At 42.0% G+C, this 142,001-nt stretch overlaps 10 protein-coding genes across 19 annotated transcripts; 3 read left to right on the top strand and 7 right to left on the bottom strand.

Moving 5' to 3' along the window:
• Window positions 1-38,453: 38,453 nt before the first annotated feature.
• Window positions 38,454-51,330, bottom strand: prox2 (prospero homeobox 2). The gene is made up of 5 exons (XM_061256361.1): window positions 51,264-51,330; window positions 46,724-48,352; window positions 44,195-44,302; window positions 42,801-42,995; window positions 38,454-40,336 (listed from the first exon to the last, which is right to left on the bottom strand). Exons 2-5 carry the CDS (start codon window positions 48,254-48,256, stop codon window positions 40,169-40,171), a joined length of 2,004 nt encoding a protein of 667 aa, XP_061112345.1. The 5' UTR covers window positions 48,257-48,352; window positions 51,264-51,330; the 3' UTR covers window positions 38,454-40,168.
• A 662-nt stretch (window positions 51,331-51,992) lies between these two features.
• On the top strand, window positions 51,993-63,995 carry dlst (dihydrolipoamide S-succinyltransferase). The gene is made up of 15 exons (XM_061218202.1): window positions 51,993-52,148; window positions 56,377-56,410; window positions 56,722-56,764; window positions 57,966-58,027; window positions 58,146-58,220; window positions 58,308-58,363; window positions 58,510-58,618; window positions 59,602-59,787; window positions 59,942-60,027; window positions 60,708-60,805; window positions 61,853-61,983; window positions 62,473-62,546; window positions 62,734-62,817; window positions 63,048-63,215; window positions 63,302-63,995. Exons 1-15 carry the CDS (start codon window positions 52,086-52,088, stop codon window positions 63,434-63,436), a joined length of 1,404 nt encoding a protein of 467 aa, XP_061074186.1. The 5' UTR covers window positions 51,993-52,085; the 3' UTR covers window positions 63,437-63,995.
• A 3,232-nt stretch (window positions 63,996-67,227) lies between these two features.
• Window positions 67,228-79,159, bottom strand: rps6kl1 (ribosomal protein S6 kinase-like 1). 5 transcript variants are annotated; one of them, XM_061219821.1, is made up of 12 exons: window positions 79,025-79,159; window positions 77,548-77,671; window positions 76,919-77,246; window positions 75,839-75,963; window positions 74,979-75,071; window positions 74,312-74,359; window positions 73,108-73,240; window positions 71,023-72,510; window positions 70,759-70,848; window positions 70,153-70,235; window positions 69,532-69,713; window positions 67,228-68,587 (listed from the first exon to the last, which is right to left on the bottom strand). In XM_061219821.1, exons 3-12 carry the CDS (start codon window positions 77,052-77,054, stop codon window positions 68,536-68,538), a joined length of 2,430 nt encoding a protein of 809 aa, XP_061075805.1. In that variant the 5' UTR covers window positions 77,055-77,246; window positions 77,548-77,671; window positions 79,025-79,159; the 3' UTR covers window positions 67,228-68,535. The 5 variants fall into 5 exon arrangements, with proteins under 5 accessions (XP_061075805.1, XP_061075831.1, XP_061075822.1 ...); XM_061219847.1 differs by having other exon boundaries at window positions 69,618-69,713; XM_061219838.1 differs by having other exon boundaries at window positions 75,839-75,960.
• Window positions 79,160-80,205: 1,046 nt separating this feature from the next.
• Window positions 80,206-82,576, bottom strand: olfm4.2 (olfactomedin 4, tandem duplicate 2). Its single transcript, XM_061231569.1, has 5 exons — window positions 82,523-82,576; window positions 82,249-82,416; window positions 81,831-82,043; window positions 81,129-81,273; window positions 80,206-80,993 (listed from the first exon to the last, which is right to left on the bottom strand). The coding sequence occupies exons 1-5, from the start codon at window positions 82,574-82,576 to the stop codon at window positions 80,206-80,208; spliced, it is 1,368 nt and encodes a 455-aa protein (XP_061087553.1).
• Window positions 82,577-85,418: 2,842 nt separating this feature from the next.
• Window positions 85,419-87,428, bottom strand: olfm4.1 (olfactomedin 4, tandem duplicate 1). Its single transcript, XM_061231443.1, has 4 exons — window positions 87,237-87,428; window positions 86,896-87,108; window positions 86,329-86,473; window positions 85,419-86,230 (listed from the first exon to the last, which is right to left on the bottom strand). The coding sequence occupies exons 1-4, from the start codon at window positions 87,426-87,428 to the stop codon at window positions 85,419-85,421; spliced, it is 1,362 nt and encodes a 453-aa protein (XP_061087427.1).
• A 2,143-nt stretch (window positions 87,429-89,571) lies between these two features.
• LOC133121799 (leucine-rich repeat-containing protein 74A) lies at window positions 89,572-94,218 on the bottom strand. The gene is made up of 12 exons (XM_061231321.1): window positions 94,066-94,218; window positions 93,866-93,973; window positions 93,160-93,253; window positions 93,028-93,077; window positions 92,705-92,786; window positions 92,456-92,541; window positions 91,956-92,150; window positions 91,620-91,715; window positions 91,234-91,377; window positions 91,019-91,123; window positions 90,722-90,807; window positions 89,572-90,148 (listed from the first exon to the last, which is right to left on the bottom strand). Exons 1-12 carry the CDS (start codon window positions 94,216-94,218, stop codon window positions 89,572-89,574), a joined length of 1,776 nt encoding a protein of 591 aa, XP_061087305.1.
• Window positions 94,219-95,456: 1,238 nt separating this feature from the next.
• Window positions 95,457-102,026, top strand: angel1 (angel homolog 1 (Drosophila)). 4 transcript variants are annotated; one of them, XM_061252337.1, is made up of 11 exons: window positions 95,457-95,493; window positions 95,810-95,900; window positions 96,640-97,404; window positions 97,550-97,785; window positions 97,984-98,053; window positions 98,517-98,959; window positions 99,514-99,646; window positions 100,252-100,362; window positions 100,452-100,500; window positions 100,608-100,753; window positions 101,001-102,026. In XM_061252337.1, the coding sequence occupies exons 2-11, from the start codon at window positions 95,837-95,839 to the stop codon at window positions 101,159-101,161; spliced, it is 2,178 nt and encodes a 725-aa protein (XP_061108321.1). In that variant the 5' UTR covers window positions 95,457-95,493; window positions 95,810-95,836; the 3' UTR covers window positions 101,162-102,026. The 4 variants fall into 4 exon arrangements, with proteins under 4 accessions (XP_061108321.1, XP_061108327.1, XP_061108336.1 ...); XM_061252343.1 differs by lacking the exon at window positions 95,457-95,493 and adding an exon at window positions 95,502-95,517; XM_061252352.1 differs by lacking the exon at window positions 95,457-95,493 and having other exon boundaries at window positions 95,737-95,900; window positions 100,470-100,500.
• Window positions 102,027-104,011: 1,985 nt separating this feature from the next.
• Window positions 104,012-113,714, bottom strand: vash1 (vasohibin 1). The gene is made up of 7 exons (XM_061231200.1): window positions 113,510-113,714; window positions 112,165-112,253; window positions 111,317-111,373; window positions 109,836-109,910; window positions 108,677-109,058; window positions 107,321-107,430; window positions 104,012-106,946 (listed from the first exon to the last, which is right to left on the bottom strand). Exons 1-7 carry the CDS (start codon window positions 113,660-113,662, stop codon window positions 106,874-106,876), a joined length of 939 nt encoding a protein of 312 aa, XP_061087184.1. The 5' UTR covers window positions 113,663-113,714; the 3' UTR covers window positions 104,012-106,873.
• A 1,524-nt stretch (window positions 113,715-115,238) lies between these two features.
• Window positions 115,239-120,534, bottom strand: fcf1 (FCF1 rRNA-processing protein). The gene is made up of 8 exons (XM_061231188.1): window positions 120,390-120,534; window positions 120,090-120,157; window positions 118,758-118,829; window positions 118,164-118,312; window positions 117,991-118,063; window positions 117,457-117,544; window positions 116,833-116,927; window positions 115,239-115,580 (listed from the first exon to the last, which is right to left on the bottom strand). Exons 1-8 carry the CDS (start codon window positions 120,390-120,392, stop codon window positions 115,532-115,534), a joined length of 597 nt encoding a protein of 198 aa, XP_061087172.1. The 5' UTR covers window positions 120,393-120,534; the 3' UTR covers window positions 115,239-115,531.
• arel1 (apoptosis resistant E3 ubiquitin protein ligase 1) lies at window positions 120,496-140,009 on the top strand. 3 transcript variants are annotated; one of them, XM_061231165.1, is made up of 22 exons: window positions 120,496-120,550; window positions 122,219-122,531; window positions 124,522-124,690; window positions 125,873-126,093; window positions 126,840-126,908; window positions 127,226-127,452; window positions 127,883-128,120; window positions 128,952-129,121; window positions 130,152-130,332; window positions 130,788-131,032; window positions 132,053-132,130; window positions 132,401-132,542; window positions 132,819-132,940; window positions 133,142-133,217; window positions 133,438-133,547; window positions 134,698-134,877; window positions 135,181-135,306; window positions 135,492-135,621; window positions 135,899-135,957; window positions 136,361-136,450; window positions 136,548-136,723; window positions 137,099-140,009. In XM_061231165.1, the coding sequence occupies exons 2-22, from the start codon at window positions 122,384-122,386 to the stop codon at window positions 137,199-137,201; spliced, it is 3,060 nt and encodes a 1,019-aa protein (XP_061087149.1). In that variant the 5' UTR covers window positions 120,496-120,550; window positions 122,219-122,383; the 3' UTR covers window positions 137,202-140,009. The 3 variants fall into 3 exon arrangements, with proteins under 3 accessions (XP_061087149.1, XP_061087159.1, XP_061087140.1); XM_061231175.1 differs by having other exon boundaries at window positions 126,837-126,908; window positions 130,164-130,332; XM_061231156.1 differs by having other exon boundaries at window positions 126,837-126,908.
• Window positions 140,010-142,001: the final 1,992 nt, after the last annotated feature.

Below are 142,001 nucleotides of genomic sequence, written 5' to 3'. Positions count from 1 at the left end.
GACAGGAGAGGTGGGTGGATTTTCTGTTCTGGCTCCAGTGTGTTGCATGAACTCAGAAGTAGGTGTCTGGCAGTCGGAAACAATTGGGAGCAATGTGGGGTCGGGTGTTGTGTTGGGTGTCAGAGACACTATGATACAACCAGGGTGGGGGATTGGACCGACAACCTTCCGACTGTCTATGGTCAGAACCGACCTGTGAGCCACACCAAAGAAATCAGCTTGGTCTTTGAAGATGTGCTTTCTCTAAAGTACGCCATGTGCCAAATCTTCTAATAAAGCTGTACATGGAATGTAAAGACAGGTCAGCCATAGCAACAAAGGTCTAAGCTATGACTTGTACCCCATATTTATAGCAAACTTTATTTACGTGTTTTATGGAATTTATATAATGGAATTTATATGGAATTTAAATTGTGCCATGAAATGTGGGCGGGTGGGACTATGTCAAAAAAATACTGTTATTATTATGGTGAAACCAAAATACCCTTTCATAAAAGCTGAAAATCTGCAGTTTCACCACATGTGAATTATCAAAAATTGTAGAGTACAGAGCTGAATCAAGGGGAAAATGTATTTTTCCCAAAACTCATGAAACTCACTGTATTAGATTAAAGGTCCTATAGTGCATTACTGTACATGCATTTGTCTCTCTTTGTCCAAACCTCTATTCACTTGGCTCCCTGAAAAAGCGGTAGAGATCGCTTTCTGTTTAGAAGCTGATGGGACTGAATGCTCAAAATTTACCCCAGATAACAAGTAAGAAGGAATTCCTGAAGAAATTGCAACTTACAGCATAATGTGTTGCCTGGAAACATTTTGAATGATGAAACCAGGACATGAGGTGAAATATTTTGTAAAAATCAGGTTACAAGTAATTGCATAGCTCACAAGAATACATATTGATGCTTTTCAAATTGTTGTTTACATTAATTTGCACCTTTAATAGAAGTATTCATCCAGTGACAATTCAAGATAGAGGTGCAATAGCTTATCAGCACTCTTGACATTAGTCTCTGGAAATTAGTCTGCCATAGAAGCATTTTATTAATCTGTGTTTGCAATACATAGACGGCTAAATTTAGACCACCCAGTTCTAATAACTAGTACAGTAATGACCCCAAGTCTCCTGTGGCCAGAAATTTGATCTGTCTCTACTCCGGTGAAATTTCTGTGCAAGAACCCGCTTCCCAGGCAAGCAGTAACAGTAAGATAGAGATGGAGAGAGATAGAGAGAGAGAGAGGGAGAGAGAGACGGCTGAACACTGCTCAGTAAAGAATGCATAAATGGACAAAACCGGTGGGCTTGATGGTTTTCCGCTGCTGTGTGGAGGTGTGAAGTGTGTGTTTGGGATGCAAAGAAAGAAGGGGGGAGGGTGGCTTTCTTAAAATTAAAAAGTTGTAGCCTATTAGTCTGTGTTTGGTAGCTGAACACGCACCCATGCCTAGCACAGCCGCTAATAGGAAAAGATGTGTGGAAGTGTATGATTTATGGTCGCACGCAAGCAGGGGTGGAATAATTTGGTGCGGAACGGGTACTTACTGAACGGCAACAACTCGGCTACTTATCCGTACTTTCTGGTGATAAATTAGCTCTTGTTTAAAGTAGCCGGAGCCCCATTTTTCATTTTGATTACTACACTTGATATCTCTTTCTTTCTTACTCTTTCTTTGTCACCAGTGGCCCTTAGCATTTTTTTGTGAATTGAGGCAATGTGTTTAAGTAGCTCTCAGCACTGGCCAGCCATTAACCCTTCCTTGCCCGCTGCTGGTCCACATAGCCCTCCCCGAACAGAAGGTGTGGTATTAAGGGTGTTACTTGGCTGCCTTTATTCTGCCTGTTGTCATGGAACCATCACTGAGTCACTTCCTGGGTGTGTCTGACCGCGTCTGTTCAGCTCATAAACATAAACAAATAAAAAATTACATAATACTGGTCCGCTGCGCAAATAGTTGTTTGTGTTAAATTCCCTGGCTCAGGGAAGGGCGGCTCGATGAGTGTTTTAATGATAATAGCCTGTTATTTTGGGGCTGGGCTCGGGGAGTCCGATTCTCTCCGCTCATTTTGTTTTGATCATTCATACAGAAACCCCCCTTTATGTCTTATTACGGTATTCACCAGCAGCGACTCTCTGCCACACAAACCCGCGATATCAAAGGCGACGCGGCTTCCTCATTGACCGTCGCTTGTCCTGCTGCCAACTGGAACCAGGCCCCCTGTCAGTCAGCCGGCGACCCCTGCCAGAACCTTCTCCTGCCGGGGGAGGGTTCCCATTGATCCCCCATTGCCGGAGTGACAGGAAGCAGACTCCATGGGGGAAATAAGCAGGTGTACTATTAAGTTATAGGGCAGATCCTGATCAATAAACAGGGGTGCAACGGGGAAAGAGGGGGGAGGCAGCCAGTTACGCACAGCGGCCCGGGGTAATATGATTGAGGGGCGGCCCCGAGGTCCACTGGCGGTCCCCCCGTCTCTGATCTTTTGGACTCCCTCAATGGCCAGCGACTGTGAGGCTTTGGCATCAGCTGTTATCCTCCTTTTCCTGGCACAGCCTCTGGCAGGGCCAGGCCATCGCTGCTAGCGCTGGACCCGCTACAGACGGCATAAATAAAACATATGAGCACTGTAATGAGGAGAGACCTGCAGGGCCAACAGAGCCACCTCCCCCCGCAGTCCGGAGAGCTGTTGCCTCCTGAAACGCGTTCCGACTCAAACCCTGCCCCAGGCTCGCAGCCCTAACCACAATGACCCTGCCTCCTTGATCCTCACCCCCAAGTTTGCCCCTCTTCAAGTTCAACTCCGGGTTGCTTCTGTCCCAAAGAATGTCCCCCTGCTGAATAAAGCAGCTCAAAACGACTTCGAAACAGTTGTTTGGTTGGTTGACCAGTTCAGACCAGCTCCATACTCAACATGGTTTGACCAGCTCGAGCCTTGTTTTGAAACAGCTGGTAGAAGGCAATTTCAAGTTGCTCATAGCTGGATTTTATGCCAGGGTTCCCCAAATTGTACTAGCCCATGTCCTGCCACCCATCCATTGACTGAAATCCTATTGCCTCTTCCTTCGCTGCTCCCCTCTCTGTGTGGGACCGTGTGTGGGATCCCCTGGAGGTCATGTGATTCTTCAGGTCCACTCAGCTCAATTATCGCCCCCCCCCTCCACGCAATCACCTTCAATATTTAAACTGGTTCGCCTGTGCCCACCCCCTCCTCGGCCTCCGTAAACATTTGACATTGGCGGGGTCGGGAGAAATCCCTCGTCAGCAGTGCGGGGTGGGGAAAGGTGGATTGCTCATTTCCATCCACTTAATTAGGTATTTCTTTCACAGCGTGCCGGGTGGTGGTCACGTGACCGGGGTGAAGCCCCCCGCATCACGCTCCCGTTCGCGTTCCCGGTCCCTCTCCGCCCCGGCCGGGGGCTTCCCGATTCGCCCGCGCCGTTCGCCCTTCAGGCGTGTGCCGCGGCGGTGATGTCATCCGTCATCTACGCCGGCCGTCGGGCGGGACAGCCGAAACCGCCTCGCGCTCCCCCCCCGTCAGGCCCCCTCGGCCGGTCCCTGCTCTCCCCCTCAGGGTGAGGAAGGAGGGCCGGCGGGGGCCGCCAGCTGTCAGGAGCGGGCGTCCGGGGACCTCGGGCCCCCTGGGGTTGGCCCCCCGCCCGACTCTCCGGCCCTTGGCCGCTGACTGACAGCTATCTGCCAGCGATGGGACGTACACCCCCACACTCCGCTGCTGATAAAATGTTAATGTAATTAACAGATAATGGCTGTTGTTTTTAGCTGTCAATACTCAGGCTGGGAAGGGATAAAGGATTGAAGCTCGCAAAGTCACATTCAGATATCTGCTAGGCATTGTAGAATTCAATTATTTAGCCTGCACCCCAACCCCACACCCCCCCCCCCCCCCCACCTCCCCTCCCCAGCACCTGTCTTTACCTCCCCCCACCTGTCTTTGTCCTCATTCTCATTCTTACACACACAATCACCAGCACACACGCGCGCGATGTTAACAGCATCGCCCGCGGAACCCGTGTTCAAGCCGAGTTCGACTTTTGGAGTGTTCGCTGTCCGACGCTTATTAACTATTTCCAATTCGCCGACACCTTAGCGTGAAGGCGGCGGCGCTCATAAATCATGTGATCTAGCCAGGCAGCCGCGGAACCCCGCTCACCTCGGACGCGGGCGCGTTGAGCCACAAGACAAATGTATTTATTTCTCGCGGAAAAACAGAATGCCTATCAGAGCGCTGGAAGTGTTGCCTTTGGCGTGGCTTCCTCAGTATGCCGGTATTTTAATAAGCATCAAACCCGAACAAGATTAGGTGCTTCCAGTTTACGAAATGTCAAGGAAGGCAGCACTATCACTCATAATAAATGGGCTTATGCAAACGGTGGGGTTTTTGCGATGCATAAGAGCTTGTTTGGTTCGCGCTGTGGTGATGCCGAGTGCTGATATGCAATTATTCTAAAGAGTATCAAAGTTCGGCGCCAGCCAGACGTCTTGTTATAGGGACTGGCTTTGTCTTCCCTAGTTCTGCACGGAGCTTTCAAACTGAACCCAAGTGAAGTGGCTATTCTTGGGAGAATTGGATTTGCACCGGCATTATAACTTCTTAATTAATTTAGCAGTAATCCTGTAGATCGTTCATAAAATCATTTGTATTTCGCTGCCATCAAGCATGTTGTTCAGTTCTGTTTCAATGATATTAATGAAGAAATTCATGTAAAGTGTCTCATTTATTTATTAACTATATACCCTAAGTTGTGAAGCAGGAACAAGATAAATGTGAATTATTTAGATTTCCATATTGAATTCCATTAAAATATGTATGGCTATTACCACTGTAATAGAATTCATGTCATTTAGGTGGTTTGCCTGGTTGTCAATGTGAACTTGAACTTTCACTCCACTTCTACTGGTCTCTCTAAATTGTTTGGGTTCCTGCTTCTTAATTAACCCTGTTTATGTATGCTAATGATGTCTAATTATCATTCGTGTTACAAGATTGCTGTTGACACTATAATGAGAAAAACTCCTTCAAACGTTTGGCCGCGAACGGTAGGTTTTTCCTGTTATTAACCGAATGTTTATGCAATTAATGTTAATTGAAGTGTTAATTAAATCGGGAATGCCGTGTTGCAAAACAAAGGGGGGGGGGGGGGGGGCGAAGGGGGGGGGGGGCAGAAAACCGGCATGATCTGTTCATCAGCCATGGTAACCTTTTCTTATACCTCTGCAACCCTTGGAACGCCCCGAGTGAACTTCCTCCTTCCCCTTTCACATTCACTCCAGGGGGAAATTTAGCAATCACAGCTGATTGGAACTTTGACCTGTTATAAAATCAGTCTTCTCCCACCCACTGTTTAATTGCCATGCAGGAGCAGTGTGGGGGCAGCGGCCCCTGACCCTGTCTGACACGTCGATAGCCCTGCATCGCTAAATGAAGAGGACGTCTTGGGGCAGCCTGTAGCCTAGTGGCTAAGGTACATGACTGAGACCTGGAAGGTTGGTGGTTCAAGCCGCAGCGTAGCCACGACAAAATCCGTGCAGCTGTCGAGCCCATGAGCAAGGCCCTTAACCCCGCATTGCTCCACGGAGGATTGTCCCCTGCTTAGTCTAATCAACTGTAACTAGTTTTTAGTTTTTGATAAAGGTGTCAGCTAAATAACTGTAATGTAACATCAGGCTGTGTGCCAAGTATGTCCGGTGAAATACGCGCAAAATGCCCGTCGCTGCATTGTCGTCCATTTGTCGTCGCACAGAATTCCATGAATCATCATTTTTCGCTTCAGTATCACTGCCTGGTGGACTGCCGACCATCAACAGGATTTGCATTTATCTTCGCGAAGAGCCACCTTGCGAGCTAATGATGGCAGATTCGGTTGCCACGGTTTCTCAATCAGTGATAAATGGAGGCACCGCGGAAGATTCATTGTGCGTCCGTCATTCTCCGCCCTGGCCTCTCTCTCAGCCCACGCCTTGGCAAATGAGAGCCATCATCAGCCTGTTAAAGGATCTCCTAGTCACTGTCATCGCCGTAGCATCAGGTCCTTCCTGTTAGTTGGAGCCCGGTCCTGACAGGGGGAGGGACAGCACAAAGCGCTGTCACTGATTGACACTAATGTCAGCCCAGCATATGACATACAGCTGCTTACTGAAGTAAATTAAGTATTCTTACAGTAGGCTTTTATCAGATTATTTTCTTTTTTATTTGATGAATAAATCATGTGACGACGGGATTTTTTTTGCCGAACGTTGGTCAAATAAAACATAGCAAGGAGGAACTTGAGTCTGCGTCTTCCTGTTTTTTTGTTTTTACACTCCACTAGTCTGCAGCTCTCTGTAACTTTTCGGTGTGCACAATTTTGTGGGTGTCTATATTCAATGAATAAAAAAAGTATTTTATTCATTCAAGTAGTATTTAATGGGCCTGGGGAGATTGCTTTGAAATGAAACTACATAAGGGCAAGCGCACACTACAGGCACTGGGTCAGAAAGTCAGCGTGTGCGAAGTTGGTTCTCTGCAAAGGACGTCTTGGAAAAAAAAAAATCAGCGGCGTGATAGGTCATTAGATAATACATCAGTAACCCCCTCTTCCCCTTAAAAAAAGGTTTCTTTAAAACATTTCTGAATTGATTTCTTCTGCCCTATAAAGCAGATCTCTTCCTCTCTGACTGTAGTAATGTGCACACTTGACCTTTCCCCACTGCCTCTGAATTGACTCTTAAGTGTCTGGCCCTGGCCTTTTCCACACCGCGGGGCTTTCACTGCCTGCAGTGTGGCACGGCTATCAGCAGGCTGTCAGCGTGGCCCTCAGCTGCACTGCCGCGCCCCGTTTCCAATGGTAACGGAGGTAATCCATGGTAGCCCACCACACATCATGTACAACCCAGTCACTATTGCCCCTGGGAGGGTTTCTGTTAATCAAGCCAACTTGCTGTCAGGAGTCAGCTTTTACACCTGGTCAAAAAATCATGTTCCAATATAAGAACAATTCCGAAGTTGCATGGATAAGCACATTGCTTTTTTTCTTAGCTCACTTTTATTGCACATCCGGCCAACATAATTCTGATTAGGTAGATATATAAGTTTGTTTGGCAAATTATTTGATACAGACATTTATGGAATTAAATATCCCACCTGGTTATGAAGTTACGACTGTTATTTTGTAATCCGTTCAGCCATTTTTGAGAAAACTATATACAGTCAGGTCCATAAATATTGGGACATCGACACAATTCTCATCTTTTTGGCTCTATACACCACCACAATGGATTTGAAATTAAACAAACAAGATGTGCTTTAACTGCAGACTTTCAGGGTATTTACATCCAAATCAGGTGAACGGTGTAGGAATTACAACAGTTTGTATATGTGCCTCCCACTTTTTGAGGGACCAAAAGTAATGGGACAAACTAACAATCATAAATCAAACTTTCACTTTTTAATACTTGGTTGCAAATCCTTTGCAGTCAATTACAACTTGAAGTCTGGAACGCATAGACATCACCAGACGCTGGGTTTCATCACTGGTGATGCTCTGCCAGGCCTCTACTGCAATTGTCTTCAGTTCCTGCTTGTTCTTGGGGCATTTTCCCTTCAGTTTTGTCTTCAGCAATGCATGAAATGCATGTTCAATCGGATTCAGGTCAGGTGATTGACTTGGCCATTGCATAACATTCCACTTCTTTGCCTTAAAAAACTCTTTGGTTGCTTTCGCAGTATGCTTCAGGTCATTGTCCATCTGCATCCATCTAGTCCAATGAGTTCTGAAGCATTTGGCTGAATATGAGCAGATAATATTGCCCAAAACACTTCAGAATTCATCCTGCTGCTTTTGTCAGCAGTCACATCATCAATAAATACAAGGGAACCAGTTCCATTGGCAGCCATACATGCCCACGCCATGACACTACCACCACCATGCTTCACTGATGAGGTGGTATATTTTGGATCATGAGCAGTTCCTTTCCTTCTCCATACTCTTCTCTTCCCATCATTCTGGTACAAGCTTTTTTAGATGTTGTTTGGCAAACTCTAATCTGGTCTTCCTGTTTTTGAGGCTCACCAATGGTTTACATCTTGTGGTGAACCCTCGGTATTCACTCTGGTGAAGTCTTCTCTTGATTGTTGACTTTGTCACACATACACCAAGCTCCTGGAGAATGTTCTTGATCTGGCCAACTGTTGTGAAAAGGGTTTTCTTCACCAGGGAAAGAATTCTTCTGTCATCCACCACAGTTGTTTTCCATGGTCTTCCGGGTCTTTTGGTGTTGCTGAGCTCACCGGTGCGTTCTTTCTTTTTAAGAATGTTCCAAACAGTTGATTTGGCCACACCTAATGTTTTTGCTATCTCTCTGATGGGTTTTTTTTTTTGGATTTTTCAGCCTAATGATGGCTTGCTTCACTGATAGTGACAGCTCTTTGGATCTCATATTGAGAGTTGACAGCAACAGCACACTAATAGCACACTTGAAATGAACTCTAGACCTTTTATCTGCTCCTTGTAAATGAGATAATGAGGGAATAACACACACCTGGCCATGGAACAGCTAAGCAGGCAATTGTCCCATTACTTTTGGTCCCTTAAAAAGTGGGAGGCACATATAGAAACTGTTGTAATTCCTACACCGTTCACCTGATTTGGATGTAAATACCCATCCATTGTGGTGGTGTATAGAGCCAAAAAGAGGAGAATTGTGTCGATGTCCCAATATTTATGGACCTGACTGTATTTGCTGGGATTATACCTTGTCTTGAACTACTTCTTACGTTTGCGTAAATGCATTGCTAGGCAATTTTAGTACCAAACTAATGGAAAACTTCTTGTATGGGGTTTCCTAGCTTTTCCAACAAGGTATAATGTGCCATATTCAGGTGACAGACAATATAGGAATATCGCTGCGTTCACATATCAGAATAAATATACAGACGTGTGTAACCGTCCTATAAGCGTTTGCGATGGGGGCAACTATTTGTCCAACATAAATACAAACAGGACTCCAGTTAACCTAAATACAGTTCCATTTTATTTTAAGGTTTGTTAGAAGGCATTAGGTGAGTAATCCTTTTTGGAGAGTTTTTGGGACAGTTTGGGCATGGTTTATAAAAATATACTCTCATATATGTGAAAAAAACACATGTTAATTTTCTTTTTGTTAATACAAAAAGAAGCTTTTCTGATCATTCATATGTCTGAACAAATGATATGCAGATCTTTTGTATTTGGAGAGATTTGGGGACACTTGAGGACATCTGGGTGCAGTTTTGGAATTTTAATGCCTGTCGATATCTTTACCAAATTTTGTATACAAGTTGACATCAAATTTGTGCACTAATATATAAATATAGTATTTCCAGGTTGGTCTTTGACTTAGAAATTGAGATATTGAGAACTATAAAAACATAAGGCGTTTTGTTGTTTTGTTCTGAATGGTACAAGCCTCATCTTTAATGTAAGTCTTCAATCATGTGTGTGCAGTTAATAGTTTTTGAGATATTTACACTTTTATAGGACTAGTAGAAAATAAGTAGAAAGGGTTAAATAATCACCTGAAGAAGGCACTTGATTTTGACCAGGGTTGGGGAGCTCTGATCTGGAGGTAATCTATATGAAATGTATGGGCCTAGGGCTGAATATGTTCTTTTTTGGGATGTCCAATTATCCACAGCCACATTGCACTGCACTGCTGATTTGGGATGAAACATACAGAAACATACAGTACTGTCACAACTTGTTTCTTTTCACACTGCAAACTACAGCTAAAATTGCAGAGTGGAGTCAGAAGAAGACCTTTCATATGCAACTTTAGCATGCAGTCCACTGGTGCCCAATCGACCTGTGGAGGTCACTGAATTGGGAAAGTCACTGTCCCAATTTGCAATTGCGCTTCGCCCCATAGAGCTACCTGCTACAGTTGGCACTGGGACAGTGGATTCAAATCTAGTGGTTTCATATACTGAGCAATCAATGTAAGCCCAATAACCACCATTCAATTCAAAGCCATTCCCTGTTGAATGTGCTCAGATTTTATCATATATGCACAATTATCCATGTTGCCAAAGCGGCAGAATACATCCTATTGTCATCAGACTTTTCTTGCTAAAATAATTTCAACTTTGGTACTTTTGAGAACACTGGCACTAGACACTGGCCTTCAAAAATGGTAAAAAGCAAAACTCCCCAGGTACATCGTGTCTCATAGGTGCAAAAACATACCTTTGAAGTAAATATGATGTAATTTTATTTAATCCAGTCAAATCTTGACATTTGACAAAGTTTCCTTCCAGTATGATCTTTTTTATTCTCTTTTTTAACAGTGTTTTTGATATCTCAAAGGCTGTAAAAGCACACTAAAATATGCTGATATGTTGGAGGGGTCACCCCAATATGCCAACAGTTTTGTCCCAAGTGTATTATGACAACCAGGTACAATGAGTCACATTTATGGAAAAATACACAATTTGAATATAGACTACGTAAAAATAGGATAGAAAAGCTGACAGATTCCTTTTCTGTTCACAACACTGTAAAATTATTCATCCAAAACCTCTTTGCCAAACTGTCCAGTCCTGTCTGGAAACTAGAAGTTGTGCATGAATAATGAATAAAAGAAGCTTAAGTGGGTATGAACTAAACTTAGAAACCACACATCAGAAAGCATAAAATGGAACTCTGGTATGACATGGTGCTCTCAGTCAGATGTTTTTTCTTCTATGATGTATGACATACATTAAACATCGTTCATACATTTAACACGTTTACATTTACAGTACACCATAGGTTACATAGGTTTTGGTTCCAAAATGGTTCCAAAAGGAACCCAGTGATTCCATAGAAGAACTCTATCTAGTTAAAGGGTTCTTTGTCAGGTGAAAAGGTTTTTTGTCTGGGAGCTTCACCTATAATAGAGGGTTTCATAAATAACTGATGGAGCCACGATAAGATCCATGCAGCTGTTGGGACCTTGAGCAAGGCCTTTAACCCCACACTGCTCCACTGGGAATTTCCCCCTGCTTAGTCTATTCAACTGCAAGATGCTTTGGATAAAAGCGTCAGTTAAATAACTGTAATCAAAAAAAGAAAATGAAAAATGAATAAGCATCAGTCTGGGAGAGTACAGACAATCACTCTAATCATCTAATTCCAGCCCCAGTTTAATCACACCTAAGTTTATTGGCTGAACTGTACAATCATTGAAATGTAGAAGTGCAATTCATCCATAGACGAAGACTTCAGGTACTCAGCTGAAGTGACTGCATAATTATAAAAGCACAGTACTCCGGATTGAATCCCTCCCTCCCTGGGATTTGTTATGGTTAATTTTGCCCCTGTACTGACCTTGTTTTGGTCAAAACTTCTGAAAGAAATTGTATTAATATCTCTAACATTTTACCATCAATCGTATAACAAACTATTGAGGATACCAAGCCTATATACTGTGTGAACTCTTCCTTGGAGAATTCAAAGGATGATTTCATCTGCGAATCATAGTGCCCATCAACACCAGTTGTAGTCATTTTTCACAAAGCAGGCACACAAGACTGATATGTAATGTTTTATCACAGATCCTAAAATCATTGGACCAATGCAATTGTCTAACAGATATTGAAAGTGAATACCTAATAAGCTAATCAAGGCTGCGTGACACATTTAGATTGATATCTCCCAATAGGTCATGTCTACTGATTCAAAAATTGAGCAAAGATATAAATCTGAATATGATGACCTAATATGATCCCCTCCAGATGCCATATTCCATCTTCCAGGAGGCTGAACTTGATGGGTACTAAACACATGGTTTAATAAATATTTTAAGCGAGGCCAATCCTTCACTAATTTTATATCTGAATAATCCAGTTGCAGATACATTTATCTTAGCAGGTTTTAACATCGCCGATTTTTAGCACCACCTGTGGGCATTTGTGAGGACTTGCAACCGAGGAGGTTGCACAGAACCTGCGTGAATGTGTCTAACCGAAGTGGGACTTGTGAGATCAGGTTGATCAAAGATGTAACTGAGATCAAACTGAGTTCCTCTCTCTGTTCCCTGCCTTCTGTGGCACCTGCCAATCATAAGGAGAGGTCAAAGCCCTGCCCATTTTCCTGGAAAAAGTAATGCTGTGTCCCAATGCTTAGAAGGCAGCATTTTCACTATTTTTCACACTAGTCTTCCGTAGGCTTGTCCAAGTAATAAAAAAGGGTTCTTCTAACGTGCCTTATTTCAGTTAAATTTGAAGGCAGCATCTGATGTATCCTTCACCTGGGTAGGATATCCCATAGGTCTTTGTAATTTACAAATGTAATCATACAGTGAACTCAACAATTTGTTATAGTTATTTTGAAAAAGAATTGAAATTATTTAATAAAGAGGAATATTGTACTTAATGTTTGTTGTTTTATGAGTATAAGCCTTGGAGAGCTTTCCTTGAGCTAGCCAGATAATGTACTAGTGATCTCGTCACTTTCCAATAGAACAAGCTAACGCACCATCACTGTCGAGTGAACAAAGGTTAACATTAAGCTAACGATAACTACATAAAGCTAACATTTTGATGGACATACTTCACATGAAATTCTGGTTAAAGTTGGGAAATGTAGCTGAAGTAGTTATGTAGTTAGTTGAGCATGACACTAATTTTATTTTCTCTTCAGGGACAAAGGTAGACAACAGCAGTAACAACTCCTGCAAGTAACTTGCTCCTCCACTGAGGGTAAGAATATAGAGCTTGTGGAGTATTTCAGTAGGTTGTAGAAATCGAGCAGCATATTTGCTGGAGAGCTGAAGAAGCCTGGTGGGATGTGCAGGGAGCGATGTAGGAAGGACATGGTGAAGACAAGGACCAAATTGGATAGGGGATGTCAACTAGGTGGATGGGTTGGTGTGTCAGGTGCAGTGTACAGTGTCTATTAAGATGACACCGTATTTTCAGCGAGTAACAATGTGTTGTCCAAGGTTACACTAAATACTTTTCCAAATAACTGCTGTGTTATCAATGGTCATTTTAGTGGGGAAGACTTGGTTGTGACGTAGAGCCGCTGAGTACAGGAAAAAATATTGTCACATGTAATTGTGCTGCAATATTGGAAAACTATTCAATTTTTGTGTAACACTGGACATATTTAATTGGAGTGAACATCCGCAGTGTAGCAAAATGAGTGAAATAGCTCTGCTGTTTTTCTAGTTATTTAAATGTTGCTTTCTGGGTCAATTGAATTTTATGCATGCACATTATCATCAAGAGTAGAGTGTCAAGAGTAGAGTCACTTCAGAGTGAAAACTAGACAGTAATGGCCAGTCCGCTGGTCTGATTCCTGTATTTTGATGAACCAGAAAAAAAGGGAAAGTACATTATTGAACTGGCATTTGAAAAAGGAATGCGAATGAGAAGGAGATTATTCCTTGAATCTTACATTCAACATGGGCTCCACGTGAGATGGCTGTTCAAATGGTAATATTGTGCTGATTGGAGAAGTACTGTATATTAATTCTTGGTTGTATCTCTCAAGCATGACATTAACCTCCCATAGAAACAATGACAAGGGACAATGCTGGTGGTCAGGATCCCTTTTTCTGCAGTGACCCAGAGGGCAAACAAACAATGTCCGACTGGCTAGCATCCAGCTCAGCCTGTCCAACGTCAGCTTATTCCCTATAGACCAGCTCATTTCAAAACAGCAACAGCTCCACCCAGGCCACCTTGCTCTTCTCTTTTTCACCTCATTTCCGGCTTTCAGCAACTTTTCTTTTTTAGCAGAGACGAGGGAAGCTTCCATCAGAAAAACCATTAAGATGAGAGACACAGAGAGATTGAAAGACTGATACAAAAAAGTCCGCAGCCGAAAAATTGAAAAACGGGGAAAAAATAGCGGCCTTAAGACCAGCTAATTATTAGCTTAGCGACCGATTCTGGACCTGTAGTGATGTCCTGGCATTCATATTAATGCTCTCGCCGCTGATAGTGTATTCTAAGACGTGGCGTACGCTAAAAATCGATCAGAATTGTGGCGGCTGTCCCCGTATTGTTATTCACAGTGCCGGCCCCCGCGCGCGTCTCTATCGATTGGCCAGCCAGTCGACACGGAGTCTGTTTGATTTCCTCCGTGCCAGCCCTGGGCGCTCGTCTGCGGCGCGGCGGGGGAGAGGGAGCCGGCCAGTGACAGGCGGTCACGGCGCATCTGCGGCGGACGGACGCGGTGCCGCGTACGCACTGTCATCGCAGCGGGCCCCGCGCGGCCCCTCACAGCCGACTGTCTGTCACGCCCAGCGTCCCGCGGAGTTAATTGAGAGTTGTGATCCGTGTACCTTTTTCCATTAGCGGCCCCTAATGACAGGCGGTGAGACAGCTACACGTGTCGGTGCGTCCCGCTGGAGGGCTGCGCAGATAGCGCCGGCCTGTCATCGCTGCCTGGTGTCAGCGGTGCTTAGCGCGCGCCGCTCTCCCCAGATGGCCCTCCGCTGATCACTCTCCACAGCTCTGTGCACAGCTCTCACAGCCCTGCTGTAACGGGCGCCATGTTACCAGTGTACACACGCCTGGAGCAGTTCTGCCGTCTTCATCAATAACATGCAGCACATATCAAAGTACATTGTCCTCTACTACTACTACAACTACTACTACTGTAATACTACTGCTACTACTGCTACTACTGCTGTAATACTATTGCTACTACTACTACTATTGTAATACTAGGGCTACTACTATTACTGCTACTGTAATACTACTGCTACTACTGTTACTACTACTGCTACTACAGTAATACTACTGCTGCTACTACTACTACTGTAATACTACTGCTACAACTGCTACTACTACTGTAATACTACTGTAATACTACTGCTACAACAACTACTATTGTAATACTACTGCTACTACTATTACTGCTACTGTAATACTACTGCTACTACAACTACTACTGTAATACAACTGCTACTACTGTTACTACTACTGCTACTACTGTAAAACTACTGCTACAACAACTACTACTATAATACTACTGATACTACTACTACTACTGTAATACTACTGCTACAACTGCTACTACTACTGTCATACTACTGTAATACTACTGCTACAACAACTACTATTGTAATACTACTGCTACTACTACTACTACTGTAATACTACAGCTACTACTGTTACTACTACTGCTACTACTGTAATACTACTGCTACTACTACTATTGTAATACTACTGCTACTACTACTGCTACTACTGTAATACTACTGCTACTACTATTACTGCTACTGTAATACTACTGCTGCTACTACTACTACTACTGTAATACTACTGGTACTACTATTACTACTACTACTGTACTAGTACTGCTACTACTGCTACTATTACTGCTACTAGAACTACTGTAATACGACTGCTACTACTACTGTTTCTATTATTACTACTGCTGTAATACTACTGCTGCTACTACTACTGTAATATTACTGCTACTGCTGTAATACTACTGCTGCTACTACTACTGCTACTACTGTTACTGTAATACTACTGCTACAGCTGTAATACTACTGCTACTACTGTTACTGTAATACTATTGCTACTGCTATAATACTACTGCTGCTACTACTACTGTAATACTACTGCTGCTACTACTGCTACTACAACTACTACTACTGTAATACTACGACTACTACTACTGCTACAGTACTACTATTTCCACTATTACTGTTCCCCATACCAACAGACTGGAATCATCCCCCAATAATGGATGCACCAGCCATTTTTATATCATATTGTATATTTCTATACTGTGCATGCATACATCATATTTTTTTTTCCATTTTTCTGTTCTGCACAAGCCACAATAACATCAATATCATTTTTTTTTTGTATATTATGTATTTAGTATGTATTTTTGTAACTAATTTTACAACTGCTTTCTGTACTTTTGTTCTCCCATCTCTTTATTTATTTTGTATATCCAGCTCTGTTAACTGTTTTTTAGAATAGTAGAAACAACAACAGCCGTAGTAATCATAGTATAGTAGTACTGTATGTATATGCCCTTCATATTGTAGACAATAGACAGTAATGGCCAGTCCGCTGGTCTGATTCCTCTATTTTGATAAACCAGAAAAAAGAGAGTACATTATTGAACTGGCATTTGAAACAGGGATGGGAATGAGAAGGAGATTGTATGTATATGTCCTTCATATTGTACCATGGTCCTGAAGTTAACAATAAAGTTAACTTGAATGCGTTATCGATGCAAAAAAAATGCTAGAAGTCTAATTAAATAAAAAATCTTGGAAGCACCTTGTCCATCTTTTGCAGTTCTGTAAGGGCCATGAATGAGCCTGTAGCACAATATATATAACAGGCCCTCTCCATTCCATTTTCACAGTTTTTGTTTCTGTATGTATGACATCACTCCTTTTCAGAGATAGCAAAGTTTGATCTGATGCTTTGACTCAATGCAGATTCTAAGTTTAATAATGGTGTTGGTAATAACAAACAAGAACCATCTAAAACATAAGCTGCAGAGAAGCACAGAAGCTGAGAGGCAGATATAATGTGACAGTGCAGGTACAATTTTTGTTCTTCACGGATCAAATTTCCAGAATCTACCCTTGAGTACAATGAGTAGGTTTTCCAAGCAAAAAAGGTACAAATTAAAAATATATTGCTGGCTATGGGTACAACTGTACAGTAGAGTACCGTCTCAGCTACAAGCACCTTTTGTACCTTTTTATGCACTTTTTGTAGCTTTGTTTCTGCAAGTTAAAAGAAAATAAATCTAATAATTCTTTAATTCAATGATGTATAGATCCCCGGTCGATTCCTTATGCACGAGATCACAAACACGCGGTTAACACACAGTCGTCACGGAAACGGGCCGATAAACCTCCCCGATCGAGAAGCCCCTCTCCGTTCCCCTCCAGTCGCGCTATCTCACCACCGCCCCACCGCCGCCCCAAGAAGGAGAAAAACAGAAACAGAGGGAGAAAAAAACAAAAACAAAGGAGCGATATCAGTGGTTTGGGGGGTTGGGCCTGCGGATTGGACACACTGCTGCTACTGCGGTTGCCTTCCTCCGGGGGAAGAAGACATATAACATTAATGGTATCCTTTAACATCTCCTTAACCCCTACCCCCCTGCCCTGCGGACCCCCTTCCTGATCCCCCGGGGCCTGTTTGTTTCCCTGCCAGAGGCACAGGCGGTGCAACACTGATGAGGTGCTCAGGGCACCGTGAAATGCACCGCAGCCAGCCCGCACGGGGGCCTCATGATTGCGGTATTTACTTTTTAATCTGGGCACCTTAATACATGTGATAAAAACTTTGTCACGTTAGATGGTGACAGATGGGCTCGGAGATGTTATTACTGGTGGCGGTGGTGGTGCGCGTGTGTGCGCGCGTGTGTGTGTCGGGGGGGTGGGGGTTGGTGGGAGGGGGGAGATGATGCCCCCAATCACGATAATTTTTCATCACCCCAATTACATTGTTGAGTGCGCCGCCTTGCCTGCACGTGCGGCCAGCCCTGTCGCCGGGGAGCGAGGGGGAGACATAAATAAAGATAAAATGAGGTGCCCCACGTCTCCCATCCCCGCAACTGTTTCTCAGGGTTCCCTCCCCATTGGCGGAGTCAGAGTTCAAATGAAGGCTAAATCTTATTTAGATAAAAGAACTATGCGGCAACCTCGGGACAAAAGGCTTGTTTTTGGACAGGGCTGGGGGGTAGGGAGGGTGAATAATGTACATATGTTTGCGTGTGTAAATATCATGCAAATGCGGGTGTGGATATTCAAATGGTATGCAAACGCAGCTTGATTGCGCATTGTATGCTGTTTGTGCGGTATTATTTATCACTGCGTCGGTAAATTAATTCAGACTCGACTCTTCTTAAGGTACATAAGCTAAATGAAATCACTTCATCAAGTGGGAAACCGTTTTAGGAAATTACATTTTTTTTTTTTTTTTTTACACTTGCGTGCAAATGACGGCATGGTCTTAGGAGCAGAGGTTAAGCACATCGTGAGAATCTTGAATTCTTAATTGCGCAACTAAGAACAGGATTCTTTTGTCCTCGAGAATCAAAAAGAATTCGCTTAATTTAGACCCCGCCGGCTTTCAAGTTCCTCGACCCCCGGATTTTGGTAGCTTGCCCTCTGACATCACACTCTTGAGCCAGCTATTTGATAGCCATGCCGTTGGCATGAGGATACCGAAATCTGCTCTTTGTCTGATAAGCCCTTATAATTGGCAGCGTAGGTGGCCGAGCATGTGTGTGTGCGCGCGCGCGCTTGTGTGTTGTTTGTGTAAGCCCGCGCGTGCGTGTGCGTGCCTTCCCCGCTCAACCGACATAAGTTTACCGGCTTTGTTTTCCTCTTTAATTGTCGCCGAAATTAAATAAGAAGCGGTAATGTTTGCGACATAAATATCGATGATAATCAGAAAAGCCGTTAACAGCTGCTGAGGCTGCGGGGCTGCGCGTCATTAGGATCTGAAAAATCTCCCAGGCTCCACGCCGCCCTCGCCCGCTAATGAAAAGAATGTAGTCACAGATCTCATTTTTCAGGCAATTCTTGTGTAAACTGGAAATTTTCCAGCGTATGCGCTGCGGAACGGGAGGTCCCATAAATCACCCAGGGCCTGCCGACTCCGCCGCCGGGGGGTTCCAGAGCTGGGAAACCGCGCCGCCATATGTCGGGAGAAACCGGAAACCCGCACGCGGAAAAACCGAACGGAGACGACGTGTAATACCTACGGACCCCCCCCTCCCACCCCCTCCAATTTCCTACCACCCACACGAACACCCCTCCCAAACACCTCTCCCCGCTCTGGACCAACCAGCCGGCGAAGCCTACTTGCAAGGCACCGAAATGGGTCATTTTTTAATTAAATACAATATTAATTACTGCGAGCACCATTAACGATATGTGAGATTTGACTAATTAGTGTAATAGTTTTGGAGTCACGCTCATTAAATATGAAAATTACAGCAGTAGAAAGGATTGGTTCCGTGATCAATCTTGTATGGACAGAAAGGAAATGATTTAGAGAATAGCTTTTATTGTACAATTAACTCCATTACAACCCGTCTGACAAGAATAAAGAGAGCAGGGAATTTCATCTGCATTGGAGTTTCAAAGAAGTGGAGCTTTTGGCTGCTGGGTTTTTCCCTATCAAGTGCAATCCTGTCTGTTTAACCAGATGAGACAACTACCAAAGTGCACACTACTCTCAATAGGCTCCCTAGTATTCCAGCTCATGATAATGTCCACTGGGAGAGCTGCTAAATTGCAGACTTATTAATAATTTCAAATTATATTTTTGATTTTAGCATATTAGCACAGTGCTGTGGAGCTCCAGTGAGACTGATTATCTCCTGAACATACAGATTTGTGGTTCATATGTGCTATCCTCATGAACCGTATTAGGGTTGTCATATTTTTAGTAGACAGAAATCAATTTGTGCTAGACATTATGTAAGTCACCATATACTCACCAAATATAAAAATAATCTAAGCAGAATCATAATAAAAACTTGAAAATGTGTAACCCATGATGGTTTTCTTGGCAGTCTCATGTCCCTGCAATAGGCCTGAGGCTGCCAAGGAAAATCTATCCATTAGTGCATTCATCAAACCAAGCATTATATAATAATATTTAATAATATTATTAATTAATAATATTAGTAATTAGGGTCATGGCCAACACTGTTTTTAACAATTCAATACAAGCAATTATGGCATTATGTAATATCTATTTTAAGTTAATTGGTTCGCTCAGTGGATTTCTGAAGGCATCTTCTCATGAATCTGATTGTTGTTAATCCAGCGACACATTTATTAATTTTCAATTGAAATTGAAACCTTGTCAACAGCCATTCATTGTGCAAACCAGACCTGGTGTTCTGGGCGGCACAATTTTCACCCTGTCGAAAGAAAAAAGGTGTGTTGAGTCACAAATGCGTTTGTGCTCATGGGACATAACAGAGTGTTAAGGTGTAAATAGAGCATGCCGAGGAGGGTATCGAAAGGTTGAAGCCGTCGAGCGCATCCGTAATATCGGAGACTCCTCAGCTCCTGTTTACTGCCAGCGGAGCTGAAAGCTAGGAGTTTTCCTTTCAGCACTCATTTCCCCACGGATCTTACCTGGGAGTCCAGGTGGACGCCAGCTCCATTTTTGAGGAGACCCGCTCGCTCGAATGGACTCCTCCGCCCCCGTATTACCTACAGGTTTGTGCGGCCTGGAATGTTGCATCAGTGGAAACAACATAGGCGCAATCTGTTCCTGCCTAAACCCAGCCAGGTTTGCAATCGGAACCAGACGATGATTAAAAGAGATCGCTGTGCGTACAGTCCGTGCGGATGCAGGCTAGCCGCCAGGGCGTGTCACTGTGCTGTGTGCTCACGCACTATCGGGTTTTTCCCAAACGCTTTGGTAAACAGGTTGGGGGGAACCTCGGCCAGTTTGCTCTGTTGAGGTACGCGTATATTTAGATTGCCTATTAATGAATTGGTGGGAGAGCTGTGGAATTTGGCTCTGCTTTGGAGTGCATTTGAATGCATCGAAAGCTGTGAAAATAAATGTGTTTACTGAGCATCTACCCTGTCCAGGTGCTCCATCACATTTGGAAAGATCGTCCTGTTTCGAAAAGGAGACAAATGAGCTTTAAACGTAAGCTTGGATCCGGTTGTGACTATTTCAGTTCGAATGGAACAACCACTATGGTTTGAACCATTGGTGAATCATGGTATTAATTATTTCCACGTAAAAATGTAATTATTGCAATAATAGGCATCCTCATTTAAACTTTATCATACAGCAAAAATCTGTATTTAGGATAAGGATGAGGTAGATATTTTCTGAATTTTACCATGTTTGTTTTTCCTTAGTGAAAGCACAAACAGCCAGTGGATGAAATGTTGAGCTATAAAAATGTTTCATATCAGTTTTCTCATAATGTTTACAGGAGCTTAACTTTCATGCATTATTCACGACATGTCTGAAACACTCTGGTATGTCCCCAAATTCTTGTAAATATAAACATTCTTCCCTCTGTTATATATGCAATAATACTATCTCTCTTCTCTCTTGAATACTAGCCTTCCATATTATTTTAATGCTAACCTCCAGACTCCATGCCAAATAGCCAATACTTTATCACGGTTTATTTTATTTTTTTATTTTACAGGCCTCTGTCTCTTTTAAATGATTGCACCTGTTTTGATCTGATTAATTTTGTGGTAGCACAAACAATTACTTTTCATCTTTATCAGTTGGAGCAATCATCCCTTCTTATGGGTATCATTTATTACAAGCGGACAGCTACCTGTTTATTAGAATTTAAAGCAGCATATCGCCACGGCGATCTCTCTCGGTCTGTATTTACATTTCAACTTCAGCTAAACAGGCATGACAAACACACACAGCAAAGGCCGGTCTCAGCAGGGCTTCATTTTCATATGCTTTACTCGATTCAGCCGAGCACAAGTTTTACGGCAAAGTTGATCTGCTCAGGGGGTGGGGGGTGGAGGGATTGGAGAAGGGGGAGGGGGGGGCAGGGGAGGCTCAGAGACTGTTGGCAAAGGTGCATTTCACAGCCTAGGGAACGTCTATCATTCGGAAAGAGAGGATTTGAGCACGGCCCCCGGAAATCTTCGCGTAGCGCAGGGGCTCCTCTTTGAAGACAAACATATTTGTGTGTGTCACAGCCGGGGCCTCTTTTGACAACTCAACAGCTGTTAATTACCGACCGGCCAACAGAGAGGGGAGGCAGTCTGGCGAACGCGCAGAGAGAGGAGGGGAGCGCGCGGGCCTGCGGATCGCCGGTGTCAGGCCCTCTCGGCGCCCACGGTGCGAGGACCTGCTCCAGACGCCAATCAATCACCGGCCCCTACCGACACCGAGGGGCGTCGAGCCATCGTCGGGTTAGGGGGAGCCTTTTGTGATCGCTGCTCGAGAAACGATTGTACAGCTATCCCCCTTTCAGGTAGAGACGAACCAGCTTGCGGTCCGTCTAATTCAAAACGCCTGCCGATGCGTTCTTCGGTGCGCTACAATCCCAGAAAGCAGTGGGGGGGAGATACGAAAATGGAACACGAAGCCTGGCCGACCTGCACCACGGACAGTGGTGGTCACTAACGGATGAGCAGGAACAATGGGCAGAATTTGCCAGCCTTTTGCTGATTGGTGTGGGCATTCGGCCAATCTCAATTACAGTGACTGCTTTGAGATACCGCCATCAATCGTCGTGCTCTTCCCAAGCCCTTCTTGTCACCACTTAAAAGCCCATATTTTTCCTTACAATATGCTGGAGGAAATTCCCAGCACCTCTACTGGCCTACGGTTGCAGAAGGTCTGCGCCTTTAATTTGTTGAATATCTTGAAGAATTTTAATTAATTTTCCACTCTTAGCTGCTGAATTTGCGGTAATTTTCCCCCCAAGGACTTTTATAAATTTCATCATTAATAAAATCAGACATTCAATTAGTCCCAAAATCCAGATTGCCAACTGTTTCATAACAGTCTTACTATGATTTCTTTTTTCGTTATAAGGTGGGGTGGGGGGTGGGGGGGGGGAGAGGGGAAAAAAAGTTCTAACTAATTTCATTAATCTAATTGTCATCACTTCAAGCCATCTCTTAATTAGTACAAATTAATATGATTAATCAAAATAATGACAAAAACTCATTCAATTACAGGTTTTCAATGGCAAGTGGATGTGTTAGGGGTGATAGGAATATAAAAAATGGGGGCGGGAGGTAGAGCCGGCTTCCTGGGTGGGGATTGGTCCAGATTATTTTAATAAGTGACAGGTTATCAATCATGCCACACTTTTAATAAAGGGAGCTGAAACTTCAAAGGGAACCCGAGCCCTTTTATAAGACCTGTTTTGTTTTCTTTCATTTTCGCAATAACCCGAAACCTGCTCAGGCCTTCAATCAGACACGGTCCTCCCTTTTTACAATGAAGAACAAAGAGCAAAATACAGGCTGCTGCTTAGCATTTTATTAAAATAAAATCATTGCTTTTTCTTCTCGCTGTCAAAGCATTTAGAAAGCTTTGCATGCATAGTAATGTAATATACTGTTAATATAAAGATATACCGCTGTCCTGTGGGACCTGCATCCATTAATTACACCAGCAAACCTACCCTCACTTCATCTGCTGTGCATTTTGCTCCAATTCCAAATAACCTGCCTCTTCATCCCAGCCCAGCGCTGAATTAATCATATATCAGGAAGAGGGGGTATTTTGTCTCTTTATCCCGAGCCTAAATTAATCATATTTGATGAAAATGCAGCAACAAGAGACAGTTCTATTCTCCTGCAGTGGAATTGGAAGTATCTAATGAGCTGGAGAGAAGGGCTATCAGGCAACCTACTTATCCGTTCGCCATTCCCAGATGCGCTGTTTCCCAGAACACTGGAAGGGCAGACCGGGTAGCACCATACCGCCTCGCTCCTCTCTCCTGTTCCCAGTAACGCGTCCAATTGGGAAGGGCCCGACTGGCTCACGCATAACATTTTCGCAACGTTCCCATAACGTTGTGGGGAGGCTTCCGGGGGTTAGCGACGATGCGCTGGAAAGGAAAGTGAGATGACTATATTATGGAGAATGAGGAAACAGGAAAAGAGTGGCCTCTACATGCTCACAAGAGCCTGTCACTGTGTAACTAACCCATCCTGATAAGTGTCAGGAGGTAGATAGTCTTGCCATGAGTTAGGCTAATATTGACAATGTGATTTGCTATGACAGTTCACTTTACCTCTCTCTCTCTTTCTCTCTCTCTCCCTCTCTCTTTCTCGCTCTCTCTGTTTCTCTCTGCTGGGGGATAGATCTGAAAAATGGGAATTAGCGGGTAAGATGGATGTGCACTGAAATAGATTGATTAGAAATAATGGGTACATTTAAATGTTTAAAAGTACAGGATAGACAATTATATAGCGTATGGGTTTAGGTAAAGGATAAATTGTAGTGGTTGGGATCTTGGGTAAATTACAGCAGCTTGGTTGGGGTACTGGGTAATTTGGAGCGAGTCCGTTTTTTGTGGTAGTGGGTAAATTGGAGTGGGTGAGTTGGTAGTGGTCATGGGTAAATTGTAATGGGTTGGTTTGGATACGGGGTTAAAGGGTAAATTGGAGCGAGTAGGTTGTTTGGGGTAGTGGGCAAATTGGAGTGGGTGGGTTGGTAGTGGTCATGGGTAAATTGTAATGGGTTGGTTTGGATACGGGGTAAAAGGGTAAATTGGAGTGAGTGGGTTGTGGTCATGGTTAAATTAGAACAGGTTGTTTGGAATACTAGGTAAAATGGAGTAAGTAAGTTCTTTGGGATACTGGGTAAAATGGAGTGAGTAGGTTAGTTGGGGTACTGGGTAAATTGTAATGGGTTGGTTTGGATACGGGGTAAAAGGGTAGATTCGACCCCATTGGGTAGGTTGGAGTGCGTGATAGATGAACTTGTGGGTTTACTGAAAACTGAATTGCTCCACTCATGTTACAAATAAGTGGTGGTTTATGAAAGGTGAGCTTCCCATGTCAGCGGTAAATGTAACGCTGAGTGGTTCTCCATTCACAATACTGCTGAAATGTTGTAGCAACACATTTAACATGAAACAGGAGCCCCTGCCGCCATGCCTCTCCACGGCTTACCAGGCCGGCACGAAGCGAAAGGCCCCTTCTGCTCCGGTGTCCGAACGGCGCTCCGGATGTGACCGAGCGGGAAAGCCGAAGCGCGTCGTCGTTTGTCACGGCCGCGCCGTCACACGGGGCCGAGCGGCGGGTACGCCCCGGGGCGTGCTAACCGGGAGGGCCCCAGCTGCCGCCACAGGGGCGACAGTCACCCTTCCTGGCTGGAGGAAACGGGATGGCCCGCGCGCTTCTTCCACCGCCGCCACTCCTTTTGTCCGACGGAAAAGAGAGCGTCTCCGTACCGTATTTTATTTATTTATTCAATGTTTATTTGAGTAGGGACAATGCCAAGAGACATAGCATCATTACTGCCGGTTTACACCAGGTTCATGTAGCTGATGTTCCGTATACTTCCGTAGAGAGATTATAGCTATTGCTAATTTCCCATTGCTGTTGGGGAAGGCCTGACTACAGAAGCAGACTTGGGAGACGCGCGGTGCCTCCTGATGGGCAGGGGTGCCGTGACTCTCCTAGAGGGATGCTGAACTTAAGCAGCCTCCACACCCCCCCCCCCCCTCCCTGAAAACAGCAGGTTTACCCCCCAAACTCACTTAGGTGCCGCGCAGCGATCACTGTAGCCAAACCGCTGCACACTCAGCATTTGCCTGTTCACTGGGCTCGCTCATTGAGCGCGGTATATTGTTTCGACTACTGGGGACGATTGACGGCGCGCGATAGCAGATGTACATCGCGGATGCGATTGGCGAAAATTCATATCTTTCAAGGGAGCGCCGACGCGGTAAGAAGCCAGGTCCCGTTCTGAAAATACGTCCGGGAAGACCTCCCGTTCCTTTACGAGCGCGGAAACACCCCGCGTTCGACCCCCCGGCTGCGATGGCAGGGGGTGAAAATAACCGCGGAGAACGGTCTCGTTCGACAAGGAACCGCGCGGTCGTAGGCGCGCAAACCGCAGACCGTCCCTGACTTTATTTTTTGTGCCTCTTCCCCGCTTAGACGAGCGGAGCTTTTTTCTGCATGAGAGGAGCGCTGGAACATCTGTGCCAGGCCTGCGTTGTGCCTTTGGGTCCTCGGCACAGACCATCAATACCGCCCTGGACACTGCCCCTCCACGCACGGGCCCAGATGAAAGATTCTCATAATGCCGCACAATGGCACTAAAACAACTTGATTACCCTCATACGTTTTAATTAGCGGAGACAAAGAGCGAGAAGACAGGGACCCCTAGCGTACCCCTAAGAAGCACGGGGGATAAGGGGGAAGGGTGGCACTTTTCAGGAATGACCCCCCTCCCACACACACACACACACACACACACCCTCCCCAAGAAAGTGCAGGCTCTGTGATGCGTAAAGCAGAAATCAACTCAGCAGTCCATATTTTCATTGCCAAAGTGAACCCAATTTACACGCTCCCCAGTTTAAGATCCCTGCTCCCCTACAACCTGCCGGTAATCTCCTGCAGATTTCCTATTGTGTCTGCCATTATTGCTGAAATAAATAACCTTTCACCACAATCAGTTTGAGGATCTTCCCTTAAATTATCGCCCGGCAGATAGCTCACTCACGATCTGCTTCTATATCCATTAACTATCTGGGAAAGTGATTTATTGGTGGAAGGGATGAAAAAAACTTTAAAAAGGGAACGGGTACAGAAGGGTAATTGTGCCCTCTAGTGGTTACTGCGGGTAACATTGATTTTGAGAGTTCTGGGTAAAATGGAAATCCGATTGTGAATTGTGCCTGTTTCCATGAGATTAAATAAGGTAAAAAAAAAAACACAAAATGCATGTCTATATTTTCTTCCTAAAAGAAGACACCAAAGACCCACTTTAGACCCACCCTCGCCACAGCTAATTAACAACTGCTATGCCAACTTCCATTATTCCTCAGCCACCATCTAACATGAGTTCAAGGGATCAAGGAGGCTAGCAAAAAGGCCTTCATCCTGATACCGCCGGCTTCAGGAACTCAGTTGCTAACACAGCGCCGCAACAACGTTTGCGGAATGTCGTACTGTATATTTTCTGGCGTTTTCGTTTTCTACACCTCTCAAACTGCCCCGGTGCTCACAATGAGCTTGGCCCTGCGCCCCTTTCTCACCCCCCCGCCCACGAGTCGACACACCGCTCTCGACACCCCCACCTCCCCTCCCCCCACCCTCTCACCACCACCACCCCCCCGCCCCCCCACCCCCCGCATGATGTGTCGTTACACGCTCCGCCGGCTCCTCTTCCATGACAGACTGTTACTTCCTGGAGCGGAAAGGGATTTGATTGTTAACATCTGGGCCATTACAATTGCAAACTAGGGCTCTGTACATCAATCAGGAAGTGATTTCAAAACAAAGAGAGCGTCCTCCAATCAATCTATTGGGAAGAAGGGGCATTACATGCTCCTGTAATCCCGGCTAATTAGCGGGATAATGGGAATGAGATTTATGAATCTGCGGAGGAGAGTGGAGGTGCGGCAAGCACGCACAAATTAGCAGGGAACCCAGCCAGAGCTTCAATAGACCGAATGAGCTTTTTTGTAGTGTTGTTTTTTAATCAACTCTATTTTACCAGTTTCTCTCTGTTAAATGCGAATACCTCGGGTTAGAGAGACCCGATGAGTCACAATGCATTGCGGTTACCGGGCTCCTTGGAGGTGTGAATGATTATTGCACATAGAGAGAGAGAGAGCTCGTCTAGATTGCCAAGTAGCTGAAAGGAGGCTTTTAAGCGTCCGGCCGCCTCAATAACTGACAGAATGAAAACAGTTTCAGTCAGATCTATCAGCAGCGCCCTTCCTCCAGCCAGCACCGAGAGCTTTGGAAATCCATCTCGCCAACGTTGATGTGTTCCAGTCCTCTGTTTCATTTCCAAGTCGACTTTCACAGATTATAGTGTTTTTTGGTGATGCTGTGTCGTGGTACATTGCTAGCTTGTTGTTGTTGTTGTTGTTGTTGTTGTTGTTATTGTTGCTTTGATTACTCAAGCACTGCCAGGGTGTGCTTTGCGTGAGTATGCCTGTCGCTCTGAGTACTCACTCACTCTCTCTCGATGTCCCTCTCTCCCTCACTCTTTCCCTTCAATAATAATGTCAATTGGAATAATTATAAAGGCATTAAGCAGTGGCGGTTGCTCTGGGCTGTGGGGGGAGATGATTCGGGGTGCGTGAGGCAGACATATGGAGACTCCTCAGATGAACAAACATAGGGCCAGTGATTCCTCCTCCTCTAACCATCCTGGGGGCAGCCGGGTTTACCCTCTAGATGTCCCCTCAATTACCCAGCATGCCCTGGGCCCACGACTTGTGGGAGAAGCCAATAACTGGGACAGGGTAGCAGACGGTAACCCCTCTCCACACACACATACACACACATGCACTGTATACACGCAGACCAGTGCCACCTCTGGCTCTTTGCAGAGGAGGGGAACGGCTATTAGAAAAGCAATATTTCCTCAGTGGTAACTAAAGAGAAGTGTGGTGCACCTGCCAGCAGTGGTTCAGACGCAAACGTTGGTTGACTCAGGGATGGTGTCAGTGTTTCTTTTTAAGTAAGCCCTCCTCTGCTCCAGTGAACCTCGCCCTTCTGGTCTCCTGACGGGGCTCATCACAGTAACGCTCAGCGTCTCTGGTCTGCGGGCGGAGCAGAAGGCTGCCGGCGGAGTTTTTGGCAGTGACGAGATGCAAATGGGCTCTTCTCGCCAGTTACCCCCCACGGAGCCTCATCTCCTAAGTGGCTTCGGAAACGGACAGGCCACTCTCGGGTCAAAGAGGTCCTCTAATGCAGCCGTCCCATGCAGTGCCTGTGATCCAACAACTCCACGCTAACCAGCATCATTTTCAACTGCGTACAGTATATACAGCACAGTGCTACTGTGTAATATTCTGTGCATGCATGAATATATTAGGGTATTATAATGTAACATTATAATGATTAAAATATCAAGTATAACAATAATGTAATTATTATTAACATTTTTCTTCTTCACTGTGAAAGGGTTTTAGCATATATTGTAATAATAATTAAGTTCTCCAAATGTGTATCATCAGATTTTGTACCAGTATTCCTCCGTTTCATGAGAGTGTGTACTCATACATTTCCGATTCAGTTCTGACATGGCTTGTTGACAATCCTGTTTTAAACTGACATTGAACAATTGCACTTTTGCAGTGATTATTTCTATTCTTTCCAGACATTCTTTCAGACATTAAACTTTTGCACAGTTGCAGTGCATTTCCTTTTGTTTTTGTGGTCTGACACCATTCAGACTGACGCTACACTTTGATACAGTCGCAGTGTGATTTCTATCGTTGTGTTGCAATCTATTCTATGTCGTTACACTTTTGTAGTCTGACGTTACCCTTTGATTTACTTGATTTACTTTACTGAGTTACAGTGCATGTTCTTTTGTTGTAATCTATACTATAATGCTACACTTTTGTACAGTTACAATGTGTTTACTTGTTTTTCTGATTTATTCCATGATTCAGAATTACATTGCACTTTGATACAGTAACAGTGGGTTTTCTTTTGTTTTCTTCTACTTTATGATTCAGATGGTATCCTCCATTATTTACACTCTGATACAGTTACAGTGTGATTTCTATTGTGGTTTTCTTTTATTGGGATATATTCACTTTGATACAGTTTCCTTTTATTGTAATCTATACCATTCCACTCTTGTACAGTTAGTGCGATTTCTTTTGTGCAGCGTTATCTATTCTATGATTCAGACTGACATTACACTTTTGAACAGTTACATTTTATTTTGTTGTTTTGATCTATTCTATGGTTCAGACTCTTTTCCTCTTTTGTCTCCCAGCACTGTAGTTCTGAGGGCAGACTGAAAGAGCGGCATTAACTATGTATCTCCGTTTGGTTGGAGATCTGGCCGGGTGGTTGAAAGACGTTTTGGGGCTTGGGGCTGCGTGTGGGCGCAGGGCTCTGGTGATCAGCACCCTCTTCATCCCCCCTTTCCTTGGCAAGCCATACCTGTCCCCAGCGGCCAGGCCTCTCTGACCTTGCCCCCCGCCGGAAGGACGTCTCACGTTGAAGAACTGCATTCTGATAAGGCCATTTCTTTTCTTTTAGCATCTCTTTAATGTCATCCCTGAAATATGAAGTCATTAGGCGATATTAAAACAGTGCTGACAAACTAATTAACAGAAGACATTATACGGGATGGGCTCGATTAATCCGCTTTAATGGCTCTTTTAAATGGGGGCTCCAATTAAAATTAATAAAGATTTACCGGTGATCACACAAAACTACGCCAAGGAGCGCCTGTCTGAAGGGCAGCCTAAAGTCAGCCTCCTGGAGCCTTAAGTTTCACTTCCTTTGCTCCCTTCACCCCTTTTCGTCCATGAGCGCCGAACGTTTCAGAAGAGCGGTGATCTTCAAAGCCGAAACAAAATGGCTGCCAACATCACTCCCCCCCACTTCACTCCACCCTTCCATGGACTCTGCTCGTACTGTAACTTCAGCTCATACTGTATCTCACCAATTACACATAATGCTACCACGGTATTTCTGTAATTCTATACTATTATGACGAGCAACGTGCTAACGTTATGTTTGCTAATCCAGTATGTGCTAGAGAAAATCAAGCTCTGACCGTTTCAAATCTCATCCAGATGAAAAAATGCCTTGAAGGCACAGTCGGAACTACGGCAATAAACGTTAGGTGCGCAAACAGAATTACATTAATCATCCCTAGCATCCCAGGAAAAAGTATGAAATTAATTAGTGGAGATTATTAATTTATGGCATTTTCTTTGATGGATATCTAGAAAATTAATATGTATCCTTTGTGTGGAAGATAATTAATTTCCACATTCAAAGAAAAAGGGAACAATTCACCCCCTGGGGTGTAATGTATGTGCCAGCCCAGGTCCCCCCGGACAGGGCTTCCAGACCACCCACACTTCATACATGATGAAACGCTACATGCTCTGGGCTTGGGGTCAACTTGGTCCCCATATCCCCCTTGCCCTCTTTGTCCCCCTACTGGTTTTGTGCATCAATGTTGTGCAAAGACTCCAGTTATCAACGAGATCAGTAATGTCACTGCATGTGATTCTCCAGCTTGAACTATTGGACTACTGTTCAAATATATATAAGGCAGGTGGACCCCATTTTTTCAGTAACTAGATAATGCAAGGCTTTTATTTCGTAGTTTGCTTATTTGAGATGTGGGGAGCTGTGTACAGTACTGCTTTTGTGTACACATTCTACATATGATAGCAGTGTATATAATTCATGTAAGATATTGAAGACTTTAAATCGGTGTAATATAGTGGTTCAATCGGAAACATCTCAGCACATTGAATCGTGATTTGCATTTTTTGACAATGAAAAAAGGAATCTAGGACATGCCACAACAACAGCATTGTAGAGAATACCCAGAGAGGGATTCACCTGTAGATATAATAAATCAGAGTTTATTATAAAGTTTTTAGTGTATAGAAAAATTCGCCCAAAAATGATTTTCGGGGGTATGGAACAACAGCTCTATACCAATAAATAGGGACATTTTCATAAGTCTTTCAGTTGAGTACATTCTTTACATGTGCAACTGGCTCCCTCTTGTGGGCAAGATGAAGATCAGTGTTTCTGTGGCAGAACTTCTAATGATCAGTTTTCTGTTGCCCAGAACTGTACTATCAGTCAGAACTATCAATACAAATGTAAATTATATGTTTTACTAAAAATATTATTTTTGGATTATATGAAATAATTATAACAATTTGAATGATAGAGCAATTGTTATGATCATAATTATGAAGATTTGCATCCATTTAATTTGCAGGTGTATTGGCCCGAGGTTACTTGGAACCTTTTGAAAATACAAATGCAGTTTGTTAACGGCTAACAACTTGTTCTCTGATCATAATACTTGTGTCATTTTATGTAATTAAAACCTCATTTGTGAAAATTATGTTATGAAGTGAATTTAAATCTGAACAGGTCATTTACAGGGTTCAGATTTACATGCTGAAATTCACGGTTTTACAGAATGGATCTGCACATTTTGTTTGGGTTTGGGTATTATATGCAGTTATACAATATGTTCAATCATTCTGTATTTTACCAAATCAGTTGGTACACAAACAACACATGGAAATATCTTAATTTCATTCTTGAAGTCTACAGTATATTGCTGTACATAAATAACAGTCATTATGGAATTAACAGTAAAAAATATTTCACTAAAAGCATTCTACAAAATACCCCTGTTTGTAAAATGAATCTCTCACTTGCTGCTTCCGATTTTTTTTTTTTTTATGTACTTTGCTGTGATAATTTATCTCTACTAGGTGGCACTGTTTCATCACATCATATTCAGACTACATGCTGTTGGAAGTGTAATCAAAGTGTCTTCAAAGGCAAACAGCATTCTGCTTCTGGTATTATCTGTGTCCTTATCCTTATATATGGACAGGTCTGTTACATCTGAAATATGTTTAACTTGTGTCATTTAATGTCATGTTGACTGTTTAATGTTAGTCGATGGAGGGCCTTACCTTTACCTTAGCTAAAACCATTGTATACATAACACTTCCAAGTACATTTTCTCTTCTCTACACAGCTCAATAAAGCGTTGAACAACATTGAAAGCAGGTAGGCTTTGGCTGCCGTTTTTAACAGCTTTCACACTGACTGATAGTTTAGATTTGAGAGGCTAGGCCTCACTTTCTGCTGGGCAGACCCTGGCTGGCTTGGGCTGGCTTGGCTACTGGGCAGTCCCTTTCTCACCTGTTCCTCACAAGACAGATGGAAGATACTGCAAAGATCTCTGTTGAATCACACTCGACATGAATGATTAAAACGGAAACAATGGGCTTAATGGGTTCAGTGATGAAACGCTTCTCTGGGTGGGCATGCAGGAGGGAACAGCAATTAACTTTACTTGCCACTCCATTTCTTTTTCCTCCAGAGCAGAAGCTTTATAAAGACCTAATTATTTGGCCCATACCATTCTCTTAAAGAAATAGCATGCAGATAATTGCAACTTTCTTATTACCACAAGGGACAAATTTATCTATGTAATTGAAATTGTTCATTTCTCAGTTTTAGTCTTGTTTATAACGTCACAATATCTACCTCTTACATTGTTTGGTGTCAATTAGAATATCACATGTTAATTAAATGTCTTTTTAAAATAAATCAATTTTCACTTAGCTATTTGTTTTAATTGAAAATTGTTTCTGAAATAACTGCTTTGGCAGTGCTTCTCTCCTCTCTTATTAAGCTAATCAGGTTAATGTGCTTCTTAAATTTTTATAATTTCAGGTGTAACTTTTTCAAGGTACTTTGCAAGTTTTCCAATTATAATTTAATATGTTTTTCTTAAATGACCTGCTTATTTTAATTTGCTAGCCCCGGGAATCAATATTTTCATATTGTGCTTTTGTGTAATCAAGAATATTTCATCATACAGGTGCTATGTTTTCATAAGACTTATTTTTTGCTAAATCCAATTTGTATATTGATTTGTAGACTTGGACTTATGGACTTATGTATTGATCCCAAATGGCGTGTCCGCATATCCAACTGCATGAGCTGAAATGACAGTTGAATGTCATACAGAATATGCTGTATATCTCTGTTTCCAATATGCCACTTGTAAAATAGCATTAAGATGAAAACAATTATGTTTTTATAATTTTAATCATCAAGCCAGACTAATTTGATTCCTCTCTGGTTTGTAAGGCCCACACTTATTATTTTTGCTGGTGGAATACAGTATTCTGTGGATTGAGGCACTTACAGTAACAATGAATATTTAGTAATTGAAAAAAACACATCTTTGAAAATCTTTAGAATACAAGAGCGTCATTTGGCCTATAACCCCATGTATGTTTAGTTTGAGTTTATCTTATTTATACATTTTTTCCTTTCCTTAGTCTCCCTGAGACTGTCTATTGAGAAAATATGAATGCATTCATACCGTAGTAGAGCTGCCAAGGAATTGAAAAGTGTGAGGAAATTGTAACACATTGCCCTTATCTTGAATTCACTCAACTGGCTTGAATTCCCTATTGATTTTAAAATGACACTTCTGGCTTTTAAGACTTAGTCCCACGCTAAAATGCCCGCCAGCTAAAACCTCCTTGCACTCCATGCACTGCACTGCAAGTCATCTGTTGGTATCTAGGACTCAGGTCTGCATAGGGGACCAGGCCGTCCTTTCGACCCAGAGACTGTTCCCGCTCACACACACCTTGTAATGCTCTTCTAAACCACAACTTATAACCCTGCTTTTAAACAACCCAGTTTTATTTCCTGTTTTTGGCACTCCCATACAGAAAGGAAATACATTTAAAATGCATTCATGCATTTCTGAATGCACGTTAAAATGTGTAAATATTGGCTGTTTCATATATGTAGAATTGTATTTCTAATGTAGATGAAATGTATTTTCAATTCATTTTGCAAGCACATTTCTACGTAGCATTCCAAATGTATTGAAAAATGCAATGCAAATGCGTGTAAAATGCAGATTGTGGAAAGCATTCAAAATATATTTGCATAAATAAACAAATGTTCCTTGAGGGGCTGTGAATAAGAGACTTATTAAATAAATAAATAAGTGCTGAGCTGAGTGCCCTAAGTAAAACATATATATCTTTTGAGTCAAAACATATGTACCTTTTGAGCTAATCAACATATTGTTTGAATAATCAAAATGTGTAACCAATGGACAAATCTGTGTGATTTAAGTGTTTCTTTAATTTTCATTTATTACTTGTCATTTAAGACTGTTGTATGTTGTTTCACTATAATGATGTAATCAAACAGACTGTGCATAAACAGGATGCTTGTTCGGGTCGAACAGAATATCATCACGGCCTTGTCTGTTGAACAACCTCTTTCGAAATGCTGAGCAAAAGCAGTCAGGAAGAGAGGGAAGTGATGGAGGCTGTTGCCAAGGAAGACTTCTTGAAGTAGAGACAGGCCACTGTTTGAACTTCTGCTTTTGTGGAATCCGGATTTATGATTGAAGAAACACGAGTTTGCCTGTCTGATAAGTTTATGTAGTTTATATGAAATATATCTTAATGTTCTGATGGGCCATATTCTAAAAGATTATTTTGAAAGTTCACCGTGTGAACCAGAACCAATGACAGATGGGAAGCCTCGGTATGTCAAAGGAAGAGACTGCCTTAATACTAAAATTAACATTAAAATGAAACATGTACATGAAAGAATAACAATGTATTAACAAGAATAGTTTGCATTATGGATTATTGTACTAATGAATGATGAAATGTATCAGCTAAAATTAACAAGAGTTAAATGCTTATAGAGAATAGATACACCATGCAAAGATATATAGCAATCTATCTGGGAGGGGACTGCTGGCATCTTGTGACCTTCAAAAGAACAACCCCCCCCCCCCTTCCGATGACGAGTTTTGAAAAGGTATAAAGATTGGAATGACTAAGAGATGATTAGCAAAGTGTTCATTTTTGCTCTTCTGGACCAGAATATTATTGCAAAAAAAACATATTATTCACCAGCCCACGACCTGTCATTCCCGTACTATTATGATGTACAATCTTAGTCAGAACAGTCTTTACACATTTGAAATTGAATTTACCCCTAAATTGCATTTGGAAAAACATTTACTTACTTACACAAGACTGCGGTTTCATTGTTTAATCAGTTTCAGCTATTTCTATTGCAGGCCCATAATTATGAGAACTAAATGGATCATTAATCATTTCATTATTGGTCTCTTTATTGGAGTTTAGTAATTAAAGCCAATTCATTTCATATCTTATATATTTTTTTTAGGTTCGAATGAATATGTATATGTTGGAATAATTGGTATACTGTATATTGACACAATTATAGCCTAACCCCAAGTGTCTGCTGTTGTTTCTATTTTGAAATGTATTTGATTGTATTTTACTGTGTACTATAAGAACTTAAACCAAAATATTTACTCTTTAGAAAAATGTGAGACGTAGCTTATGCTATGCTTTGTGTTTTTGTTTTTTTTATTCTTATGAAACATGTATTCCGAATATCTACACAAAACATTGATTTTTTTATTACATTTTGAATATCCACATTAGTGTGTTCTCCGCGAGCACTGGTATCTGGGTAACGTAAGATCCCGTACTCGATAACGATCCAGACGATGTGGATTGCTTTGCGCGCACATCCGCAGAAGCACACACTCTTATTACTGATCAGTTGTCTATTTAACACTGTCCTACGTAAACGATTCTGAAGCTGCCTTGTGTACTCCGGCCTGTATTGTCCCCAGGAAGTGGCTATAGAAAGCACTCGGCGGCAGTTGTTGTCGTTTCACAGTTTGTGGAGTGATTAATGCGCGTTGAGCCGGTGCCTGGAAGAAAGCGTCCACGGATTGGTGGAATTTTGCTTCGGTGGCAAACTCTGTTATGAGGTCACATTTGGCATTACTCATTAGGTCAGAATGCATTGTGTCTGTTTTTAAGACATGGCATTTGTTTGGGCCTGCGGTGGCCATGGGATGAATGCAGGCCTTAGAAATTTTACTTGAATTAGCTCTAGTTAACAATGTGCACTGCACAGTTTGTAAGAATTCACACAGCTTCCTTTATGTCCTGGATTAGCAGCACCTTAGTGTCCCAGAAAAGGATGACAAGCTATTTTGCTGAAACACTACATGTTTCTAAGAGTAACCTAAGTTACTGGTTAATTTTATAGTTTGCATTTATGAGTAAAATATTAAGCCCCTGTCATGAAAAATGGCAAGTGTCTGTATTTTGTTGTGTGCACTTTTTAGCTAATTTTGTTAATTTATCCCCACAATAAATTACTTTCAATTGTCAGTATTCACTTGTAGATTTTTTGTCACAAAATACCATGTATTTCTAAATGTAATAAGACTGCATTATATGATATTATTGTAATATAGTTACTAATAGTTGTATTTTCTGTTTACATATTGATCATTTGATCCTCATTATAATTTATCTCCATGTATGAAGTATGTAATCTGGCAAAACACCTTATATTAAGTCATAATAGTAATTAAAATCTAAACAATCTTTCGTGGTAGAAATATTTGGCTCAGAAATTTTACCAAATATTTTACCAAAATAAAATAAATAAATAAATAAATAAATAAATAAATAAATGAAGTTCATTATTCAATAAATGCATAGACATGATATTAAACCACAACATATAAGGGTTGAAAGGGCATAAAACAGCTGCCATTTCCTCCAGTGTCTTGATCAAACTCTAAACCTGGCTTTCTCTATTGGTAAATACACACGTTTAACTGGTTCTATAGGCTGCTTTCACTGGTTCCATAGACTCCCATTTACTTTGCCTTTTGTACACCTGCAGCTGCTGTGTTCAGGCAGAAGGGTTTGTAGAGTCTGTGGTCTGAGAGGAATATGACCTAATACAAAGTGTATGTTAGGCTAGCAGCTGTTTTCTGTCCTCACCTGACACAGGTTTGGATACAAGTGTGGTGAAAAAAATACTGAACAACAACACACAGTTGCAAACAACTCTGGATTGGTTTCATATTACTTGCGTACTGTAGATTGCAACTAACAAGCTAACATCAGACCTGGGTCAAATAAGTAATTGTTATGGATTCCAAAAACTTTCTGTTCTTTACTGAGCTTGCCAGGCGCATTGGCACCTATGAATATAAATGGCAAATAGTTCACTTGTTTAGTGCAATCGAGCGTTTATTTCAATCCAAACCAGGCATACAGTATTTGACCCAGGTCTGCAGTGTGCTACTGTAACTGTAGTGCAATAATACTTTGTAGAGACAGTATCATCTTCACCATCTTCACCATCTGATCAGGAATTATTGCAAAATTTGCTAAATCACATGAGTCATTACTTCATGTGGTTTATAACCAGAAAACAGTAAATAAAATACTTATAAATTACAAAATTTCCTTTTGAAACATAACATGAACATCAATTGGTCATTATTGATAGTTTATACTGTAGCAATCCCTTACAGAAACTGAACACACTGCAATACTACAACTTGTAACACTACTATATAAATGCCAGCCATTTACAATATATTGGAAAATATACAGATTATTGCTGTTTTAAAACATAGCAATGTGTCTATTCTATGTCTATAGTTCACAGTAATGTATTTTTTGAATATACTGAAATATATTTTACATACAGTATATTGGCTTTTTGGAAAATAGTCTACGTATTTATCAAGCAGTCAATATACAGCATTTAAAACATATTTCAGTATATAAAAAAACATACATAAGTGTGAACTATATTTCAATGCCTGTCAGAATAGATACATTGCAATGTTTTAAAGCAGCAAAAATGTCTATATTTTCCAATATATTGTAGTTTTGCAAAGGATTTTCCTTTTATTTTCCAAAGAATGGCTCACATGAGGACCACCTGCCACAAAACACACATGCATGCACACACAGGCACATATACACACGCACACACACACACACACACGCACACACACACACACACTCATACATGCGCATGCCCACACAAACACTATTACGTCACACCATTATTATATTGGCTCAGGATTCTGCTATCACACACATGGATCCTAATGAATGTATTGCAATGATTGTGCAGATAATGACATGCATAATATAGCGTGCAGCAGAAAACAGTGTGACCTGCAAGAGATTGCTGTAAAAGGTGAGGCCGCCTCAAACACATTAACTGACAGTGATGGAGATTATAGTCGTGCACTAACCTTTTTGTTGCAATTCACAACAAAAGAAAATACTAAAAGGCTTGGTATTGACTTTCCAAGATTCAATAGATAATTGTACGACATATCATATCTCTTGTTTTCCTAATAAAAATAAGACAGGCAATTCTTTTAAAATAATGAATCATAGCTTTATTGTCACAGTTTGCCCAGCTAGGAAATCACTACAAAAATGTAAACTTAATAAATTGCACTGACTATAGAAACAAAAAGTATAGAACAAGTGTGTTGAATGGGTTTATCCCTGATTGAAAATAATGGTACTACTGGACTACAGCAATGAATAGATGCTGCAGTGGAGTTTCCAGGCATGATGCTTACATGAACACCTTTTCATGAGTCCCATTTAGTGGGCCCCAAAACTGAATTTTCACACGAAAATCAGTAAAAATCAGCATTAGCCTCTACATGGAATTTCCACAATTGACATCTACAAGTATCTGGCAAATGGGCACAAATATTCTCCAAACTACTTGCACTATACATAAGGCTACTCTTTTACTCTTTTCAAAATCAATTCATATTCTTCAAAAATAAAAACTGTCCAAAACTGTTATTTCATAGATGAAAACCAACTTTAAATATATATTCATAAAGAATTCGGCAAAATACAACCATTCTGCATTCGCTTATCATTTCTTGCAGGGTCCACTTAACCTCTGAGCAATAACTAAATTATTGAAAGACCAAAGATACAGTGATGTTTACTCAAACCTTGTCAATAGTTGTAATCTATCTACAACACAGTCAACTCAAGGTCAGAACCATTCATCATCTTTTAATAGCTGAAATCCATTAATGGAGAATCATACGCAAACTCTAAAATCATAATCCTTCCTGTATCATATTTTTTTCACTTGAGTCTGATGGTGGTTCTGATGTGCAAATACTAGAGATAGTAGAGACTCACAAAAATTATTCAGAACAATGATGATGTAGGGTGATGACATATCCCAGCGTGCTAAATCCAGTCCCCCCTCCAACCCATTACATCACGTTACAGTTATTTATCTGACACTTGTATCCAAAGCGACTTACAGTTGATTAGACAAGCTAAGAAATGTGGGGTTAAGGTGGCTACACCAGGGCTTTGACCACCAACCTTCCAGTTTCCAGTCATGTGCCTTAGCGACTAGGCTACAGGCTACCCCAGGCTACCAACCTGGTTGAAATGCTTGATTGACATTTTCTTTATGGAGCTCCAATGAGTATTACCACAGGAAAATAAGAAGAACATAAGGACATTATTAAGTATATTTGAGAGTGAGGGTACAGGCCATTCATTCCAGCATGGCTTGCTCTTTCCCTATGATCTACTGTAGATCAAAGCGGCACGTGCGACAGCAACAGTAAATGGATTCCCGATGGGTCTTCATTTCAGTTGAATTCTTACTTACAATCAACCAAATTAATCCGTTGGCCAATAAATATAAAAATCATAGTGTGAGGAGACATAAATCCTTTTTTGTTGTTGCTTTTCATACATTTGCGAAACAGAGCCCCAGGAATCATGGTTACACACACTTTGTCAGAGGACCTTTTTCTTGGTAAAAGTATACTCAGTTTGAATGTGGCAAACCAACCAGTCAATATTATAATTTGTCCAGTTACAGAGCTTGACTTGTGCTAAAACACTTCCCAGTAATACAACTTTGTATCTGATACATAAATATATAACATCCATTTGAAACAGAAGTGATGAGGGCTGCCTTTCAGGAGGCTAATTCACGAGTTCTTGGGATGGGGAAGAGTGCGCTGAACGTCCACAGCAAGATGCGTGATATTTTTCTAAATGTAAATAAAGAAAACGTTGTGATCTTTCTACACACAGTTGGATGATTTGAACTCATCAGGGACATCGCTGTCCAGTTTACAGATGACCTTGTAAATTGCTTTCTTCCAGGAAGGGTCCGTGTCTTTGGTCATGGAAATGGCGTTGAAAAACTCCTGGAGAGTAATTTCAGCCACTTCAAGAAATCTGTCTGGAACCTGTGGGTGCAGGGACCAAAAATTAACCTGCTGAATCACAGTAACATACTAGCTGCTAAACACAAAACAAACACAGAGCACGTGCAGTCTTTTTGTCCAACACTTAGTAATATTTCTTCTTCTTTTGCTCATATTCCATTTGTACATTTTCCTTCTCCCTCATTGTTCTACATTAGCAGTAATACAGAGCTAAAGATTATTCAATTGAATTCAATTTTTTTTTTTTACAGCAACTTCCTGTTCAGCTTATAGAGACAACCCCCGATAATATATCTTCTCCAATGAAAAAACAAGGCACTAAAGTTTGGGAAACTGAAGCTAAGGGGAGATAAAAAATTATGAATCACTGTTTGTCTTGTGTAAAATTCAACAAAAAAAAAAAACATGAAATTGGGTTACATTTTGTGTTAAAGTTGCCCTTTAACCAGTGGGCTTTAACACGAGTTCTCGACACAGTGTGGTCAACAGGCTGGTGCACCGATGGAGAGTAAACTCCAGCACTCCAAATCAACATGACTGTTCCCTGACCAATAAGTATTATCTTTCAGGCCCTCACTTCAAAGTGGACAGCTCCCATCCTTTTTTGTTCTCAACACTTATAAAACAAATACAATGTCAGACGCATTAACGGACCATGACAAGAGTGCTGTTTTGGTTCTGGAGCCTTGTTGCCCTCTCTCAAACCGACTGTACCTCCAGAGGAATTCCACCTCTGCGTTCTCAGCGCCAGTGACTGGACGAGGAGGTAGTGAGGGTGGGGGCGGTATTTCATGCAGAATAGTTAACAGAATTGTTGTTGGGATAAGTTATTTTCTTTCCCCGCAGCTCCGAACACAAAGCGGGCCCTGGGAAAGGAATGTCTTGGTTCCAAGGTAAAGAAAACTGTCTCGGGCCTTTCCCACCGAAGCGGCCGTCTCCCTGGGAATCCGCAGCGTCTTTCTCAGCGTTCCGCGTCAGTAGCAATCCCGGCCCCGCTCAGGCGTGCCGGTTCCCTAATCCCGAGTTGTTTCAGCGGGATTCTACGGCTTCCTCTTCCCACAGATAGATAAAGCGGCGCGCTGAAGTTTGGACAGCGGGTTTAAAGGCGGCTCAGACGCAGGTGCAGAGCGCCGTGAGGGTCAGGGCGAGGACACGTCTCATACGTGACCGCGGGGTTCGGCGAGGACTGCCGCCCGGCCGGGCCGGAGGGACCGTGTACAGGGAGATTCAGGCCAGGGATAGCCTGTATGCGTTTCAGTGGGACATCTATTAAACCCACTCGTTTTCCCCAGATAGTAGAAGGCATTATGTCACGCATGTATAGATGCTTTACCGCTCACACTTTACATGCTCAATATAATAAGGGCATTAATGTCTACTGCAATGAGACATTACAAATTCTTTGTTGAATCCTTTGCAGTACTTGAACATTGAAATTATCAATGTCTTGATTGATAAACACATATAAAGTGCATAAAATAAAATAAAAGTATGTATTTCCTAATTTTTCAATTTTTCTTTATCCCTTTATTGCTTTTGGGCTATGGTCCAGGCCCTGGGCCTAAAAAGATGATTTCCAGCTCCATTTAAATCACTAACATCTGGATTCAATCAAAGCCAACAAATTGTCTTACAGTTGTTCAATAACAACCAATTAGTCATCATATTATGATAAAGTCGCTTTTATTCAGTTGCTCCAACTGAATCAAGAGTTAATGTATTGTAATGCAGCTGAATCATTGTGGGAGGGTGTGACTTGATTTTAATTGTTTTTCGAACACCCACCAGAGAACGTAGTAGTTTCAGTTGGACCCAATCTCAAAACTAAGAAGTAGAGTTGAATTACGTTGTTGTACAGATCAACAAACATACAGTTAGTGAGCACTTTATTAGATATAGGTATTTATTAGACTTTTTGACTTCTGCTGCTTTAGCCTATCCACAGGTTTGATGCGTTGTGTGTTCAGAGATGCTCTTCTGCATACCACTGTTGTAATGTGTGGTTATTTGCGTTACTGTCACCATCCTGTCTTTCACCTGTCTGGCCCTTCTCCTCTCAAGTCTTTTTACCTGCAAAACTGCTGCTCACTGGATGTTTTTGGTTTTTCACACAATTCTCTACAAACTCTAGAGACTGTTGTGTGTGAAAATCCCAGGAGATCAGCCATTTCTGACCACCCTGTCTGGCACCAACAATAATTCCACGGTCAAAGTCACTTACCACTGACCATATTTCTTCCCCATTCTGATATTTGCTGCCAAATGTTTGGCTGATTAAATATTTGTATTAACAAGTTGGTGTACAGGTCTACCTAATAAAGTGTTCACTGAGTTTATCTAACCATTTGAACCATGAGCCTAAAAGCAAACAAGTGAACATCAGCTACACTCCCGCAAAAAAAATAGGAACAGGAATAGAATCATTCCTATTGAAAGAAATAGCGAAGGTAACATACGTAGGTTCACAATGGGGGCCATTACCTACCTGGAAGTCATTGGCTTTGTTGTAGTGCATGTTGAGGGCGCGGAACAGCTCCGAGTCCCTGGTGACGGACATGTCTGTCACGCTGTTAACTCCATCCACGATGGCCTGCCGGGCAAACTTCTCCATCTGGATGTAGTAGAACTCGCGGAAGTTGCTGAACCACTTGATGAGCTGGGAGGTGATGCAACGATTGAACTAGAAGAAAAAGTGGAATAGTTGAATACTACAAACTGTAAAATAGCAAATGAATGAATTGTGCTGTTTGTCATACCTACCAAAGTTTTATTTAATCAGTCCTGTAACAATAGTAGCAATTCCCCCCATTTACACATATTAAACTCGATAAATGTGATATAAATATGTATGATTCAATTATTAGATATTTTTCTTTTCAATCATCTTGTGCATACATGTCATATCGTTTGATCTGCTCTGTCACTTTGGAATTGCACTGGTCCTTTTTTCCCACCACCTTGTTGAAATTAAAAACCGTCTGCCAAAGCAGTGTGTTCCCAAACTCAGTCTTGTCATTAGCCTTGTTATTTCATCTCTTCATCCAGAAAGACCAAAGAGAAAATGCCCAGGGGCTGAGGCCGGGTCTTTATCCAAGCTGCCATCAAAGATGTTTCTCTTCTCTCAATCTGCATCGTAAGGGCAGAAGGAAGCCTCCGTCCCGGTGACTCGGGGTGATGTGATCGGTTCGGACACTGGGATTAGACCCCTATTGTTCGGCGTGACTTCCCACAGGAGGGTCAGGGGCTAAAAGGAGATGCAGCCTCTCTTGACCTCAGGGGTCAGCTCCGCATGGAGACTCGATGAGGCTCCACCAGGAAGGGCCTGAGAGAAAGGGGACCAGCTGGACAGGATGCTGCTGTTTAACCCGGGGCTTACGGCCTTGTCCAGACGGCTGGCGTAGGCCACGTCAGGCTAGCCGACTTTAACTGGGGTATTCAATCTAGCCAGCCGGCCGTGGCGCTTTGTCCATAACTTTGAGTGACAAACCTAAACAAGAGCTGCCCCTTATTGATAACATAGAAATATAAAGTAGAGGAAAAAAACAACACTTGTGTACTTTTCTTATTCAGAGGTAAGGACAAAACACTAATGTTGATAGACTGGATTCCACCCATTTCCACACGGAATGTTCCAGTGCCCACAGTTGCTAGTTGAGCTGAATAGCAGTGCATTTATCATTGGCCTGATGCAAGTGTAGTGCTCCCTTCTATCAAACCTGGTGGCACATTTATTGTTGGTTCTATACCTTTTTGGTGATCTTTACACTATTTTTGAGAATACAGTAACCCTGATGTTCTCCACTTTTGTAATTCGCTCCGGGTAAGTCTGTGAAAGGCGTGTAAATTTGAAAATAAATACAATCCCCTTACATTGCTTACCTTGACATCAGGAAAGAAGGTCTTTAGCACATTGGAGCTAGGGTAGCGGGTATAGAAGAACATCAGCTTTGCTTTCTTCAGATGGTTGGGTGTTAGACCTTCCTGAATGTGCAAAAGTTAAGGACTCAAGACATTATGGAACAAAAGTGCACTGTATTGAAGGACATCCCAGGCTTCCTTCACAATCTGAATCGCACTCTTTCCTCACAGCAATCTTCAGTTCCTAATGAATTACATTACAGTATAACAGCGTGCTGCCAAAGGAGTCAATAAAGACACAATATTATGTGCATGAAGGCAAAATAGCTTTGTAAATTAGATTAGGGATTTTAATTAGAGGGTTTAAATACTGCTTTCAGGGAAATGCCTGCTGGGGATGAAAACATTGTTTGGATAGTAAGAAATGTTACATCTCAGTTTTGTGATTAGATCGTTGTAGTCTAAATGAATAATAATAATAATAATAATAATAATAATACTTTGTAGTATTATTATTAGTTGTAGTAGTAGTTGTGTTATTATTATTATTATTATTGTTATTATTATTATTAGTAGTAGTAGTAGTAGTAGTAGTAATTGTAATTATTTTTATTATTACTAGTCGTAGTAGTAGTAGTGTTATTATTATTACTTTTATTATTATTATTATTATTATTATTATTATTATTATTATTATGTGAACCTTTTATTTGTTGTTATCTACTGTAGTTTAATGTAGGCAATATATAAGAAAAGTAAGTTCCTTAATAAGAGAGAAGAAAGAGAATGAACGGAAAAGCCATCTGTGCTTATTGACTTACATTTATCAAAGACGTCTTTGATAACCGTACCATTTAATTTCAACTTTCCAGTAGGGATTCTCCTGAAACTTCATACCCATGATCAACCCCCCAATACACAATCACACAGACATGCATGCCCCATGCATGTAATATGAGTATCCTTATCATGAAATATTAGACATATTGTTATTAGGAAGTGTGCAGAGATGTGAGATTTACTACATAATGAGGATAGTAAACCTCTTCTCACCCCAAGGCCAACAAAACTGAAAACATTTGACATCACAAGTAGCAATATGGTTTTAATGACCTTTAAAAACATATTTTGGGGGATTTTCCGAAAGGTTTCCTCAGTGGCTATCATGACAAAAACACTGACTTCTCTATAGTCTTTGTAGTGAACCACAAATGAGCAAAATGAGCAATCTGGGAGAGCACCGTAAATTAGAATTTAAACAATTGACATACACAAAAATGCTAAATGGCTGCAAAATGGCTGTAGATGCAGTATTGTTGCAAACTATTCTCAGACCATAAAAGAACCAATCCAGGAGCTATGATATTCAGTTCAATTCAAAATGGAAATATTGAATGCTATCTTCATGGAATGTGAGAAAATACAGTGACCATTGTAAATATATGTAGAAGCTATAAACTATTTGATAAGTTGTGTATCTTTAAAATGGCTGTAAGTTTAGATTTACATAAAAATCTAAACTTACAGCCACGTAAATGTACTTAATGACAACAAAAATCATCGTATTTATAATATTTCACCCTTGTATGTCCCGCTAAACAGAATTGCAATGTGAAATTTAATTTTGAAACTAAAATAACTGTCTTCCCTATTAATACTTTAGTTGATACAGTTGTAGCATTTCATTATTAGCATTTTTAGCATTTCACAAATGCATCAAGCACACACTGGAAGCTCAAGTGTTAAGGCCACAGTAAATCAAATGCTTTTCCCACAAACAACCAAACGTGACCTTCAAGGTGCACTCCAATCACTCTGAAGACAAATATATTCTGAGTACATTTTTTCAAGTGTAGAAAACACATACACTCAGAATTTCCTGAACAGAAACTGCTGTTTTTTTCTGCCTTTGAAAACTGGCTTTTGTTCCTAGCAATTCTTATCAAAGCCCTGTATTCCTTTTTATTTGTCTTTTTCTAGACTTAAAGTTATTACTCTGCTCAGATTAAAGAAGATGCCGTAATTTTTTTGGGGTTACCAAGATCAAAGGAAAAATTCTCCTTGAAGTCTGTGCTACTGAAAGTCCTAATGCTATGTCGAGCCTCACCGAGCCATTGTTAGAATGGGGAGGGAAGAAAGGAAAATTGCCGTTTCTTTGTTGGTTCTCCGTTGTTTTCAAAGGCAGCGGATGGCAATAATAATAATCTTGTGGACAGAAGGAGGATTATTATGGGGCACTCCAAAACACTGAGCAAAACTCTGTAAGGACATTGACAAATGTGTTTTGTGAATTATTTGCAATCTTATGTGCATTGTGTCACATACAAGCCCTGGATTCATATGGCAATTCAATGGCTTACACAGATGAAAAAAAGTGGTGTTATTTTATTGGGAGATCTGACTTTTGTTGGAAACCTAACCATGAAAATGACAGTCAACACTCTGAAGCTACTATCAGCCTAACCTGTGATACCCTCAAGGTGATATGTTTGGCTAAGGAAATATCTACATCTCCTCACAAGCAAGTACCTCTGTTACCTGAAAGGATATATTGAGTGACATATAAGGGTTCCTCTCCGCCAAGCTTTGCAGGTCCCCGCATTCCATCTTAACATGAGGGAGGCAAAGGCTATCCATCGCCACCTGTCCCAAGGCTGTTGATCGGGCGTGGTGGACCATCTGAGTGGAGCTCACCTTGGGTCTGGCAGAAAGGGTGTCCCATGGCAAGTCCACCGAATCTGGGGAGGACCTGTCCACACCCGGGGGCAGACACGGAAGGCTTCCGAAATTGCCGTGGGGGCCATACTTGAGGAGATGCTCCAGAATCTGGTTCTCGTGAAGGGGGGCACTGTAGCTGAACTGAAAGGGAGCCTGGTGAACTGGGTAGGGCCTTTTCACTGCCTGATTCACAGAATTAGGGTGGTTCAGAGGTGGCTTGCGAACCACCAGTGAAAGTGCCTCCGTCTGGTCCTCAGGTATTTGCACCTCAGCGCTCTCATAATATTCCAGGGCCCTTGTCTTCATAGACTCTTCAGTGAGTGGCTGCTCTTGCACACACAATATTTGGGTCTTCTTCTCGGGTCCTATATTAACATGTGCTGCAACTTGCCCCATTTGCAACTGGGGAGATAGAGTTGAGGAAAACTTTTTAAAAACCAAGTCCACACTCTCACTCACAGCCCTGGAGAGCTCATGCTTGAGAGTCTCAGGTAGATTCTTCCCCTCCTTATGGAATGAAAAATGGCCGCCGTTTACTGCACCTCTTCGGCCTGCTTTAACGCTGTCTGTCCTCTTTTCAAAATCACTGTCCTGGTCCCCGTGAAGCTCAGAGTCAGACCCCTGGAAGGGTTCTTCACACTCCATGGAGCCAGCCAGGCCCACCTCCTCTCGGTCCTCCTGCTCAGAATCGCTCAGATTGTAAACCTGGAAGAACTTCTCCTGGAGCTGCCTGAGGAGCCTCTGCATGGTCTGCAGCTGCTCCTTGAGCCTTTGACACTCCTCCTCCTTACTGCCACCCCCTCCTCGGCTGACTCCGGGGCCTCCGCCCAGGCTGTGCTCCTGATGCTGGGGCAGCCTCTGCTTCCTTTTATTCTCCCTGTAGGCCTCTCTGGCGTCCCTGCCATCGGCCTCGCTCCGCTCTCCTTCTCCTGGAACCCGCGCATTAGGCGATCCCGCCATGCCTCTGATGATGTTCTCCACCCGGGCGCGCTTTGCCTGGTGGTGCTCGTTCAGGGGCCGGTCAGCCGGAGGGCTGGCGGTGACGGAGGGGTGGCTGCCAGGGGATGCCAGCTCCACCATGCTCTCCTTGGAGGAGTTGCTGCTCTGGTCCTCCTGGCTGGAGTCGGCCATGGTGGAGCTGGACACGGTGGTGGCCGGCAGGTAGAAAAGATTGTCCTCTAGAACCCTTTTGCTCTGGATGGTTTTCCTCAGCAGCTGGGAGATGATGGATCCATTTGAGTAGGTGGTCAGGGAATCGTCGTACATGCTTCTCCGGAAACAAGGGTGCAGCAGCTCGCCTTTTTCTTCCTCCGGGTAGCCCTCACTGGATGTGTGCATGCTCTGGTCTGAGAGGCTGAGATTCATGCTCCCGACACAATCGATGAAACAGTTAATGGCCGCTTAGACACTCTGCAACCACTTGGTTTTTGGAGCCAGGAAGTGCCTTGATTCTCAGTTTACCTGCAAAAGAAAAATATACTAAGTTTAAACATTCACACAAATACATGGGCATTTATGTAATTAGTAAAAATACAACATTCTACCACGTCGTTAGAAATATGAACCATAAGAACAGTGTACGGGTTATCTGATAAGCATAAATCTGCAATATGATTTCAATGTAGTGGGTCAATACATAAGTGTACCATTTTAGACTATGATGTAGACCTTTAAGCCTATTGAATAAACTCTCTTATGTTAAATTCAACTCCTTGATTAAAACGAACAACCTTGTTTCTTTCATTTCTGCAGAACACGAAGCGTTCAGTGACCATGGAATCCTACTGCAGTTGTATTATACATAAGGCTTTTTCCCCCAGCCTGATAGGTGATGACAGAAGGTAGCTTGTAGAGCTTAGTTTTCATCTTTGATTTTACAAAGACATCTTCAATGAGAATCAAATTCCATCATTAAATATTAATTGTAAGGGATGTTAAAAGACCCATCATACTTTATGTGAAGACACAATTTCATAAAACAGAAGACCAAGCTCTATAAGAACTGAGAAATGGTAAAATTCTGCTTTCATCTAGTATTTTAAAGGACAGTTAATATGCATGATAAAAAGATTTATAAACCCCATAAAAAGGCTTCTTTAATTACAATACCAAAGGCAGACGAAGGTCTTCCAAAGACCACACAAAAGATCAATGTATTCGCTTTTAATCAAATAAATAAAATTATCTTGTCATCTTTTTTATTACTATCAAGGTTTAAGATGTTGAAGTCAGGAAAAAATGACAAAAAAAAAACAAAAAAACTGAGCAGCGTCTGAGCTATGAGTCTTTGTTAAAAAATGTCCAGAAGATATATATACGTACGATAGAATACAATTCACATGTACATCTAATGGTGTTTATGACCGTAAACGTACAAAAGGTTTACTCATTAATCATTGTTTTTTATTCCTGCTTTATTTTCTTATTAAGATTCATTCACAACTGATATTACATCAAGAAAAAAAGACCATTGACTTGACACTAATGGCATTCCATCTGTGCTAAACAATTAAATACATTCGTCCTCTGGTCATATTATAAGCATGCCAAAAAGTGAAGCCGCAAGACCATAAACTGTGTTCTGTGACTGAGAGCAAGATGGCATGTGGATGAGCAAAACACCAGATATGAATGCACCGTACAATACATTTGGATATAGGCACCTACATGTCGTAATGAAAAAGTCAAGCATGCCAAGTTCTGCCAGCAAAAAACTGTTCTGTGTGAATCAAACTGAACACAATGCACCTGGCCATAGTAACTATACGGAATCAGATACCTCAATAATGTAGATAATGTATAGTTTTGAAATATTCCACACCTCTTGCTCCTGTTCTTTTACACAGAACAGAATACATCAGAAGTCCCATGTTTTAATCTATAATTTACAGTACCCTACATATTGGACTGCTGCTACATTTTAACGCTACATGGAGTACCTCAATCCATATTTCATATTTAATTATAGATGGAAAGTTTGATGTTTGATTACTTATGAAAATAACCACTTGTATTGACTGTAAGGCATTTAATCACAATCTTTTATAGGGAATAGCTCGATTTCTTGCATTATTTCTACATATTGACAGATTGTCTTCAGATGTGATATTCCTCACCGAGATTATTAAACGCCAATGTTGTATTCCGACATAAAATGTATCATTTCAATGTCTTTGATAAGATTTTCATTATATGTCGGTATAGGCTCAAAAGTTCTCTGTTAATAAAGTATTCCATAATATCATTGCTTGTAGCTTCGTAAAATAAATATATATTAGTCAATACTTGTTCCTTCATACTCATTTAGATTCCTCGCAGTTTTTAACATCTTTAAACAACGACGGACAGCAAAAACGCAAGTAAATGTATCTTAACGCATCTCTCCCCTACGGGCATAACCTACGCGTTATTTTAGAAAGAGGAAACAGAAGAACCATATCGTTGATAAATAACTTCCTAAAAAGAAAACAAACAGTGGGCGTAAAGAGTGACATTTATTATGTGAAAGAAACCGGTTTCGGTCAATTAATCTGGTAGACTACTTTAATGTTTCTCGGTGGCAGTTCCGTTTTCACAAACAGATAGCCTAAGATAATAGTGTACGGTTGACTGTCATCATTAGTGTATAACTTATCTTCAGTACGATTTTACAGCTCTGATTTTCAAAATAGGGAGCCTTAAAAAAGTAGGGTAGGTGTTACAGTCGATGACAGCGTTAGAAAAGTGAACATTTTCAAGCCTACTACATTTCATTATCAAATGTTTAATAGGTTACGAAAAGCTGTAAAACTTCCATTACAGTTTACAGGCGGTTTCACACATACAATTTGTCAAATAGATTAATAAACTAAAAAAAATATCTTAATCATGAATCAAAATAGGCGGTAGTCCTATCAATAATGAACTATCATATGTCCCTTGTTCAAGTTTTGTGAAAATAGCACGCGCATCAAACAAATGTGGGTGGTACTGGACTTGTCACGGCTTAATAAAAGATTTGGGGTGGCATTCCGTACCACCTAAACGAAATTACATTTCGTTTTCAACACGATATTTTGCTCACAGGAGACACTTTATAGAAATAATCAACATTCTTGACTTTAAACAAGCAAACATCCCAATATGACATCCTGTTCCTCTTTACGATGTAGAGGCATGCTCTTACATACTTTTGTCAAACTTCAACTAACATTCTCGCCTCCATTTGCTATCTGGCTGTGAAGTCATTTATGCCATTTATCATATAAAAAATAAAATACAGCAGGCAATAATCCAGCATGAATATTAAGTTTGGTCGTACTTATACTGCGACTACACCATATAGCCTACTGTGCTGATCATTTAAGAACAGTGCTTTCAGAATGCGCCTTACCTGTGGCTCTGACGCGAAGGAATTGATGCTGTCTCTTCTGTGAGCGAGATTAAAGGTTCCCCATGAACGTGGTAGACGCGCAAATGATCTGGAACCACTCGGTTAAAATGAAGGCGTGGCCAATGAAAACAAATCGGAGCTCAGTTATGATAGAAAACGTAAACTAAGCTTGTCGGTCATTCATAGTAGTGAATGTCATTTTTCATCGCACGAAAACAACTTGGTGGTGTATGGTCTTGTCTTTTGTATTCACATAGTAATACGTTGGGTAACATCAGTCTACATCAGATATGTTTCATAGGCTACCTGCCCGTTAAATACATTTAACTACAGTTGGACATTTAACGTGAGCAATTCTGATTATTTTGCTGGAAACGAAAGTTGTCCACATGGCCATCAAACATACAAACTGTCCCTAACATTATGCTACAATATTGATCCCTTTCTTGGTTCGTGTAAGGTTAGTTGTAACGTTCATTCTTAAGAATGAATTGGAGGACATGACCGTTATAGTCCACAAATAAACGAGTTTAAACGTACATCAGTTATCTGCAGGTGTTTCTTGTTGAATTATTATTGTGGTGTTACAAATGATCCCATGGCTATTTTTACGAATGATTGCACCATACGAAGTGTCTATGAAGTTTCACTAAGTTATCCAGATTCCAGAAATGAAAATCAGTTAATTTATTTGGTATATCCTTCGAATCCCCTGTCTATTTGGTTCGATCCATATTCCGCTTCCGGCTCTGTCCGAGTCACAGCTGAGGCGTCGGTCTCTGGTTAACTGGCGCTTCTGCAGGAGCCGTCACCTTAGCCGTTATGCTGTCCCATTCCCGGTGTTTCACCCGGACTCTAGGGCGCTCGCTCTCTGCCCTCACCCAGGTATGCGAGATTACCATTAAAACGCACTTTTATAATAAGTACTTGTATAGGGGTGTGCTAGCTAGCCAACTGTTACCAGGCCACAAGTAGGCCGCACCACAGCTCAAGCCCTCTCAATGCCAAGGACAGAGTGACACCTTGTTCTCTTTACTAGCAGAGTTGTAGTTAACGTAAAGTTAACTTTAGCCAGCTACCTAGTTTTCCATACAACATTGATGGCTAGTAGTTGGGAGGGGAAGGCAATTATTTTAATCCATGCTTATAGCCTTAGCCTAGCACATGCAAACTAGCTCTATACACTTTAGCTGCTTGCTTGGTAGTAATTGGTAGCTAAAGTTAGGGAGTCAAATCGTAAGTAAAGATTGCAAGCTAGCTAGGTAGCTACGTTAGCCAAAGGTCATTTCACCGCCTGCAAATATCGCTGATGAATGCATCTGTACTGGTCCTCGTTGTTTGACATGCTTACTAGCTGGAGAGTCGTTTAATGTCTGCACGCAGATTTATCTTTTAACGTCAGTGTTATTGCTTATTTTGATAATGTTAATTGTCTTGCAGCGTTACTCTCCTCTACCTTGCATGTCGCTAAGTAGCATACATGAACATCGCAAAAATGTATTCTAGCAGGTAAACTTGAAAGCTGTGTCACTAAGTTTTGAATTCGCATACATTTGCAGTGACGCTTATTATGCGCCCCCTGCGAAAGCTGGCTGACTGACTGCCATGTACAATGACAAAATATGAAGTGACAACGCTACACTGTTTTCACTGCAATAATGGAAAGTATTTTACATATTAAATATTGTAGACGGTAACAGTCACTCGCTTAAACAAGTTGGTTTGTTTGGACATTGGGCACATCTGCAGTTACTGGTCAAATCGAGATTGAATAAACTTTGATGTACAGAATGGGAAGGTAATGTTTAGTGAAAAACATTCGGGTGACACTATTTCTTGTAGATACCACACTATTGTTTGTTCATAGTACTGACATCTTGCAGTAGACTTTTTTGTTTTGTTTTATTCAGCAATTCGAGTTAAGCACTTTGTTCAAAGAAGGACACCAATGTACTGTCCACAATTCTTGCCTGCCAACTTTCCATTGCATGTCCTGTTGTTCATGTGGGTTTGCCCTTAAGGTAAGAAACCCACATGCCATGGTCTTAGCATGTTGTCCTCTTTATTGTATTCCAGTTAGGAAATGCTGGCACCGCACTTTGTACAATTGTCATTCACATGGAAGCATTCTGACAAATTGCACTGCCCAGCATTTACAATACAGTACATTTTTTCCTGGGCTTGGTAGTCCAGAGCGTGTACCATCACGTGTGCATTTCACCCCTTGGACAAAGTCACCCTGTCATTGTGTTGTAACTTGTACCCTAATCTCAGTAGCATAGGTTCCTTGGAGAAACGTGGGTGGTAGCTATATCTATCGATCTGTTTACGAAATATCTTACTGCTTTTGCTTAAGTTTGCAACTTTTAATGATTCTTTGAAATGTTACCAGTCAAGTTTTGACTAATCTGTTTTTTGTACTTGGAAATGTTCATACAGGCATTGGATTTAAAAAGTGTTAATGGAGAAATGCTTAAATAACCATTCTCTGTCTGACAGAGAGGTCTAAGTTAACATGGCAGCTGCACTGATTTAAAAATAGTCTCAGGATGGCTGTGTAAATTCTTGTCTAGTGCATTCTTGTGATTGATTTGTAGTAGGAATGCACAATATAGAAAATCAAGGACTGATGTCAGTAACTGATCTTTGTCTGCCTGTATTGGCCAAAAGCACTGCCTCCCTGTTTTAAATTGTAGCACAGATGTAAACTGCTTCACACTCATTGATGAGTGCTGATGTCAGATTATGGAGGAAAAATGTAATATTTATTTGATTTAAAGTATTTATATCGTAATTATTAGTAAACCAAAAGCATGAGTCTTGAGTCACAGTTGTCTTGAATAGCATTGCTTGTGTATTTGGCTTGTCAGTGAAAAGGTTAGTGCCATTTCAGATTAGTGCAGTTTATTTTGGTCTATTGTAGTTTGCAGATATTAGTTTTTGTAAGTTTTTACCAGTGGATCCAGGCAGACTTGCAAAACAGGCTGCAAGTCTGATATTGTTAATACATTATGTGACATGAACAGCATTGACTTGTAGTTTGTCTGGACGAATCATGACAACACCCCACCACCACCACACACACAGCTGCTGTTCAACTGTGGCTGAACAGACCACCTAATCTTACAGGTTTACAATGCCATCTATCATTGCTACCTGAGTAGCTGGCTAACATATTGCTCAACATATTGTCTTTTTCTACAGTCCATTATGTAAGAATGATCTAAATGCACAGATGTAATTGTGGCCATTCAATACCTAATCGCACAATGTATTTAACTTCTGTAGCAATTTATTTTATCAAACTACAGAAATTATATTAATTCCAATTTCCCAGGCTATACTCAGTTTCCAGCACTAGCTAACAAGACTTACTACCTTACGTCTGGGAGAGGGAGAAAGACTTTACCTCTTTAAGTAGTTTACTGTTACACTTGTGACTTGGAAAAGGCTACATCCTCGCTTTGGATGAATAATTTCTGGCAAAATCAACTAGATTTGCATCCACCATGCTGATTGCTGACTGAATATTGCCAGGATACCGGTTTTCCAAATCGCATGTCCCGAAACTGCAGTTTTTATCATAGAAATGCGTAATTACAGAAAATTTTGAAAAAGCAGCTGATTCAGTGTGTGCAAGTAGACATTTTTGATTTGTTTATCTTATGTAGTAAACCCTGAATATGCTCTAATTGGCTGAAGAATTTCACCACTGGAGAAACTTGAATGATTGAAACTTGAATTTCATCATTATGTTACAGTTACAGGGTGCACTTTTTCAGCTGGGCAGAATCACTCAAAATTACTCCAATGTCTTTAATTTCAGCTGCCAGACAGATAATTGCCTATATTTTAAATGGAATGGGGGGAAAAAAACAGAAATCCAGATATAGAGCCATTTGTATTTTACCCTCGCCCCTTTTCTTGACACAAGCTTAAAAATGACATACCCAAAATAAAATGGTTACTATTCTTGAACACTTTTGACTTCAGGCATAATCTTGGTCTCATCTGTAAGGTAACCATTTCGGGTTTGTTTTCCAAGAGTCAGATTTACTTCAAATATTACTAAAACAAAGTTACAGAAGCTCAAACACAGTGAAAGTTTTTTTTCCTCACTGAAAAGATTTTCTTTTTTTGACTGGATACAGATTATTGTAGCTGTGGCTGGTGCGCTGAGAAACACAGTGGAGCCAAGTCAAAACACTGGACAAATTCCCTTTCAAATGCAAGGACAATATCACCAAAAATGGGCATTATGGACATTTGGAGACTTCAAAAGGACCCATGGATGGATTATATTATAGGTCTCATGTGGTGTAAAATACTGCATTTTGCTTACTAAGCTATACAACACCTTTTATCCCCTCCACTCCCCTCCGCCTGTCACCCTCCCCTCGCTCTCTGTCCCAAACTCCTTCTCCTTGCAGCTATCCTCAGACGGCATCACCAATATGAAATGGGGTTTCTTACACACGGGTGGGGATAACACAATTTCTCTGCAACAGCGTTACATATACTAGTCATAGACGTTTGTTTTGTTTTACCACCCACATGTTCCAGAATATGGAACTGTTGTCGCTAAAGCAATGGCATCTTAAAATAGGTTATACAAATAGAACCATGAGTTTTGTAACACTTTAGTATGTTCTGTTACCATAGTGATTGAAAATTGCACCCTGAAAAAAAAGACTGAATCCCAGGCCCAGCCCTGTCACACCTTTGACTGAAACACCACCTTGATTTCTCTTGCACAGTCTTGCATCACTTGAATTAATGTCCTTGAAGACATGGTTCTTTTTATTCTGTGCCGGTGGAGTGAATTATTTCCATGTCAGGAGTAATGTAGTAGTAATAGGTTTGTGTAGATGCTAAATCTTTTTGTTTCCTTTTTGTACACATTGGTTTTGTACACATAGTACCCCTTCTGCCAGAAAGCAATTTTTTGGTTGTGCAATTTTAGAATTATACACTGTGTGTTACTCTGTCATACTATCAGTCATATGCATGGGCAGTTATGAATGTATGAGTTTAACTAAAGATTCTTTCTTCAGATATAAAAAAAATAAAAATAAATGTGGACAAATTAATTTGTGTCATTTCATTTTAACAGGGTAGCAATGTGCTGGGGCGAAGGACCGTATCAGGTGAGTTTAAATTCATTTATGTATTTAACATTTTTGACTGCTGGAGGGTCCAGTTTTGTGGTGACATTTATTTAGAGCCTCTGGTTCTTGGTAAATATCTCCTAAATCATCACGGTGAGTCATTGTCCAGAAGATGATAATATTTCTGAAGCACACTGAGGGTATAAAGGGCTATTGAGAGGTTAAGGAGGCTACATGTCACAATGAGCCATTTGAATACAGTGTCCTGTGCAGTACGCTCTTCAGTTAGCTCTGCTTCAGTAATGACTCATTGTCGCCAGACTCTTAATGTTTTTTTCACTCCTTTGAAGGTCTTTCAGCCTGCATTCATGTTGCCTACAAGAACAGCCATCCGTAAGTGCCGTCTTTTTCCTCAATGTTTGCCTGAATCTACTTATCTTGCATAATTTTGTTTATTTATTAATTTTTATTTATTTATTTATTTACACAAACATTTATCAAAGACCTTTGTGAACACCCCCTTGCCATTCGGTCTTAAAATGTGGAATATTGCAATCGCTGGTTATTGAGCGTAGTTTTGTTAAAAGTATAGAAGTGATTGCCACTGATAATTGCAGATAGATCCAGTCCTTGGTTCAGCCTAGAGCTACTGTATTGAACTTTATTTCAGATATAGCACAGTGGCCCTGGCTGGACCCTCAGGAGACCCTGGTCCTCGCTTACCTTTATTATGGAATTAATGCACTTCTTCAGTGAGGAAGGCCAAGGCTAAATATTATATTAATTAACCTGCTTCTATGCAAATCCTGAAACGTTTTGGAGGATTAAACCGTAATAATGCCATTTCACATGCTGTTAATGTCAGTTCGCTTCAGATAATTTCAAAATTATTTTAAAATGGTTTTCATTTTGTAACTATTAGGGTTTTTTTAGTGTATTCTTTGATCTCGGTGCCATATATAACAGTACTGAAATATGAAGCCATTTTAGAAGACCAGCTGCACCCTGTGGTGCACATACTGTACACCCTCTTATGATTGGTATAACAAATTCAAGAGTGATTTCATGAACACCAGGATCAAGTCAAACGCCTTCCATGGTCTCCAAAATCACGAGATCTAAACGTTAAACATTTGTCGGATGTTTTTTGGGCTTTTTTTGAAGAAGGGTCCACCACACATTTCAACTATGGCAGCATTCCAAAAAAATTAGGAATTGAAATACTTTGTTGGTATATCTGATTCAGCTATAACTGCCAATATCCTCATCAGATTAGAGCTCTTGAATTTGTATGTCACTGTCACTAATTAATATGGTCACATAATAGTTGTAATCAATAGCCCTATGGAGGCATATAACCGAGGTTCTAATGAATGAGCAAAACACCAGTGTTTGCCCAAATGATGGTGCTTCATCAGCAGTTAACCCAAATTCACATCAGAGTATTCGGTTTCTCTTTTTATTCCCGTAATAGACTGAATAGCTTACACACTAATTTTCGCTGTCGTTCAGTTTCATGCAGCTGACGTAAGAGAGAAAATATTCCTAAAATAATCTTGCTGTGCAAACAGATAACCTTTATTGTGACTTTCAGAACCTGCAACCCCAGGCCCAGTGTCTTCCAAATCAGATACTTCAAGACCTCTACAGCCTTCAGTATGTAATCAGTGCCTTTGCCTCACTCCAATTTTTTTTCTGCGCATTGATGAAATGGCATCTTTCGGTTTATCAACATTGCATCTCTTCCCCCCCCCCCCCCCCCCCCTCTCAACAGGGAATGAAGTTGTCACAGTGAACACACCTGCGTTCGCCGAGTCCGTCACAGAGGGGGACGTGAGGTGGGAGAAAGGTGAGGGTTGGGTTGAGACCTTCTGCCTCCTTAAATGAGTACAGCCAGTCTAGCAGCTGATAAACGCATGACCCTCTTTTCTCGCAGCCGTTGGGGACACGGTGGCTGAGGATGAGGTGGTGTGTGAAATCGAGACTGATAAGGTACAGTGCCTCTGGCGTCTTGCATAAAAAGCTTGCAGTAGTCTTTGTCCATTCTGGGTGTGGTTCTAAGTGTGTGGAAACGCTACGTTTTATCTGTTGCATTGCATTAATCATGTTGTTACATGAGCGTGCCTCTCCCCCTGTAGACCTCTGTGCAAGTGCCCTCCCCTGCCGCTGGTGTGATCGAGGCCCTCCTGGTACCAGACGGAGGGAGGGTAGAGGGGGGAACTCCTCTCTTCACACTCCGGAAAGGAGGTGAGCCCTCCAGTCTCTCCCAGCCACCGACGTGAAAATGTGATGACCCAGAGAGTCGCTGTAGTTTTTGCTATCAGGCTTTTGTGTTTGGGACACATTTTGTCGTATTTCGTGGCCTTCTGCTGGTCAGTAATGGATTGAACTCAAATGTTCTACAAATCCTGTAAAAAATAGAAGAGGGTAATTAAGCAATAACTCCCGACAGGCAGTGGTTTATTGTAATTTTATCACAGCTAAGGGCCACAACCCCCTTCATATACCATGGCCTCGAGTGAGTTATTGCTTCTATAAAACTGTTACCAAATATGATTATATAAATATTATAGGCACAATCCAATCAAAAGCATTTTTTTCATTAGCGTTATTTCTTTCATTTTCATTACAAGAATAATTTGCAAGAAAATGGTTCCCGGCTGCTAGCACATGGTGCCAGGCGGTTGCTATGCAAAACACTTGTTCTTCCAAACTAGCTTGCTAACTAGCTAGCAATATGCTGTCAGTAAACAAACAAGAGTTCATGTCTTATAGATTTTTTGCTCCCATTGTGTAAACATTGAAATACTGTCCGACATCAGTGGCATCACGTTGTGTAGGTCGAACTCATTTTATTATTTGGACAATAATAAAGGCTGCTCTGCTCAGTCCCTGAGTTTTGGTTGCTGCAGAGAGCTCTCGCACGTAATAGTTATAGATAGTTTCTGGGTCATGGTGAAGAAGAGGCAGTCACTTTATGTCCCTGCTTGCTTGCAACTCCAGGGCAACACTGTTGCAAGCTGATTGATGCACAAAGTATTTTGAGTTGAATGCCTGCTTTAGTGCGGAGTGATAATTTAAATAGAACTGTAAACAAGCATTAGAAGTCACAGCCGTGGTATATCTTCATTTTCTCACTGCTGTTAACCGATCAGATTGTGTTTTATAAGTTGTGTTTATTTGGCTGTGTTACTGGATGGCTAAGGCTTCGCTAAATTCTCTCTCCTCAGCTGCTGCTGCCAAAGCGGCCGATGCCCCGGCCCCTGAAGCTCCCAAAGCGGAGGCCCCTGCAGCCGCGGCCCCTGCAGCCGAGGCCCCCGCTCCTCCTCCTCCCCCCGCCGCTGCCGTGGGGCCCATCCCCACCAGTCTGCCCCCCGTGCCACCCGTACCAGGCCAAGCCCTCCACGCCAAACCCGGTCAGTCCGTCCCGCCTGTGGGGGAGCGGTCATTTAGCGTAGCTAACCGTCAGTGCACGCCGAACATTTGGCCGCAGAGATCGCACGTGTAATGACAGGTTACACGCACGCCGATGGATGTGCTAACTCTGCCACTCGCGTCTTGGTTTCGCAGTCTCTTCCGTCAAGCCCACCGTGGCCCCAGCTGCCCCGCCGGCCCACACAGACACCTCTGCCAAAGGGGCCCGCTCTGAGCACAGGGTAAGGGCCAACAGCACCCTCTTCAAACGCACTGCAGGGGTCTGCAATACGTGCACCTGTTCCACAGTGTTCTTCAGCCATGGGAAACTGATTAGATACACTTCAGGAGTCTAGCTATGACTCAGTATTTGGCATTTATGCTTGTATTATTAGTATCCGCTGCCCCTGTAACTTCAAGTGCAGGAAGTTGTGGTGCATGTTCAAGAATCTACTTTATTTTTTGCTAGTATCTTTTAGAAACGAATCAGTAACTACAGCAGGCCCTCAAATTTAGAAAATGGGTTTCTTGGTTTTAAAGGTTTAAACTTCCTGTTATTTTGCCCAACTTGCTGAGGAAGGGGTGTTTAATTCCGTTCTATTTGGTAAGCTTTTTGAAAGCAGGTCGCACTGTGGATTTCACACCTGCACACACAACAAACACCAACAGAAGAAGTAGACGTATTAACCCTTTAAGGCACCAGATCACAAATATATGATTAGAATGTTCTTAACTGAATATCGTAATGGTGATGTAATGATCACTACTGGTAATGAAAAGCAATGACGTTTTGGAGCACTAACTTGGAATTTTTGGGAAAAAACACTTTGTTGAGCGAATATGGCATTCTAGGGAACAGGCAGATAATTACCCTTGATGACTAGTGTGTTTCACTGGTTTGCTTTTTTGCCCAACATTGCAGGTGAAGATGAACCGTATGAGACTGAGAATTGCCCAAAGGCTGAAAGAGGCACAAAATACCTGCGCTATGTTAACCACTTTCAATGAGGTTGACATGAGGTGGGGCATTTTATCTACTCTGCGTGCGTGCGTGCGTGCGTGCGTGCGTGCGTGCGTGCGTGCATGCGTGTATTAGAATGTATTCCTCCTTTAGAATTCTTATTCAAAAGAAAATCATATTGGCATGAAAAGTACATTTCAGCACATTTTGTATTAATAGAATCAATACAGAATTTACACAAATGTTTATGGATTTTATTCTAATCCATCTGAAGAGCTTTGTTGAAACATTAGACCTTCTTAAACAGGGGAATGTAAATATTTGCTCCTAATGTAGGTAAAACAAAGATAAGCCTGGTAAAACAAGCTTTATTAATTTATGGGGAAATGTTACTGTTAATGTTTTTTTCCCGGGCAGAAGATGACACTTTGAGCATTTCTTTTGAGGGCAAATAGTGGTGTCGGCTTACCTTTATTTGGGGTTTGCTACGTGTTGTAATCCAATTGGCATCGACGGGATGGAGGAAGACTCCGAAGGGCCGCGGTAGTCTGGAGACTGAGAAAGGAGACGGGTTAGGAGGCTACAGCGTCTGCAGCATCCGCAGAGACCAGCTCCCTGAGCGCCAAAGCAGCCTGAAACGGAATAGGCTTTTACGACAGGGCAATAAGATTTGGAGGGTTTTTGAGAGTGAAGATTTTTATCGCTTCTTCTCTCCTTTCTCGGAGAGCATGCGTCTTGGGAGGCCGTAATGCTGTTAGCGGAGTAACCCTAGAGCTTAAACGAGGTTAGAGGCAGGAAAACAAACAATTAAAAAAAAAAGGCAATGGAAGGGCCCCGTTTTTATCGCGCAAAGGAAAAATGAACGCCGGTTCTACAGGAACAGCTAGTGGTCAATAACTTTGACTTAATGGGGCCGTCTTTGCCTTTACTGAAAATCTTTCAGTGTGGCGATGAAATCATGGGATAATTGTTCATCTCAAATCTCAAATTCACCGGCTCAGCCTGAACAACAGGCACACGTACAAGTGTGTAATTAGGACGAGAGCCCCTCCCTCTAAACTTATCTCCGAGGTGGTTTTCTAATTATGTCCCTAATTTCTTATCAGCAACATCCAGGAAATGAGAAAGGCGCACAAAGACGCTTTTGTGAAGAAGCATGGCATCAAGCTGGGCTTCATGTCTGCTTTTGTGAAAGCCGCAGCCCATGCTCTGACTGACCAGCCTTCTGTCAACGCTGGTAAGGTTATTTTAAACGTCACCCAAGTTTCATTGGTTTTAAGAGCGTCAGACGTCAGCTCGGAGTTGCCATTAACCAAGTGTTTGTGGTCAGGAGCTCTGAGCTTTCACAGGCTTGAGTCAAGATTTCTTGTGCATGCCTTTCCCCCTGCATAAGCCACAAAAACAATTTATTTTACCTGCTTCAGCAAGCCATGGTAAACAGTGAAAAGAAGGCAGTTTGATATTCATTGCTGCTCTCCCTGTGTCTAAAGAGTGTGCCACCTACAGCCTGCTTTTGCGCATTTTATTTTTTACATTTTGGTATACATAATATTACTATTTTTAGAACCTATAGACAATGAATTGCAATGAGAGAATCTAATCTTTAATATGTAATATACATCCTATTGGTCGATATTTGTTGGCAACTGTTTTGTTCCTCAATTTGGCTGCTGTGGTTGGGTATGGGGAAGTTTTCCTGAATCATGTTTTTTTGCTTTTTTTCCAGTCATTGATGACACAACCAAAGAGATTGTATACAGGGATTATGTTGACATTAGTGTGGCTGTGGCGACACCAAAGGTAAATATTCCTTCAAAAGTTAGAAGGAGAAAAAAAAAGAAGTAAAATATGACCATTACTATTCAATGCAAACCATCAGACATTTGTTATTGATGGACGGGAAGGGCCATCAATAACCAGACCAGATCTATGCTACTGTGGTACAAACGCACTGAGCAGTGAACTACCTGGGCTCTTGCTTTCCCAGGGTCTTGTGGTGCCAGTGATCAGAGGTGTGGAGACCATGAACTTTGCTGATATTGAGAGAACTATCAACGAGCTTGGAGAAAAGGTACCACTTAACTTCCGGACTCTCTTCACAGTCTGATCATGCAGATATGTCAGTAGATAAGTGCTCCACGGTGGTTGTTACTTTAACGTGGCAGTTCCATTGAGTTAGCAAGTCAAACTTTGGAAGACAAGCCATTGTGTTGACATGGTATTTGTTGATGTGTTCCACTTCCTCCCTTATTTCAAGTAATGTAATGTCATTTTACAAGAGTGTTTTATTGTCACGTCCAGGCTCGTAAAAACGAACTAGCGGTGGAGGACATGGACGGCGGGACCTTCACCATCAGCAACGGAGGGGTGTTTGGGTCCATGTTCGGGACGCCCATCATCAACCCCCCTCAGTCCGCCATCCTGGGCATGCATGGGATCTTTGACAGGCCGGTGGCCATCGGTGGCAAGGTGTGTGCACGGTTGCTTTAGCAGGGTTTTGCTCTATAATTGGCAGTCCAGAGAATGTTGACTCCTTTTGCTTTTGGACTCTGCAGGTGGAAATCCGGCCGATGATGTACGTGGCTCTCACATACGATCACCGTCTGGTTGACGGCAGAGAGGCGGTGACCTTCCTGCGCAAGATCAAGGCGGTTGTGGAGGACCCACGAGTGCTACTTCTGGACATGTGATCTGTAGCACAAAGGCCGTTTAAAAACTGCTCCCCTTATGATAAACAGTGGTTATACCTGCCCCCCCTTCCCCCATGTTCCTTACTGCAGTCGATATATTATATTGGTTAAACAAAGGGAGAGAAGTGAGTGTTTTCATGGTTCACTTACAAGTGAGAATGGTGGTTTGGAGTTCTGCATGACTTTGAATGGCAACAGGTTTCTTGTTAATATACAGTATCAAGGGTTTCGGTGGACCAGGTTCCTACTTGGTGTGAAGACACTTTCAGATCATTTTGTTCTGGGGGGAAATGAACCACTGTCCAAACAATTCATATGAGGAAAGTTATTCCACACACTACTTGTAAGATTGTCACGCAAGCTGCTCAGCCGTGTTATATACTTTTGTACAACATTAAGTGTTGAAAGTATTTTAGGTGCACAAGTCAACAGTATCTTTCACACAAATTAGAAATCTGCTTCATTGATCACCCCAAGAACAGATTTTGTCTGTGTTGTACAAAAAACCTGTAACTATTTAAGAAAAGATTTTAAAAAACATTAAAAGGCAAGAAAATTATTATTTTGTTATGCATGTATTTATGTATATCCGAACATTTTTTAATTGGACTAGATTAAAATTAGATTTTTATATTTCATATTAAATCCCTTTGGTCCAGTCACATAATTGGGGACTTTTAAGTGATGTTAAGGTTAAGAATGGCGGAATTCACACCGTGTTTATTTGTCATGTAATGTCAATCCTACTGGTCTTAACTTGTTGATAGTGTCCAGGAGTGCATGTTTGTTTGTACGAATATGAAAGTGAAGTGCCCAGCCAAGGTATGAGGCCGGAGGTGAAGAATGTACTGACATTTCGCGTGCCAGCATATTTCATAGAGCCATGTCAGAGGCGTCTTAGGTCTTGAGAGGATGTGGTTTCTTATTAAACCATTTACAAGTGCGGAGGGACAGAAGTGATTAACATCTACATCAAGCATTCCCCACCTTCTCACAACAGGTTTGAATACGTTTTCCACGTTGGTGTCGATATAAAAGTATTCGTATTGCAGTTTAAAGAAGCCTTTAAGAAGGCTTTCGTTCATAGGCTACACGGCCTATGCCTAGGAAGGGGTTGTAAATGATCGGCAGATTACAGTAGCGCTGGGTGCGTGGTCTCGGACAGCCCACGGGCCGTTCATATTCGCAGACAGCGACAGTTCCATGCACCGTATAGTTTTAAAACCAAAGCTTTACAAAACATCGTGCTTGAAGGCGTATCTTCAAACCCAAGGCAGGCGTAGGCTACATCGCTGCTGTGAAGATTCTAAATAATGAAATGAACTCACTCCAACAGTCTTCAAGCTGCATACTGTATACATTCACCTTTCCATAATGCAAGGTTAAGTGTACGCAGCTGCAGTGCGAACCCTTTACTACTTCGTTTACTTTAATAATTGCAGAGCACAATGGCTCCTAATAAGCATCTTTGTTTCACTGACAGCACCTACGCAAACGGCGAAATAATGTTATTCTCGGTGAAACACGGAATTCATTACGCACACAAAAACTCAGAACATTAGATTTCCATGAGAATGGACGAGACTCCAATACGGATAAATAGACGGAACAATACTACAAGGGGATTATTTATTTATTTACCTTTAAAGCCACTCAAGATTCCATTAGCGGGATATGGAGAGTATTTTAATGCACTGTACGTGCTTCAAGGTGCACAGATATCCGTGTTTTTTGTTTTTTGAAAGCATTTTCTTACAAATCTGGCACAAGACGCGAATATCAAATCAGTCATTTACCTTTTAGTCTTTGTAATCAGGCAGATGAAAGGTAAAATAATAGAAATGGACAGTTTTTGAAAGATTGCCATTTGTTTTCGTTTGCCACTTCAGAGAGACCATTTCCCTAAATTATTCCGTCGTTGTGTGCTTCTCTCCATAATACTGATTTCGGTCGGAAATCCAGAGCTTTGGAGGTTAAACCATGTCTCATTTACGTAAACCGCGGGTTGATTTTAAACACGAAAGGGGGTGCCTAATTTTTTTAAACGATAGGGCATGCATTCGGGCAACTTATGTAGCGTGCTCTAGGCTACTGATACAAGCAGGTAAAAATCAAAGCATCGCAGAATGGCTGTGCCAAGTAAACCACGCTGGTAGCACTTGAAGGGTGTATGCATGATGTTTACATAGCACCCGACCTGCACATACATAACCATTCATGAATGTCTGTTCCACTTGTGGCACTTGACATAAAGGATGTTGACATTGAAAGTCACATAATGACCCTTTATGACCGACACCAAGAGGAACAGACATTTATGAATGGTTATGTATGTTTCTTAGGTGTCATGTAGTGTTTCTGTAGTTATATGCATTATGCATACCCCTTCAAATAAATTGTTGCATTTACAGTTGAAGTATATACACTTATGTCAAAGTCATTAAAACTCATTTTTAATCACAGATTTCATATTTGCAAACTACAGTGTTGGCAAGTCGGTTAGTCGGCTTTGTCATTTTTCCAACAATTGTTTGCAGACAGATTATTTCACTTTTTATGTCACAATTCCAGCGTGTCAGAATTTTTGAAGTTTACTGTGTCTTTAAACAGCTTGGAAAATTCCAGAAAATGATGTGGCTTTAGATAGTCAGCTGATAGTCAATTGGAGGTGTACCTGTGGCGGCGTAACTTGAAACTCAGTGCCTCTTTGCTTGACATCATGGAAAAATCTAAAGAAATCAGCCAAGACCTCAGAAAAACAATTGTGGACCTCCAAAATCTGGTTCATTGTTGGGAGCAATTTGCAAATACCTGAAGGTACCACATTCGTATGTACAAACAATAGTACAAAAGTATAAACCTCATGGGACCACCCAGCCCTCATACCGCTCAGGAAGGAGTCGCGTTCTGTCTCCTAGAGCTGAACGTGCTTTGTGTGAAAAGTTCAAATCAATCCCAGAACAACAGCAAAGGACCTCGTGAAGTTGAAGCCGTTCTATGCAGCAGCCAAGAATAGGATGAGTGAGTGGTTCACTGTATTGTCCCCCAGGGAAGGTGGCTTTACAGTAATACATCAATACAGCTGCGTTTGTTTAATAGTGCAAGAGTGACCCATTGATCAGTTGGGTGCCCATCAATGTGAGATGTTACACAAACTTGTGAGTATCTGCCCACCCATTGTGCTGAGACTGAGAAGTGGAAACCAATGCATCAGCCCTGTATGACTTAATCAAGAAACTAGTGGGTGCCGAATGCACGTCACGGTTCCTGTATGATTTCAACGATTAGCACCCGTCCAAAATGAGCAGTTCCCCATTTCGGGCAGTGTGAATGGCCTGACGAGCAAGGAGACTGGATAGAGCAGCAGAAGTATTATTTTCAATGACGTGAACATCTATGTATGAGCTCTTATTAGGAAAAGTGAGGAGAGATGCACTCTAATAACCCCAGAATCATTGGCTTTATCAGGTACACTATATAATCAGCAGATTGAAGCTGAAGAAAATGCATTCTACTGCAAGTTATTCCATATTTAGAAATTATATTCAATTTAGATTGCCAAACTCCAGTCCCTAAGCTCCTCAATTAGTCTTTCTAAAAAATAAAAATAAACTATTTTAAGTATCTCAGCATACAGAATGGTTATATTTCCCCAGAAGGATATCGATCATTTCCATTTTATCAGCACTGAATCAAGAACTCGGTGTTATAAGAACGTAGACCATCATGTTGACTAGTAATCCAGTTACTTTCTCAGATTGAAGAGGCAACATTGTTTTTTCAAGCTTGCATGTTTTTTAAAATGTTTATTTTTTTTAAACAATGTCATAAATTGTCACAAAGTCCAGTTGTCCATGTGCATCTTGTCAGGGAGTTTTAAAGGAGAGAAAATATACCTCTTGTAGACAGGAAATGCTTCTAAAACTGTTCCTTACAGCATGCAGAGAAAAAGTAGGAGGCATCAACACGTTCAAATCGCCTTTCTTATGCTAAATCCATATATCTTCACGGCCTGTATGCAAGTAACAAGGTCCTGCATATACAGTAATGTACTGGTGTGATAGACATTACAGTTCTTATGAAAAATGGTTACAAAAATCAGTACATGGATGTATTGCGCAGATGAATCTGTAATGGTGTTACAGTTCAGTTCATGGTAAAATAGACCTGGCATGATAAAATGCTGAAAACATCTCAGAGCATATTTGTGGTGAGCTCTGGGGAACACAAGTAAAATTCACTCGCACAGTGCTAGGAAGGTCTTTTCAGGTCAGACTCACTCAAATTTGGTCTTGGTGACGGAGGTGTGACAGGGAGGACGACCACAGGGTAGAAGAGTGATAAGCTGCAAACTGAATCAGAGGAAGTACAACCTGTGGCACTAGGAAGGAGGAGAGCCAAATATAAACCAGATGGTTTTCGTTCTCGCGTGCTTTCTTCTCCCCCAGAAACCTCAAGTCATCGTTTCCACCTGGGCTGAAGTGGTCTTCTCGAATTCTTCCTTATTTGGTCATTGTCACACGTATTGATGTGTGTCAGTGCCATTGGGTTTGTAGATATATCGAAGTGGGAGTTACAGTGCAATGCCAATGTTCTAAATGTCTATTTCTCAATAATAAATTATAAATACTTAAATGCAAATGTATAGGTTTAGTCCCACATTTTTTCCAATTCTAAGGTGCAAATCTATCCCAAAATGTAATTCTGCCTTCTTTTATAATCTTTGTATAGGCATTGGCTGCCAGTTTGACAGAACCTAAATCTAACACTTTTCATTGTGTTAAATTGGGGCCTTCACCTTGAAATTCCTGATCTGAAAACAGATCAACTTCCATAGCTTTGTCTCTGTCCCAAATAAGCCTTTTCAGTCCCCTGTCACTCAGTTGAGGATGGGTAATGCTGAGAACCACAGGTAGCAGGATGCACTGCACTGAGGGGACTGGTTCTTTGGCCACTCGAGGATGGTTGGATGTTGTTGCTGCAGGACCTACAGTGGCTCCACTCTTCTGACATTCGGCCATTTTGTTTGAGGCTGCCTGGCTAGTTGTTGAGCGCATTCCAAGGGATAGGACTAAAGAAGGGGTGACACTTGATGTCGCTCACGCCGCCTCCCCCGGAACCCAAGCGATAGCCGGCATCGAACTGCAGAAGCTGTGGGACAGGCAGGAGGTGAGTCAGACTTCAACTGTGTTGTTTGAGCGACCACAGAAATGAAAGGCAGGGTGAGTGAGCATACTGTAGTTTTTCTGAGGAATACTTGACTGAAATCATAGTGGGAGGCTTGTCCTATTGCTGCAATGCTCTCTTAGTTCAGGGGCTGCACGTTTATGTGTGCAGCCAGACAGTACTTCTTGTCACTTAAGCTAAGCATTTCCTCATCAGGTTACTGGACCACTAATGCAGCTGGTGTAGGCAGACAGGTACAGGTATTAAACATTTTCCAACACTGAAGCCAATTTTCCCTTTGCCCAGTGGAAATCCTGTCTATAGTCACCAGATACCCCTACTTTAAAAAAAGTTTGATTCAACACTATACAAAATCAAAGAGGTTTTATCTTCCAGATACATCTGCAGTAAGAAGCAACATGTCATTTTTTTTCATTTTTGGGTTGAAATTCCCATTTGATTTAAGTTCTTAAAATACTATTGGCATTCATGCTCAGAGGACTATTTGATTTCCTTGAATATAAATCATAAAGCATTCGGATACTTGATACTGGCATACCTAACATACAATTGGAATGGATTTTATAAATCAGTTTAAACTGAACAATCAGTGTATCAGAATACTTAAGTGTATCTACTAGTTTGACATTAATTTATGATAGTGATGTGACATTACTGACTGCATTACAACCTTCCTGTGCTCGACAAAATATGTTTAAATAATTACAAAAAGATTCATTTAAGTGCAATCCTCTATGCTGCCATTTTTGAAGTTGAAGTACACATAGAAAATGTTATCATATTAGATCCAGCAAGCTAAAAGGTAATCATCTTCTCCCTCTTTAGACTTAACCCACTTGATAAACACTTGAAACAATTAAACGGATCATGACAAATTATAAGCTGTATTTCAATCTCAAGAGCCTTACTGGAGTGGTTGGTCCCGTGTGGGCTTCCACGTGAAAAGGGCAGACTCGCTAACTGCATTCAGACCAGCAGAGGGCGCCACACTCACCTCAGTGAGCAGGGAGGCTGAAGCAGCGCTCAGGTCGTCTGGAATGAGGAGCTGGGTGTGAGGGAGGACTCCTGCAGGATGGCACTGCCTGAGGGGCTAGAGCAGAAGGGAAAGTAAGGATATATTAGATTATTATTCCCATCTATGTCACTCCCCTTTATAACAACATGGGTCAATGTGTTTCCTTTTTGAATAGGGTTTCTTACTTCCACCAGGTTTCTACAAACTCAACTTCTTTTTACTGAATTTGTGGTGAGTTATTTCAAAGCACTGTATGGCAAATACAATATACCTGACATGTGGCTCTGGGTTCTCCTAAGGTGCATTTGAAATGTCTTGTGCGTGGGCTTCAGGTAAGTAAACCGCATGTGATCATTATGCATTGAACTTCCCTGTTCCCTGCCACAATGTTTTTTTAACTAAATAAAACCAACAAACCTACAAACATACAGTGATTAGATTTCTGAAAGTAAAAACATGCATAAGTGTGTGCATATAAGTGAAGTCAAAACAATACAGAGGGATGCTTGTTTACCATTCCAGTCAGGAGTTCAAATAGCAGGGCTCCCAGACTCCACCAATCACAAGCTTCTGTGAGTTCTGACACACCTCCTACTTCTGCTCATAGACAAAATAAACTGGGTCATATATCTGTTATCTAACTTATGTAGATATGTAGATTATGTAATGTAAGGATATTTCCTTATTAGATGACATCATATTTAGAGTTGGTCTTTGCTATTACATTCCAAAAAATATTTAGTGAATGACAATGGTAAAATTATTCTTTGTATATGCACTAGTCTGAAATTAAACTCATTTTACATTTATATGTATCTTATTATATTTTCACTCAATCTGTACAAATAAATGACAAGGCTTCCTTGATTCACTGGTTGAAAGTGAAAGGATTTTAGGTGTGAGAACAACTTATATTATGATTAATATCTGATGGTGCCACATCACACATATGGGATAGAACTGGTTCTGGAATATATATTGTAATATCTATTATCTATTTAATATTGCTGTTATGTGATAATATTAGAACTCTCTAACATCAAATTGATGATACATTCAGCCACCAGAGGGAGCTCTTTTTGTAGGAATAAGTTGAATAATGTGCAAATGGTTGCTTCACCTGGGGCACAGTACATTTGCTCCATGGCTTTGGTACTGATCTCAGTCTGCACTTCAGTCCATTGACCAAAATATGTCAGGCAGGCCTTTCCTGTTTAAAACATTGAAACAAATGTTTTGTTCAGACAATAACGATGACTACTATGCAAGAACCTGTCTCAGGATATCTGAATCTTCACTCAAAATAAATCAGCAGACATTGCATCAGAGTGGTGAAATACATAGAAGGAGAGAGTCACAGCATTAGACATCGTGAGGAACTGACCGTTGCTGTCCAGCAGGATGTTCTTGGGGTTGAGGTCCCGACACAGAATGCCCTGCTGGTGCAGGCTCTCCAGGCTCAGCAGGATCTCGGCCCCCCACAGCCGCACCTGTCCTTCGGGGAGCCCCCAGCAGCCCAGCCTGGCCCTCCCTGTGGGCCTCTTGGCCGAAAAGCGAGGCAGAAGGCACCAGCCGTCCACCTCGATGGGCTGATCCACGGCTGGTCCATCGGGGGTCACCATCTCACCCTGGAGGGAAGCAGCCACTGAGGTGGCTGTATACGGAGCCCCCTGAGACTCCCTTTTCTGCCCACTCTGGGAGGCGTCTCTACCCAGGGGGCTCAACACCTCCCACCCCTCCTCCTCAGACCTCCTGTTCCTGGAAGCGGGCACCTTGAGGACCCCTGTGGCGTCTGGAGAAGTGCCTGCCGGGGTCCCCTGCTGGAGCTCCGCAGGGTGGCAAAGAGGGACCGCCCGTGACCGAGAGTTCCCTGAGGGTGTCGCACTCTCTGTCGGACCCGTGCTGGTCGCGAGAGCTGCGACAGACTGTGACCTTTCGGCTGTGGCCACGGCGTCTAAACCGGCCTTCTCTGCGGGTTTCCCTTCGGCCGCCTCCCCTCCCTCTCTGATCTTGTGCATGGTGAGAACCAGGCCTGTTGTGCTGCCCACATGTTCCTTTACACTGCAGTCACTGCATTTTTCTGCATCCGCGCCCATATCCTGAATGTGGTTGCTGAAAGGTAACCGCAGTGATGTAGGAGCGGTGCAGCTCTTCTCCGAATGTAATGTAACGCCTTGGTTCGTATCCTTCTCTGTACCTCTGTCGGCTGCAAAGGACTGAGTCATCTGAGGTACTCTGTTGACTCCCACTATGCCAGAGCTTAAATCGGAGGATAAATCAGTGGTAACACCCCCACAGTCCCGAGGTGGATCAGCGCTATTCCACTTCCACGCAATGTCGAAGTCCAAGCCGGACTCGGCTTTCTTGGCTTCCTGTGCCGGGACAGTCCTCGCGCACTGTGGAGTCTCACGGGCGTCTCTCGTGTAGCAGCATTGAGGAGGAAGAGGTGGGTTTTCCTGAGATTCAGAAAGAGGGTTAGTGTTGAGTGATGGGTTGTCTGAGCCCAGCTCTCCGGGCTGCTGGGTTGGCTCTGAGTCCAGATGTCGGGGTCCGGCCCTGGCACTGTACAGGCAGCCCGTCTCCTCGCAGTACGAGTGGGTCCGGCAGCTCTCCAGGCGACGGCGGGCCTCGTCCCAGGACGCCGGGGAGTCGGTGTCCGGGCTCTCCACTCGGTCCTGCCACCTCTCCCCCTCCTCCGACAGCGGTGCCGAGGCCCTACCACCTGTGTGGCCCTGCTGGTAGTCCAGGCTGATGGTGGGGGCGGTGTAGCTGGTCTTCAGTCGAATCTTACTCTGGTTGGGGCTGCAGCATTCGGGGTGCTCTTTCACCTTGTCGCTTCTAGACTTGTGTAGTTTCGAGAAGAGCCGACCTCCTGAAAAGAACACACAAAGATTTGTTAGCAGCTAACAGGCTTTAAAATAGTCAAGGTAAATGGTCGGCATATATATAGCACCTTTATGCAAAGCGCTGTACAATTGATGCTTCTCATTCATCCATTCATACACACACTCACACACACCAACGGCGATTGGCTGCCATGTTCCAGCTCGGCAGGAACATTTGGGAGTCAGATTTCTTGCTCATGAACACTTCGACACACCCAGGGTGGGATCAAACCGGCTACCCTCTGACTGCCAGATGACTGCTCTTACTGCCGGAGCTGATGTCACCCCATGCTTGAAAGGCTTTATATATGTATATACAGCATGTGCTGTCATTTCAGGCTGCTAGACAATTAATTACCAGACACACAGCTAAAGACTCAAAATGGTCACAATATGTGTTGCACCATTATGCAATTTAAAATACCAAATAGTTGCAAGATAAGATTAGATAAGATTATTCGGTTAGATCTTTCATAATTTGTGATGCAAGGAATTTTGGGTGCAAAAGTAACATTTCCATAGGAGCACGTGTTTGTGTTTCGTTACTCAAAATGGCCGCCAAGCACAATCACACTGTGCCTCACCTTCAATGTGCTCCAGATGCAGGTACACAGCATCTTCACTCACGTAGTACCTCAGGAGCTTCACCATGAAGGGCACGCCCTGGGGAATGATGGTGGGCTGGTCCCGGCTCTCCCAGCTCGACTTGGGCAAGCTCTGTTGAGCACAGCACCGCAACACTGACTTACAGTAAATGAGAGATTTTGGTTTTTGATTTTTAAAACACGTTTTCACTTTGACTTTATGAGTTATGGGGTGTTGATTCAATTAAAAAAGTAACATATTACTGTAAGTAATTGACTACTTTTTACATAAAAACTTGATCAAGGCTGTCTGAGATCAGAAGCAAGGAGCCAACCAAAGTCTGAAGAGGAACTGTGACACGTTCTAGAACATGCTTGGAACAACCTCCCTGCTGATTGTCTTATTGAACTGTAGGACAGCGTTGGCTATCTCAGAGAAGTGATGCAGTTTAAACACCGAAGGGTGGTCACAAAACATATTGATTTGATTTGAGTTTTTAACTATTCTGTCAAATTACTAAAATGTAATGTAAAATGTATAGTACATTTATTTAGGACCTTTCATTGAATTATTTTTGAAAGAATCTTATCTGTACAGAATGTTATACAGGTGCCTAAGACTTTTGCACAGTACTGTATGTACCAGAAAACCTTCCCCAAAGGCACCTACGTGAATCGAGTACTGTAACTCATAATATCTTTCTATATACTACATAATATCTATATTTTCGGATATGTGACCAACAGCCAAGTAGATTTATTTCATTTTGACTACCATGCTCACAACCCCCCCCCCCCCCCACTTTCCTGTGGAAACAATAGCAGACCATAATTTATCTTCCCACTATAGTTTTTTGTATCATGTCAGGAATAAGGCTTTGTCTACTACCCGCTCACATGTGCTATAATGCATCTCTGGTTACCAGACAAAAAGTGCATCTACCAAGAGGAGGTCAGAAGTGATGCTTTTAGCCAGATCAATCGCAAAGGATTCCTGGAGACTGAGTGAAACCTAAGTGCTTTTCCATCGACAAGATCCCCTCTCAGTTTTTGGAAAGGCTCCAAGGCTGCAGCAATAACAGCTTCATTGTGCATTGTATTGGAGGGCTGTAGTGCCTCATTGTCTGTTCCTATCCACATTTTACAGGAGCAAGCTCACTCTCAGATGCCAGGGGAGGTAAATAGCTGTAGGGCAAATACTTACTTTGACAACAAATGTCTCCTTGCTAATCAGGTTTTGGACTGTGAGGACCTACAGCAATTCAAGGCAGAAAACAAGTGTATAATAAACAATAATGGTGCAATCCCAGCAATAGCAATTCATGACTACTTCCCCAAAGTCAATTACTTACTGTCTCAGCATACGAACATGGTTACCCTTTTACTATGACACATTCTATTCGATTCTACATAACTAACAAATTTCACATGAAATCAGGTGATCAGTACAATACACTCAAAGAACAGAAGGCACAGTATGGGTTTTGATTGCAGTGAGAAATGCGCATAAAAAGAGGATCTGTGACATTTTTGTGTTTATCAAAAAGCAAACTGAAATAATAAAGTGGAGAGTGAGGGAAAAGAGGTCATATGTCTGTTTTTGGGAAGTGAAAGACAAAAGTGAGTTTCGGTACTGATTCTAGTTATTAAGGTAAGCATAATCTGAGTATTGTTCAGTGTTAAATTAAGTCCAGGAAGGACTGCAAACAACTTGAGATACACACTAAAAGCACAAGGGAGGACCTACTGAGCACCATAACATACAATTACAATGACAAAAGAGTAGCTTTAAAAACTTCCCTAGTGATCAAAAGTGTTCATACGATACACTGCCACACTAATAAAACACATGACAGCATCCACTACTTTACCTTGTCAAGGACCCCAATGACTTTGCACATCTTCAGATCCTCCACGGGTGAGCTGAGGTTTCTAATTGGCCGAAATCTCAGGCTGCTGTAACCCTGGTGATCAAGGTGTGTGTGTGTGTGAGAGAGAGAGAGAGAGGGAGAGAGAAAGAGAGAGAGGGGGTGGAGAGAGATACACAGAGTTACCGTATGAAACAACGCGTCTATGCTGTACGCAGTGGCAGAGGAACACTCGTTGTTAAAACATGAAGATGAAATGTAGACAGCATCTGCAGATTACCTAACTTCACAGCACACTAGCCCAGGGTAATCTAGTTGCCTAGAAATAATGAAATTCTTCCCGTTGAAAAGACGTGACTCGCCCTCCTCCAGTGTGCCTGGCAGCAGTGGGGGCTGGGATGGCCGTGGCTGTGACTGTGACTGTGCTCTAGAGAGCTATGGGCGGCGCAGACTACTTTGAGTGGAGGAGGCATGACACAGGCTTTACCAGAAGGAGGTTGTGCAAGAACAGTCTTAATGATTGGACTGTAATGTTGCCTGACATACCAAATGCTCAGCGTGAATGTACACTACCATGTAGCAATGAGGTTTGAATACCTAACTAACAAACAAGCACTCGGATTGGTGAATATTCAACGCATAGACTCAAGTGGCTCATTACAGGGTGATATACGTACACAGCTCATACACAGACTGAATCACAGACTGATTAATTCATTTTGTCACAGAATGACCCAGATTTCTGTGTTCACAAGTCTGCGAAATGCTCAGCTGCAGTATCTTATTTCCCCTGAATAGTGTCCCGAAACATTTTACCGTTATTATTTGCACATATATTTGTAAAAAGCAGAAAAACAGGATACCCCTGATAAGGAAGTTCCACTTCCTAGGGTGCCCTGTAGGTGAGAGTTGAAAATCTCCTCTGCTCTCTTCAGATACTGAGTGGTCTTCCGCTTCACTGCCTCTCGCCGCTCCTTATTTGGATCTACTGCAAGCAAGAGAGCAAAAAAAATTGTAAAACTATAGTAACCATAGTAACATACCTCTAGGTTCTTTACTATGCATGATTCTCAACATGTAGGGCATTCAGATATGCATGGAGAATTCACAAGTGTGTTTTTACTGTATATGTGGAGGTGTCATAAACATGGAGTCATAATGAAAACAGAATGTGCTGTTGAACAGCAGCCAAAGCCACAGTCAAAAAGAGAGGAGCAGAGTTTACTAAGATATTCCCATCATAGATTAGAGTAGATTTAACTTTTTTTTTTGTCACTGCCCAGAGTATAAGTAATATGCCATTATCACATAGTATTTCTGTTGCAAATTAAACAATTGCTACTTTTTTTAATGAAAGCTGTTTATGCTATGATTTCTTACATGCACTGTTCTTCTGCACCAGCCATGTTTATACTCATTACTAGTAATGGACTTTCCGGACCTTTCCGGATAATATAGAGGATTCCTTTTCCCTAGTGCTGTCAGTACTAGGATAGAACTGTAAAATGCATACTGTCTTTCACATTTCTATGCTAGGGAGGAAGGTATATGAAATTTGAAATTTGTGTTCGTATTTAGAGAAAATGTATTTTTTGAGAAAAATATAAATGACTAAGTCTGCCTATACTTTAAAAGATCCAAACCGATGCCCCTGCTCAGGTTGGGCCACCAGGTTACTGTACCTTTGTTGGCCTAAATCCTAAGTGACCAGTATATTGGGCAGCCTGTAGCATAGTGTTTAAGTTGCATGACTGGGTTGGTGGTTCGATCCCCGGTCTAGCCACAATAAGATCCGCACAGCTGTTGGGCCCTTGAGCAAGGCCCTTAACCCTGCATTGTTCCAGGGGAGGATTGTTTCCTGCTTAGTCTAATCAACTGTATGTCGCTCTGGATAAGAGCGTCTGCCAAATGCCATTAACGTAACGTAATATGATATCGTATACCTTGTACTCCGTTCAGAAGCAGATCCACCCCGTTCTTGTAGTAGTTGAACGCTGCCTCGTAGTCTTCATTCACTTCCCGGTCCAGTGCCATGCGGATCTGCCTGGCTGCGTCTACCAGGTAATCTCTTTTGGCCATGACTGGCCTGGTCCTGCCGGGAAACTGCCCGGATGGGCCCGGAGCCTGACAGGAACCGGTCCGTAGGGGTCTGTGAGCTGCGGTTCCCCCAGGCCGAGCTGCATATCCTGGGCAGACTCATGGCACTGCCAGCCTCTGCAGCTTCACCGGCATGCCCTCTCTCCAAGCTCGCTCCTGTGAGAAATCTTTGTCCTGCAGGCACAAGAAATGAACTATTTACAAATACTAAATACACCTTGTCATTGTAAAAATACGGTACAGAGCCATTATGTATATAGGAATCAATGTCTATTCTATTCTATTTACAACATGAGGAAGGTTACCGACAAAGGAATGCTGTCAAATACAAACCCTTAAAACGTACCGTATCACAATCACAACCGAGATCAGGAAAAAAAAAAGCACATAGACATAAGGCCGCTCTGCCAGCCACAGAAAACCTGAGACTGTTTTCCAAGCTCTTTTGAACAAATGAAAGCCTGCTTTTTTTTACCTCTGTTCCCTGATTCTGCAAGCGAGGCGATTCATCTCTACCGCATGCGCTGTCACTGTCTACGCGCGTTCATCATCAAACCGATGCCGCCGGTCGGCGTGCGTGGTGAGTGACGACAGCAGCCCTGTGAATGGGAGAGAATAGCGCAGAAGGTCAGCGCTGACAGCGCTCAGAGCCGGCGACGGAAGGCTGAGCCAATGAGCGCTAACCTCCCTGCGTTGTTAATGAACGCGAACCCTGCAGTGGGACGAGTGGATGACTCACTCTGCGCTGCAGGGTCCACTATCTCCCCTCACACCCGTAGGTTTGGGGGGGTTTACAGCCACACAGACCAGGCTGCTGCGTCTGAACAGATTGCGGTAGTGAGGGTGATAGAATTCTCTATGGCCTGAGTCATTACAGACTTTACACATGCCTGTGTGCATGGCTAAGATATCATATCCTGAGTCTCATTCAACCCCTTATTGGAGCTGTCACTTTTAAGTTTGATAAAACCAAATACTAGGCTGTAATATAAAAGGGTGGTATGGTGTTATATTATAATATATTGATATATATATATATATGTATATCAATATATTCAATGAAGAATGAAGCCCTTTGAAGAGAAGGCTTTTTGGATTGTCAGTTTTCGAGAACTCCCCTGTTTTCAAATACGAGTAGTGATTGTTCCATTAGCATAAGTACATCCAGGTAATAACATTCTAACCGCATATTTCTGATCTGACAATTATGTAATGTTATCATTCCAGAAGTAAATATGTTTTGGTCATGCATGCACACTAAGCCTAGTTTACTTCCTCTTTTCAAAACTGATCTCTTGTGCACAAATATCTCCAACACATTCACAGAACAACTTTACAGCATTTAAGCCCACAGTGTGTAATTTTCCGGCACAGTCAGAAAATCACAACTGACCGGCAAGAATTCATCTGATTGACATGTGGCATTCCTCTTATTAGTCAGATAATCATACCAGTTAAGCAATCAGTGGAAAGATGGTGAAACAGAAACATTAGCCCAGGAAAGGCTAACAAGCTCTTCGATGTCATAAAATACTCCAATGTAATGCACACCAACAGCAGCATGCTTCCAGGAACTGAGTAAGAAGATCATCGAGCTGCACTGCAGTGTCGAGTCCTTGTATCAGTCAGAGCATCTACTGACTCAATCACATGTACAGTGTGAGCTCAGTATGAGTGGGGAGAAATGCCTGGTAGAAGGTGAAGGCAAAAATACTCCCCAACGCTAATCACACCAGCTTGGAATGTATTAACATTTTGATAATTGCCGTTCAGCATCACACACAGAACAGCATCTCCATTGCAATATCAGCAGGTGCAGCTAAGCAGGCATATTTCCGCCTCTGATATTTGTCCAATCACACTGCATTTCAGCCCGCGGTTGAGCTACCCCCCGCAGAAAGGAAGGCAGAGACGGGTTGTAGAAATGAAATGGAAGCAAGCTGCTGGCGTACCTTATCTGAGATCCGCATGCCCCAGATGCACAGATCCAACATCAGCCTGTGTGGTTGCAGCCCGCTCCAGCACAGATTATCTTAGAAATAGGAAGAGGCTTAGCACTGCTTTTTATTGGACACAGATGATGTCACCTTGGCCCCCCTCTCTCCCATCACCATGAGCCACAACCCTTCCGTTTCCCCCCTCCCATTCAGAAGGCCCCACTGCTTAAAGAGACAGTGCGGGAGTGCTTTCTCTTAAATATCGCACTGATCAAAGCATTTTATAGGGTTGGTTTTGAAAACCCTTTCTGGACATAATTTAAAAAACGAATTACTATGTCCCAAATGTGTCCAATGTTTAAGTAAATTAACTACAATTTATATATTTCAAATATTTTTAGATATTTGGTTGAGAATGCATCAAAATGCATTTCAAAAATGCTGCAAATATTAAAATATTCTATTTACAAAATAAACCTCATTGCTCGTTGTGTATTTAACATTGCTGTTACATATTTTTCACTTTACAATAGAGTATATCACACTGTTTTCCTAACACATTGTCTTTGTTTCAATGTGTCCCATTTTAAAAAAGCCTACATAAGATGTGAGTATGGCATCATGGTGAAAGAATGATTAATAGGAAAGATGATGGTTTGTGAAGATGATGTCAGAGTGGCTAAGAGTGAGAGCTTCCAATAAGCCCATGCTTGTTTCCTCGGTGCCAGCTGGAGTCAGCCCCCTCACTTCAGGACAAAGAGAGTGGCTATGTCTGTTTACATGGTAGCATTTAGGGAGGGTCTGATACCCCCGGGAGGGGACATGACCCTCCCCCCACCTCCCCTGTTTCCTTCAAACCTCAAGGTGCAAGTCCATTTGCAATGGATCTCAGACTGTGGGACAACACACAATAGTACAATAGAAGCATAGTATATTCCAACAGGAATTTAAACATTTAAACATAAATAACATAGCCACTCACAGTAATGCTTGCTTATAGTTTTATTTAGTGTGCTATGAGCAGAAAAACATATACTGTGATTAATTACTACAGAAATAGCATTGATCTTTCATTGACAATCAGTAACCATATGGTTCAACAGTGTAAAGCTTTCTTTTATCAGACAATTACAATTAATTTTTCTTTTCTTTTTTTGTTGTTGCATTTTTGTAAGACAAAAACACAGTATTCAGCCCTACTCTTCCTTATTATATTTCAGTTGGTAGGACACATAATAGCCATTGTTGTACATATATAGCTTCTGATCAGCAGGGTTATAGTCCAGGTACATGTAGTTCTCTTGGAACTTCTCAAAGGGAATGCTGATGTAGCTCTCCTTGCCTGTGTTGGTGTCAAAGGAGTAGAAGATCTCCTCTGTGCGAATGTTCACTGAACGAGTAGCGTACAGAACCCCACACACCATGAAGGCATTGCCCACAGAGGGTCTGAACAAACTGGTCTTCCACACCTGTTCCACCCCAAAGGCGGCTACATCTATTTTGGCAATGAGCATCATGCCTTTGGAGTTCTCTGTGCTGTATGTCACCCACAGTCCATTCTCATCAGCTGCAAAGTCAAAGTCCTGGTTTGGAGAGTATCTATATGAGAATCGGAGGCTGGCCTGAGGAAGCACTCTGGACTCATAGGTCATAGTGGTTAAATTCATTCTGCACATGCTGGCTGTGTTATGGCACTGGTAATAAAAGTAGTTTCCATGCACAATGTCATTATTGCCAGTCCCATAAAAACTACTATACGATTTAAATGCACTTCTTAAAATCAGGCGCTGGTAGTCACTGTAAAGGTTTATGTTGGATATTGTGGGGGTCGTCTGCCCTGAAAACCAATACATTGACTCAAAGCCAGGCAGTGGCTTAGAATCCTTGCCCCAACTCCCATAAATTTCTGCGGTGCTCAAATGAGCATTCAGCTGGCTGATCATTGGTTTGTTGATGCTTAAGATTCCTCCATGTTTGCATGACCCTGAAAAAAAAGTACAGCGGGGTTAATGGTTTAATCTATATCCCACACAACAAATCTCCATAAATGACATGAAACCACCTTAGCCATTCATGTTGCAATGGCTGAGGAGGATATTTGTGCAATGCAATTAATTACCAATCTCTGGACCGATGGCATTCTCTTCCAGCTTTTGACAGTCCTCCAGCTTCTTTTGCAGTTTGGCCAACTCTATGCGGATCACCTCCAGGTTGCTCTTGTCATAGCTCTCCAGCTGATCCACGATGAGGGTCATATTCTGGATCTATATTGTGACATATTCACAGCAGGCTGTCAGACAGGCTGTAAAGAAACTCAGAAATCAATATATTAAACACTTCACACTGCATTGGTAAATATAGAAATTATTCCCGTAAGATTACACTGTTATCATTATATCTTTCAAAAATTTAATTCCGCATATTTATAGTATACTTTAATTAAATGTTTTGGGTGAATTGTCCCTTGAAGGAATATTTCCACCTGCCCAGAGTAAAGTTAGTATCTGTCCATTGCAGGGGACCAGAGATTGACATACCTCCAGAAGCTTTAAAACTCCAGTGGTTACATGAGGTATTGCAGCTTATTACGCCTCTGATGTCAAAAAGTCAATGTCAAAATTTCCCCTTTGAAGTCCATTCAAAATGAAACTTTGTCCTGCCTAATTTATGCTATTTTGGGCAGTTCTTTTAAATATGTAGCGGTATCTGATAATTCTTTTTACCTAAAACAAACAACAGAATAACAAAAATGTTTGAAAATGAAGTGGATCGCAGCTAACTTAAAAAAAAACTAGTTTAAACTTTAACTAACTGTGTTTACCTCCATATACAGGCTTTCAAACAAGGGCGAGGAGGAGTTGAAAGATGCCTTCAGTTGTGAGACAAGTGCTTCAAAAGCTCTAAGTTCAATCCTGAGCAGCTCAAACTCCAGTTTAATGTACTTGTCAGGACCACTCTCCAGAAACTCCATGCGCACGGTCAGGTTTGACAGTTTCTCCAAGGACACCACCAGCTTGCTTTTGTAGCTGACCAGCTGCAGGGGGTATACAATTCAGAGGTATAACAGGACAACTCACAGCCTCAACATTGAGAGGGCTTTTCTTTCAATTGCATATCAAATCAGATGGAAAAATTTTATTTCCTTACAAAAAAAGCTTACAGTATTATGCAGCTGTATTTTTTAAATCTTATATAGAAACCCAAGGAAATCATACATTTGTGTTGGTTTGCAGTCATACCTTGTTAATTTCAATCTCCACATCCAGCCTCAGCTCTTCTGAAGTCTCCTGCATTTGTATTACTCGGTCAGCTGGGAAGGAAATGTCAGGCAGAAAAACTTTGCAGGTGCACTTCCCCGTCTGATCCTGGGACGCAGTCACATTGCCAGAACCCCAGTCTTCCATGGGCTGGGGAGATGTACACACTATACTGATTTGCACAGCTATAGCATCATATTAACACAATGATGAGAAACCCCTGTGTGGTATTATATGTTTACAAAGTGACTCTTACCAGCCAAGCAGACGTGGGCCCAAGGAGTGAGAGCAGCAACAGAGCAGGAACCATTTTGCTTCAGTGTTGTTATACCAACTGTCTTCAACTGACATACTCCATGCACCTTTAAAGGTCTCCTAGCTGACCACACTTATCATATCTTACCACTTCTTAAGATTATTGCCATTTTAAGTGCCTTTGTTTGCTTTAAGATTGTTATCGTCTACTGCATGTTGTTTTTATGACCAGCTTATCTAGGAAATTCTGTGTTACTTTAATGATTGAAATGGCCTGTTACTACTGTTCAGTACAAATACATGTATTTCTGTGTTTATTTATTAAACAAATATTTGAACTGGTGTTGGCATTGTTAACAATTTCCCAATATTTGTAACAAGCATATTGACTGGCTTTCCTCATATCTCTTATTTTATTTCCATGCAAGGAGCATGCAGACAAACTAGGTGGGGCCATTCATTGTCCTCAGACCTGTGATCACCAAACCTTAAATTATCTTATTCCAACTATTGAATTAAGAGAACATCTGTTGCACAGCTGTTGTTTAAACCTTCGATTTTATGTCACACAGTATGTCAAGAACTAGTAACTAGTGTTGTCAGAAAAGGCAATGTTGGCAATCTTACATGTGCATGTATTAGTTTTGGAAGGGTCTGTGATTCACCCCCCTGAAGTAGAGACAGTTCAGTCAGAATAAATGTTGGCTTAATTTGTGATTTTGCATTTGTATATTAGCATATTGTGATCGGTACAAGCCCCACAAAAAGTATGTTACAAACATCATAGGTGTCCACCTTGTCCATTGCTAGAATTGGAATACATCATTTTTAATCCGTCTTGCTGCAAACAACAGACGATTGCCTTATACCTGCTACACACAGAGCAGTTGGGTCAAAAAGCCTACAATTAATATCTAAGTCAACAGAGGCAAACATGACCTCTAAATGGTACAGCATTACACAACACATTTCATCTCATTTTAAAGCAAGATTACTTTTTATTTTTTACAGTTTCGAAATAATAATAAATGGAAAAAGGCCCTGTGCAAATGTTTGCAAAACCTATCATTTAATGTTATGTGACTCCTCCTCAGGTAACTAAACATCGAACAAAAAGTTCGGAAATTTGTGTTTGGTAGATTATTTCTCTGTTGTAACAATGCTTCTTGGCAATACATTTTATAGCGTTGGAAAGCCTGTTTATTTCCCTTTTAAATGGTGCCCCATTTGTAAGGAACATGCATTTGTGGGATGAGCAGCACAGCTGAGTATGTGGGTTACGCTCATGAAAAATTTGTCAAATCTTCTCTGCTAATGCAGGCAAACAGCTTATTCTGCTGCAAAGTAACAAAGAATCATTCTCAAACTTTTGCACAGGGCCCTTCTCCTTTTTTAAAATTTATAAATAATAAAAAAACCACAATCTTGCGATCTTAAATGCTGTAATGTTCAACACTACACCATTTAGAGTTCAGATTTGCTTTCAATCATGTACAGATTCATTATAACAGACATTTAAACCAGGGAGGCCTGGTTATTTCAGATATTTAATGCAGGAGAAATTGAAGATGAAAATCTTCCACTGGTCACTTCCTTACTAATGGGTAAGGCAATTATTATTTTATTGTGATTATTATTATTATTATTATTATTATTATTATTATAGTAGTATAATAATATAACTATTCATTAAAATCTGAATTTATGTGCGAAAGGGTCAATGATTCAATGGAATCAACCAGTCTTACACTTAAAAAACTAAATATATTAGTACCCCTGGTTTAATACTTTGTGCAAACAGGTTAGAGAACATATTTGGAGAGATTTTGACCATTCCTCCAAGCTGAACTTTCAGTATCATTGGTATCCTTGGGATACCCTTCTCTTCTTTTTCAGACCACGTGTTTTTCACGGGATTTAATTCTGGAGACTGAGATAATCATTGCAGAACATGGATGTTGTTTTCACTTAACCAATTCTGTGTGGATTTTGGTGGATGCTTGGAGTCATGGTCTTGCCGGACAATCTACCTATGACAAAGACTCAGCTTCCTAGCAGAAGCAATCAGATTTCCTGGTACTTTGTTGAATTCATTGTGCCACAGATCTTAAATAGTGCTCCTGGACCACTGGCAACAAAACATCTCCAAAACATCAATGATGCCATATTTGACAGTAGGTATGAGGTCCTTCTGCTTGTATGCATTCCATTTTATCACCAAACATGTTGATGGTGTGTATGGCCACAATGTTAAATTTTGGTCTCACCTGACAATAGCACTCTCTTCCAGTCATAATTCCAATGAGGTATTGTATATGCTTGGTTTTGTATATTGCACTGAGTAAGGGCTTTCTTCATGCCACCATTCCAAACAGTTTGCTGGTATGGAGGTGTATTATATATTTATGTATTATGTATTTTTTTTTGTATCCATTACCTGACTTGTGATGGTCAGTTGCCATCTGTGTCTTCTGAATTGAGTTATTTGGCTTTCCCCATGCTGATGGTTGACAAAGGGATTTTGCAGGCGTGTTACCTCATTTTTATGCTCTAGTGAAACTGGAAATGATGGAATGACAATATAGTTTCTTTAGACTGAGATGAACTAAAGTAAAGCAAAACTGTAATGCCAATTTCACTTTGTTTGCTTTTATTTACAATAATTGCTAGAGGTGCAAATAACTATGGCACATGTGGTTTTCAGAAAAAAATTCGATTAAAGTGTATAATTCTCCAATATTCTTTTACATAAAATATAGATCACAGGCTCAATAAATTTAGTGAGATTCTAAGATACTTCACTGGTGCAATTCCAAAGATAATCATCAGCGGATGACACAAACATTTCAAATACTTAACCTTCATACTAGCGTACATTCTCACAAGCAATTTGGTTTTCAGATCAGGAGTTGTGGTGTATTAACAGTTGTATGATTAAACCACACATGATAGGACACATAATAACCATTGTTGTACATATATAGCTTCTGATCAGCAGGGTTATAGTCCAGGTACATGTAATTCTCTTGGAACTTCTCAAAGGGAATGCTGATGTAGCTCTCCTTGCCTGTGTTGGTGTCAAAGGAGTAGAAGATCTCCTCTGTGCGAATGTTCATTGGACGAGTAGCATACAGAACCCCACACACCATGAAGGCATTGCCCACAGAGGGTCTGAACAAACTGGTCTCCCACACCTGTTCCACCCCAAAGGTGGCTACATCTATTTTGGCAATGAGCATCATGCCTTCGGAGTTCTCTGTGCTGTATATCACCCACAGTCCATTCTCATCAGCTGCAAAGTCAAAGTTCTGGTTTGGAGAGTAGCTGTATGAGAATCGGAGGCTGGCCTGAGGAAGCACTTTGGACTCATAGGTCATAGTGGTTAAATTCATTCTGCACATGCTGGCTGTGTTATGGCACTGGTAATAAAAGTAGTTTCCATGCACAATGTCATTATTGCCAGTCCCATAAAAACTACTGTACGATTTAAATGCACTTCTTAATATTAGTCTGTGGTAGTCAGTATACAGTTCAATGTATCTCACTGTGGTGTCTGTATTCGCTGAAAGCCAATACATTGATTGAAATCCTGGCAGGGGGTTAGAATCCTTTCCCCAACCCCCATAAATGTAAGCGGTGCTCAAATAAGCATTCAGCTGGCTGATGATGGGCTTGCTGATTCTGGAGATGCCTCCATGTTTGCAGGATCCTAGAAAAGGGAGAAGAAATTTCAGATTGACTGGCAATAGAAGGACATGGCTCTGGTGAAAGTATGAAGACATGCAATCCTTTTAGGGAAGGACTTACCAATGTTGGGATTGAAGATTTCATTGTATCTCCTCTCGCATGCTTCCAGGTTTAGCTGGAGCTCGATGTACTCACGCCGGGTCACCAGCACACGGTTTGTGTCAAAGCTCTCCAGGTGACTCAACACAGTAATCATGGAGGAAATCTGTAGGGAAAAGCAGTATAGCCAGAGAAATCCAAATAGAAATCCATCAAAAAAAGTGCCCAGCCGAAACAGGGGTTTTATTTTCCCACCATGATACTCTCTGTACAGTGATCTCAGATCTCATCTCTATCTAACCCCCCCCATTTTCTCCCTGTCTAAATAAAGCAAAATAACAAAATTAAAGACATTTAAAAGTCTTACTTTAAAAGTTTCTGACTATTTCAATTATACTTTTCACTGGGAGCCAAAGAGGCTAGAGATGTTGACATAGATTTCCAGGAGCTAATTGGTAGTTTTGAAAGAAAAGTGAAATAAAGTATAGTGCAAACATCCTGAAAACACACAAACATGCTGGAGAGAGCCCCGAGAGAGCTTCCCTATTATAAATGGTCTTTAAATCTGTTTTAAGATGTTGCTCTTACCTCTTGGCTAATGATCTTTAATGATGAGGCTGAGACTTGGATAGATCCTTGCAGCTCTGTGATAAGAACCTCCACCTGTTTTATCTTAGTCTTCACCTCCTGCATGTGAAGCTCATTGTAGGAGTCTGGATCTTTCTCCATCAGCTCAACTTGCAATGTCAGATTGACAATCTTCTCCAAATAGATTGCCATCTTGCTTTCATATGTGATAATCTATTTAAAAGAGAAATTCCTAAATCCTATTAACCATGATCTTCGTGATTATGGTGAACACTGCACTTTAGAAGGATATAAGGAATGAATACTGCATACAGAATTTCTAAAGAGGACTGACAGGGTACCTTGTTTATCTCCAGCTCAAGCTTGTGCTTCATCTCCATGGTCGATGACTCTACCATAACCAGTTGTTCCATTGGAAACGTAGTGCCAGGCAAGAGGGCTTCACAGGAACACTGCTCACTGTCTTCCACCGTCCCATTCCTCGCGCTCCGGCGGCCTAGAGGCTGAGTCAAGGCACAAACACACCAATCCATTCTCTTGCATTATATATGGCTTGGCTTGTCTGTCTGAAATTCAGTGTCCTGTCCACAGTTGTATAAAAAGTATATGTTCCCACTGAGTTCAGAATCAAATGGGTGAGGTTCTGCAACCTGTGATTGTGCACCTGATATTCCCTGCACCTGTGGGTGAATAGTAAAGGTAAAAATTAGGCTAACTGGCAGTACTCTTATCCCTCAGACACAAGTGAGTCTCAGAAGAAAAAGAGGAGGGAGGCATCTATCCAGTAAACTGAGAAGGCAATATCAGGTGGAAAAACTTTACAGTTGCATTTCCCTGTTGCATCCTGGGATGCAGTCACACTGCCAGAAGCCCAGTCTTCCATGGGCTGGGGAAATATATAAAACTTACTGATTTGCACAGTTAAAACATCATATTAGCACAACTAAGCAGGTTAATGTTGAGAAACTCCTGTGTCGATTATATGTTTACAAAGTGACTCTTACCAGCCGAGCAGAAGTGAGACCAAGGAGTGAAAGCAGCAACAGAACAGGAACCATTTTGCTTCAGTGTTGTTATACCAACTGTCTTCAACTGACACACTCCATGCACTTTTAAAGGTCTCCGAGCTGACCACACATCATATCTTACCACTTCTTAAGATTATTGCCATTTTATTTATACTTCTTAAGTACCTTTGTTTGCTTTAAGATTGTGATCATCTACTGCATGTTGCTTTTATGACCAGCTTATCTAGTCCGTGTCACTTTAATCAAATAGGCACAAAATTATACTAGGGCCTGTTACTACTGTTTAGTTATTAAACAAATATTTTAACTGGTGTTGGTATTGTTAACAATTTCCCAATGTGTGTAACCGTACAAGTGCATTGATAGGCTTTGATAGGCATATCTTTTATTTTATTTGCACTCAAGGAACATGCAGATAAATTAGGCGGGCCATTCAGTGTCTTCAGATTTGTGCTCACCACACCTTGTCAAAGATATGCAGGGTATGCAAAAAGCAAAACCAGAAAGTGAACAAAACAACACCCGAAACTGGAACACAATACAACAGGAACAAAACTTTGAACCGGGACATTGACGTTAAATTAGCTTATTCCAACTGTTGGATTAAGACCTGTCACCTGTCACACACTTGACTGTTTTAACCTTAGATTTTTATGTGACAGAATATCAGGAACTGGTGAATCTCAGGAACTAGGCACAAAAAAAACAAACCATACTCTTGACGTGTCTGTCTGACATTCTGACAATTGTATAGAAATAATATTTCCATTGGGTTTTGAATCAAAAATCAACTGCTATTCCTTGCACTAACAAAGGTGAGGTGAATCAGCAGCAGTCTTACCCCCCAGGCACAGGTGAGTCTCAGGAGAACAAAGAAGATGAGGATAGAAATCATCCTGTCTCAGGCAGTATGGATTCAACTAGTTTTTCTGAGCCCACAGCCTCTTAAGCACCGTCTTATCTTGTGAATCAGGGCATCTGCCTCCTTCCCACGGTCATTGTCATTTTTCTACATAATCTGTGCCTGTTGTGTGCAATCCCATCAAACAACTTTTTAACAACAGCTTCAACGGTGGGATTTTACTTATTTGCAAACATAAAGGCTGAGATAGATTTTTATTGTTTTCGAATGAGGTCAATAATAAAATATGCTCCATGCTGTTGAATGGCGATACTGCCTTCTGGTTTCTAAAGATCTGAACCTATTTTATTTCCTCATTTGGTCACACCTGGTAACATACACAAGCATTACAGCTACAGCCTGGGGCGACATTGGCTCAGTAGGTAAGAGCAGTTGTCTGGCAGTCGGAGAGTTGTTGGTTCGATCCAATCTGGGTGTGTCCCTGAGCAGGATTGCTCTTGACGAGCTGGTTTGTGCCTTGCTTGGCAGCCAATGTGATGCATCAATTATACGTTAATAATTACAAATTGTACAGCGCTTTGGGTAAAGTCACTATATAAATTATTTGTACATCACTTTTCCAAGGGAAATTGAAAACCCTCCCCCAAAATCCATTCACCATAAAAAGCAAATACACACACATTTCTCTAGCATATGCTTCCTGTCTGTAAGAAACATAGTCTAAATGCAGTGTCCATCCTCCAGGCCATATCATGATATTGTATATGAAATTAAGTATTTTGCCAATCAGACTTTTGTTCGATGATGTTTCTTTGCCTTCTTTCTCTTTGTCTTTGTGGTTTTGACTTTGGATTTTGGTTTCTTGGTCGCGATAGCAGGTCTAGATCTGGTCAAGTGGTTGGCTGTGGAGGTCAGCTTCAGTTGGTCGGCATCAGAGTTTGTGATGGAGTGCACTTCCAGGGCAGAGGTAGGCTTTGAGGTGGAGTGTGTCAGCAAGTTGGGCTGGGAATAGGAGCGTACCGCAGGGGAGCCAAGAGAGTGGGTGTTCGTGGCTCCCCCTATTGGAGGTAAGTGGACATGCTCACTACTCAAGTTTGACACAGAGTAGCGGCTGCTGTTGGACATGACCACGTGGTGCCAGGAGCTGAGGGGCGTAGCCGAAAAGTGCGGTCCACTCGAGCCCTCTTTGGTGCCACCTGGTGACATGGTCAAGGAACTGTGGGACGTGCTCGCTTCCACCGCGCTCCGGAAGGTCTTGAGAATGCGGTCGCTCTTCTGTTTCTCCTTCTTCTGGCGTGATTCCACCTTCCGCAGTTGCCGACGGTGGTCACGCATCATCTGCTTCCTGGTGTCGGCCAGGCCCCTGTACAGCAAGGCACCATGAGAGGAGAGCAAGTGAGCTCCCAACAATTTTATGCTCAAACATCTGGGAATTTTTCTACTTTGTTCATTCAAAATATCTGAAAATAACTCATCTGAACTGGCAGTAAGAAGCTTCAGTTAATTACAAAGCATTGCAATACAAAACAAATCTCTGTATGTAACTTACAGTATGTGTGAATCTTTTAATATTGTTTTTCGCTATATGTTTTGTATATATATATGTCTAGGTATAGGGAAGTTCAGGCAATGACTTCAGCAGTAAAGCAGAGTCAATTAATTTCAATGGATGAAGAGGCATGCAAGAAGTCTGGTTGTCCTTCTCTTTTCCTGTAGTTTCCTTCATGGACATTGGTGCTGAGTTATCACAAACCAGGCAATCAACCAGCACAGAGGGTCTGATACAAGCTCAGTAGGCTCATTAAATGAGTAAATATAAAGAAAGTAAGGAGATTAACCCCTTGAGACTTATCTACTGTATATATTTGCATTTGCTTTCAATACTGTTGTTGGCTCTCATGTGTACTTAATCCATGTCTTAGTGAGAAAATCCCACCTGTAGTCAACCATGCCAGTCCCCTCTCTATCAAGTCTGTGTATCAGCTCCTCAATCTGGTAGCGGTCCAGAGGAATAGTGGATTGCTGCAATAGTTACAAAAGAGCGTTAGGAACATAAACAGAATTAGGGTGTAACATGTTCATTTCACAAGGTGAGTTACTTGAAAAGTATCTTTTTTAGACCACAAACCCTTCAATGTCCCTATACCAGCCATTGTAAAGCCTGCAGTATAGTTGTCAAATGTCTGTGACTGTCCTCAGAGACTGGGGACTGAATGCATGCATTGGCTCTCACCTGCACTGCTCTCCTGAAGTCTGAGACAGGCACATGCATTGTCCCATCTTTATCGATGTTCCGAAAGAAGTCCCAGAGGCGCAGCTTGCGTACATCAAGATAATCCTGCAATGGGGCAGGGTGGGTTTGGTAAGGGATTAACCAATACTCCTGCCCTGTATAGGAGTGAGCATATTTTCTCTGTCAGGCATTCACAACATCCCGTTTTACTGTACCTGGATGACTTTCATGGGGTCGGGGCGTCTGGGGGCCTTCTTGGCAATGAATCCACCCACACCCCCATAATGCACTTCTAGACTAGGGTGTTCCTGATAAGTGACTTCCAACAGCTGAACAAAGTTTTCATTCACCAGTACATTCTACAAAAAGACACACAGACTTCAACAAGAGCTAGAGCAAGAACAAGAGTATAGCTTGTAACAAAATGTTATTATCTAAGTCATATGCCACTTTGGCTTTTGAAGTGTCTGCATATATTTATCATCTTACTGTGAAAGCCTACATGTTTTATATGCAGGATATGTATATATAATATGGAGTAGACTGTCTGAGCTTGTGATGAATCCCACTGAAAGCATGGAGAAAGAGGGACAGCACTCACAGAGATGTTGATCTCTTCCAGGGCAGATTTAGGGGAGCTTCTGACAACAGCGATTAGAGCCAGTGCACCCTCCACTGTCAGCGAGTTATACGCCAGCTGAAAAGATAACATACAAAAGGTTTTAGATAACATCTAAAAAGAATGAGTCACACACAAATTTCAGATTTTATTCTACACTGAACAGAATTCTATTGTGCTTAGACACTTTACCACAACCCTTCTCTGCAGAAAAATAGCCGTTATTTTGCCACTTTGGCTGGAGAATCGCTGCTGTCACTACGACAGACACGGCAATGATACTACTTCAGTGTTGAAGCTGCCTCTGCAGCGACCCACCCGCAGCACTCTGAGCGTGTCGTTGGCCTCCAGGCCTTTGCACAGCATGCCTGTCCCCTCATTGGTGATGCGGTTGTAGCTGAGGTCCAGGTGCACCAGGGTGTTGTTAAACTTGAGGGCCTCCCCCAACGCCAGGGCCCCTTCATTACCGAAACCGTTCCAGGAGACGTCCAGGTGTTTCAGGGTCATATTCACCTGGAGAGTTTGTGGTGAAATGTGGTTGGGGAGGTTTCATTTCCCAAGCACAGCAACACGTGTGAAGCACCGAAGTTCCATATGCCATAATCTGTTCAGTCTCTTCAACAAGCACATATATTTTAAGTGAATGAATTAAAAAAATATGCACATAGCTTTGTCAAATCTGCATGTACAGGTATGCATGTGTGAGAGAAAGAGATTACAGATATTCTGAGTCAAGGTTCACAGACAGCAGTGTACGACAGACAGCGTCGTCAGTAATCCACTGATGTGTGAAGGGTTCAGAAAGAGTTCGTCCTCACCTTCAGTCCAGCACACAGAGCCACGGCCCCTTTCATACGCAGGTGATTCCAGCTCAGGTCCAACACTTCCAGCCCTTCGTTGTTTGCTTTGGGGACAAAACCACAACCCAGTGGATGGGGATTCCACAGTTAAACAAAATGAAATGCTTCAGACACAGACACCATGGCTGTCCCCATTAACAGATTACAGTGGTCTTGGCTTTAGTGACTAAATTGTAAAATTGTGATTGATCTGTGTAGTACTCATACCTAGCATGTGACCCAAATGCTCTCCACCTCTTTCACGGAATTCATTGTGACTCAGGTCCAGCTCTTTTACCCTGTAGTTATTCTTTTTCAGGGGAAAATGTAACATGTACAGATATACATACAGTGCGGTCCATAAGTATTGGGACAGTGACGCAATTGTTTGCTGCTTTGACTCTGTATTCCAGCAAATTGAATTTGAAACAAAACAGTGAATATGAGGTTCATACATAGCTCCCCACAGAAAATATATCACTGTCCAAATGCACAAGTTTATCTATGACCATAAGCAGACCAGTGCATTAAGAAGTCTGCTGATGACTTACCACCAAGGCATCAGAAAAGTGTTTTCCATCATCATCTGTGAACTTGTTACCTGGATGGAAAAAGTGTCTGATTGATTTCACTGCCAACCATTTTTATTTAAATGTATTTTATAACATAGTAATATACTCTACCTGAGAGCTTAACCGATTTGATGGCAATGTTTTCTAAAAGCATTTTAGTGATGTACTCAGCCCCTTCACTCTTGAGGTGATTGTTGGAGAGATTCTATGCCAAACAGGGAATAAAAACTGTCAATGAATTGCAGAATAAATGTAATTTTACTGCATAGTACGTGAATCAGCAATCTACTGCCCTCCTGTGGCTCCCTATCAAACGAACCTGTAAGAGATGGCTTATAAATCAGTCCATTTAAGATTAATCTTCTCAAATTGAGAGTATCAACACACCCTTTGTGAGTAGGGTTGAGGTTTGTAGGATGTATCAGACACCTTCTATAGTTGTTTTACAGGAGTCAAAAGAAACACTGCAATCGTTACTTGTGCTGTGTGAGTTGCACAGTGTTTGCACATGTTTGGACACTTCTTAATAATATTTCAGTTTCAAAGTTGAACACACACCCAGTGAGTTTTTTCTTAGGTAGACCTGTACACCAGCTCGTTAATGCAAATATTTAATCAGCTAATAATATGGCTGCAACCTAAGGCATAAAAACATGCAGACGTGGTCAAGAGGTTCAGCTGTTTTTCAGACCAAATGTCAGAATGGGAAAGAAATGTGAGCCAAGTGACTTTGACCGTGGAATGATTGTTGGTGCCAGACCTCCCGCTGCTCTTATCACTGTATACCTGTTATTTGTTGTTGTTCATTCAAACCTACCAGATTCTGCATGGTGATATTTGCTTTCAGCATTTCCACAAGATATCGTGTCCCTTCAGCCAACACATAATTATCCTCCAGTTCCAGGGTTGTGATCTGCATGTCAGTCTGGACACATGTTAGCATGCTGTTAGACAATCTCTAGCAGCAAAATGAATGTACATGTAGGTACAGACCAGGAGGTCAGTTAGGGCACTTACCACTAAGGCAATTGCCAGTGCCTTGCATCCCAGAGGCCCCAGGCCATGGTGGTTCAGATTAAGGGTGGTGCTACCCAGATTGCGCAGGAAATAAGAGACGGGGACCACGCCCACCATCCGGCACGCTCGGAGATATACATCCGCAGTGGACATTTCCTTATTATTCTTTTCTGTCTCTGGGAACATGGAGATGCACATGTGCGGTGACCCCCTGAAAACAACCACCTTTATACCCCATAAAAAAGGTTTTGTATTGTGGCATTCAAATGAATATGGAGCATAAGTATTCTTTTTTAGGCTTGGATATTTACTGGCTAATGAGCTAAAAAGTCTTTAAGATGCATTCTGAAGTGAACCTAAGGTTCTAAAAACACCAAACATCTTTCCATTCATGTTTGTAATGTCAGAGATTATACATGATCTGGTCAATTCTGGAATACAGTACAATACATAAACTGTCATTTGTTTTAGACAACATTTTATCTGAGAATCTAGAGCTGTATTTACCATTGTATTCTTTCTTGTATTATTGCAATGCTTCACGTTCTGTGTTTTCTTATATTCATCAGAAAGCTGTTAATTATATCTCTATAAATCTCTTTCATAGGGAAGACAGATATTCCAGAAGTTCTACAAAAATATCTGAAGACAAATCCCTTGTACCTAGTGAATGAAAAAAAAATTTCACCCCACTCTGAAACTGCAGAAAAAATAAATACAAATAAATGAATTAATAAATGTATAAAAAATATATAAGTTATGCATGAACAAAATTTGCACTAGTCCTTCAAAATAAAAAGGTTTGTATAAAATGCTTCATCGTAATCTCCCGTTCCTAGAGGACTATTTTACCTTCAGGTTCCAGGTCTGAATCCCACTCATCTGAGCTGCTGGACTCCTCTGTTACGGGTGATTCAATTCTCTCTTCCAGTCCGAGGGACTCAAGGGATAAGCTGTCCAGGGCCATCACTTCCCCCTCTTTGGTGTTCACCAGATCCATGCTATGGACACAGCGTTTCTGTATCATGAAATGAATTAGCTGGCCTAGTCATGTCTCTATTTTATTCATTTTCTAACACATAGCCTACCTTCTCCCATCATACATTGTATCTTGGAGTAACACTGTGTTTCAGTCTGTCAGTAATTCTATCCTGCTAGAAACTCTACCTGACATAGTGGTCACATGACTCAGAAAGACTAATGGGGTTACGATTAAATATTTATTCCACAGACTGCATGCATTTATACATTTCTGTGTAATGTCAGATTTGTCATTCAAAGGAGGCATCACAGCTGAAATCTATACATCTGAAACTCTAAAGTTGTTTACACACAGTCTAGTTGATGGAAAACAAGGCTACCATACAATTTCAAGAATGATTATGACCAGACTTGATTGATGGGGGTCCCTGGATCAGAAAAGGATGGGTGAGGGTCCTTGGATCAGAAAAGGTTTATAAAATTGTGTTGGTGCACGTTAACGGTGCCGGGAGAGGAGTGTGATATAATCATTGCAAAAGCTGCTTTTAAACGAATTTACACTTCGCACTCATCGCAAAACCCTGTGTTTTTCAGCAGTAGCTTATGCAACAAAAGTTTTAATGTAATTCCTCCTTAAGCCGCGCATTATCTGGGCAATAGACAGTAGTCACATAAACGTTTGCCACCGAGTGGAGCTTGTGCAGTGTGTTGTGGCATTGGCATTGAGGCAGTACTATGAATAAAGTTTTTTTATTCCATACAGGAAGCACAAGAATACGTCAAAAAGAGGATGATTGGAAGTCTCGTCTATTACGTACTTTTCCCGTTAGCACGGTTTGTACACAGCGTTTCAGGTAAATATGTGTGGAATAGGAACAAGTAAAAGTGTGCGTTTCGGTTTTTATATTGCTGCTCGTTTTTTTGAGCCGTGGCATAGCTTCTCGCTATACAGCCACTCTGGTGTGCGCGAGAATTCCAGAAGTGAAGGGAGCGATAATATATTTCATGACAGCTGCAACCTGCATAGTATTATGTGCATGGCTCATGAAAGTTCCTCCCTGAATGTTATGTGCACACTGGAGGTAAGGACTGCGTTCTGTTGAAGAAAAACAATCATGACCGAGCTAGCACCATAGACTGTAGAAAAATACACAGCAGTTGCAAGCCTACGTTTATCAATAGCGTAGCTAACTGAGCTAGCTGGTAAACTATAACGTTATATTACAAGCTGTCGTCACTTCCCACCTGTCTCAAATTAAAAAATTGTATGCGCTTTGGTAAAGATGAGAATTCGATAGTAAAGAAAACTTAAGCTCAGTTTTTTAAATGTTGAAATCTCACCATCTGCTGCAAGTTTAGACTTGTGAAACATTTCATTTTAATTAGCATATCATGATGTTCATTAGGCAGTGCATAGACAAAGACTAAATCAGGAGTTATTTATATTGTAATTGATTTGAAAAGAAATGTATAAAGGCAATTATTTTTAATATAAAGTTTCGTGGCCCTAGTTTTTTAGTGAGTAATTGGATGCGGTTGCTAATCTGCTCCAGTATGCCAGTGTTACTTGTGCCTTCTATCCGCAACGGACAGGTAGAAGAGCAAAGCATGGCCTGGTGAGGGAAACGCCTTCCGCCTTGATGAATGGCTCAGAGGTGTGGGATGGCGGAGGTGCGGCTCTGCAGGTGCACGGTGAGGAGCAGACAGCCTGCCTGGAGCAGTGTCACAGTGCGGCTGGCGTTCCCCAGGAGCAGGCGGAGGAGGGGGAGGAGGGGCAAGTCGTCCAGGAGAAAGACCGGGAGAGGGTGACCGCTGAAACTCAGGAGTCACAGAGTGAGGAGGAGAAGGAAGCCGCCGTGGGGGAACCGAAGCGCGGAAGTGATGAGGAGATCCTGGAGGAGAAGAAAGGGGAGGAGGTACGGGAGGTGGGGAGTCCTTCGGCTGAAGGGAACAGGAAAAGGGAGTGGAAAGATGAGGACGAGGGAGGCGTGAAGCAGTCGGAGGAGTTTGGGGCGGCACAGGCCCAGGTGTCTGAGAAGGAGGACCTGCCACAGACGGGGGAGACAGAGGAGCCGGAACTGAAGCGAGGGGCTCCTGCAGGACCAGGAGGCCTGGACTCTGACACGGGGACAGGGTCTGCTGAGGTTGACCTCAGTCAGGGGATATCCAGCTCTGTGCTGGACCTAAGTGCCCTCCTTTCTGAGACTAATGTGCAACCCTGGGAAAACTTAGCCCAGCCCCTGTACACTGGCTGGCATTTCCCCACAGGCTCTGGGTTGGGTGAGGTGGTCCACTGCCCATCTTGGCAGTTTTCTGGAATGAGCTACTACCCTCAGCAAGAAACAACAACCTTTGAAGGTGAGTTGGGTTTCCTGCTTCGCAGGCGGTCATTGTGAGATAGCAGTCGTCGCTTTCTTTTTTGAGAGAGCCCACAGCAATTAGGTCTCTTCAACAGTCATGTCAGTGTGCTCCATGGGTCAATAGACTCCTGCTTGCTCTGCAGTGGTGTGGAGGGTGTGGGAGAACCTGTCTGAGCCCCACACTGAGTTGGAACCTGACCAGGGAGCTGGATTGGGTCCCCGGGCGCCGTTCAAATTCACGGTCATGTCCTACAACATCCTTGCTCAGGACCTGCTGGAGGCCAACGCAGAACTGTACCAACACTGCGCCCCAGAGGTGCTGGCCTGGGAGTTCCGCTTCCAGAACATCCTGAGAGAGTTTGTCAAATGGGATCCTGATGTGAGTGGAACTTCACCAGCCCGAGCACAATGCACTCATAAGCATCTGAGTCCATGAATATATGGACTTCACTGCACTTTGGATTGAATTTGCCCTGTCAGGTTCAGGCTTTGATATGTATTTCTCGTTGTCGCATTTATTTTTTTGAGCATTAACAAAACATTTTGCTTTGTACTGAACCTGTACCCTGCATTTTAGATTCTGTGCCTTCAGGAAGTCCAGGAGAACCACTATAATGAGCAGCTCCACCCTGCCCTGTCTGACCTGGGTAAGCATGAACCTACAGAGGAACAGATCTGAGCACTACTCCGCCTTCTCACAGTGTCAGCTCATCCAGCTGGTAAAAGTATAATTCATATCCCCAATCAATCCAATGGATATTTACATCTGTGAAAGAAGCAATTTTGATTTGAAATGTTTAAAGTGGTGTTAAAGGTCATACGCACAAAATAAGTTTTGGTATTTTTACATACTTTTTTACATACTCATTTGAAATATAATTCATATATTTCTTATGTATCTAAAAATTTGTTCACATTTCTCGCTACAGGAATGTACAAAGGATCCAAACTAGTAACCAATACAGGCACAATTGAAAATATTCTGTTGAGCTCCATTATAATGTATGGACAATTCTACCTGATTTTGGAGACAAAAACCAAATCAAATCAAATTCAAACTGTAACAGGAGTTGTAAAATACGAAATAACAATCTGAACCTCTTGATGCAGGTTATGCCTGCGTTTACAAGAAGCGCACCGGCACCAAGACGGACGGATGCGCCATCTGTTACCGGAGGACACGGTTCTCCCAGCTGTCTCTGAGGGTGGTGGAGTACCGCAGGCCCCAGGCGGAGATGCTGGACAGGGACAACGTGGGCCTGGTGCTGCTTCTTCAGCCCATCAGTCTCCAGGGTTCAGACGTCACAGTGCTGGGCTCGCCCGTCTGTGTGGCCAACACACACCTACTGTTCAACCCTAGAAGGGGCGATGTGAAGGTGGCCCAGCTCGCCATACTGTTGGCAGAGATCGACCTGACGATGAAGAGCTTGCCGGTTAAGGGGGCTGGTTTCCCTGTCATTCTGTGTGGAGATTTTAACTCGGTTCCCAACATGCCCCTCTACAACTTTATCACCACCGGTCAGCTGTACTACCATGGGATGCCAGCCTGGATGGTGAGTCTGGTGTCACTGAACCTGGGAAATGTGTTGCTTTTTGGGGTGGTGCATTGTAATTTTATGCTACACAGTGCGACGCAACAGGTAGACATACAGCACGTTCTGTGTGACATTGTGTCTTATGCAAGGATTCTGCTGCTTCTGCAGTTTGCGGTGATCCTATGAACTACACAATCATTATTTTTACTAATAATTGAGTATTAGTTTAAGCAGGTCTACCAAACTGAAAATGAAAAATGACAACTGCAAAAATGTCAACAAAAAATGGCTGTGTAAAATTCTGCATTAATCATTTGAATAGAAATAGACAAAAGTGAATTATGCATTGTAACTTGTCTTGAATGTATTGTATGTCCTCCTTGTGAGGCCAAAGAGAAATTTCGACAAAAGTGGGCAAATTGTCCATCTTGGCAGTTTTCTGGAATGAGCTACTACCCTCAGCAAGAAACAACAACCTAGTCTGATCCAATCTAATCTGATTTATTTGAATTTTTTATTTTGCTTTTGGACTTCTCAAGTGCATTTTAAAATGATTTCATTTGCTGTGCTAGATATCTGGTCAGGAGGACTTGTCTTATAAAATGCACCCTCGGAGGTTGTTCGCCCCCTTGTGGCCAAGCACCCTTGGTATCGCTGACACCTGCCAGTATGCGTCAGAAGGTAGAACGGACAGACAGGAATCAGGTGGGGAGAACTGTGCTGTGTTGTGCATTGAAGTAAGCTGCCAGTGTACGCTAGTTAAGTTTTTTTTTTTTTTACATTGGTTTGGACAATATAATTTGACAAAAATGCTTTCTCTTAAATCTCAAAGCCACAAGATTGGTCTTGGAGCTGAGGAATTGAATGTTTTAAAATGGATGCCTACACCTCCAGTCCTGGAGGACAGTTAGTTTCTCTTCTAAAAAATGATTTTGGCTTCACATTGTCCAAAATGCTGTATATACCAATGTTAGTTCATTCCTCGCTCTGACCACAGTAAAACATTTTTACCAGGATATAGGGAAATGAAACTACCCTTGTCATCAGTTAAGGGATAACTTCAGAACGTCTGTATGGCATATTGAGATAAATGTAAAACTGGTATTCATGCATGAAGAAACGTGTCTGTGAGTATTATATATAAATATACTGTGCCTAATTAATTTTGAGAGGGTATTGAGATACAACACTTATTGTTATTTTAAACACAATTAATAAAGATCAATCCTGTTTTCCTGGCTTTTGGGAGTATGTGAGTGCATGAGTGGTTACGCTTCATCTGACATTCTGTTTCCGCACTTCTTGTTCAGGGAAAATCCGTTACGATCACAAGTTCCTCCTCGGGCTGCGTTTCTGTGAGGCTGCTCTGATTCGCCCCGAGAACCTGCAGCTGTTACCAGGTGTGACAGATGCCAGCCCAGGTAAGACACAGCATGCATTTCTGTTTCTGTGTTCATTCAATATTCACGTCTGTAAGCACATTATATTTACTGTTATTATGTTTTTATAGCTTCTTTGCTTCCTCTAGACCCACCGGAGAAACAGCCACACATCCCAAGGTCAGTTTTCGGTATGGATCCAAGCACATGCATTTAACACAGCAGCCCTGGTGTGTGCACTGTGTGACCAAGTGTGATCTGTCACACAAACATGTCTCTCTCCACAGGTTTAGAAACACTATTCGCCATGGCTTAAAACTGAAGTCAGCCTACAGCCACTTTAATGTTGACACCAACAGGCTGGAAGTCACCACCCTGCACCCAGACTTTGGGGCAACAGTGGACTACATCTTCTACTCCAACAGGCCTCGAGGTGGGTTATAGGGAGATGGGGAGATTCTCAGGCAGAGTACTTAGACATGCATTTCCCCATGAGAAGACTGGAACATGAACTTATAGGAGCAGTGCTTGTGCTTGTAGGAGCAGTCTTGAAATGTGATGCTCCTTTGAGTAACTCCTTATTAAATGTATTCTTGCATGCAATTCATCCCGTAATCTTCTATAAGACACAAAACTGTGAAAATGAATTATTTGTTGATTTATATTGGTATTATTTGTAGGTATCAGCCACCGGCAGTATGGGGGCCTAAAGTTGCTTGGCCGCCTTGCCCTCCTGTCACAGGAAGACCTCTGGCCAATGAACGGACTGCCTAATGAGATCTTCTCCTCAGACCATCTGTGTCTCTTGGCAAAGTTTCAGCTGGACCCCAACCACGTGTGATGTCCACCTGGGTCTTTGGCCATTTGGAGGGAGATGAGAGTTAACAGTGTTCTCATTCAAGTTTTTACATCCAGTTCCAGTTCAGATGGTTAAATATCAAGCCTCAAGTGTTTAATAGTGAACAGTTGAGTGCTTATATATGGAAAAGAGCAGACATTTCCAATTATCTAAGATGTGCAGATGACCAGGACCGGTCATTTTGTTTTCTGAATAAGGCTCATATTGGTTTTTACCAGAGGCAGAACTTTCTTTTAGATTTTCTGTTTGCATGTGACAAGAACTGAGCCAAGGCTGAATTGCCCTGTAGTATTTCGATTTTTCTGTAGCTGCATTAATGCCTTGAGATACGTTAAGGCAAATTGTATGGAAGGGGCTTGAACTCAATACTTTTAAATTTAAAACAAACATTGAATTATTTTACTTGCAGTGCATTGCTATCTTGTCCCAAGTTGCTTTTGTTTCGGTTGGTGTTTGGTGTTTTGGGAGAAGTATGGAGGGGAAGTGTTCACTGCAGGAAACAGACTCAAGACTGACCGGCTACTTCCTGTGGCCAAAATAAACCTCCACTGAGAGTATAATTGAACTGTGAAATGACAACATCCACCTCACGGTATTTCTGTTTTTTATTGAAACCCCTTCTCCCTCATGTTGAGTTCTTATTACTGAAACTAATTTTCAGTGGCAGGAAATGTACCAAGTAAATATTTTGTATAAACTGTGAATAATAAGGCATATTTTTATTCGAGTATTAATGCTGAAAGCATGTCAGCTGGCTTGTGAAAGCTCAGTATGCAGTGTGTGTTTTTTTGGGTTTTTCAGTCGCAACGCATATTGAAAATAAAATAATAAATGATGCCCTCTCCAAGTTGAACTCTGGACTTTCTTTTGTATTTTTATATTTTAATCTTTAGCATGTTGTCCAGCTGAAGTAAAACATACATTTGCCATTTGAGTATCAAAAGAGGAGTAAACTTAGAATTGATTAGTGAGAATGAGCTCATTGTCCCCGACTGCCATAAAGCATACAGTCTCATGGTAAACATGCACAATGTGACTGAATTATTAATTCAGAGGGCAATCAAGCATAAGGGGGCAGAGGGGTTTCTCTTGGGGGGGTGGAGCTGCCGTGCCTCTCTTTGAACAGTGTTTAGGACAGCTTGCCATGATGGATGAAGACTGAAATTTACTTTTCTATTTTATCTGCTTTATTCCCGCAGCTCAGCACAGTTGCTGTACTTTCTATACTTGCCCAGGGTGACTTGCACAGGTTTAATTTAACATCACTGTTATAGAGATGGATATTTAAAGATGCAATTCAGAGGTGGATATCTTATTCAAGGGAAACACAATTTCACCCATTTTGTATGTACTGTACAATCTTTGGATGACAAAGATAACACCTTGATTTGTTAATATACAGATTATTTACTGGATAGCGGTTTTTGAGAAAAGTTGTGATGCATTTTCCTTTCAGTGTAGGTTGGTGAAAATTACTGGTACACGGGTAGGTTTGAAAAACGATGTTATGTTTGTAAATGTTTATACCATCCCCAGCAGGCTACAGCCCCCTGCTGCTCCTGTAACCAGCAGCGCCTCCACCCATGCACACAGCACAAATCCCCAGACATGCCCCACGCATTGTGGAGAAGTGGGTCAGAATGCCTTCAAAGTAGGTTAACATTCCATGCCTCTCACTGGATCTCATAGAAAAGGGGGAGGGCTGTGTGTATTGAAGAGGTTTTTTTTGTTTTCTGGTGGTGACAAAAGGAGAAAAGTTGCTCCATCTAAATATAGTCATTTCTGTCTGGGGAGAGGGCCTGTAGAGGATTCGGAGCTGCCACGCAAAACCCCCTGGAAGCACACCCCCCCCCGACCTCAGCCCCCACCCTCCACCACACGCGGGTGGCAGCCTGTCACTCAAGCACACAGCACACCGCCCCGGAGTCCAAAACGGCACAACGGCCCCCTCCCCGAGGACGCAGCCACATCGCTAATCTCCTCCTCGGCGCGTTCTCCCATTTCCTGGCAGTAACGCAGGGCAGCAGCCAGGGCGGTACGCTTCAATTTCATAATGGAATGTGTCAGCCGGGTAAGATCTCATTAGTCAGGCCTCACATTAGGGGATTGCCATTCTGTCAGGCGAACTACCCGTCCGACAAAGAGCCTGTTTTGCTCATGATAACGCGGTATCCCATGGTTTACGACATAGCCTCAGCCAAAAGTACTGTACCAGCAGAACCTGAGCTACTGAAGGCACATGCCAGGCTGCATTAGTGGATTGCGATTCTATCAAGCAAACTACCCAACTGACAAAGACCCCATTTTACTCATGATAACGCAGAATCGCAAGGTTTATGACTTGGGATACGGTGTTATCAAAAGTACTGTACCAGCAGAACCTGAGCTACTGAAGTAGCTACTGAGCTACTCTACTGCTTTGCAATATATTATAATTTGCTTACTTAAATCTCTTGATTCTTTTAAAATGTGCAAAATCAATTATGACCTCTTACCAGTTGAAAAGGCAGAATAGTAAGTAATCATTCAGAACTATGGATTAATATGAAAATGCACTTGTTTAAATCCCCTAGTCGTGATTTTGAAAGTTGAATTGCACACAAAACCCATTAAAACCTAAACTGTTGAACCTTGCTGAAAAAAACCAAAAACATCTCAAGCTAGGTTTTGAAACAGCCGGTAACTGTTGACCAGTTCAGACCAGCTCCATACTCAATATGTTTTGACCAGCTCAAGCTATGTTTTGAAATGGCTGGTAGCTGGCAATTTCAAGCTGGTCTTGGCTGGATTTTACATTGGGGGATGTATAAATAATTCAGGGCCTAGAGTCCATACACCAAAACCTTTTTTTTATTTGGATTCAAGTGTCACAAATTCATAGTGCTGATTTGATCTGTTTTCTGGAGAGAGAAATCCAACTACTCAAAAGTTCCATTCAACACTTCCTTTATCCCAAAGAGCAGAAACAAAGTAAGAAAAATACACGAGGGGGAAAAAAAACAATAACAATAACTTGTAATTTGCAAGAGCCATTTCTCAAACTCCAAACATGGAGAAGTTTGTCACAGTGCTTCAGTAAGGGTATGTTTTATAATTAGTGAAGGCGCAGACCTGAACTGCTTCCAATTGCCAGAGAGTATGTATTAAAATGGAGGCCAAGTTCCATCAAAAAATTGTTTGTTTTTCATTTCCTTTGCTTGGCTAAGGGATGTTCTTTGAATGAATTTACTACAAAAAATGTCCACATCTCCAATCTCCATCAATTTTTTCCCTCTTGTAATCAAGCGGCCTGTATTATCTGGGTTTTCTCTGTGGTTACAGTGAAGGCCTCTACACACACACTGAGTAGATGCACACTAATCTATTGACTAGGTGTAACTCAAATCAGTGTGGGCGCTGGCTAATCACATCTTCATTACACTGTAACATTAAATCTATTTAAATTTATTTTCTGCTCTGGTTTTGTCACTTGTTGCAGGTGTCACTTAAATGGGAGTTCAGTAGAATTATTGTCATGGAATTAAAAAAAAAAAGGTCAACTGATATTGTAAATATCCGACCTCTTAGAGATCCTATCATTGATGACAGATTTTAAAAAACAGGCAGCAAAAACTTCTGCACATAACTTTGGAGCCAAGAACATCTTTCCTCTGACAGCAAAATTCCAATCAATTTTTCCTCCAGCAGAAGACAGGAAATTTGCTGAAATGGTTTCGGAATGAATGCTTTCTCCAGTTACACATTAATGCACGCACATCTTAGGTTGGGGGTGAATAATAGGTCTTTCTCTTTTCCAAGTAGACCTGGTGTTGTGAGTTGGTTGGTTTTCACCAGTGCTTTCAACACGATTCAAAAATGTATGTGCTGATGTAGTACAAATAAGCTGTTCATCATCATGGAGAAATAAAAGTAAGGCAAATCACTAACTGATGATATTACTGAAAACACAGGATGGGGCAAAGACCAATACACAAAAAGCTTTCTATGAACTGAGTTCCTCACCAGCAGGTCAGATTGTTTCTCCACTAAAAATGTGGAGGTACTCCACAAGTGATTACAACATTGATAAGTGTAAAATGGCAGCAATGCCCCTGTACAGTGTATATAAAAAATACTGACATGGATACTGTAAACAAACCACTTTTTTTGCGCCTAGACCTCATTAAGACTTCAAATACCTTGGCAAACATTTAAAAGCATACGATCACTTCCTGAAGTCACTGTTAAGAATAGCAATGTACTGTTGTTTTAACGACAATCCCTATGACACAAAAAGTAACTTTGTGAGATATTTGAAATCCCTCTGCTCTTACCTAGCTACAACTCAGGTAACGGTATACCTTAATCGATTGACAATACTAAAATTAGCTGCTCCCTCTTTCAGTAAATGTGAGAGATCTTGGTGTAAACATATGGTAGGGAAATACGCCATTCTAATCAAGGGACCCCATTATAAAAAGCATGTTTCTTTCTGCACATCATATAGATGCTGTTAGTGTCCTCCCCAGTCAGTCACAGGTAGATAATTCACAGCAGTAAGATGGTAGACTGGATTGAACAGTCACACTTACTAAGTTAAAGGTACAATAGATTTTTGTGTTAAAACATTATTACAAGACCATTGCAATAACAAGACCATTGTAAATTCCTTCCTATCATTGAAAAAGGCTCACTGACATGTTGACTCACCCTCTGCCTGTGTTTATAGTCCTTAAATTTGGCTTTCAAAATATACAGTTGACGTACCGGCACTGTAAAAAAATAATTCAAGCTAACTGGTTGAACATTGGGTCCAACTGCCACAGCCAATGGGGTTTCAACAGAGAAGGCGGAGGGATATGCAGTGTAGAGGTTTCAGGATGTTTGTTGCTGCAATTCTCTCTTGGCTGTTAGGAGTCCGAAATTACCTATTGTACCTGTAAGCTACAAAGTCTGAATGCATGCGAGTAACACCAATTATTACATCATTATTTTTTGAGGAGGGAGAGGATGGGAAGCCTTCAAGATGTTGTCCCTACGTATGCAAGACATTTATACGGTGGCCCTTAGCCTGCCCAAACTGACAAATCATACAGGGCAACTGAGAGGACGTGTGTATGTGTGCTGCTTCAGCCATGACTCTCCCGCTGGAGCACTTAGCCAGGGTTTTCCCTTAGCTTACCTCGCAAAGTGTAACTGCCTGGTTCTGGGGTTTATGAATTATACATTACCTATTAAATCTTACATGAAAGGCACCAGATGCTTGGTTCGCAAACTATCTACTACAAAAGCTTGATTACTGTCCAGCAGGCTAGCGGTTAATTGTATTTACACACATCTATCGTTGAAATTACCTTCAAATTCCATCATTGTGGAGCCGCTGATTTGTTAATTGGACACAAGTGACCAAAAAAACCCTGTGTCCATGTTCACATTGCTGTCCCTGTTTAGTTCCGTCGCTTTACAAATTGCACTGGTGTCTGTCACCCCAAATAAACAAAGCTCCTGTTCTCTTTTAAAGCACATTCTTTGTTATAATGAATCGATTTTAAAAAACAGGCGTCTCTTCATCTTTTCTTTAGACAAAGGTTTACACCACCACCCAAGAGTTGGGACCAAAAACACCTTCTGGTTCGTTCTCCATGCAGAGCCAGCTGCAGTCATTCACTGGTCTTATTGTAACACAGCTCCTCCTGGTGTCCTGGATGACCTTCCTCACACCCTGATCTGGTACCCATTCATGTCCCCAGGGGGTTTTGGCTCTAGCACCTTCTTCTCCCCTGAAGGTCTGCAAGCAAACACAAATAAGGTTTATCAGAAGTTTATAGCCATGGCATACATTGCACAGATACAGTCCCGTCCAAAATTATTGGAATAGCAAGGTCAATTCCTTTGTTTTTGCTAGACACAGAAGACAATTGAGTTTGAGGTCAAAAGATGTACATGAGATGACAGGAAATAAAAGGAAATAAAAGCATGAAATGTATGTAATGTATTCAGCATATTGCAAAAACAAAGAAGGAGGGGAGGGGACTGTATGTGGTTCTCAGTGTACTACTTTCTGTATGAAGCTGAGTAACTGACCTACATGTTTAGCAATAAGGCCCCTGAGGTGCCTTCAAATGACCGTGAGGTGTGTTAAAATGAGGAGGGCGGCAGTACCGTCTCTCGCTGCGGCTGTTCCTGCGCAAAGGGCTGGCCGGGATGCGGTGGGGGGACCCGACGTCCTTCTTCCTGTCTTTGGTAGGGGAGGGAGGTGCGCCCTTCCCAATCTGCAATGAAGCCCCGCCGTCAAGTCAGACACACAGATTTACAAACCACAGCTAAAGTCAACACTTTTGCCCACTTTTCCCAGCCTTTAAGCAGCCATGTAACCGCTAATCCAGAACACATACATCAAGGAAAACGGCAGAGAAATTCCAAGCCCCACGGGTCATTCCAAGGAGAACTACATTACATGGATACCGCTGATGGATGCAGACAGCCATCAAAAACCGAGGACCAAAGACCATGAAGTAACATGAGTTGTGAGACCATCACAATGGAATTGATAAGTGACGAGGGTCTGCCAAAGGTAGGTACTTGTAAGGCTACAGTCACCCCTGTGGTACCTCGGGCAATGAGCTGACTGCACATAGGGCGGGCAGTACGGCATAGCTGAGCCAAAGAAGAATGCCGCAGTACCCCTGCACTAAACACAGACTGCATTTCAATTACTTAAAGAGTGGTTCAAGGGTCAGGCATGTGCTACAGGAGACTGAAATATGCTGAAGGTAGCAGTCAATGGCTGATGGGTGAATGCTCACTGTCTTTAATGTAATTGCCCGTGTCTGATCAATGAGAAGGAAGCTCTCTGTAAAATACCAGCCCGATTGATACTGCCCGCTCAGGCAGGACGCATGTTGGCTCTCAGTAATGCAACGCTATCCATTCTCGTTATGCACAGACAGTGCATTTTATTGCTGCCCTTCTCATTATTGTTCTGAATAATAACCTTGTAACGGTCATCATTTCAAAAGGGCAAATTCAACAGCAGAATCCTGGCTTTGGCATTATGGCTATTTGTTAACGTTTAAACGCTAAAGTCGTAAATGATTGCTTTTACACAGGGCATCACATCTGCTCGGGATAACTCCGTGACTAATTTCGGTCATCACCCTCATCACATGACCCGAATTTCAGCGGAGTCCAGATGTTCCCATATAAAATGGCACACTAATTTGTGCATTAAAGTGGTGGAGTGGGACTGTTGTTATTTACGCCATGGTGGTGACTGCACTGGACATAATGCATACTGATCAGAGACCAAAATGGCCGATTTGAAGGCAGGTTAATGGGTGCAGTCAACATCCTTTTGCTATGAATTACAAAGTAGGTATTAAGATTTTTCCATGATTTGACCGAGTCAGTAAGTCACTTAGGATAAATGAGTCAGCTAAATAACTGTAATGTCATCTAACCTTAGATTCTTCCCCGTTACACAAACCACCCTTCTGCCGATAGGCCCCACCCTCTCACCTTGAGCCGCATGTCTCGAGTGTGCCTCTCCAGCTCCCGGCGAAGCTCGTCCTTCGAGAGCTTGTCCACATCGAGGATGGAGTGCTTCCAGTCGATCTGCTCCACGCTGTGGGGGTCGTGCGACACGTACTGGCCGATCTTCACCTTGCGCAGGGTGTGCCAGTAGCCGCGGTAGGCGCCCTCGAACTCGTGGACGAGGTCAGCCAGTGTGCGGAACTCCAGCGGCTTGAACATCAGGTCCTCCCTCCGGCTCATGCCCAGGGCCCCGAAGCGGCCCCCGCTGTGCACCCCTAACACTATGTGCCGGAAGTGATTCCCTGAGAACTGCGTCTTAAAGCTGAGCGGAAAGCGCTCTACGCCTGGCATGCTGTTGGTGAGGTAACTGGAGAAGACCGAGTCAAAGAGCCTCTTGTCGACCATGGAAACCCTGCCCCCAAACCTGAGAGACCCCCATAATCAGCTATAGCATGGAACTCACATGGGTGGTTCCCATCCATTACAATCACTCTTGTTCTATTCTGTTATACTGTAATACAGTGCAATAAACCAAAATAGGTTTGTATACCGCAGTCACGTTCACCCTTAGCGAAGCATGACTGTTCTGACCAAATCGAGGGAGGGATTTTTTTGGACAACAAAGACACATTTGCCAGGATGTGTACCACTAGTATCAACAGACATATTATCTAACAAGTCTGTCCTTGTAATAATTTAATCCTTGGCTGAAATGCTAGTGCAGACCATTTGAGAAAAACTACTTTTGTCTAATTTCTGATCTCATACATAGTCTGGGCACAGTTCTCAAAATGTATCTTGGAGACTATGCTCTGAGAACAGGCATCCGCCTGAATTAGACATAACAACTGTTCCTCCGAGTTGGGAAGACTTAGCGTCCTGTGCCAAAATTACAAAACGTGCCGTAGTATGCTTTGAAATGTGAAATTCATGATTGTTTCAGATTTTAACACTTAATATAGCTTTATCTTAAAGCTTACTTTGTCTGTGGGCACTTGAATGGTATATAAATAAAAAATATTTTAAATTAGTATACATAGAAGATTACTATGCCCTCCAAATACAGTGTTGTATAATCACCATACTGTGCCTCAGGTTATGGGTATTTGTAACAAAGGCGTAACAGACCACACATGAAGGATACATTCCCAGGATCACTGCCTCCAGACATTTGATTGGTAGAGACTCGCGGATCATTTCCTTAGCAATGTCCATCAACCTACACAGGAGAGATGAGGTCATTTAGAATCTGAACAGTTTCCCAGCAGCATTCTATTAAATGATCATGAGCTCATTGGAGAGACAGTTCCTGGATTGCAGACTATTATTTTAAAACATTTAAAAAAATATTTTTTTAATAACACAAAAAATATTTTGGTCATCAACTGTAGGTCAGATCAACAAGATAATAAACTTATGCATCTTTCTACTAGTCCATCACTAAGTTACAAGTATGCCAGAAATGGCTGATTGTTGTACCAATCAAAATTGATCCATTTGAGCGTGTACTGTGAAATCACTCATTTATTCCAGACTCGGTATATTGCATTGAAACATGCGGTGAATAGAAGGGCACATTGTTCTGAACAAAACAAACATGGGAAAGCAATACATTAGAAAAGGAATTGATTATTCAGAATGTATGGCCATTTTTCCATTAAAAAATAATCTTCCTTCTCATGATGCATAAGCCTGATTAACCGTGAAATCTTGAACATACACAATTTGTTTGAAAACAATTAAATACGTATGTCAAAATTACATACTCCCTCTACATCACATTGCATATCGAGACCATGCTTAATTACGATATATTATTATATAACAACACACAAGCATTGTCTCAGGACTACTACTATTTCTGCAGTTGGCTGCTATGGGTAGTGCTAGTTCAACCCCAGGTTCCACATTATGTGTCTTAACCATAAAACGAATAATACATTGATTGAAGTATGGTCAATATTTCAGACCAGAAACGCATAGTGAAATTCATCCTGTGCTTTAGATGTATAAAGTAAATGATGAACAAATATACTTTCACTGCAATTCCCTTCAACAAAGTTACTGACTTAAGAAATATTATTGATGTGCTGAATCCCATGAAAGATGAGATACTAAAATAAGACACTGAAACACTGGAGTCTAATCAATGAACAGCAGTTTGCCGTGCAGAGCAGTTTCAGAGAATGAGCTGAATATGCTTATTTAGACAGTGTAAAATGTATGCTCTGCTTGACGCGTTGCTTTATTAACAATTTGCCATCCCCTGGGCCTAATATTAACCAACCCTTTTCAAAAGCTAATCTCAAATTCCTTCTGCGGACTTAATCAAAACAGCATCCATTCCGTCCTAAACATCATTCCAGGCCACTTCCTGTGTCTCCTCTCGCACATCCTGCCCAGCTGGCTACAGTACAGCTACAGGAAATACCGTTTCACCAAGCAGGGAGCGTCTACAAGCTGTTGTGATTCGATACAGAGGCCTGGTGAGGGTCTAGCAGGGAACTGACATTTAACACAAGGGATGTGCTCAGAAACAGGTGCTTTCATAGAATTTCAAATGAGAAATCGAGACAAAGGACATTAGGCCATGGCACGGTACCAGCACCACTGAACTTTACGTACGCAGTAAGAGGCCTGCTCTTCTTGATTTCAAAAAACTGTGTTCCAGTGTGATTGTACCTGTAGGACATGTTAAGTACCAACAACAGAGAGGGGGAGGGCTAACCAAATGTCAGACAAGCAGGAAATAGAAGGGGCTGGACACTCTGTCTTAGAATATGGCAGAGAGGTCTGTATTTATAGTGCTGTACAATATTTATATCATGTCTGAATTATTGATGGTTTTCATGAGCTTGAAGCCAGGCCTTGAGATCTTCACTTAATACAATTAGGTTTTAGAAAATGATCAAATTACGTGAAGCAGACAATAGTATTTATTGGCGAGGTTACCAAGTTCACTCACATTTAGCCATATCATATTCTTCTTGGAATAGTCATATTTATACACTGTGCTTTAAATGTATTCACATACCTCTGTCGTATTTGGATGTCAATTAACCGTTATACATTTCAGAGGCTGCCATCCTATTTTCTGTATATCGGTGCTCTAATTTACACAAGATACATTCTTACTTATATCTGCATGATGAATAATGTATAAAACAGCAAATAAATATTCAAGTTTGTGAGTGGATATACCCTATCTTGACACCATATTTCAAGATAATTGTTTTTGCAGGTTCTTGGACTATTATATGGGCATCAGACCTCAGCTGCAGATGGAGGAAGGGTGCATCACAACCTTAGTGACTCCACCCAGCCACAAGGACAAGCTCATTGATAGCACTTGAATGTCAAAACCGTGCTCTGTCGCCTTGTCATTTTTAACAGCATCAGCCTCTACCACCAAGCTGTTCCATGGGTTCACCATGCCATGGGCAATCCAAGAAGAGGCACAAGGAAAAGGATACTGCAAATCCCTGATGTATCTCTGTATGGCTTCCAGGCGGTGTGGGACGGTGGTGGCTGGCTGGTACGTAGGCACGCTTGGTATCGGAATCTGTGGAACAGAACAAGACCCGTGCAGTTTTTCCCCGCCATCGCACAATCCCCATATTCACCACAGCTGGAGAATGTCCCCTTGTTCCAACCGTCTTAAGCCGCGTTACCAATGTTCGGAATTTTTAATTCTCCCTCGCAAGCAGCACAAGGCATCGATTAAGGGGACAGTAGAATCTCCACAAAGGACACAGGGTGTATTTTCTCATTCTGCTCTCCATTCTAGTTTCTGTTAACCCACGGATTAGGTACAACTAGCCTGGTGTTCAATGAGTCTCAATGAAGAATGCTTCATCTGGACTTCAAATATTTTATCTGGCTCACACAAGTGGTTATAGCCTATACTTTACATGGTGGCAATTTAAATGAATGGTAACCACGCATTCAGCATATTCTGGAAGATGGCATTTACTGTTAAAACCTGTGTTTGCAACCCTGAATATCAGCAAATACGAATTACCATCAAGAAAGAATATAAAACATAAGATCAATACACTTTATCTGGCACAGAAATCTGTTATTTTGAATCTCATGATAAACCTAGACTAACACCAAAATGTTGTGGTCACTGCTATCCTACAGCTAGGCATTCCCAGGGTGTCGGGCATTTACGGTTTATGGTCATGATTGGTGTGAAATTCACGAGGGCCCATAACAGAGTCAATTACACTCATTCTGCAAAGTCAGCTGTGTTGTAAGACTATACATTCCAAGTTAAATGTTTCTGTGTTTATATTCATTAGTTGTCTTTCTTTTAAAAGGTGCACCATTCCTTTTTTTCCAATTTCCAATATACATCATTCATAAATCACAATGTATACCATCACTACATCATCTTCCAAAACGTGTGCAGTCAGCCACCACTTTTCACTCCCCACCAGCTGAGCACTTTACATTCTGCACACGCACACTGCAAGTGATCACCTGCTCAGAGGAGACGCTATTTCACCCTGTGATAAGGAATATCCTGCAGACTGAAACCCTTCCTCCCCAAATTATGCACAGCCCAATCATGCCAAGTCCTAGTGAATTCATGGCCATAGTAAGCACTGACCGTCAGGCGATCCCTTGTGCTAGTTGGATTTGCCATCTTGGGAGATAATTGGCATCTTCATGCCCCTCTGTGCATGAAATCTTAAACATACTAGGCTGCGAGTAGCCATTTGTACCAAACTACGTTACTGCAAGACACACTATGTTTGTGGACTGAAGGTTGGTGCCGTTTCACACAGATAAAAAGGGGAGAGGTGCCCTCACCTTAGGCAGGTCACTGGCTCCCCTGATCTTCCGGCCCACAGCCTCGCCCTCAGGGTGAATTCGGGCAACATGCCGCCACATCCGCTCCCACGTATCCTCGTTCACCGGCAGGCCACCCCGGTTCACGAAGAAGGGAACCCCACCATCCCGCATATCTTCATCCCCCTCATCCTCCTGCTCTTCCTCCCTCTGCTCCACCCCCTCGCACCCCGCCGTCCTCCGCAGCACCCTCCCAGCACCCGCAGTCCTGTCCCCTGACATTGTGGGGACTTGCCCTCACTCCCTACCGCTCCCTGTTTTTAAATCTGTCACAAGCCTCGCTTAACACTCCTGCAACAGGTGAGGAAACACTGACCAACGCATGACAGTCTAACAGTTTGAAAAAAAGCTAATGCAACAATCAAACATCCCAACTCATTGTCCCAAGCACAAAAGTGACAATATAAAGTTTTGATAAAACCATATTAAAAATGCTGTACTGAATACCTGAGAAAATTTTCAATAGCACATTAAAGAAATATTTGCTATAACATAGTGATATGTCACATGGTAATTTGTTATTTTAAGATTTGCTACTTGGTGACTTAGCAACCACTACCCGGTCGTAAATGGAGCTCTGTGTACTTCCAATTACACGTCGTCTTTGAAAGAATTTAAATACACTAACTTATAAGTACACACAAAGACGACAACTTCAAAAATACAAAAACAGAATGCTGTCTGAAAGGGAGAAGTGTGTCACTGAATAAATAAAAGTTTTGCTCACAAACTATCGTAATATTCTCAACTAGTAAATAACCAAATACGGTCTTTGTAAAAACTAAGACAATGTGGCGATACTGCGAAGTATAAAAGCTATACTTGAACCGTGGCCAGCGAATTGGTGAGCGAATAGATACGTTTTAACCTTCCACTCTGCTCAAATGAATAAAGAAATTAAAACTGCCACTCATGCGTCTTATATCACAGTATATAACGGAGTAAAAAACTGAAATCTGCAGACACAATCTTAAGACAAAAACTATTAGCTGCAGATCACTCGCGTTCAAACCAGAGGTCAACCAAACCCACATCCAAAATGCTGCTGAAGATAACGAAAATGGCCACAATGCCTTGGTTCTCGGTCTGACCAGGATCAAAATTCCATTGTCTTCTGTCCTTCATAACGGTTTTCACTCGTCAATTCAATTTATTTCCCAGTCCCACGAAACCTCGCAGACGCTGATCGCATGCCTGTTACATTGTGCACCGCTCAGACACTCCCAGATCCCTTGTTTGACGCGCATGCTCAATGCAAAAGGATTACCGTATCTGCCAGGACGTAATACCCGGCTACTTTCCCCTCTGCTTTCACTTTAAATTAGTCGCTATTGGAAGTGCAGTCATATTTGACCAACATTTTAAATGATTGAAAATGAAATTTAATTACATTTTATCACTACTAATTAAATTTTCATTTCCCAACAGCATGATAAAATATGCGGCTTTTGAATAATCCCTGATGCACTAGTTTCCTCATGAGAAACTAATGGAATACACCACCATCAGATATTTGAGATTGAAAAAACACACAAACAAAAAAACAAAAACAAAAAAACATTCATTTAATTTGCCGTTGCGTCATCCTGTGAAAAATGCTAAACAAAAATTAATTGTATTTTAACTGTACAAAAATATTACACTACATTGCAAAATGTGTTGAAATAAAAGTAATTCAACATGAATATGGTTTATTTAATGAAACGTGATTTATTGTATTGGATTAACATCACAAAAATACATGACATTTCCTTTTTCACCCAGATACAGCCAAAACAAAAAAAAATGTAAGGCTCGTTTTCATTCCAAACCAAGTCCGAAAACATCAGCTAGCACGGTTGAAACGGTGTCCCCCGTCTGTGGTCCAAAAGTATATTAGAAGCTTCACAAAATCCACTATTCTTTCACAAGAATGATCAAAAAAGTCATTTCTGATATGATATAGCCATTAACTCCAGGTCCAATAATTCCTTCCAAAGAAATTTAGAATCTTGGAGCACCATAGTCATCCGGCATTCTTTCAATATTATACCTGTGAATGAAAATGAATAAATTATTCACATGGTGACACGATACGGACTGAATCCATCCTGCAGCTAGAGGGACAAATTCTTGCTGATCTCTTATTAGCATTAGCATGGGTGAACAGCACTGTAAATTCTGTGTAGCTTCTCCTTATTATTTAGCTTAAATTAAATCATCTTCAAATGATATTTTGTAGCAGGTTCACTTTAAAAATAACTTAAATGTTGTGATATATAATATGCACAATAAATCGAATGCACCAATCTGCCTACTTACCTAGAGAGTGACATGCTGTTTATGCCAGTCTCTCCCTTGTTAGCTACCAAGCTACATTACATATATGCTTGTTTTTAGCTAGCTATTGAGCATCTTGGTACTAATGGAGAATGATCTCATAAGTCTGTGGTAGCACCTGTCATTGAAAACAGGATGGGTGCAAAGGGTTTAGAGAAGATAGAATTCCCACTGGCTTCAGCTACATAGTGTGCAGGGTTACGTGTTTGTTTGTGCTGTTCCACCAATGTCAGTCAGTCAGGCATGGTTATTAGAAGCATGCATATAATCATTGAGTGTTCTAGTGATTGAGCCAGACTTTATTAAGACCTGCAACTAATCTGGCTTTCACTGCCGTCTTCATTGAGCTAAGCTTCAATTATTTTTCATTGTATATCGAGACCCTATACAATACATAAGCATTGCATAACAATTCCTGATTTGTAATGTTTTTGTGGCAATGTAAAGCGGTTCCGAAGATATTTTCAGCATTTAACCTAGCTTATTAATGGTATCATCAGGGTATAAAAAAAAATACTTATTTCCAAAATACAATTTTTGCAGGACATATTTGTACCGAAAAATTTGAAAATATAATAATTTGGCAAATTATTTATGGAATTAAGACATGGCAGTATTTTGTTGTATTAGGCATCTGACAGAGTATTATTACACACAACCCCATAACCATTCAAGCGTACAACCTAGTGGGCTATATAGGTAACTGTTTTGTCCCAAACTGCCTGAACTGCTTTGGCGTAGTCTGAATGGATAAAAAGAAAGTAGTTAGCAAATTAACATATTACTCTAATATTATCAATAAGATTCTTGTCCTCATCAGCTACCTAGCGTGATGATGTAAAAAATGAGACTTTTGGTCACAAAATATACACATGTAACGGCATACTTTTAATGAGCTTTTTCGAAGGAAAAAATACAACATGCCAGTCAGCACTAGCACAAAGCACCCCATCCTAAAATCTCACCTGTGGTTGGAGATGTACATAATTGGCACGCCTGGAATTTTCCGGATCCTTCTCTTCAGATCTCTGTCCACTGTGGCCACAATGTAGCACTTGTGCTGTCAAAGACAAGGTATTAAGGAGGTGCCCAGCTTGCTTTCTGGCAACATCATGTCAGACTGAGGGATCCCACTGGTACTTTTGGCATCATGTTTGATGACTCACAGAATTTACAGGAATGTCTCGCATACGTTTCCCTCTGTTTTTGTGCCAACAACTGAACATTTCACAGAAACTTGGCCATCCTTTGGATGTGGATATTTGGTAAATTTTCACAATCAGCATTCAATCAGCATTTAGAAAACTTATCAAGTACAAAACAAGCAAAAAAACTTAATAAGGACTAATAAGGATTTTAATAAGGACTGCACATCCATCCATTGAACCAAGCATTACATTACATTAATAGCATTTTGCAGACACTCTTACCCACAGCGACGTACAGTTGATTAGACTAAGCAGGAGACAATCCTCCCCTGGAGCAATGTAGGGTTAAGGGCCTTGCTCAAGGGCCCAACGGCTGTGTGGATTTTATTGTGGCTACACCGGGGATCGAACCGCCGACTATTGGCCACCAAGGAGTTTTACCTGTGTGACCCTTTGGACTAAACAGTCATCAGCATATGTTCCCTTGTGTGTGCAAGGCAGGCGTTCAAATCGAGGATCCTTGGCTATCCTGTGGAAGTGACAGGCAGTTGCAATTAATGGTGACTGAAGTAGCAAATATATGGCAATCAATTTAGGCCTAAACTTGCAAATTTAACATAACATGGCCTAAATGACCACCAATATATTTTAGTTGTTTAACCCCATATGGGGGATGCAACCTGCTGTTACATCTCCCTTAACCGACAGATGCGATGCCCGCATTGTCTTTGATTTCTATAGGGCGCCTTAGTTCATAATGGGTCAAATAGTGTATACATTTCAGAGATAAAAGATGGTAATGATGCATATTAGCACCTCACTTAAAATTGACTGGTATTGCCCTACAGCATGAAAGCAGCACTGACGCCCTCAAGAAATGGAGATGAAGAATGCTGTATATCAACACAAAGAGGAAGCACCTTATCTCCGATGTCTATGTAAGCAGACGCGTACAATTTTGTATTATTTTCGTACCTTAAAGCGACACGGTACTTCATCCCCAGCTTTTCTATCTCAGCCATTACACAGTCTGTGATACAGGGGATACCTTAGTAGACAGGGAGGGAAAATTAAGACAGAAAATGTTACACATTAAATTTAAATAGGATATGCAATGCTATTATTGCCAGCCCCTGTGGATAACTTACACTTAGCGTACAGACAGTCCATCATAGACTGCACTATGTCCAGCTTGGCCTTGATGGAGAAGTTTATGAAATTTGTGTCGACTAGGATGTGGTAGGGTGGACCCAGTTGTGTGTTGTATTGGAAGAAGAGACATGATGGGTACTTTGTCCTAGAAATTGGGAGAAAGCATGTTTTATTTAACAGCACAAATGATCTTTATTGTCTTTAAAGATTCAGTTCATGAAAATGCAAAGCAGCATTGCAATTGGAAAAAAGTATTTAACAATGTTTACAGTGATGAGAGATAGATCATTATATTTTCTTTATAAAATCATTGCTAAGCAAGTGTGAAGCAGGCTATTTATTCTCCAGTAATTAATATGCAATATTGCATTGTCCATGCAATCAGTTCCAGAAATTATAAATATTTTCCAAGTATTGGGTGTTATCTGGGATGTCAAATAGTTCAGATATCTACTTGGCTGACTGTTACAATGGCAGTGCCCCACAGGCAATCAAACATGAAGCCATACTGGCACAGCACAATTGTAGCATGGCATAAATAATGTACCCACATGTAAAAGCACACAATATCCCAAACACAAGATACTCACACTTCTTTTTGCTTTATTGCTGATGGGTCTCTCTTCCTTTTCACTTTTGCTTTGGCGCGATCTTGTTCTTTTCTTGAAACAAAAATGTATACATAGCAATATATATATACAGTACTGTGCAAAAGTCTTAGGTACCTGTATAACATTCTGTATAGATAAGATTCTTTCAAAAATAATTCAATGAAAGGTGCTAAATAAACATTTTTTGTGACCGCCCTTTGGCGTTAAAACTTCATATCTTCTCTGAGATGGCCAACGCCGTCCTGCAGTTCTATAAGACAATCAGCAGGGAGGTTGTTCCAAGCATGTTGGAGAACTTGCCACAGTTCTTCTGCAGACTTTGGTTGGCTCCTGGCTTCTGATCTCAGACAGCCTTGATCAAGTTTTTATGTAAAAAGTAGTCAATTGCTTACAGTAATATGTTAATTTTTAAAATTAAATACAAAATTTTCTCTGTAAAATTAAATATTTTTGAAAATTAATATTTGGAAAAATGTGTTCTTTATACTAACACACACAAAAAATTAACATATATATGATAAAGTCTAGGGTGCCTAAGACTTCTGCACATTACTGTGTATGTATATATAAAAAAAAAAATATATATATATATATATATATACACACACACACACACACACACACACACACACACACAAGTAAGATTGTTTTATAATAATACATATTACAGCAAGGGCACATCTTGTCAACCCCTTCAGACAGCTGTCCGCACTACAAAAGTATGGACTTCAAAAAGCTGCCTGTAACTAGGAAGCACACCAACTTCAGCTTGGTTAATACTGGTTGTTAGTTAGAAAGAGTAAACCAGTATGCACAACAAATCATTTACAACTTATTTACTTTTGTAGGCGGTATATTTGTGGTAACAGAAAAAAGTCAAGATAGAGTCCTTATATTCCATGACCAAATGCGAATCTATCTCCAAAATATGGGAAGCTCATAACATATTTTATACAGTAACAGTATGGCTTGACAGGTCAGTCAGAGCCGGAGACTATACGGAATAGTACTTGAAAAGGCCGCTCCAGCGTTGACTGGGAGCCGTTTCTATAGATGAAGAAGCCGCTCTACCAAGCCATGACAAATATAAATTCATACAAATTCCTCGACAATGAAGCCAAAACGACCAAGTAGGTCGAAAATAATAGGCAACACACGCAACAACCCTGGTTTAGGTAAGAATATAAAAAGGACACAGGCAAGTTAAATTCTTAGATAAAGTTACTGATGAATCATTAGTGACCATTCCTATTTAGGAACCAGTTAGTCTCGCCACCTTGGTAGATAAAATGTACACAAAAAGGAACTTACATTCTCTGATCCTTCAAGTTAATCATCTTTTTCATCGCAGCATATTTCTTTTTTGCCTTTGGTTTTCCCTTTGACAGAGAAAAAAACATGTTGAACGTTTGTTAAGATCTTACAAAACAATTAGGTAGCTCTAGCATTAGCAAGCTAGTAGCTAGCTAGCTGGTTACTTTAGATACGACGCTATACGAGGGGATAACTTCACGTTTGTCACTGTATATTTAAGCAACAACATTTATACACAAACTCATGTTTGGCATTGTGTCAGAGTTATTTTGCTATTTAATCCATATAGCTGCTTACCATGTCGCTCACAGTCCTGTTTATTCTCTGTATAAAACCCTCGTGTAGCTTCAATGCATACAGTCTTCACGTCATCAATGGTCGACACAAATGCCACATTTGGCGTGGAGTCGTTACGTATTTGTGTGTCTTCCGGTCGTCAAAAGGTAAATACTCTCAAGGTAAGAACAGTGTGTTACGATAGAATTCATTAGCTAACGTTAATCATATTTATGTGCTGTTTGCACGGATGACTAATGTTGGATGTGTGCCTGAGACTGCACTCAAATACATACACGGTGTAACATTGATTGTAGATTCATATCTGTTGTTGCCAGGTATTTTAAAAATATTATTAGAGTTTACCAGCTTGCTAGCTTGTGCTAGCTAGCTAACCAGCGAAACTGAAAACTGACAGCAAGCTATCTCGCTGCCTATAGGCAGCATCACGTTGTTAGCTTTATGGAGAAATTAATGAACAGTCGGTTTTACTTATTCGTTAGCTTGATGAGTATAATGTTACAGCGTCAAAATAATTGCAAGAGTTTACATTTTATTGTTATACGTTAACGTAATTGTGGTTAAACTGTTTTTGGTTTGTCTAGCTAACGTAGAACATTCTTCCTCCAAGTAGCTAGCTGGCAAGCGAACTTGGCTAACGATCGCTAGCTATCTTGCAGCAACGGCAGCTGCACTCACGACGTCATGTCGATAATTAGTTGTAGATTGCTAGATAATAGCAGTCATTTGTTCAACTGCCTAGCTAGAGTAATTGTTCTGCTGTGCATTGAAGTAGCCAAGATAAAAGTGACTTAAACCCGCGAGCAGTAATTTGTTGGTTTACAGGAAGGAAGTGCTAGCTCTACAAAACATAACTAAAATGAGCCCATACTGTATTTCTTAATACCATATGGTGTTGTTTGTATAACGTTCACGTGTACATGTAGGAGAAGGTTGCGTTGTGTACCTTCCGATTGTTAGCCATCTATAGATTACTTTCGTTAATTTCGTTAACGTGACAAAATCACTAATTTAGCTTTAAAGCTAGTTATCCAGGTTCATGTTGGTGCAGCAACAAAGATCCAATTGCAGCTATATGATTGAATAAGTTATTGTAACCTTTAACCTCCCATAGCAGTTTGTGACATAGGGACATTACGAGTCCTTCATCCAGTTATGATAGCCGAACTGGCTGTCTTTTTGGAAGGGGTCATATGCAAATTACTGCAGGTATTTGTGATGGGAATCGCAATGAAATGACTAGGATTAAATGTTTGCAGTCGTTTAAACGTAGAAATCGGTACCATAGAAACGGATCACAGTTGCTATGTATCTACACGAGAGTATTCCCTTCTCCACACTGTTAGGTCAACTAGCGCTATTACGGCATTACTGTCACAGAAACACTAAAGGCAATGGTGGAAAGGTACCCCTGCTGTTGTCTATTTAAAGAGACGCTAATTTCCGCGTCGTGTGCTGGGAATATTGATGTTCGGTTGCCTGGCAATTGATTGAATGGGGGAAACCTTTATTTGAAATGGATGTATCTTGTATCATCTTCAGTGAACTCTGTTAAACCCTGTTTACTGGGAGTCAGGGTGATGCATGTATATTTAATTCTTCCAGATTACATATCCAACCCATCACCGAGCACTCTTCCAGTGTAGCACTCATAAATATTAATACCCTCCTTGGCCATAGCACAAGGCTGCGCTTCAAGTGACAGCTTTACTCCTGCAAGAGCAGAGCACTTAAATTGCTTTGCAACCTATTACGCAAAGTGTTTGATACTAATTAGACTTTTAAATTTGTGCGAACCACAAACATGATCTGTTACGGTTTGCTTGTAGGTATCTTGAAGCACTTTGGGAGCAGTGGCGTGTCTTTGATTTGGGAGAGAAGCGAGCTGTTCCCCCTACTCCACAAATCAGCACACAGTGAGACTGGGGGCCAGGCTGCATGAGGCACTTTTCTGAGCACGGAGAGAAGTCCAAGCCCAGGCTGAAGATGGTCTGATGGACCGACGCTTCTTGCTGACCTTCGCCTTCTGCTCGGTCGCGTGGATCCTCTTCTGGGAAGTGCGCTGGAAGAAAGGGAAGGAGAGTCAGATAGAGGAATGGCTACAAGGGCACAGCCTTTCCGAATACAAGCACTTATTTGAAGGTGAGTTTGGAGGGTTTTTTATTTTGCACTATTGAGACGAAGCCGCTTTTGCCAGTGAAGAACAACAAATCTGGGATGAGGGAATTAAAATGGCCAGAGCATTGTGGTCTCAGTGTTACTGATGTATCTATTGGTGGGGAAACACTGACGTATAAAACAGCAGTGAACAGTGGAAAAATTGTAACACATGAAACTATGTGGTCCTCCAGTAGATGGTATGTGAGCAGAATGATACAGTATGTAGAATGCTGATACTTTGGTTAAAGCTCACCAGTCATAAGACAAATTTCAGTGGCCCAACAGTAAGTGGGCTGTGCAGTAGTGTTTTAAAGTACTGCAGGGTGGTTACAGTTTGGCATTAGCTCCTGTTGTCTTCTTTCATGCATAAACTCTCAAGCCAGTTGTCTCATGAACTCACAATGGTAATACACAGTGTCCTTTGGTGTTTGTTTTATTTAAACCCCTTATTGCCTAATTGGATCAACTGGCGTGCAGACCAGGAATTGAGTTCCTGTGTTTAACCTACAATAGGCAAACTATTTGCTCACCTCTGATTGGTCCATGCATGTCACATGGGGCATTTTGGCCAATTCACACTGAGCTTTCATTGTGTGGAAGGACAAAACCTATTTTTCAGTGCGTAAGGATTTTGAATGACCTGTAAAACCTGTGGGATTTAGGTTTGCTTGGAAAAGCTGTGTCCTACACTCCTAGCTGGTAAGGGTCTTGGTGTAGTGTTATGGGTGGTGAGAGTACTTCTGAAGCATTACAGTTGCTAAAGGTGCTGCTCTACTGTGATTGTTGGTAATGATTAATAAGAGTGAATTTATAACCTAGGTTACATCTTGGAAATTGTTAGCAAATGTGACAAATTATGATGGATTGAGAGTCGATACTTTTTCAAGACTTTCACAACACAAATTTGAGGTTGGGAAATCATACTATCATCTGTACCGTACTACCCTTGGGGAAGACCCTATAGTCCCACCCAAAGAACAATGATTAGGTCTATGCCCTGTAATGCTATGAAGTGCAGGAACTGCGATTTCACCAATTCCTACTATGAAGCAACTAGTCTGTTTCTTTGCACTTATCATGTCTTTATAGTTTTACTTTTAGATGTTTACAGACCATTACTAGACCATCATATGCTTGCCCCAGCTCAATAACTCACTATCCACTGCTGACCAGCGTGTATCTTTCAGCCTCAGTTACATCTTTTACATTGTCTTTCTTATTTCACATTTTTAGGGTTTCCTTTTTGTTCATGTAATTTTTGCTGTGGCCGTAATTTACTGTAAAATCTTGCAATAAAATCTTTATTGAAGTATATGAGACTGGGTGTGTTGGGTGCAGTATGTTGGGTGGTGAGATTGTTTCTGTAGCCTGTAGATCAAACCGGAGCACTGCAGTGCTGTATGACTGGCTTTGAGAGTTTTGCCATTGTATGCTAGGATGTAAGTCTTACTCTGGGTGTATTTTGTGGTAATTGGTACTGTAGCATGGCAGGTAATTGACGTTATTTCTGTATGATCAGTGATTGCTACTTTAGTTTAGCAGTTGATGAATACTACTGTAATTTGCAAGGTCTTTCAGCAGTATAGCCTAGTTGCCGAGAAATGTTACTGTACACTCTTAGAAAAAAATGGTTCTGAAAAGGTTCTTCAGCTTGATTCTTTAAAGGAACCCTTTTTAGTTTTATATGAAATGTGAAAACTCCCATACAAAGAGCCATTTTGCTCGACAAAGAACCCTTTAACTAGATAGGGTTCTTCTATTGACTCACAGGGTTCCTATCGGAAACCATTATTTTAGTGTTTTAGAATGTTAGTGGTAATGGTGTACGATGAATCCTATACTGTGTTTATAATAAGTGTTCCTGTAATATTGTATATAATATTGTATGTGAATGTCGCTGTAGTATTCAGCAATGAGTCTTACTCCAGTGTGGTGGATGATATTCTGGCTGAACTGCGCCGTGCTCCTGCAGATGTGCAGACCCTGGAGGAGCTGAGCCTCAGCATTCTGACCCGACTGAAGGAGGTGGTGCAGGAGCGGAGGCTCCGGCGGGACATTGCAGAGGCCCACATCCAGCTCCTGCGAGACTTCGCCTTCCAAGAGTGGCTCTGCTCCCAGAGCTTGGAGCACTACTACCACACGTAAGCGCTTCATACCGCGGTCAGGTCTAGCAGGAGCTGCTCCTGCTACAATAGAGTACTTATCTTATTCAATGCCCACGAGAGTGATAATACCAATACGTATTATTAACATGGGTCCCACCGCGTTAATGGCCAACAAAAAAGAGGAAGGCTCAGTTCATTTTTGTTTGTTTTCAGTTTCATGGTTTCTAAAGGACGTTGCAGTCTTTTCTGTTTTTTCCGCCAGGGGGCAGCACGTCCCTGTGCATGGCTGAATGAGCTGGGTGACTTTGAGCTCTGGAGGCAGCAGTTGTGTAAAGGATCATTGCTGCAGAGATTGTTCTTTGCCGGCTGCTGTGCATGCGCTCAGCACTTTTGCCTGTAGCAAGACAATAGTCTACTGCAGCTTTCAAAGGCTCTGATAGCAGCTGACGTCCTTAGCAAAAGAGTTACGCTGCTTGCACAGCAATAGCTACCCAAACAGTAACAGAATATCTTCAATGGCAAGGTCACACAAGTAACAGCTTCCTCTTCAGCAAAATGTACGGTTTAATTTTTTCCTTTCTGTTCTGAGGAAGTTCTGTGTTGCTCTTGTATAGGTTAATAAGAAAGAAAAATCACATTAATGATTATGTAAGATGTTAAACCAGAATGTCAGGTACAGAAAGCACCTCTCTCTTTTTCCAACCTTTGGTCCAAGAAAATTTTGGCACATTTCCACTGGAACAAAATTACCGCCCCCTGACATCAGCACAGCGAGTCGCCTTCCTTGAATGGCTTTAATACGTCCTTCATGTCCGTGCTTGGCTTCCAGGCGAGCTGAGTCACCTCCGTTGTATGAAGGGATTATGATTTCCACGCAGTCCCAGTGATTTTAATTGCGGCCGATATTACCCTCCTTCCCCGGGAGCCATAACATGAGGGATGATTGCGTTCTGGCAGGAAAGCCACGCTAACTTCAGTCCCACTGCGCTGGACATCAGGGCTGTGCAAGGCCCCGGGTTTGACAGACTGTGAGCCTGTGTTGACAAGAATTAAACGGCAACCAGGGGCCAAGAAGAGGTCACCCTGTTTTTGTTATTAGTTTACCTTGAGGTTTATTGAGTCTACTATGGGCAATTGTTGTAGTGCTTTCTCATTCCTGAAAGTGTGCGTCTACTTTTTGACTGTTTGCTTTCTTTTTGTTTTGGCTATCGACTGAAGACTGAAAACCCTGGGCTGCACGAACCTCGATGATTTAGCCCAGTTTGATAGTCAGCTGCAGCTCTCTCTGGCTGCCTGGGGGTACTATTACGAGGACTACGTAAAACTATCCACTGGCGCAAAGGTCCTCCAGGCCTCTAGGGGGAGCCGTGACCAGGAATACGAAATCCAGCTGGTGCACAGCCTGGCGGAGAGACGCCTGAATGAGAAGTGGTCAATTGGTGAGTCCTAATGGAAAGATGTGTCCAGAATGTACTGAATGTACTGGTCATGTTGAGTAGCTTACGTGGGGCAACCAAGAATTCTGTCTTCTAGAGTAGTTCTGTGTGAAGGTAGGGAGCATAATTATTTGGAAACCAGAGAAGTATTTATAACATAATTAAAGGGAAGTAATGAATTGCCAATTCTAACTTCCTTCTAGACTTAATTGTGTCGCAAAAGTGTCTTACAAGTGCGTCTGCGGTATCGGATTAAAGTGTTATGACAGTTACTTGACTTCTGTCCTTGCAGTGTACGTTCAGTGTTCCATTAATACATTTTGCGCTAAATGCAATGGTAAGTGTGGGAATCCTTTGCATTCCTCAGTGAGTTTATGTCTGTCAGTTTGCATTGCCAAAAAAAGATCTGGTATATTGCTTTGCAGTTTTGTGGTTTCTTGTTTAACCTGTCTGTGGGTACTATGTCATTGCTCAGTCAATTAATAGCATATGTCCTTCATTGAAAGTGAGGGTGTGGTTAGCATGGCCTTTATTTTACAGCCTTGCAGAGGCTAAGTATGTCAGTAATCTATTGCAGCAGAAATGGAGGCAGAGTACAGTGTGGGTGTGGAGGAAGTAAACTCTCCAGAATTGCCGGTCTTCCTATCTATGACGTGTGGTTTGGCTTCTCGCGTCACTCAAAAACCTTTGTGATGTTTGAGCAGAAGGAGACGGAGCGGTCTCTCATTTCTCTGTTTGCCCCGCAGCAGGAGCTCTGATATTTGGCTGTACTGTGGCGCTGTGCTTCCTGATACGGGACCTCATGTTTTACGTGATTGGTGAGTCGGCTACGCCGCTGAGCAAGTTGGCACAAAAAGACTGTCCAGTACATCTTGGGCAGACTACAGAAAATCGCATAACTTTTTATTAGCACAACTGACACGCGCTATCAATTGGTTACTATGCCTAGCGTCTGCTATGTGTGCTTCAGGGCAGTTACTGTTGTCATAACACAATCAATATACAGCATAACAACCCCATTTGGCTTTAAACATTAAAGATGGTCATTCATTGCTAGTTATCTTTGGTATATTTTTCATTGGTTGACAATAAATCTTAGGGATGTAGTCTGATGCCCCGTCTCTCTGCCCCTTAGGTGGAATTACTGTTTCCATCATTGCGTTCGTCTTTACCATCAAGTTCCTGTGCGAGCTCGCTGCACGAGTGGTTAGCTTCCTGCAGAATGAGGACCGCGGGCGACGGGGTGACCGCAGCATCTACGATTATGTGCGGGGCAACTACCTGGACCCGCGCTCCTGCAAGGTGTCCTGGGACTGGAAGGACCCACAGGAAGTGGGCCAGACCATGAGCTTCAGGGTTCAAGTACGGACCCCCACCATTCATGCCTTTTTCCTCATAGCCCTTTACTGAAAACGCGCAGGGATTATCACTTGGGGAGGGGGTTTGTCATGTAACGTGGAATTGCCACGCATAGGCAGTGCTTGAAGCACTTACATGAGCAGTTGATGAAGAATGAATGGTCATCGCTTTGGACGTAGTGTGAAATACCTACATGCTTTGAACACGATAGTCATGGGAATGTAAGCTAACGCTCAGTTGAGGAAGAAGTCTTATAACAGTGTTGTCACTTGAAACACTTCATTTGAAATGTGTAATTGATAAAGAATGAATGGTCATCACTTTGGCCGTAGTGTGAAATATCTACATGCTTAGAACGCGATAGTCATGGGAAAGTAAGCTGACGCTCGGTCGAGGAAGGAGTCCTATAACACCGTTGTGCGTGTCCTGCCAGCTCTTCTATAAAAATGGTCAGCCGTTTCCCGCCCACCGCCCTGTGGGGCTCCGGGTCAACATCACGCACATCGAGCTGGCCCTGGACATCCCCGTCACCCAGGAGGTCCTGCAGGAGCCCCAATCCAACGTGGTCAAAGTGGCCTTCACCGTGCGCAAGGCCGGCCGCTACGAGGTCGCCGTCAAGCTCGGCGGCCTCAACGTGGCCTACAGCCCCTACTACAAGATATTCCAGCCAGGTATTTACCTCCGCACGTTTTCCATCTAGTGCTTTTACGAGAATGTTGCGTGACGGTTTGCACACGTTTTTACGTGGTTAATAATTACCACTGCTGCTATATCAGCCTCCTATTAAGAGCCCACTGGTGCTTGTGTCCTAGGACATGTTTATATGCTTGTTACCCTTGCGTGAGCGATCCGTTTCGCCTGTTTTTATTCCGTTGTTCTAATGTGGCCATGTTCTGATTTTATGTGTCTGCAGCCTGTTTACTACAGAACTTGCTGGCTCTTACTACCCGCTGAGTGTATTAGACATTATTTCCCCTTCTCTGCCCTTTGCTGGAATAAAGGCTGTTTAGGTCATGTGGTATGTTTTGAAAGGTCTGCAGTAACCTGATTTAAAATGTGTTCTTCTCTAGGGGGAGTTTTTCCCTTTTTTGCAGCTTAATTCCCTACTGTGATGGTGTTGAAATTGTTACCTTTTCTCACCTGTTATGGGGTAATCTTACTTTCTCTCATAAAGGCGAACTTTTATGCAATTTGAAGAAGAGGCTGAAATTAGGCTGTTCAGCATTGTGTCTCTCCTGTTTAATTGAGGCATTGATCAGGTCTTGCCTGTACTCAAAGCAGAAGAATTAGGGGTAGTCAGCAACACTTGTGAATATTTTTGCTGCATTTATCCAGTAAAAGTTTCCAAGAATCTGGCATAGACTATAGACAATTAGAGAAGTTTTTTATTTTGTAAATGTCAGCAGATTAAAGTGAATGGTGGTGGCCCAAGTAACCTTTCCAAAACTTTGAGAAGTTCAGATGTTTCAAATGAGCCTTGCCGTTACCCCACTCTTTTTCAGGAACGGTTGTTCCGTCAAAGACGAAAATCGCGTACCACTTCTCCACCCTGGTGCTCACCTACGGGCAGCAGCACACCCTGCAGATTGAGCCTCGCGATGAGTACGGCAACCCCACCAGTAACTCCACCTCACTCAATGATGAGGTCAACTATAGTGTGCGTGTCCACCCGGTAAGTATAAACCCCACCATTAACTCCTCCTCACTCATTGTCGAAGACAACTTTAGTGTACACGTCCACTCTGTTCGATTCAGCCCCACCAGTAACCGAAACTTGTAATCGACAAGGTCAACTGTAGTGTGCATGGCCGCTAGGGATAGGACTTTTTAAGATTAAGCAGATTTGCACAACCCGTAGACTATACATGGTTTGACCCATTGCTGTGGCAATTATTTCTGAAAGATGGAAGAAAAAAAAAAAGATTTCCTATGGCATTTTTTCCTAATTGTTTAAGAATCAGAAGAGATGGCTCTTTGCCACTCTATTGCACTTTAATAAGCAGTCTGCTCAATTGGAGACGGCAGCCTAGTAATTTAGTTATTGTTAAACATCAAGCTTGCATCTCTAGAGAACCTTTTGCCAGATGTATTTTTTCATCACCTCCATGGGTTAAAAAAAATAATCTTGGTTGGTTTATTGTACAAGGCGTCTATAAATCAGCTTTGGTATGGAGTTACTGTACATCCAAGCAAATCATATTGTGGGATAATTTTCTAATCCCTATATAGATTAATAAATTTAAAATAACAAGGCAACTTTTTTTATTGACGTATTCTTTGACACTTCCACACTGTAGGATGAATAGCTTTCCCACCCTACCCCCCCCGGGGTCTTCCTAAAGGGCCTTTCAATGAAAACCCCTCTCTCAGTTTGTGGCTTATGCCATTACTAAAGCTCAGAACCCTTAAAACAAAATTATTTCATGAAGCTAATGTCCAGCAGCTTCACCTTAACAGCATTCACAATCTTTTCAGTTGTCCTGTTCAAAGACAGTCTGTACAAAATGTGAAACAAAAGGAATATTTGGATATTTATTACAGTTAGTGTTGTGAGTGCTGCCACAGCGAGGGGGATGAGCTCACTTTGTTTGTGTGCGTGTGCGTGTGTGTGTGTGTGTGTGTGTGTGTGTGTGTGTGTGTGCGCGTATGTGTGTGTGTGTGTGTGTGTGTGCGGGTATGTATGTGTGTGTGTGTATGCCCAGTTGGGCACGCAGGACGATGAGAGCGCGGATGAGTACTACAGCAAGGCGGTGTCCTCCAATAAGCAGATGTGCCAGGTGCTGCTGCGCCTCACCCTCAGGAAGAAGGGCTGCTTCCGGGCCTGCATCTCCTACCAGAACCAGCCCCTCAGCAATGGAGAGTTCGACATCATCGTGCTGAGCGGTGAGCGGGCTCCTTGCTGCAGCGCAGGCTCCGAATTCACAGAGAGACAGTCCAGTACACACAGAAAACCTGCAGCTACGGCTTCCATTCCACTTGAAAATACACTCAGTGACAACTTTATTAGGTAGACCTATACACCAGCATGTTAATGCGTCAAACCTCTAAGTGGATAGGCTACAGCAGCAAAAGACTTAATTTGTCAAAATTGTGTATACCTGAACTAATTTCCCCCCTCTGCCATTTTACTCGCCTGTGGTTAAACTGAAACCCTCCATTTGCCTTCATGCACTTGATCGTCGTTCGCTTAACCACGCGTACGTGGCTGGAGCTGTAGAGGCACTCCCTCCCCTCCAGCCAAGCAGCCATTGAGTTTATTTATTCATAAGGATCCCCATTAGCTAACGGGGAACAGCTAGTCTTCTCACTGTGCCTGTCATTGTGTCCTGGCCCTCCAGAGAACGAGAAGAACTGCGTGGAGAAGAACGTGTCCACCCCAGGCATCAGCATCTACTTTGAGGCATACCTCTATAGCACGGGAAACTACAGCACCTCTTCCTGGCAGCTCCCCGCATCCTCTCTGCTGGCACCCCAGAGGCGGCCTTCCACAGCAGACGAGGAAGAGGAGCGGGACTCACCTGTGGAGGGCCAGCCCGAGAAGGTCAAGAAGCCAAAAAAGGTCTACTGCTACATATCGCCAAAGGTGGGTCCCCGTGGGTTGGGATTAGGGTACAACGTGTACTCTCATTCCTGATGGCACAATTAAACAAGTACACAACCCTAACTGGCAATGGGATATTGAGCATTGTAATATATTGTGAAAGTCAAAAATGCAATTGCTAGTCCTGAGGTGTGGATAGGCCTCGGGACTGTGTTCAGAAAGGTCGCAGCCACAGATGACCAAACCAGCAAAGTAATGCTAATCTGGCAGTTACTTGCACAAAACACAGAAATAACCAAATAACTGTTGGAAAATACATATTTAATTCAGACAAATTTTCAGACCAATTTCCTTTCATCGAAATGCTGAAAAAGACACAGAAATATGCATGCTTACTGTATGTTTGTTTCTCTAGTAGAAGCAGAACAGGCCTGTGTGTCGTCAGCTTTTATCAAGCTGCAGAGTGAAGAGGAAATTTACAAATGCGCACAACTCTGAAATCTGATTCAGGTTCTTCATTTTTTCCCTTCCTATCACATTTCTCTGAGTGGTGCAAAAACAACACTTTCAGCTGAAAGCCTGCGAGATGATGTGCTTATTTTTTAAAAATAGACAAAGGAAGTAGTAGTAGACTCAAAAACCGCAGCTTCTGCTGTTCACTGGGATGCTGCTGAAGTGCCTGCAGTGAGGCAGTGTGAAAACGCCATTTTGGCTCTGAAAATCCAGTTTCACAAACGTGCCCTTTCATTCTCCCTGCCAGGTGTTTATCGGATTGGTCTGTGTGTTTGCACATGGTATCTCTGTGGACTTCAGGGCCTCATGGGTCACCTACAGTACTACTGAGCTAATTGAGCTGCTGCCAGTTTTCTCTATAGTGATATAGGACTAATATTCAGTGTGTTATTTACCAGGGTGAAGCAACTGCTAACCACAGGAGACTGGAACCATTCAAAGAGGCAGCGAGTCCCTCTGAGAGAGTTTTTCCATTGTGCTGAAGGGGGAGGGGCTATGCAGCTAATACTTTTATTTCTGTTGTAACTTATACCCCTATTTATTTTTTAGCAACTCTCAGTGAAGGAATTTTACCTGAAAATTATTCCATGGCGCCTTTTCACCTTCAGAGTCTGCCCAGGGACAAAGGTATTGCATTACATGATACTCATTTACTTATGTTTTGTGTTATGTCCAGATAAACTTACACACGGCATAGCTAAATATACTAAATATAAGTTTCAGCAGAAACGAGAAGAACAGTAACACAGATACAGCGCAGATCAGACAGAATTGCTGTAAATATGCAAGAAGCTGATGAACAGTGCTAAGCTAAAGGCATGTAACAAAAAACCTAAGTAAGTGCTGATACACAGTTATGTAGGATTTAATGTATTCGTTTTTTATTTTTTGCAACAGTTCACATACTATGGCCCAGACCCCATTCACAAATACTTGACTTTAGTGGTGGATGATGGGATACAGCCACCGGTGGAGCTGAGCTGCAAAGACAGGAACATCATGGCCGCCACTTTCATCCGCTTCCTGCACAAGAACATTGGTGAGTCTCAAATACTGAGAAGTGAAGGAACACGGGTAAGATGAAGAAAAACACTTCTCGGAAGCGTTCTTGCATCATTACCGCAGAGTCATCTTTATGTTGTCATTTGCAGTGCAGTCTATAAATATTTGGACAGTGACTTGGTTTTGACTTTGTCACTCTAGCGGCACATTTTTGCGGATTTGGACTTGACATGAAACCATGAATATGGGGTGAATATGAAGTGCAGACTGTCAGTGCGTGTGAGTGATTGTGTGTGTATGTGCTTGTGTGCAGGAGGTTCGGAGACCTTTCAGGACAAAGTGAGCTTCTTCCAACGTGAGCTCAGGCACATGCACTCCAAGCGCCCCCGTACCAAGACCTGCCTGAAGATCGTTCGTCACGCCCTCCTGGACTCTGTGAGTGGCCCCCCTCCCAGCTGCAGTACCACACTGATACCAGCAGGGCACAGCGACTACATATCATTCACATAGCCTGAAAAACTGGTGAACGCAACCTAAACATCCAGTGCCCTGACTATTGAAACGTTTGTCCCTGTTCCTTGAATACCACCAAGAAATCTCACAGGTGTGACTGAACCGGTTGCTTCTTCTCCACAGTCTCTGAAGGCCACCAGGAACTTCTCAGTGTCGGACTGGAGCAAGAACTTTGAGGTGGTGTTCCAGGATGAGGAAGGTGAGCTGGTGGCAGGGCTGGACAGACACCTTGTGAGGGCTGCATAACCACACTCACTGAAAATCTCTCAACGGATGAATCAGCGTTTCCTCTGGTGTGATCAATGACATAGTCCTGGGAGGAAATTTGAGGAAGTTGGATTAAGGTGTTTGTCATACTACTATGATTTGGTTGGGTGATTGACAGTTTAGTTCTCTCTGCTCTGCTCATCTCCCTTCAGCTCTGGACTGGGGTGGACCACGCAGGGAGTGGTTTGAGCTCATCTGCAAGACCTTATTCGACACGTCCAACCAGCTCTTCACACGCTTCAGTGACAACAACCAGGGCTTGGTAAACACACTATCATCTCAGTGTTGTCCTCAGTAACCACAAGAACAGCAGACTGATAGAATAACGTTCTGGTCACTGGGCTTGTAACCAGGGCATGACAGGCTTGAATTCCAGGTGTGGCATTACTATTTGCTCTTTAAGGTATTTATTGCATAGTGAACATCAAGCTGTACAAGTATATACTGCAGGCTACATTTTATCCTGTTGTTTACTCACAATGCCAGGGGCCTTACATGTGCTGAACAAATGACTACACAGATTCAGTAAAAGAGCTACCAAGTAAATAACAAACTGTTATGAACATGCTCAAGACAAGAGTCCCTTAAAGGGATAGTTCACTCTTTGCAGTTTTTATTATTAGGTCAGTTTAGCGTATGTTTCCAATTTACCATGAATTTACCTTTGTAAATATCTAAAATATCATTAAACGCACACACAAACTGTCAAGGCTAATCAAAATACACTCCATACACTAAAGCTGAAATATATCAAAAACTGTCCCTTTAACACTGGCACTGAAAGCTGTAATGAAATGGCTTCCCTCATAATGAAACTGACCAGAGCACAAGAGTGTTTTTACTACTGCTGGCTGAATTAAGTTTTGGAGAGCTCTCTTCTTTAGTTTACCTTGCGTAGCTTGTAATAATGGGGGTTTTTCCCCACAGACGGTTAAACACTGTGTTTATTTGTGCCATTTGAATTCCCTGCTGCTCTGAGTCATTTTCCTTGGAAAGTAATTTGAGCACACTGTAAGAATGTACTGTATAAATAGGCTTTATTTGTATTAATATCCTTAATATTATTTGTATTTTATTTATTTAATGTGTATCAATTGTGATTGATTTTGACGTACATAGTTTAACTAGCGATTATCTGGTTTACACTTGTCACATTTAATCAATTGTGTTTTTGGTTGAAAAGTTCAACGGAATATTTTAGTTCTTTCACCCCCGGCCTTTGGTGCTTTCCCCGCTGTATACAAAACCTGCGCACCATTTTGTTTAGAGGCTGACTTCCAGTGCGTGGCCTTTGTTTTTTAATAATTCCCAGAATGCTGGTTCTCAACCACAGTTTGTACACGCAGCATACGTGTCAGCACTGACCTTTTCCAAGCTAGGAGTGAACTTAATCAGTTCTCTCCATGACACAGGTGCACCCGAATGCAGACCGGCCGGCCCACCTGAGGCTGAAGGTGTATGAATTTGCCGGCAGGGTGGTGGGGAAGTGCCTATACGAGTCAGCACTGGGTGGAGCCTACAAGCAGCTGGTCCGTGCCCGGTTCACCCGCTCCTTCCTGGCTCAGATAATCGGCCTCAGGATGAACTACAAGGTGAGCTAGCCTGCAGAACCATCCGTTCTCTGCCTGTGGGAAGAACCATCCGGAACCTCTCCCATCCTAAGTACTCGCTTCATTACTTCACCCGCTTTGGAATTCTAAATGTCGCATTTCTGCAAGGCCGAGAAATCGGATCTACGCATTCTTCGGGGCAGAAGCCAGGTCCCGTGGTTGTGGTCATGTTTATGCAATGCGGGAAGCTCCAAGTGGTCAGGTCTCCCATGTTCTTTAACCAGGATGATGTGTTGTGTTTATTGTAACGTCCAGCTGTTTGATTAGTTCATCTTTCCATTGCAGTACTTTGAGACGGACGATCAGGAGTTTTACAAAACGAAAGTCTGCTTCATCCTAAACAATGACGTCAGTGAGATGGACCTGGTGTTCGCAGAGGAGAAGTACAGCAAATCTGGACAGCTGGAGAAGGTGACGCAACATTCGAAAAGGAGTCTGTGCTATGCGAATACGCCTTAAACCCTGTGATTTACACGATGCGGTCATTGGAAAAGGAACAGTAATTATTTCTGACCGTTTTGTGTGCTGAGTGTGTGCCAGAGCACGTTCTTGCATCATCATGGCTTACGTGTACTGAGGTCGTCTCACTCTCACAGGTAGTGGAGCTGATCTCAGGAGGGGCACAGATTTCGGTGACCAATGAGAATAAGATGCATTATCTCAACCTCCTTGCTCAGTACAGACTGGCAAATCAGGTGCGAGAGGAGGTGGAGCATTTCCTTAAAGGTAAGTCTCGAATGTCTGACATAGGCAATCGGGCCACAGTTTACCTGTCATATACTATGTCCTTCGAGTGAGGAATTTAAATGTGTTATGCAAGATATTTTATCGATTTATTAATTCATTCATTTATTCAAAAAGTCGCACTGTCTTTAATGCCTGTGTTGAATTTAACAGCAAAGTGCATTTAATCTGGGCAATAAGCTGATTGAATGTTAGGCTACTGTAAATGAAGTGACCTACCTCAGTTTTTAAATGCTGAGCCTGCTGTTATCTATTTCAGGGTTAAATGAACTTGTTCCAGAGAACCTCCTGGCCATATTTGATGAGAATGAACTGGAGGTATGGCCAATTAATTGATCCCTCTTTTTCTTTCATTGTTGTTCAGATTGTGAGTGCTATTCTAGTGATATTCCTTTGGAGTTTTTGTACGGCGAGAGTGAAATGCATAACTGTAGCATCTGTCCATCCAAATGATTTGCAAATGTTAGGCAAATTTCAGAAATGTTGGCAAAAGAAAATGTGAATCAGTGTGTTTCCATCTGTCACTGTTATACGAATATTCTGAGAGGGCCACTCTTTTTTTGTGCTTTTTGAAATGTAAGCATGTGACTTAACCCCCAGTCACGTAATAGTTAATAATAAAAATCTGTTTCCATCTCCCTTAAAAATTGAAAAATTGCATGGAGACCCCAGTTGTGTGTTTCTGTCAGTCTTGGACTGGTGATAATGTCTGTTTCTGCAGCTCCTGATGTGTGGCACCGGGGATATTAATGTGCAAGACTTCAAAGCCCACGCAGTGATAGTCGGGGGCTCATGGCACTTCAGGGAGAAGGTTGGTGGCGGCCATTTTGTGTGGTTCAGTACAACTTGACTTCCTTTAAAGATAGGACGGCTGTTGTGGTGACTGAGGTGGTGGGTTCCCCCTCCAGGTGATGAAGTGGTTCTGGGCCGTGGTGTCCAGCTTCACCCAGGAGGAGCTGGCGCGCCTGCTGCAGTTCACCACTGGCTCTTCCCAGCTGCCCCCAGGAGGGTTCAACACGCTCTGCCCCTCCTTCCAGATTATCGCTGCCCCCACCCACAGCACCCTGCCCACCGCACACACCTGGTGAGTGTCACGGCCACCGCACACAACTGCCACACACCGCAAACATCTGCTGATGTTACACTTGCGTCATTTGCGTTGGGTACATTTCAGGCCTCAGGAGTTACACACCTCACATCACACACACCTGTTGATGTCACACCTGCCACATACCTCACACTGACTTTGACAAGCTGCTGAAGTGGAATGGAGATTAATGTAATGTGTTTGTGTGTGTGTGTGTGTGTGTGTGTGTGTGTGTGTGTGTGTGTGTGTGTATGTGTATGGCTATGTCTATGGCTATGTGTGTGTGTCTGTGTGTGTGTATGTGTATGGCTATGTGTGTGTGTGTGTGTGTGTGTGTGTGTGTGTGTGTGGGGGGTTTGCGTTCTCTCCCAGTTTCAACCAGCTGTGCCTCCCCACGTACGACTCGTATGAAGAGCTGCACAAGATGCTGAAGCTGGCCATCAGCGAGGGGAGCGAGGGCTTCGGCATGCTGTGACCTGGAGGTGGGGGGTGTCCCACGGCCAACAACAGGGCCCCGGCCGCAAAGGGGCCTCGCCGCGCGCCGCAAAGGGGCCCAAACGTGGCCCCGGCCCCCGGCACCTCCGCCACCCACTCGCCCCAGACATCCCAGAGTCCTCCACCGAGAGGAAGCTGTACAGGAAGTTTTAGAGTGCACTGGCATTCCAGGTGTAGACTGACACTGTGTATATATGATTTTTTTTTCTTTTTTTTTTTGTACTGAGGGAAAAAAAAAAAAGAAGCTAATTGAATTAAATACAGTACAGTGGACTTTTAATCTAGATGTAGAGAAGCTTAGGTTTTATGTTTGCGGGGGACCTTAAGGTGCAGTGATGGTCTAGTGAGCTTTTTTTATTTCTGAAATGCACCATATTAGGCTTCTGGCATAGCTTTGACAAAGCAGACCTATGAGCTATGTTTCAGACCAAGTAGCAGTTTCCATACAGTGCGGCTATATTGTACTCCCATAGCACTTTGGCCTTAACTGATCAGGGAAGGACGTGTATATATTGCTCTTATTTAATTAAAGTGTGTAAATAGTTAAGAGTTATACACTGAGGTCCACATCTTATAATTTGATATTGAAGGATAAGGGACTGAAAGCAATGGGGAAAATGTAAGAAAATGAGTCTAGGTTTGATTTTTCTTTTTTTTTCTTTTTTTTTTTTTTTTTTTCATCCGTAAATCTAGTTTGCCAGTCACTGTCTTGGACCGATAAGGGTGGCAGGGTGACTGGCAATGTGAAGCTCGGTACAGGGACTGCTTTTCAATGCAAGTCTTTTTTGACTTAGTTTTACATTTAAGGAAACCAACGGCAAAGGCTCAGCTTTAAAAAATGTGTTGCACACTTGTATTGCCATTACCTTTTATCGTTACAAGCTGAGGTTGATTCTGAAGCCTTTGTTTGTGTTCAAGTTTGTTGTTTTTTTAATTCAGACCTGCCTTATTTTAGCCTCTGCCTCCTGTTATACTGAGACATAAGCACATTTGAATGGTAGGGACGTTATTGTTGTGATATCGTTTTTTTGTTTTGTTTGTTTATATATTTTTCGTTTTTGACTGGCGAACAAGCGCAGTTTGAAATGTAAATGCAACAAAATATTAATATAAAGCCTAAAGCTAGAAAGCTCACTCATTTCAGGCCCCAGACGTACAGGTTGTTCACCCCCAAGTGTGGGTTTACCTCAGTTTCTGGACTTTTCCTGTACATCCAAAAGGTCTCAATGGTGAGATTTTCATCGTCTCTTTGGGGTGTTCATCTCGGTGTATTATATTCAAAGGTATATATATACATAGCACGTCTGGCTTCAGCCAAGGGATTTTAAGACAGGATACTAAGAGTGGACTGCGACTGTTGTCTTTCTCTCCGAGTGATTTTAGTGACCAAGACTTGAGTTTGAAGGAGTTGGGATTGTTTTATACTTGATGGCAAAGACTTCAGGGTGCCGATTTGCTTGTAGAAGCTTTCGCTACTCGTTTACCTCTGACCATAGACGCATGCGGTCATAATTCTGTAGTTGACCCTCGGATGGAAGTGAACGGTGGCCATTTTACCGCATAGACTGTTGACAGTGCTGAATATCCAGATGTAGAATAATTGCGTTTTATTAAGAACACAAAAGAACATTAATCATTGTATGTATATAAAAATGTATTCAACATGAAAGATATGTGTATAGTTGACGATATGTGCAAATGCATTGGAGAGGAGGTTGCGCTAACCCCGTTTCACTCTTATTCTCTGCAGCGAGTGTACTGAAGCATTCCCATAAAGCAACTGTAGTGGCCTGATTCTGCCGAACTAGCTGGAGTTCCTTATCAATGTTGCGCTTGATCTACACACTAAGCTCATTTCTCTGTGTCCAAACCCCTCTTTTAATCTAGACAATACTCTGAGGCCAGCTTTCCATTTTTCACATGAACTCAAGGGGATAATGATTTCAGAAATGTTCAAATTCTGCTATGATTTAATACCTAAAAAATGCAGTTTGTTTGCTTCCGGCGATCACTTTTCATAAACTTTCCGATATGATGGATTATTTAAGATATTCAAGTGTTGGTGATGTTAATAATTGTGCTGCTAGCTACCGAATGTAGGCTAGGTAAAGCATATGTGTAGCATGGTAAGGATTAACCTACTGTATGTTAACAGTGTTCCCAAACACATCAGGGTGTAGTTGTATCTTTTATTTTACTTCAAGGGTGTCGAGACTAATTCAGTCGAGGTGTTAATGAATGCTGAAAATGTCCATGTACTTAATGCACTCGTTCCTTTGTAAAAACAAATTACAAACCTCCATTAATGGAATGAATACACATTGTGCAGGCAGCAAAGTATGAGAGTCTGTACTGTGTACATTAAAATAAGAATTGATCGGTGAGATCTGGAGTACAGAAAGTGAGGGATATTCGTGTCCATGAAAGAGAATGCTGTTATGGTTCAGGCGGTAGTGCTGAATTGTGACGTTTTTTTAATTTATTTTTTATTTTTTATTTTATGGCTTTCATACAAAGGTCCTCCTTTCCATGCTTGAGCGTATTTTCATTATTTGGAAAGCTCCGTTGGTAGTGGGATGGTGGGTTTGGGATGTGTTTGTAAGTCCTGTAAATACTGTGAAATAGTTCCTTATGGTTTGGAGGTGTGATTTTCTTTTTTATGATGTTTAGAGAGATGTGCTGGGCCATCTCCAATGAATGTCCAGATTCACTGCACTGTTACACTGTTTCTGATGGCCCAGGCACCTCCCCTGTTCTTTATGGGACAAATAAAACAAAGTAAACAGTGGACTTGAGTGGCCATTATTGTGCATATATATATATATATATATATATATATATATATATATATCACTGGGGTTATTTAAAATTATAAATAATTACAAATAAGCTGCCTACATCCATACATAGGGGGATCTTTTTAAAACTTTAGTGGTAAAAAACTGCCACCCAAACTGCCAGTCTTAGGAGTGCTATATTACTCCACCAGGTGGTGCTGTATCCTCCTTTTGCTCCCTGATCTAAAAGCATGCTAATGCACTCTGCTGTTATCCTGGCTCACCTTGACCACTCATAGGTGGCGTTGGATTAGAATGAATGAGGAGCAACTACTCATGGAGCAGGATTTAACTGCTGTCTAATCATTTATCTGTCCAGGAAACCAGCAGTGGTGCCCATCAGTGGTGCCCAATCATGTGCCATTGGGGGCAGAGAGTGCAAGTTTTAATCAGCACTCCTCCTACCAGAGAGGAGAGCAGTAATTATTGAAATCAGGTGGTGTAGTGATTAGTTGGAATGCAAACCTGTATATCAATGATAACTTCAGAATTCCACACAGGGCAACGAGGGACAGTGTGGAGTTACGATCTGAAAACTCCCTGTAACGCCGTGTTCAATGAAAATCGTATTTTGAGAGGAAGTTGGTAATTATTTACATGGCATGCTTGTTTTGGATGATTTAGTTGTAAACGTTCTTGCCTGCTTTATTCATGATGACAGTTGTTTTGCTTTGAAGAGGACTTGGAGACTGTTATTTTGCATCTGTTAACAAAGTACATATTTATTGTAGCAGCCCAGTTCTTGTGTATGGGTCTATGGTGTGACATCAGTGTCTGCTGAGGGATTTGAATGAGGAAAGCTTGCTGTGAACCGATTAATTGTCATAAACACAATCCTTGTTCGATGCTGCTTTCACTTTATTACTGCAATACAGTAAGTTCTTAGGCCTTTCCTTTTTTTTTTTTTTTTTTTTAGAAAAACAAACTAATGAATTTTTCTGAATAATACATCATCCTTTCACATTATGTCACTGTTATATGAGCTAGCTCATACATTTTCACACGTTTTATGGGGGTCTCTCTTTTACACCCTCATTTCAACAGTTCAGTGATAATGCCTAATCTGATTTAGAAGGTTAAGTCTACTCACTAAACCCGCTGATCTCCTTTGCAGAGGAACGACTATTGAGCAGATAGCTAACCCCATCCTTGGCTTGACAGGGCAGCCTGGGATATTTCAGCACGGTAGGGAGGCTGGGTCTTTATCCTGCTGCTGCGATCAAGGTGATGGTCCTGCTTCGTGTGTTAGGGAGCATTGTTGATGAGCCAGACAGGAGCACCCATCCATCCGTCCACCCATACATCCAGTCTCCCAAGCCTTCTGTGCTGTCTGTTCCATAGTGGAAATGACTGGAATACGCAACCACTCCCAACAGACGAGGGGCCTGGACTTTCCATGCTTTCCCCCGGTTTTTATGGGCTATTTGTCCGGAGGCTTTGCCTGTCCTGGGACAGCTTCAAAGGGTTGGAAGGGAGCCACCCACTAGCATTCCCAACTGGCTTCAATTACGGAGCCGGCGTGCTGCAGACCGACGGGCTGTATCCAGGTGCTCGTACAGGGATGCCTTGCGCTGTTAAAGTTGCGTTGACATGGCACGGAGGGAAGCGGGGCCTGTCTTATGTTTAACCAGACACTGCTTCACGGTGCTGCGCTGAGCACGAGCCCATTATTCACCTCATACTACAGCCTGCCCTGTAGCCTACTGTATCAGGCCTTTACAAAGCTCCCCTGGCCTGAAGCCACCTGTTCTTCACTCAAAATGCCAGCAACAACCAGATATTCGACGTCTGTACTACGACATTGTCGTTGCTTGGCCGGTCTTTTATGCATTGTTCGCAATTCAATGGTAGAGCGTCTACTGACCACAGAATAGCCTATAACAGTGGGCTGCAAAATCGTGCTTAAAAAAATAACACTGCGGTTTTGCTTACCTGAACATCCA

Source organism: Conger conger, chromosome 1 (genome assembly GCF_963514075.1).
Source record: "Conger conger chromosome 1, fConCon1.1, whole genome shotgun sequence".
Lineage (NCBI taxonomy): Eukaryota > Metazoa > Chordata > Actinopteri > Anguilliformes > Congridae > Conger > Conger conger.
Note: the sequence above shows the minus strand (reverse complement) of the source record. Positions and strands in the feature narration are given on the sequence as shown.

Coding starts and splice junctions, on each gene's coding strand:
- vash1 (XM_061231200.1), bottom strand. CDS start 113,662: ATGCGGGATGGTGGGGTTCCCTTCTTCGTGAACCGGGGTGGCCTGCCG. Junction 109,059..109,835: donor GAGGCAGTGATCCTGGGAAT/GTATCCTTCATG, acceptor GGTCTTCTCCAG/TTACCTCACCAACAGCATGC. Junction 107,431..108,676: donor CTCGAGACATGCGGCTCAAG/GTGAGAGGGTGG, acceptor GCTTCATTGCAG/ATTGGGAAGGGCGCACCTCC.
- olfm4.2 (XM_061231569.1), bottom strand. CDS start 82,576: ATGGTTCCTGCTCTGTTGCTGCTCTCACTCCTTGGGCCCACGTCTGCT. Junction 81,274..81,830: donor TTGAAAGCCTGTATATGGAG/GTAAACACAGTT, acceptor GTCACAATATAG/ATCCAGAATATGACCCTCAT. Junction 80,994..81,128: donor TGCCATCGGTCCAGAGATTG/GTAATTAATTGC, acceptor CTTTTTTTTCAG/GGTCATGCAAACATGGAGGA.
- dlst (XM_061218202.1), top strand. CDS start 52,086: ATGCTGTCCCATTCCCGGTGTTTCACCCGGACTCTAGGGCGCTCGCTC. Junction 60,806..61,852: donor TTCAATGAGGTTGACATGAG/GTGGGGCATTTT, acceptor ATTTCTTATCAG/CAACATCCAGGAAATGAGAA. Junction 62,818..63,047: donor TCAACGAGCTTGGAGAAAAG/GTACCACTTAAC, acceptor TGTCACGTCCAG/GCTCGTAAAAACGAACTAGC.
- arel1 (XM_061231156.1), top strand. CDS start 122,384: ATGGACCGACGCTTCTTGCTGACCTTCGCCTTCTGCTCGGTCGCGTGG. Junction 122,532..124,521: donor ATACAAGCACTTATTTGAAG/GTGAGTTTGGAG, acceptor GTGCTCCTGCAG/ATGTGCAGACCCTGGAGGAG. Junction 128,121..128,951: donor CTACAAGATATTCCAGCCAG/GTATTTACCTCC, acceptor ACTCTTTTTCAG/GAACGGTTGTTCCGTCAAAG.
- angel1 (XM_061252337.1), top strand. CDS start 95,837: ATGATTGGAAGTCTCGTCTATTACGTACTTTTCCCGTTAGCACGGTTT. Junction 98,960..99,513: donor ATGGGATGCCAGCCTGGATG/GTGAGTCTGGTG, acceptor TTGCTGTGCTAG/ATATCTGGTCAGGAGGACTT. Junction 100,363..100,451: donor TGTGACAGATGCCAGCCCAG/GTAAGACACAGC, acceptor ATGTTTTTATAG/CTTCTTTGCTTCCTCTAGAC.
- olfm4.1 (XM_061231443.1), bottom strand. CDS start 87,428: ATGGATTGGTGTGTTTGTGCCTTGACTCAGCCTCTAGGCCGCCGGAGC. Junction 87,109..87,236: donor TTGAGCTGGAGATAAACAAG/GTACCCTGTCAG, acceptor TCTTTTAAATAG/ATTATCACATATGAAAGCAA. Junction 86,474..86,895: donor TAAAGATCATTAGCCAAGAG/GTAAGAGCAACA, acceptor TTTTCCCTACAG/ATTTCCTCCATGATTACTGT.
- LOC133121799 (XM_061231321.1), bottom strand. CDS start 94,218: ATGTCCACTGCGGATGTATATCTCCGAGCGTGCCGGATGGTGGGCGTG. Junction 93,974..94,065: donor CACTGGCAATTGCCTTAGTG/GTAAGTGCCCTA, acceptor ACATGTGTCCAG/ACTGACATGCAGATCACAAC. Junction 90,808..91,018: donor ACTTCAGGAGAGCAGTGCAG/GTGAGAGCCAAT, acceptor TAACTATTGCAG/CAATCCACTATTCCTCTGGA.
- prox2 (XM_061256361.1), bottom strand. CDS start 48,256: ATGAATCTCAGCCTCTCAGACCAGAGCATGCACACATCCAGTGAGGGC. Junction 42,996..44,194: donor CCTTCTTTCCTGATGTCAAG/GTAAGCAATGTA, acceptor TTTTTCTTCTAG/TTCAATCGTTGCATCACCTC. Junction 40,337..42,800: donor ACAAAGCCAATGACTTCCAG/GTAGGTAATGGC, acceptor CTGCACCCACAG/GTTCCAGACAGATTTCTTGA.
- rps6kl1 (XM_061219821.1), bottom strand. CDS start 77,054: ATGGCCAAAAGAGATTACCTGGTAGACGCAGCCAGGCAGATCCGCATG. Junction 75,964..76,918: donor GCTTCTGAACGGAGTACAAG/GTATACGATATC, acceptor TCTTGCTTGCAG/TAGATCCAAATAAGGAGCGG. Junction 70,236..70,758: donor GCAAATGTACTGTGCCCCAG/GTGAAGCAACCA, acceptor GTCTATGAGCAG/AAGTAGGAGGTGTGTCAGAA.
- fcf1 (XM_061231188.1), bottom strand. Junction 118,830..120,089: donor AACTTGAAGGATCAGAGAAT/GTAAGTTCCTTT, acceptor TTTTGTTTCAAG/AAAAGAACAAGATCGCGCCA. Junction 118,064..118,163: donor GGACTGTCTGTACGCTAAGT/GTAAGTTATCCA, acceptor CTGTCTACTAAG/GTATCCCCTGTATCACAGAC.